Source organism: Hippichthys cyanospilos, chromosome 13 (genome assembly GCF_059441005.1).
Source record: "Hippichthys cyanospilos isolate Australia breed blue-spotted pipefish chromosome 13, RoL_Hcya_1.0, whole genome shotgun sequence".
In the NCBI taxonomy this organism is placed as follows: domain Eukaryota; kingdom Metazoa; phylum Chordata; class Actinopteri; order Syngnathiformes; family Syngnathidae; genus Hippichthys; species Hippichthys cyanospilos.
Window position 1 is genome coordinate 16,922,219 of NC_142381.1, and position 122,225 is coordinate 17,044,443.

The 122,225-nt window shown below is 38.9% G+C and overlaps 11 protein-coding genes and 1 pseudogene across 14 annotated transcripts; 11 read left to right on the forward strand and 1 right to left on the reverse strand.

The window, feature by feature from the left end:
* The first annotated feature begins 11,210 nt into the window (after window positions 1-11,210).
* Window positions 11,211-25,401, forward strand: LOC148414058 (UDP-N-acetylglucosamine--peptide N-acetylglucosaminyltransferase 110 kDa subunit). 3 transcript variants are annotated; one of them, XM_088431125.1, is made up of 22 exons: window positions 11,211-11,571; window positions 12,382-12,562; window positions 15,251-15,494; window positions 15,699-15,767; window positions 18,878-18,994; window positions 19,094-19,173; window positions 19,495-19,690; window positions 19,753-19,893; window positions 19,982-20,082; window positions 20,713-20,866; window positions 20,970-21,071; window positions 21,195-21,374; window positions 21,499-21,657; window positions 21,804-21,893; window positions 21,997-22,122; window positions 22,247-22,417; window positions 22,498-22,614; window positions 22,743-22,913; window positions 23,141-23,293; window positions 23,382-23,634; window positions 23,732-23,855; window positions 24,783-25,401. In XM_088431125.1, exons 1-22 carry the CDS (start codon window positions 11,535-11,537, stop codon window positions 24,961-24,963), a joined length of 3,147 nt encoding a protein of 1,048 aa, XP_088287251.1. In that variant the 5' UTR covers window positions 11,211-11,534; the 3' UTR covers window positions 24,964-25,401. The 3 variants fall into 3 exon arrangements, with proteins under 3 accessions (XP_088287251.1, XP_088287252.1, XP_088287253.1); XM_088431126.1 differs by having other exon boundaries at window positions 12,412-12,562; XM_088431127.1 differs by lacking the exons at window positions 11,211-11,571; window positions 12,382-12,562; window positions 15,251-15,494; window positions 15,699-15,767 and adding an exon at window positions 15,794-17,650.
* Window positions 25,402-26,374: 973 nt separating this feature from the next.
* Window positions 26,375-30,121, forward strand: atp5po (ATP synthase peripheral stalk subunit OSCP). Its single transcript, XM_088432296.1, has 7 exons — window positions 26,375-26,484; window positions 26,765-26,815; window positions 26,905-27,015; window positions 27,098-27,227; window positions 27,303-27,415; window positions 27,533-27,619; window positions 29,847-30,121. Exons 1-7 carry the CDS (start codon window positions 26,416-26,418, stop codon window positions 29,955-29,957), a joined length of 672 nt encoding a protein of 223 aa, XP_088288422.1. The 5' UTR covers window positions 26,375-26,415; the 3' UTR covers window positions 29,958-30,121.
* Window positions 30,122-30,724: 603 nt separating this feature from the next.
* LOC148414060 (uncharacterized) lies at window positions 30,725-32,912 on the forward strand. The gene is made up of 2 exons (XM_088430614.1): window positions 30,725-30,907; window positions 31,124-32,912. The coding sequence occupies exon 2, from the start codon at window positions 31,127-31,129 to the stop codon at window positions 31,784-31,786; it is 660 nt and encodes a 219-aa protein (XP_088286740.1). The 5' UTR covers window positions 30,725-30,907; window positions 31,124-31,126; the 3' UTR covers window positions 31,787-32,912.
* An 876-nt stretch (window positions 32,913-33,788) lies between these two features.
* On the forward strand, window positions 33,789-53,550 carry LOC148414061 (histone-lysine N-methyltransferase, H3 lysine-36 specific-like). 2 transcript variants are annotated; one of them, XM_088431773.1, is made up of 23 exons: window positions 33,789-34,067; window positions 36,235-36,983; window positions 38,360-38,501; window positions 38,588-38,760; window positions 39,768-41,352; window positions 41,440-41,564; window positions 43,219-43,450; window positions 43,521-43,621; window positions 44,092-44,184; window positions 44,258-44,437; window positions 44,517-44,609; window positions 46,202-46,325; window positions 46,407-46,607; window positions 46,878-47,057; window positions 47,218-47,374; window positions 47,928-48,133; window positions 48,213-48,325; window positions 49,062-49,331; window positions 49,432-49,548; window positions 50,647-50,788; window positions 50,867-50,973; window positions 51,072-51,270; window positions 52,394-53,550. In XM_088431773.1, exons 2-23 carry the CDS (start codon window positions 36,252-36,254, stop codon window positions 53,122-53,124), a joined length of 6,003 nt encoding a protein of 2,000 aa, XP_088287899.1. In that variant the 5' UTR covers window positions 33,789-34,067; window positions 36,235-36,251; the 3' UTR covers window positions 53,125-53,550. The 2 variants fall into 2 exon arrangements, with proteins under 2 accessions (XP_088287899.1, XP_088287900.1); XM_088431774.1 differs by having other exon boundaries at window positions 43,527-43,621.
* Window positions 53,551-53,758: 208 nt separating this feature from the next.
* On the forward strand, window positions 53,759-61,363 carry slu7 (SLU7 homolog, splicing factor). The gene is made up of 15 exons (XM_088431962.1): window positions 53,759-53,881; window positions 54,024-54,186; window positions 54,355-54,508; window positions 54,579-54,659; window positions 54,732-54,896; window positions 55,908-55,973; window positions 56,074-56,205; window positions 56,288-56,385; window positions 56,932-56,999; window positions 57,085-57,224; window positions 57,787-57,948; window positions 58,027-58,128; window positions 58,205-58,282; window positions 59,374-59,502; window positions 59,575-61,363. The coding sequence occupies exons 2-15, from the start codon at window positions 54,032-54,034 to the stop codon at window positions 59,752-59,754; spliced, it is 1,710 nt and encodes a 569-aa protein (XP_088288088.1). The 5' UTR covers window positions 53,759-53,881; window positions 54,024-54,031; the 3' UTR covers window positions 59,755-61,363.
* Window positions 61,364-61,601: 238 nt separating this feature from the next.
* c1qtnf2 (C1q and TNF related 2) lies at window positions 61,602-65,179 on the forward strand. The gene is made up of 3 exons (XM_088431963.1): window positions 61,602-61,783; window positions 61,906-62,163; window positions 63,231-65,179. Coding segments are annotated over exons 1-3 (885 nt in total). The 5' UTR covers window positions 61,602-61,782; the 3' UTR covers window positions 63,857-65,179.
* Window positions 65,180-65,781: 602 nt separating this feature from the next.
* ccnjl (cyclin J-like) lies at window positions 65,782-91,384 on the forward strand. Its single transcript, XM_088432228.1, has 6 exons — window positions 65,782-66,032; window positions 67,463-67,571; window positions 74,337-74,547; window positions 84,282-84,581; window positions 84,670-84,829; window positions 85,460-91,384. Exons 2-6 carry the CDS (start codon window positions 67,503-67,505, stop codon window positions 85,977-85,979), a joined length of 1,260 nt encoding a protein of 419 aa, XP_088288354.1. The 5' UTR covers window positions 65,782-66,032; window positions 67,463-67,502; the 3' UTR covers window positions 85,980-91,384.
* Window positions 91,385-92,668: 1,284 nt separating this feature from the next.
* Window positions 92,669-93,313, forward strand: LOC148414065 (gastrotropin-like). The gene is made up of 4 exons (XM_088432055.1): window positions 92,669-92,764; window positions 92,836-92,996; window positions 93,059-93,148; window positions 93,254-93,313. The coding sequence occupies exons 1-4, from the start codon at window positions 92,698-92,700 to the stop codon at window positions 93,311-93,313; spliced, it is 378 nt and encodes a 125-aa protein (XP_088288181.1). The 5' UTR covers window positions 92,669-92,697.
* A 2,687-nt stretch (window positions 93,314-96,000) lies between these two features.
* On the forward strand, window positions 96,001-97,281 carry LOC148414066 (gastrotropin-like). The gene is made up of 4 exons (XM_088432253.1): window positions 96,001-96,104; window positions 96,159-96,319; window positions 97,022-97,111; window positions 97,185-97,281. Exons 1-4 carry the CDS (start codon window positions 96,038-96,040, stop codon window positions 97,242-97,244), a joined length of 378 nt encoding a protein of 125 aa, XP_088288379.1. The 5' UTR covers window positions 96,001-96,037; the 3' UTR covers window positions 97,245-97,281.
* On the reverse strand, window positions 97,239-99,582 carry LOC148414067 (gastrotropin-like). The gene is made up of 4 exons (XM_088432252.1): window positions 99,483-99,582; window positions 99,224-99,384; window positions 98,986-99,093; window positions 97,239-97,782 (listed from the first exon to the last, which is right to left on the reverse strand). Exons 1-4 carry the CDS (start codon window positions 99,547-99,549, stop codon window positions 97,708-97,710), a joined length of 411 nt encoding a protein of 136 aa, XP_088288378.1. The 5' UTR covers window positions 99,550-99,582; the 3' UTR covers window positions 97,239-97,707.
* An 11,790-nt stretch (window positions 99,583-111,372) lies between these two features.
* LOC148414068 (NACHT, LRR and PYD domains-containing protein 1b allele 2-like) lies at window positions 111,373-118,036 on the forward strand. Its single transcript, XM_088432251.1, has 7 exons — window positions 111,373-111,439; window positions 111,859-112,076; window positions 112,136-112,395; window positions 112,509-112,637; window positions 113,990-114,119; window positions 114,226-114,273; window positions 116,229-118,036. The coding sequence occupies exons 2-7, from the start codon at window positions 111,863-111,865 to the stop codon at window positions 116,507-116,509; spliced, it is 1,062 nt and encodes a 353-aa protein (XP_088288377.1). The 5' UTR covers window positions 111,373-111,439; window positions 111,859-111,862; the 3' UTR covers window positions 116,510-118,036.
* Window positions 118,037-119,578: 1,542 nt separating this feature from the next.
* Window positions 119,579-120,795, forward strand: LOC148414069 (uncharacterized; annotated as a pseudogene).
* The last annotated feature ends 1,430 nt before the right edge of the window (window positions 120,796-122,225 follow it).

Below are 122,225 nucleotides of genomic sequence, written 5' to 3' on the forward strand. Positions count from 1 at the left end.
ACCTCCCCTGTGATGTCTTAACATGGGTAGAACCAAATTCTACGGTGGCCTTGAAGTGCAAATCACACAAACTGAGCAAAACTGAGCAAACAAAAAAAGGGAATTGCAAACAACAAACAGAAACACCTCACAAGAGAGAATCACACAAAAAAAAGCATACAATAAAAAAAGGACTTCACATGGGAAAAAAGCAAGCAATAAAAAGAGGACAAAATAAAAAAAGCACACAAGAAAAAGAAACAAACAATAAAAAAAGAGCACACAAGTAAAAAGAAGCACAAAAGGCAAAAGAAATAAGAAAAATGAAGCACACTATAAAAAAAGAGCATGCAAGAAAAAATTAAGCAAACAATAAAAAAACATGAAATATATATATGTATATATTGATTTTTTTTTTTTTGCTCAAACAAAAAAAATCCACTAGCATGTGTTTTTACCGTGTTTTTTTCCACAAAAGAGTTATATACATAAATACACATTGCAACTTTTTTTTTCTAAAATACACCATAATGTGACCCACCACCAAGTTTGACGTATTACCTTCCATCATTGTAGACTCTACAATGATGGAAGGTTAACCCTTCCTTACCTTTAGCAGAAGCAAATCTGAGGTCAAACTTCCTCAGCTTTATCCCTTGTAGTATTTTGCCTTTTTTTTTTTTTTATAATTTTCTTCTGCATTATTCTCACAGTAATTTAGCCATGGGATGGCACACTCCTTGTAGTGTGATAACTAAGTGGCCCTGCCATGTTGAACTTTGACATGTTGCCACCACCTGGTTGAAATTTCAGCTCCCTGCTGTCTTCTTCCAAAGCTTTGATGTGAAATGCCTTCGATGCAGATAGATAGATAGATAGATAGATAGATAGATAGATAGATAGATAGACAGACAGACAGACAGACAGACAGACAGACAGACAGACAGACAGACCTTTATTGTCCCCAGAGGGAAATTCAGTTTCATACACACTGCCAGATAACATGGAAATAGTAAGGACACATACGACAATATACACAGACATCACACAACAGATGAGGAGTGGACATGACTATCACAGACTGTTCAGGGTGGAAACAGCGGAGGGAACAAAGCTTTTGCTAAAGCGCGCTCACTTCCACCTCAGCGTCTTGTACCTGCTGGCCGAGGGCAGCAGGCAGAAGTATGTGTGTAGTGGATGGTCTGTAAAGATCAAAGGATTGGACAAAATACCGCACACGGGTATTTTGCTATTGGAATTTATTTTCTAGTGATCTTTCAATAGTTTCAGAAAGTTTGGGGTCAATTGTTTTTTTTTTTTCCTATGGAACTAGTTACCATGGAGCTTCAAAAGATGTATTGTATGTGCCAAAAGAACTTGGGATTTTAACTTGTAAACCTTGCAATTGCTCTAACTTTCTCAATGTTTCAGGTACCTTCGTGTATTATACATTATTTTAAAGGGAATTATGTATTTAATTAGGATACATGTATTCCTCAATTTTCATTTTTTGACTCAAGATGATGCTTTTGCCAGAAGTGCGAACATATAACGGCAGTGCAGATAATGCAAATACATTATTGTTGCAGCACTTTGCTATGTTATGTATTAATATGTGTGTCATGTTGTGTCTATTGCCCCTTGTTTTATTGCACCCCCTGGCAAGGGTAAGGGATGTAGTGGTCAACTGGTTGCAGTTACGCCTTTTCCTCCCAATTCCTTCCCTGTTCCTCTCAGTCGCTGTGGTTCAGCCCATTTCCGACATGGACACTTATGCGCAGATAATGAACAAACTTACACTTCGCTTGCCCTCATTTGAACTCAGGTCAAACTTTTGGGTACAAGTATTTACTTTTTCATCATATAAACGAATCAAACGTACAGTATATGAGTAGTAAGTACTACAGACAGACTCAAAGTGAGTTCATATTTCCGTTGTATTTCTGTGACTGTGTGAATCATATAAACAGGATACCTGGAAAGGAAAAGAAATGGGTGGGAAAAGGCAGATATGATTCAACCCACGGTATCCAAACTATGGCCTGGGGGTCATTTATGGCCCGCCTCTATTACCCAGCAGCCCTCATCTTGGATAAAAACTTTTGGGTTTGCAGCCCTATTGTTGCGGGTGTTGGAAACGTGGTGGACTGTAACATACACATCTCGCACCTGTGCAACGCATCTGACAACTACTACTGTTAATGAATTCAACTTTTAGTGTGTTTTTTTTTTTAAGATACTGAGAAACTAAAAAAAAAAAAAAAATCATAACTACAATAGTCGCAGACATTTCCATTTATAAAAGCTCATAAAATGCGCTAGCAGTTCTGAAATGGGGGTACGTACGAGTACCGATGCGGGTACATAAACGTACTTAAGGGGGTATGTGAGATTTCAACAGGGTTTCTGTAAATATCAGCAAATGTAAAGTAATACTTTTTAATGTCATGACAGGAACAGCACATTTTTATTTTCAAATCAAGAGCAAAGTAATTGGAACATGAAACAACTTCAATTATAGTGACCCCATTGCAAAATGCTCTATTATTTGATTTTGTTCAGTTCTATACAAATGGGCATTGTCATTATTGACACAATATTTTGGCAGATGAGCCAGAAATAGAGCATTTGTCTCTCCAGATCTAATTTGTGATTGACTAAGATCTTCAAGTAAACTCTGCTTTAAAATTTTAACAAAAACAAAAACTGCTTTAAGCAGTTTTTATGAGCTTTTATAAATGGAAATGTCTGCGACTATTGTAGTTATGATTTTTTTTTTTTTTTAGTTTCTCAGTATCTTAAAAAAAAACACACTAAAAGTTGAATTTATTAACTGCTTTAAGCAGTTTTTGTTTTTGTTAAAAACAGATTTGTTCAAACACACATTTGTTCAAACACGGGGTGGTCTCTTTATTTTGGCAAAGATCTTTGCTTTAGTTTGCAAAATTAGAATCTTTGTTGCTACAGTTATTTATGGCTGTAGTCGCAGCTGGGTGCTTTGCATTCATCCGATAGGCTAAAGTTGAGCTGCTTCTATGAAAGCAAACTTCACCTTACAAGAAATGCATACCACTCTACCTTACCAAAGGTGTTTGGACATTTTGTGTCCACTTCAGTGTGTAATTGACCTTTATTTCCAACCTACAAGAACTCAAACACAAGAAGCATAAAAAATATATCTAATAAGCATACAAAAAAGCAAAGTTAAGTTAGAGATTAAAAATTACAATAAGGCGATTAAAAAACAAAACGCAATTTTTCTGTTATTTTGACATTCCTAATAAAAAAATGATCAAAAACAACACAATAAACCAAACACTAAAATAACTTTAATAAGTAATTGCTTCATTGATTGGTTTTGGTCTGCCAAATAAAATGTCAAATAGGGCCTTGAATCCTTTGAATTTTCTTTACACGCCCCATGAAAAGAAAAAGGACACCCTTAATTTAAACTGTTCAAACAACTTGCATGTTTACATAACTGTTCAGCATTATATTAAAAGCTGCACAAGAGGGACAAGCGAATCACATTGTGTGAGGCACATAAGTCTGTTGAAGTCCGCTTCACTTCGCTACAACCGGTGATAATAAATGACATAATTAAGTTAGTTATAAAACACAAAAGATAGAAAAACAACTCAGGGTCACTTATTATCACAAAGCTTATCTTTTCAAAGAAATCCTAATCCTTTATTATGACAAAGTGTGCTGTTACATAACTTGATCTTGCATCGATACGACAGAGAGGGAATAGTTCTCACACGGATATGAGGACCATAATTAATCACTTTTGACATAAGAACTGTCAACTGACAAGTCTTCTTCGCAATGGCATATGAAAACGGCAGGTAGTTTTAGGATGATACAGAGGTACTGTATATTGTACTCACAGCCCAATAAGAGGCTGATTTCTTCTGCGGTAGTGACCTTTTTTCCGGACAAAAAGTTCCCTTCACTGTGACTGACTCACAAGGTAGAGTTGACTATTATGCAACCCGTGGGAGGAGAGGGGCACCAGGAGGGGAGTGGGGTCAGTGACGGATGATCCATTTGTCTGGATAAAAGATTTTTTCTTTCCCCTCACACAACACAGGTCCTATTTGCTCAAGGCTGGCCGCCGTTTAATTACTGGATGCCGTAACTGTCACCGAAGGCCACTTGAATGATGTCGAAAAGCTAATAGTGATTGGCAGAGGGCGTGTACTGTAAAGTGCCATTGATTGCTTTGCAATTGGGACAAGCCCTTAAGGGAAACACCTTTTTACATACAGTTTGAATACAGAATGTTCCCTGAACTTACTGCTTACAGTAGATGTAAACATGACATGATATTCATGGCGTTTTCTTGATGACTGTTCAGTCTCCATGTGTTATTCAGCCTACATGTGACATCATGATATGATGCACCAGTGATGCGATTCCCAACCATGAGTGCACGAGATAAAGTTTAATACCGTAATCCCCCAAATAAGGACGCATGTGCGTACACGATGCACCCTTAATTTTAGGGTCTAATTCTGGTATTTTCTGTTACTGGGTATAGGACGTATCAAAAGTCTGGCGACAAAGTAAAAATATATATAGCAAAACAGAATAAATCAACTTTTGGAAATTCTTCATAATTTAAGTTATATATTTGTTGAGGGTTAAGTGTGTTTCAGATTTCCCACATTTAGAGCGCTGCGCCAGTGTAACGTTGAGTGAAGTCGAAGCAGTTTTTCCTTTTTCTTCATGGCGGAGCTCGAGTTTATTTTTCCATAAAAACCCAGAGTTGCGCACAATCCTTGTTTCACCAAGTTTATATATTGTCTGTAGTGTACATGCCAAAAGACCATAATTAATAAACGAGTCAAATGGAAAACCTGTTAATGTTCTCTAACCGGTGCACGCTTAAATGAATCACATTGGAGACATCATAACTTTTAGATGATCCTCTCCGTTTTTGGAATATTCCTGTGTTCGAAGAAGGATGGATTCAGTTGGTTGTTGGTTTGGTCTGCTCGCTTCTTTTATTGAAAATAATGCTGCAACAGCCTCAGCTGACACCAGCTGCTGTTAGCTGCAACAGGCAATGGCTGCTAACTGACGTCCACCCTGTAACTCGTCTCGTTACGGAACTTATTGTAAGTAAGAATATGGCTGATGTAAAAATACACATCTGTGCGTCAAAACTTGCCTCATGTGGGTGACGGATCAATCTTTTCAAATTACTGTTTATAGGACGCACTCATACTTTTGGCCTTCATTTTTGGGAAACAAAGTGATTTTTATACTTGGGGAATTATGGTACTTTATGGCCATTCTTTTATGACCACAGCACACAAACACATAGCACACATTTCCACATTTAGCATTTTTTGCAGCCATCACACCTGTACAGTCCCCTTTCAAAACTGCACACTCAAGCGAGGACATTCATTAACAATATCTTTTTATAGTTGGGCCAAATTCTGAGAAGTGTTAATTGTTAAAATATCTTTTGGATGAAAATGATAAAAACCAAAATACAGTGACACCATTTTTAAATTTATTTCCTTTTATATCTTCATATTAATATTTAACCGTATCATTTTTCATCCTAATGAGCTGTATACATTATATACTCGGAAAGTTCAATACCACAATTTTGCAGACTGATACCAGTGCGAGTATCTGCTCAATTCTTGATATCATTACCAAATAATGATACCACAATACTTTTGAAAAAGAAAGTTTTTCCCCCAAAAAACAATGACAAATCATTCCAAAGAAATATATACAGTATTCCAACACTGCATTGTCCTCAAAATGTTCTATTCTAATTTATAATTCATAACAGCTAAATGCAACTTCCTATGTGACGTTATGCATTTGCTACAAATTACATTGTCAGCAATTAAAACTCATTCACTGCATTGACGTTATAGACAAAAAAAAATAATTTGAAAACTGGGATGGCACTGGCAGTGAATGAGTTTTTCAAAATGATATAACATGGTTTGCTTTGACAATTTCAAAATGTGTGCAAGATGCAATTTTTCAAGTCATTTTCATTCATGATCCGCAAAAATTAATTTAACGTATGACCCGGCCCTATTTAACAGAACACGTACTATATGTGCACGATTACAGAATGAGTGATTTCTTTTTAATTTTTACATTCCTTACAACTAACGGCTGAGGTATGACTCATTATGTGCAGCTATATAAACATGATATGGTTTACGATGACAAATACAAAACAGAAAAGAATTAGCTATAAATTAAGAATAATCTGAAACAGAGTGTTGAAGTGTGTCTAATATAAAGCATGGAATTAACTGCCACGATGCGCTTCATAAAACAAGTCCATGCTTGTGCAATTGAATAAAAAAAAAAAAAAAACATGTTGAATAGAACTGCAAGAAAATCCAAAACAATCAGTGATTTCTCTTGTGTTGAACACGGTACAACATACCCCCACAAAGACATACAAGCGCCCCCCTCCAATGCTCCAGCTCGCCTGGGGGGGAGTCGACTTTAATCCCTCCCCACCCCAGACATACCGTCTCTGGGACTGAACGCCATTTGATGCTCCCTCGGGTGGATCTAAATGAAATCTGGCGAAGCGGGGATCAGTCGACTTTTCTACCTGAAGTGAATATTTGACATGGGAGATATCATCTTAAAAGGGGGAGGCCATTTTTCCATTAAAACCTTGTGGTGTACCATGTAAGCACGTCTGTGGTTGGGATACGATTCCAAAACAGGGAGTGTGTGTCTGTGACGCATTGCTTTCCAGGAGCCGGAAGTGGCAAAAAAGGCAAAGTCAGAGAAATCTGCGTCATTCTAGGAGACATCCTAGGAGTGAAGACAAGAGAGGTTAGCAACCTTTAACATTCTCAGAGCCATTTTAGGAACTATATATATATATATATATATATGAGTTGCTGACTGCTGGAATAGACTGCTGGAGAGTCATGTCAATCATTTAGTGGACAGCAGAGGATAACAGCTGCTTTCAGGTTGGGTGTCACTCGGTCCTCCACAGTACCACAAACATCCTCCAAAACAGAAGACCAGAGACTGGATAAGGGTCAGAAGTCATGGTGAATGACAAGTGGTGGAATGCCGGGATGTTAAAGGAATCACAAGACAGGCCCCGACACCTCGGAACTGAAATTGGACCTGTTCTGCTCTTGGTGACAGTTCAAACGGTCATTGGAGCAGACGTGTACTTGATTCATCCTAGGAAGGATATTAAAGGACCTCGATCAAGAATAGGCAAAGTACGGCCTGGGGGCCATATGCAACCCGTTTAGATTTTTTATCAGGCCGCCTGAACTTGAAGAATAGGGGAACTATCAGTGCTTCAAAATAGTTTTTTGCTATCAATAAAAAAATATATTTTGTTCATATAATTTTCAGTTGTTGGAAGATTATTTTGCGTGAGAAATTAAGATTGTAACATGGTTAAAATTTCCAAAAGGTTACAGTAGTACGTTGATGACGAATGTTCCACTTATCGAGGCAGTCAAACTCAAAAGCAAATGGAAACACTCACAAGGAGCATGTTGAAGACGGTAACACTGAAAAAAGCAAATGGCAAAAAAATGTGTACTTTTTCTCAGTTATACAGTGAAAGCGCCACAAACTTGAACACAGATCTGTGTTTTTCCCCAAACTTAAAAAAAAACAAAGTTCTTTAAAGAATTTCCTTTTCCTTTTATAAGTTATCCAGTGAAGGCGCCACAAACTTGAACACAGTTCTGTGTTTTTTCCCCAAACTTCAAAGAGTTGATTGCATAGTTTGTACGTTCTGACACGACTTCTAAGGACAAAATGTGCAGCTATAAAATATCAGTCTGCAGCTGACAAATGTTTTAAATGAAGGCCTGCAACATGAATCAAACGGCTAGAAATGATTAACATGTCTGGGAGACATCTAATATCGCAGCCTTTTTGCACATTTTGTAAACATTTGCGAGTCTTGTGGACAATTTGAGCAAAGAGCCAAAATAAGTTTGAACTGTAAATAAACATAAGCAAGATGTACTGCATGCTGTTGTGCTGCATTGGAGATGAAACCAAGCTAAGAGACAAGGTCTTTCTTTTGTATTTCATTTACTAGCACGAAAGCTGATGAACTTGACATGCAGTGGTTTACATAACTTGTCGTAATAAGATATTGATAGATAAGTCCTGTCTTGGAAAATCTTTGGTGCTATCCGTTTCTGACTTCTTAGACTTTGGAAGTACAATATTCGTGTTATATCCAGGCTTTTTTTTCCCAGCAACTCTAGAAGATAGATATTGTAGCATCTGCTTTATTCTTTCTACTGAGTCCTGACGATGCGCATTAAAAAAGTATACAACTTAATAAAATATAGACAAGGAATGTTTTGGAAAAGAGTCGCTATAGCACAATTTAGCCAAAACAACAACAACAAAAACTTAAAGTTCCAATCAATTTGTTCTTAATTTGAAAAGGAAAATGTATTGTTCCATTCCATACATATAAATCACAGTGTCGCATGGTTCGCACATCCGCCTCACAGTTCAGGGACCCAAATTCAAATCCAACTCACTCCAGCCTTTCTGTGTAGAGTTTGCATGTCCTCCCCAAGCCTGCGTGGGTTCTCTCCGGGCACGCTTCCCACACTCCAAAAACATGCATGGCAGGTGTATTGGCCATACTAAGTTGTCCTACGGTGTGATTGGGTGTGTGAATGGTTGTTCGTCTCTGTGTGTTCTGCATTTGTCTGGCAACCAGTTCACAATGTACCTCCGCCTACTGCCCATGGTCAGTTATCTTTTTTAATCATGTAAATCTAATATTTAATCTGTTTTCTGTATGCTGATTTGATCTGTTTTGAAGGATTTGGCTTTTTGTGTTTGAGTTGTTGTGAGTTGGAAAAAATGATCAATCACACTCTCAAGTGACTCTGATGGGCTGTCATTGTGTTTGACATAACCTGATGGGCTCTTCTTGTGGGTAGGGCAGAGGGAAGACATGAAAATGGAAGAGTTTTTTGTTAGTGTATATTAACCGTTTCATCTGACATAATAATACAATTTTATCTAAATTTTAAAAATGGGTGAGATGTTCTTTGAAATCTTTAAGTGCAGTTAAAGAGATGGTTGCCATGTGCTACTTCAGGCAAAAAAAAGTATTTTATTCAAAGTTCTTGAAGGTTCGTAAATCAGATATTCCTGGATTAAAATATCTATGTAAATCAAGATCATTTAGTTTAAGAGATCCAAATTTTGTGAGATGAGTCTGCATGGGGCCATGTATCTAACAAATGAACTCCTTCAACTCTCATCTGAATTCACATATCAATGAAAGCAGTCTTAAATAATGTGGGTCATCTTGCTGTATTGGACTTTATCCAATGGGTTGAAATGAAGGCCGCCCATTGAGAAGCAGCAATTAAGCTCGTCGGTCAATGCTATGAATTATGGCATTTTAATAAAGACCCTTTTAAAGTGACCACTGAGCTACTGAACCTCTTGCTCTCACGTGCTTCCAAAAATAGCCTGTGTGAAAGAAAGCGGGGTTTTGTTGCAGAGACGCTTTAGATGTTGCGGGAGAAGATGTGCTCACCCCCATAAATGCCAGGCTGTGGCTTGCACAAAGATAAAGCACGTCAGATGCAATCGCCACATACAGTGCGCATGACATCATCGGGTGACCACCAAGTGGTGTGAAGGCTTGAGAGGAACGTGTGGAAAGAGCACACAAATCCGAAAAAGCACTCTCAGAAAATCCATCGTGGGCAATGACGTCAGCTACTTTCCCACTGTGGAACAATATGAGGAAAATTGAGTGCAGAAAGCAGATCCCCCTTTTTCCAAAATATACAAGGAATGATAATGACTGCATGAGTCCAATGCTATAGTCCAAGAAAAACTGTGATGAACCGAAGGATCAAAAAATTATCTCCATGTAGGTGACCTTTTTAAAATCCATTTTTAATTGGAGTTAATTTGACCTCAACGTTGAATGCCTGTCTGTTTGTTTTTAGGATGTAAAATGCAGTATGAAAAAAAAGTCAAATACTGTACAACAGATTTTCGGTTTTAGCCTTGACATACAGACCACAATTTAATTTATTCCTCCCAAAGAAGGGATTCTAACTTGTTTATTTGTTTTGTAATAATGGTCTAAAGTATGTTTAAAGTAAATATTTACTGTAATTGTGACAATTTGAGTTGAACAATAAAATAATTTTATTTGTGGTTTAGGAATTTCCTGACTCATGCGGTAGGCCTACGACCTTACTGTCCTCACTTTTTGCATGCAAATATTACTTCCGAGATCTGACTGACGTATAAAGTGGCACCGGTCGTAGGAACTGTACTTGGTCGTAAATCAGAGAACCTTTAGTACGGTATTCAAAAGTTTCCTTCCAAATGCAGTAGAAATGCAGAGATTGCCCTCTAGTGATTGTAATGGTATACTTCATTTTAACAAAACTACATGCGAATTGTTTACGTCTTTATTGTTTCGTTTCAAAAATGTCACAACAAGATATACGAGATGTACAAGATGTACTGGAATTTAAATGGTGTCTTCAACATCCAATTCGTTTAGGAATGTGACAAGAGAATAATAATAACGCAAAAAAAAGTGAAAACGTGACACGTGCAGGACTATTCATATATGAATTGACTCATTAGAGCAAACTTATACAAATTCCTGCTGCTGTTAGACTTTCTGACATTTCCGATTACGTCACGTGTGGTTGCGTGGGGTGCAATTGTCTTGCTAAGACAAAATGTACACAATAATGGACACATGAACAGTTCGGGTCTCGGGGGGAGGTAAAAGTCACTGGATAAAGAGTAGATTAGTTGATGTCCAATTAGTGTTACACTTATAGCTGTGTAGTCTAAGTTTACATATTATTTTTTTTTTCATTATGGTGAGTTGGCAATACCGTATTTATACCGTATCATCTACGTATCAGCGAAGATCTTATTTTAGACTGTCACGTGGTCAACTCGCGCATCGGTTTTATAGGTAATGTGGCTGTCCTAATCATTACTGCGCCATTGTATACTTCCGCGCTAAATAGTTCGCCTTTGGGCTTCTTTTTTTTCACAGGGAACCACCAACTACTTATGAATAAATGGCGAATAAAATACAGATGTTCTACATCGGTATTAAGTGTTGTTTGGATGGGATATTAGTAGATGTTTATGCGCTCTTAGCATCGAATGAAAAGATGCGGAACTACTTTCTGCCCAAAATTTGGTTACACCCACTTCGCCATTTTCTACTCGTTGAGTGCATTGTCACGAAGCTATCGCTAGCTTTAGCTTAAAACAATGATATTTAATGTCACTCAGCACAATTTACTTATTTTATGTCGACTTAAATCGACTGTCCGTTCCTCAGTCCCGTATTAATAACTATAGAGTTCGCGTAGTCGCGCGTGACAAAAATTAAAGGTTCACCGTTTGGCTGGCAACGTGCTCGCTGCCTGTTGGACAAAGACGACTTGTCCGGTCGCACGTTTTTTTCTTCTTAAACTGTAAACCTGCCGGCTGACACATTGACGTCCACCGAGCAAGAATCCAAGGCCGAGGAGATGGCGAGCTCCGTGGGGAACGTGGCTGACAGCACAGGTTGGTTACGTTTGAAATGATAAAATGGCCTTGGAATTGGGGAGAAACGAGAAATGGGCCATTGCCCAGTTGGTTCAACATAAGTAACTTGTTTTGTGTCATAACTATATCTATCGACCGATATATAGATAGATATACATATAGTGATCGTCGATTAGTTTTGAGAGTTGTCATTTTAGGTCCATTACGTATTGTTGGGACACAGATTTTAGTCGTGGTATGTATGGCGTTATGTTATTCATTGGTGCCCACCATTGAACTATGGATTTCAGATTGATGATAAAATATGCACTGGTCACGAGATAAACTGTTACTAGATGTGAATTATGTGTCTTATTTCCTGTTTCCTGTAATTCGTCTTGAATATCATGCTGGATATATCTTAAAGCAATATTTTAGCTTTGGTGCCAAGCTTCTATTTAAATGAATGATGCTATGCTGTCCCTCATCCATATTTGTTTGCTCCACCCCATGCATGTATTTTGTCAACATTTGTAAGTAAATCAGTAACACATTTTCAAAGGAGATTGCCCATTTGGTGGCTTATTTCAATGTTTAATTTTAAAGCAGTTACTCATGCATGAAAAATTGTAGTTATTCACAGAATGGACATTTTCAATTGTTAAGTACCACTTGCATTGAGATGGGAATGTAGCCCTCAAATACCACCACCATCTTTCTATTGAGTTTATTTATGATCAATTTTATGATTTATTTTTCATTTTTGTGCCATTTTCCATCCATCGCATCTAATGTCTTGTTTTCCCCTCCTCCCTCCCCCCTGCTCCTTTGGCTGTGTTGGTGCTCCAGAACCGACAAAACGTATTCTTTCCTTCCAAGGGTTGGCCGAGCTGGCCCATCGGGAATATCAGTCAGGGGACTTTGAGGCAGCAGAGCGCCACTGCATGCAGCTGTGGCGCCAAGAGCCTGATAACACAGGCGTACTGCTGCTTCTGTCCTCGATTCACTTCCAGTGCAGAAGGCTTGACAGGTGAGAAGCGCTCATCAAGGTTTTGGCGGAGATGCCATCGCGGTTTTCTCTGGCATCAAAGAACCTTTTTCTTGATTTTGTTTTCATTTCCCAGCAGTTTAGGCGGTGACTAAGAGCTTTTACTCGTCATTTGAAAATGTTAGACTTGCAAAATCTTAGTTTTCCCATGACTTCCAGGGAGATTAGTGTACTTTCATCGATGTTTATTTTATTTTGTTGCCATTTATTTGATTTTGGTATTAACATGTTTGGATAGGAAGAAGGGCGTGTAATTTTGCAAAAATATAAAATCCTGATGTGATAAACACAAAAAACAATAATGTTCTCTGAATTCTAACATGAACCTAGAAAATGTGCAATTCTGAAGAAATTGTGCGTGAAAGAGAAAACGCTGAAGGGAGAGCCGTTGAATGCTAGAATGTTTGAATGGCTTGAATCCGTGAAGTATTCTGAATATTACAAAGTTGGAATGGCTTGAATAGGCCAAATAATGTAGTCAGAGGGAAATGAATACAGCCATGGAATGGCGGGAATCGGGGGAGTCAATTAAAGTTGGAACGGTGTAAATCGGATGAGTATTGGCGAAGCAGGAAGATTACAAAATTTTGGGTGAGAACAGTGGGAATGAATGAGGAATTATGGGTAGTAAAAGTGGGCCCCTGTGTTACGAGATTAATCCGTTCCGCGGTTGGGCTCGTAAGGCGAATTTGCTGTATGGTAGACAATTCAAACCTATGTAAAATAGCTAATGCATTTAGAACCCCAGGTAAAAACATCAAAATTGTACATGCATATTAAAAATTGGTACCAAAATAGTGTAAGTGATATTTATACATAATATATATGTATATAATCAGAAAACATTATAAATAGAAAATATGGAAAGGATTTATTTACCTTTGAGTGGCACTTGTTATGCCCATATTCCCTTGTAAGGGTAGCCTAGGCTAGGCTAGCTTCGTATTTCTTGATCATCTCCAGCTTCGTTTTCATGTAAAGCATCTTCTTAATTCTCTTTTTAACATCACTAGCAATCTTGGGACCCATGGCTAACCCATTCAAGTTTGAATTAAGCAGTAAAATACACTAGAAATACGGTACTATAACCACTTACGATAGAACAAAGCTTTACCATTCCGCCATTTTGAAACGAGTGAGGCCAACCAATAGCAGACCAGCATCTCCGTGAGGAGACACCCACCAATAGCAGACCAGCATTGTAGTGACGCGCTGCATAGAGGCATTGACTGCAACAGAAAATAAGTGCAATTCCCTAAAACGCCTGCAGATGAAGACAAAACACAAATACAGCCAACCCCCTAGGGCAGTCATGTCCAAACCGGGTCCTCAAGGGCTGCCTATCCGGCATGTTTTGGAGGTTTCTGTCCTCTTAACACTATTGATTAGAATGATCAGCTCAGCGGAAGCCTCACAACAACTCGTGACCATTTGAATCAGCTGCATTGGATGACGAAAACATCTAAAACATGCAGGATAGGTGGCCCTCCAGGACCGGGTTTGCCTGCCCTAGGGTCATGACATTTGTTTTTGTTGCAAAGCGGGGAAAATACCTTAAAGAGGTGAGGGAAAACTCAGTATTCCACATCGTAACATGAAAAAAAAACATAAGCTTGAGAGGCTGTAACCCGGGGGTCCACTGTGTATGTGAAATGGGGAAGTTTCAAATGTGAAATGATAAATATGCCATTGGGAATGAATTATGACTTATTGTAGGTGAAAAATATGGAATTATTGGCAAATATTAATACAGTATTTATGAATTATTGGAATGATGGAAATGGTTCCTAAGGCAAATTGAATGAGTTAAAAGTTGTGAATGTGTAATGGGAAAGCTCAAAATGTGAAATGTTAAATCTCCCATTGGATAGGAATATTGGAATACTGTATTGATGTGAAAACATGACATTATGGGAAATATTAAAATGTATGAATTAAAGGAATGATGGGAATGATCCATGAGGTGAAATGAAAGAGTTAAATATGAATGTGAAATGAGAAAGCTCAATGTGAAATGTCAAATCTCCCATTGGGAATGGGGAATCCTCCCATTGAAAATGACTTGTGAAATATTAAAGGGTGAAAAACATGGAATTATGGGAAAATATTGGCATGTATGCATTGCTGGAATGATGGGAATAATCCCTAAGGCGAGATGAATGAGCTAAATATTGAAAATATGAAGTGTGAAAGCTGTAAATATGAAATGTAAAATCACCTAATGTTAAGTCAATGAGATTTTTGGCCTTGAAAACAAGGAATTGTGGGAAATCTGTAAATATTTGGAATGAGAAAAATGGAAGCAGTCATCGCATGATTAATTGGAATATGAAAATGGAACGGTGTGAATCAGATGAGCTAGGGATGAGTTGAAACGCGTCAAAAAACAGGCGGAATTAAAAAAGAGGAATAATGTGTGAAGGCTTAAAATTCAAAAGTAAATCTTTAAGATCTTTCATTTCTAAGAGGTTTTACCTGACATGTTTCACAGTTATCTTTTGCTTTCTTCAGAGTGTCACCTCACGCCCCTCAATTTGCTTTCCTTTACGACTACAGAGATTAGATAATTTGCTGTTGTGAAGCTGAAATTCTGACCATTTTGAAAAATTAGAATTAAAATAACAGTAATGATAACAATTCAACTATCTCCCCCATCTTCTGACCTGACAGGTCAGCTCATTTCAGTACGCTGGCGATCAAGCAGAACCCAATGCTGGCCGAGGCCTACTCCAACCTGGGCAACGTGTACAAGGAGCGAGGGCAACTGCAGGAGGCCATTGAGCATTATCGCCACGCTTTGCGATTGAAGCCCGACTTCATCGACGGATACATCAACTTGGCAGCTGCTCTGGTCGCCGCTGGGGACATGGAAGGAGCCGTGCAGGCTTACGTGTCTGCATTACAGTACAACCCTGTAAGTCAAATGATCTGTGTTGAACATTCACCAGCATTGACGTCTGTAGAAACCAAAGATAAATTTTTAGTGGATTGAAAGTGTGTAAGTTAACTCTTAACTGCTATTGGCAGCTATATAACTATTAAAAAAATAACTGCTATTGCAGTAAAGTAAAGGCAGTTGTTGCAAAATATTGAGAGGTGATTTACTTCTCTTTGCAAGGATCTATACTGTGTGCGCAGTGACTTGGGCAACTTGCTTAAAGCACTTGGGCGGCTGGAAGAGGCCAAGGTATGTCATCCTGGTCTGGCGTTTGCAATGATGTGGTGTTTTAATTTTGTGTGTGTGTGTGTGTGTGTGTTGTTTTTAGTCTCACCCCTCCTACTAAAGTCACCCTTACTCCACTGACTTTTTATTTCTTTTTCTTTTCTTTTTTTTTTTTTTTTTAAACCAAGACCCTCATCGTTACCACATTTTGCCTAATATATCTGAAATAAACAGGCCCTTTTCCTCTCACAGTAGAAGTGTGCATTGCATACTTTTGGACTTTGGACCGTAAATTGTCTAAATCCCATGTGAGCAAATCTAAAATATATATCCATAAATATAGACTTTTCTAGTTTTTGCCAGTGCTGTAGCACCCTTACATTTCCCTCCAACCCCATGTGTTACCATTTGTCCTTATTCCTTTTGGTTTACCTTGACCCTTTATAAGCGGTCACCTCCTCCCCCACCCTTTAGGAAGAAAGGCTCTATTAAGTCATACACTTGACATAATTTTCCCGCGCATTTTATAGTGGACTGTGGGGGGAAAATGCTGGCTCGGTCTGTTAAGAATATATGAACTGATAAGTAACTAGTTTATATTTGCAGTGCTAAAGATAAGATGGTTTGTAACCTAGCCACTGTACTCCAGTATTATTTTTAGTTAATGGACATTACACTTGTTTCTTCCTCCCCCCATTCACACTTCTTGGCTTCTATTTGCCACTTTAATTCTTTCCTGCTTCTATTTGCCACTTCAATTCTTTTCCGATTACATGGGGGCTCCCTGGGGTGGGTCAAATCTGGAGGTATGCAGTTGTCCAACTGGTTACAGGTCCTCTTATTTTATGCTAGCTGGGGGGGGTGTTAAAGGAGTGGGGATGGAGTATCAGAGAGTGTCACGCTCCTCTGCACTGTCGCTCCACCCCCCCGCGCGCTTGCTAAGGATCGGTGGAGTGTGCGCGCCAAGAGCTGTCTGCCTGACCTTTCACCCATCCCTCCCCAAAGTGCTCTTCAACAGTGCTTTTCATACGCCCATTACTGTTTTGAGTTAAGTGTGTCTCTCAATGCCACATTTTTCTATGACACCATTAAAGTCAACCATGAGAGCTTAAGCATTGGTACCTTTCATTGGTGCCTTCCATCGGTGTCCGGCAGACAGCTCACAATCTCTACTCCACCGCCTGCGTCAGATGCGGTTCCAAAAGGACAGGCGTGCGCAGCAAACAGCGATGACTTCTTCATTTCAGATCTGTGGAGGCTTCTAGATCCAAATAAACCACAGACTTTTTTTCCCTACCCCATTGGCCAGGATTTCAAGCGAGCAGGACAGGACAAAGCATTTTAAGCATTTAAATATTTCCTGAAAATGCTAAAAGGCAAGAAATCAATGAATTAATTCTTCTTCCATTTTGCTTGAGATATGTAAGTTCCCCAAAGAAATGGGATCAGTTCATTATGTTTAAGATCAAGCCAGTAACTGCCCTCCTGTAGTAACAATGAAATGAATTCATAACAACTGATAGAACTTCAACCTACGAACACACAAAGCCTTTCTTCCCTCTGTTCCCTCCAAAACATTTTTTTTGGGTTTACTTTTCAAACTAAACTTTTTTTTTGCATGAACAAATACTAAATATAGTCTGTTTTAATGTGTTGTGTTTTGGAAGAACCTGCTACATTTCCATATTGAAAGTCAAATGCATTGTTTATCAAATTTACTAACAATGTTGTTTCTGATTTTGTCTCTTTTGGTTTTTTCCTCAACTGAAATTGTTGTATAGAAGGTTTCAGGTGGGTGACACTATACCTGCGTAGGTGCCCGGCGGAAAGGAACACTAGGGGGCAGCCTCAGTCTTCTCTTCTTCCAGCCAGCCGCGGCCACCACTCTGACAAAGTCCGAAAATATGGTAACGGGTTTGTAACAGCCAGCAAAAGACAAACCACCTCACTTCACGCTTGAGCTCCTCTCTTGTGGCATCTCTTGAAGAGAAAATGAAAAAAAAAAAGTAGCAAAAGAAAATGACAGTAAGCATTTTTTAAGATATGCTCTTACTAATTACTGAGTTCTGTATTAAGTATAAAGAAACTTGGATTTGGAAGCCGTAATAGTGAAAAACAAGTAGAAAATGCTCTAACTTACATAACTTGATTATTTTCCCAATTTTGTTTTTATTTTTTCCTTCTTTATTGAGTTGCAGCGCTCTTGATGACGCAGATAGTTGCGCTGTGAGTCTACAGTAGCGCAGGGGCTGCGCAGCGACGCCCTCCGGGCAACTAAAGGCGCAGCGCGCCAGCATGCGACCCCTACCCCACTCCCTGTGGCCTCTTAGTTGCAGACCTCGCCGCGCTTTAAACCCAGCCTCGCTCCCAGATACCCCCAAATCTCACACGTTGGCTCTCAACAGTCCCTACTGACTTCAATTTGTTTTCAATTGGTGCAAGTTTGCATTATAACTTAAGTTATTTGTTTTTATTTTTTTGGCTACAATTTCCTCAATGGCAATTTTTCATTGAGATGATGGGTGTGAGCGTGAGCCTGTCTGGTTGGGGCGGGTGTCGGTCTGCAGCTGTTGCATGGGGCCATTCAAGCGAGCGAAGCAGCAAAGCACGATGGCCTCTGCCAGCAGCGAGGCCGCGCAAGCGTGGTTCACTGTGGTGGTGGCAAATTTTGCACCCCGCGCGCCTGCCTGATTTTGTCGCGCACGCCTTTCAGGGACCATCACCCGCACAATCAGTTCAACATCGCAGGTTGTGAGATATCTTGAGAAATTCATGTCCATGTTGCAATTGTAATTTTGCCACAAAGCTTTTCAAATCGTGGTCATAACTGCACGATGAGGGCTGATGTGTAGGTGTTGGTTGGATCAGCGCAGCGTAGGAAAAAGCAATGCAGCTTAGCGCAAGCAGACTGAGGCGCACGCGAGCCCATGCTGTAGACTCACTTTTTGTTTTCCCAGAGAACAATCACTAATTTTGCTTTCTCTGCCCTTGTTTTGTTTTGTTTTCTTGCTTTTACTCTCAACCTATTTTTTTTTATTTTACAATCCCCTGTCCTCCCCTCTCCTTGCTCTACTATCCCCCTTCTGTCTATTCTCTGCCTTTCCTGTTGCTTTTGTTCCATTTGGGAACTCAAGGCTTGCTACCTGAAAGCCATTGAGACTCAGCCCAACTTCGCAGTGGCTTGGAGCAACCTGGGCTGTGTGTTCAATGCCCAGGGGGAGATATGGTTGGCCATACACCATTTTGAAAAGGTCTGTTGTTCTGTTTTCTTCTATCTACCCGTTGTAATAAATGTGTAATTGTTATTTGTCAATCCCGTAAATATGTGTACTTGTTTTTCGATTTTTAAGGCAGTGACACTGGACCCAAATTTCCTTGATGCCTACATCAATTTAGGAAACGTTTTGAAGGAGGCTCGAATCTTTGACAGGTCAGTCATCGCAATCCTGAGATTGTTAAATGGATGTTTTTACAAGAAGGTTGTACTTTATTAATGAAAAAAAGTCAATATGCTAATCTGAAAAGCTGTTCAATCAAGCTATCCTTAAAGACACTTAAACAAAGTAAGGAGTTGGAGTTTATTTATTTGTACTGCAATCTTTTCTCTTTTACTGAAAATGATCGACCTCAGATATTGATCTTTGGCATTCTTTAATAAAAGTCAGGGTCTGAATCTGCCATGAAGAAAACCATATCTGTCTGTCTTTATTGTTGAATCAATGTGAATCTTGAGCGTATGTTGTGTTTGCAGAGCTGTGGCAGGATATTTGAGAGCCCTAAGTCTTAGTCCCAATCATGCAGTTGTTCATGGAAACCTGGCCTGTGTCTACTATGAACAAGGCCTCATTGACCTGGCTATCGACACGTACCGCCGAGCAATTGAGCTACAGCCTCACTTTCCGGATGCCTACTGCAATTTGGCAAACGCCCTGAAGGAAAAAGGCAATGTAAGACAACTACTATTTGACGCGGCATTGACCACATGATAATTTGGCTGATGTCTTTATAGGTGTCCGAGGCAGAGGAATGCTACAACACAGCTTTGCGTTTGTGCCCAACGCACGCTGACTCCCTTAACAACTTGGCTAATATCAAACGCGAGCAGGGCAACATTGAGGAGGCAGTTCAGCTTTACAGAAAAGCGCTGGAGGTACTGCTTGATGATCGATAAACGTTGGCAATGTGTGAAATGTCAATTCAGCATGACCTTCAAAGTGGCTTCAATTACATGTTTCCAGGTGTTCCCAGAGTTTGCTGCAGCTCATTCCAACCTGGCAAGTGTTCTGCAACAGCAGGGGAAACTCCAGGAGGCCCTCATGCATTACAAAGAAGCCATCAGGTGTGTATTCATGCAGCAGTGGTTATCAAATGGGTGTGTGTGAATTTTTAACAAGTTTTCTGTAGGTATCAGCAAGTCTAATTTAAGCTTTCAAATGCTGTGACAGGAACGGTACTTATTTTCAAATTAAGAGCAAATTAAATGGAACATGAAGCAACAGAACTGCTAAATAGTGGTATAATTACTTATTTTCAAAATGTTACATCCCTTCTTCCCTCCATAACAGTTTTAGGAGGTATTTTTCTGGAGTCTCTGAATAAAATATGCCTACCTATACCTCTACAAATGTAGCTCCAAATGTTGATCATTCATAGCCAGATGGCAAAGCATTCTGTTTTGAAGTCATTTATGCTTATCCAAAATTGCTTTGCGCTGGTTAGGTGGTATTTAAAAAAATATTTCACCGAGGGTACATAACTGAAAAAAGGTCCAAAACCGCAGAACAGGACTGATTGATTGTACTACAGATGTTAAATTATAAATTGCCTTTTTACATGCAGTTCTGACTTCTAATCTGGTGCGACAGAACACGATGACAAATCACTTGTTAACTGTAAACAGCAATTATGCTGTTTAGAGATCACGCTGAGGCTTCACACAAGGCGCTAATCATTTGTCTGTGGTTTACAGAATCAGCCCCACTTTTGCGGATGCCTACTCAAACATGGGCAACACACTAAAGGAAATGCAAGACGTGCAAGGAGCGCTCCAGTGCTACACCCGCGCCATCCAGATCAATCCTGCTTTCGCCGACGCGCACAGCAATTTGGCTTCAATACACAAAGTATGCCTTTGTTAGCCTAGTTTGCACATTGTTGACTTGCTTGAGTATTATTTATCACATGACTGTAGCATCCTTTTTATGTTCTGTGGCGATGGTCTTTTAGGATTCCGGGAACATCCCAGAGGCCATTGCATCTTACCGCACCGCCTTGAAACTCAAGCCTGATTTCCCGGACGCTTACTGTAACCTGGCACATTGCTTGCAGGTTAGTCTTAACATTTCCATACTCAACGACGGGAATTGTGTTACTTTATGATGGTGTTTTTCAAAGTCACTCTCTCTCTCTCTCTCTCTCTCTCTCTCTCTCTCTCTCTCTGTATTTGTTTAGATTGTGTGCGATTGGACGGATTATGATGAGCGTATGAAAAAGCTAGTGAGCATTGTTGCAGACCAGCTAGAAAAGAACCGCTTGCCATCGGTACACCCTCACCACAGTATGTTGTACCCCCTCTCTCACGGTTTCCGCAAAGCCATCGCTGAGCGCCACGGAAACCTTTGCATGGATAAGGTATGTTCGCTTCCGGGCTATTGTCCGAAATTGGCTTGATGTTACAGCACACAAAATAGCAAACTTTTTTTGTAGCAAAGTCCTTTCTGACGCTGGCATTTCCATACATTTATTTACGGAACAGATCAATGCGTTGCACAAACCTGCATACGAGCACCCAAAAGATCTGACGGCCAGCGGCGGACGTCTGCGTGTTGGTTATGTCAGCTCAGATTTTGGCAACCACCCGACTTCCCACTTGATGCAGTCCATCCCTGGGATGCACAATCCTGAGAAATTTGAAGTGAGTCACTGTCTGTGTAATTGCTAACTTTATCAGTTCTGAACTGAAAAGTGCGAATGTTCTCATGCGCCAAAAGAATCACTAACATGTGTGTGGTACAGAACTATTTGACAGTTGGATTAAGTAACTTTCTCCTGTTCCCCTAGGTGTTTTGCTATGCATTGAGTCCGGATGACAGTACAAACTTCAGAGTGAAAGTGGTGGCGGAGGCTCATAATTTCACAGACCTCTCACAGGTGACTTCAAATGTATTTACTGAAGGTCGTACTGCGAATAGCGAAGTTTTAATGACTTAAAACAAACAAAAAGATTTCTACTGATACAAGTCTCTGCTTTTAGATTCCTTGTAATGGCAAAGCAGCTGATCGCATTCACCAGGATGGGGTCCATATTCTGATCAACATGAATGGTTACACCAAAGGGGCCAGAAATGAGTTGTTTGCCCTCCGCCCTGCTCCTATTCAGGTAAGGAAAAACATAGCGACAAAATACGCCTAATAATCTCAAGCATCCTCTTAATATTGTCTCAGAGTCAATCTTGTATGACTTGTTAAAAATAATTGTAATTTGGGTTTCTCCACTGCCTTAGGCTATGTGGCTAGGTTACCCCGGAACCAGCGGCGCACCTTTCATGGACTACATCATCACCGACAAGGAGACCTCGCCTGCCGAAGTGGTTGAGCAATATTCCGAGAAGGTCGCCTATATGCCGCACACCTTTTTCATTGGAGATCATGCCAACATGTTTCCTCATCTCAAGGTTTGTCCTGACTCAAATTTGCTGTTGTTATAACTGAGATTTTTTTTTTCCAATGTAATTTTTTCTTTTTGGACCCACAGAAAAAGGCAGTGATCGATTTCAAATCAAACGGACATATCTTTGACAACCGCATCGTTCTCAATGGTATTGATCTGAAGGCCTTCTTAGACAGTCTGCCAGATGTCAAAGTGATAAAGGTAAAAGGGGGGGGGGGGTAGTTTTGAAGGTGCATCAATTTCCATTTGGTCATTTATTTGTTATCAGTTTGGACAAGAATTGTTGATCTTCCAACTCAAGCGTTCTTGGAATCTGTTCTGTTGGCTAGATGAAATGTGACAACAATCAGGAACCCGCTGCAGACACAAACGGAGCTTTGTCCATGCCGGTGATCCCCATGAACACAGCTGCTGAAGCCATCATCAATATGATCAACCAAGGCCAAATACAAGTCACCATCAACAGTTTTACCGTCAGCAATGGCCTCGCCACCACCCAGGTATGTCTAGAACGGGAGTGGGCAAACTCTTTGACCCTAACGGACTGCATATGGCCCCCCGGGCTGTAGTTTTTCCTAACCATGTCCTAGACCTTAGCTAGCATGCTAACAATTGATCTGAGTGAATTTTCACTTTAGCACTGCCTTCTGTCTTGATGTTGAGAGAGTAGTAATAGTGCTTAATGTCGTTATTAAAAAAAAAAAAAAAAAATGCACCCCATTTTTAGATCAACAATAAAGCTGCCACAGGGGAGGAGGTGCCACGCACAATTGTTGTGACAACCCGCTCCCAGTATGGTCTTCCAGAGGACTCCATTGTTTACTGCAACTTCAACCAACTCTACAAAATTGACCCCCCAACCCTTCAAATGTGGGCCAATGTACGTGGACTTGCTTCTACATATTAATAGTAATTGTTGTTTCTTTTGAGCTTGTTTTTTTATATTTCGAACCTCCTTTTTCCTGCAGATCCTAAAACGCGTGCAGAACAGTGTCTTGTGGCTCCTTCGGTTCCCCGCTGTGGGTGAGCCCAACATCCAGCAGTACGCTCAGAACATGGGCCTCCCCGCTTCTCGCATCATTTTTTCGCCGGTGGCCCCGAAAGAAGAACATGTTAGGAGGGGTCAGCTGGCGGACGTGTGTTTAGACACGCCTCTTTGTAACGGTCACACCACAGGAATGGATGTTCTGTGGGCTGGCACACCCATGGTCACTATGCCAGGTGAGCTTTTTGTAATTTCATTAAAAAAAAAAACACTGTTTCTCAAGACTACGTAAACATTATCAATTGACTGCTACCAATTTACATCCTGTTAAAGGCGAAACACTTGCCTCACGCGTGGCGGCTTCACAACTCAGCTGTCTCGGCTGTCCGGAACTCATCGCTCACAGTCGACAGGACTATGAGGACATTGCAGTCAAACTGGGCTCTGACATGGAATAGTAGGAAGAAAGTCATATTACAGTGGTACTTCTACTTACGAATGCCTCTTGTTACAAAAAAAATTCAGGTTACAAAACGACTCTTTGGAAAAATATGTCTCTAGTTACGAAAGAAAATTCTGGATCTGAAAGGCGAAATTGTTGGTGTATAATAAGGCACCAGGGCTCGCTCAAACAAGATTGGAATGTAGTACATCACAACCCGCAATGTATCCACTTCTAATCAAATATGTATTTGTTATAGTTTGTGATGCATTTGTATAATTTACTGATAATGCTGACTTGTCCACAAATGAGAGACAAAAATTCTTTGCACTGATATTTACTATGGCCTTGCACTTTCATCTTTACACGCTTCATCCACACTTTTCCACCAGCAACACTCACCTTAGAAGTAAAGCATCAAATTGACGTTAGTTACGGCTAACCTAGTACATTATCACATAAATACGCGTACCAGTTTAGCTTGTTGTCGTGTCAGACACTAGCGTCATTAGCATGTCGTGAGCACGTTACCATAACATACAGGAAGTACATTGCATGACCTTAAACCTAAGTAAAGTCACATGCTCATAATTATCCAAAAACAAATTCTGCTCCTGTGGACGTGTAAATGATGCCTAGATCACTAACAATGTAAAATTAAAACATACAAATAAAATGACCTAAACAGATTCCTCTGCACACACCACTAATACAACAGCAACATCTCAAGGCAAACAAATGAAATACCTTTATTCTATCAACTGCTACAATTAATATTATGACTTTAAAGGATTTAAAGTGTCTCTAAGGGAAAAATTCACGTTATAAAATGACTTCTGGAACAAATTATTTTGTAAGTAGATGTACCACTATACTTTGGAAAATATTTTTTCCTGCGTTAGTCTTATTATGTAACTCATTGTTTATTTTTGCCCCTCGCAGCCTGAAAATGATTCGGGCACGCGTATGGAAGCAGCGCATCTGCAGTCCCCTCTTCAACACCAAGCAGTACACCATGGACCTGGAGAGGCTCTACTTGCAGATGTGGGAGCACCACAGCAAAGGCAACAAGCCCGAGCACATGTTCCAAGTGCACACGGTCGATACCACCGACACGGCCTGAACTGGAAGCCCTCACGCAACTTTTCACTCAATCCCGCAGTGTTTTCCTACCCCACAGTCTACCATCACGAGCATCCGAGTTTGGTTTACTGGCAGCCCAATATCGAGAATGACTGCGTTGCACGCACTTTTCGAAACGGGGTGCAAAGTGTCCGGAACACAGGCGCGTTTATCCCCCGTCGCCCCAATCACATTTTGTATCGTGGCTGTGATTGAGGCTAAAAGCATGAGACACTTGAGTGACCCCTGAACACTCAACTACTTGGATCATAAGTAGGTCTCTTTTGTTTGCGTGTGTGTACAGGACTAATCTAAAGCTTGTGGCGCAAATATCAGACCCTTATAGTTGTTCTATTTATAAAAATGATCTGTTTTTTTGTGTTATTGTTTTGTTTTTGTATGAGAATGTCGCACCTTGGAAATTATAAGTCTTACACAAGTTCTTTCAACTTTAATTGTTTCATTTTAGCAGAGATTGCAGCTGATTTCCAGTTTGTCCTACAACATTGTTTCATGACTAAAAGGAGTTAGATGTGCAAATTTAGGGAGGGAATATGATATTCTTTCTTCTCCAAGACTGCAATATAGCCGTCTCATTTTGATGTTGCACTGCTTATTAACATTAATGGCAGTATGGCTTAAGGAGCGGATTGATCTTGTTTTAAATCACACCCAAGGAACAGTCTAGGTAAGTATTTTTCTTAGCAATTTTATTTCTGTATAGATGTTATGCTGTCAGTTATGCTTTGCTCTGAATATGGCGAAAAATAAAGATGGCAATTTGGGAAACAAGAATGGCGTTTCTTTGTGCATACGATAGTTATGAAGTAGCATTATTTCATTTGTTTTAGCTAAGGAAGGATGAAAGTAAGGATGCACGTAGGAGCAACTTGAGGGAGGAAAAGAAAATTTGGTGAGAGCCAAAAAGATAATTTCATGTAGTACATTTTAATGCAGTTTCATCCCCACATTTACAAGGAATGCATATTACGGGGGTAATTCGTCTACAGCCTTAATATATACTACACTACACAGGTACATTTTCTGACTTGAATTCAACGCTGTTACAGCACCTGAAACGATTCTTAGCCGGTTTGCAAACGAAGGTAAACTGCTTATGGAGAATGTCGTTAAAATACTGCAGGTACATTTCATTTTCTAACTTGAATTTAACGCTGTTACAGCACCTGAAATGTTTCCTAGCCGGTTTGAAAACGAAGGTAAACTCCTGCTTATGGGGAGTGTCGTTAAAATGCTGCAGGAAAAAAAATAGTATTTGTAATGATTGTCTCTTTTTCATAGTGATAATTTCGCCGTGTTAAACTGAACAACTTGTGAGAAGAGTAACGGTGAACGCGAATGTTGTTTGAACATGAATGTAGCCAGTAACCAGACTCCTTGTTAAAAGACTACAACTCCCACAGATAGCCGAGATGGCGTCCTTTCATTGTACATGCGCAGTTCTTGCTTCCAGTCTGGACAGCTGGAGGAGAAAATGGCAGCACTCATGCTAGGACAGCAGGTAAGACGTTCAATGATTTTGCACATTTGATTTGTTTTACAATAGTTCATACTTGTTATTATTATGTTTAAAAGTCATTCTATGAAAATATAACCTTAATTGAGACCCGCTGTCGATTTCGAATATTACGACTAATTACACGCGACTTTGCACTTGAATGACTGCTAACGTGCTAGCCTAGCCGTTAGCTGTCACGGACAGTATGTGTATTAAAACACGTTAAAACACTCATGTTCTTTATACATTTATTGTTACAATTATGTTACATCTGTTTTTGCAGGCCCGCCAATTTAGCACGTCCGCCGTTCGGCCTGCTGCCAAATTGATCAAGGTAAATATTGATACAACATGTAACGTGGCCGGCGCTGCATTCGATAGTACCTTAATTGTGATTTATTCCCATCTTAAATTCCCTTCAAGCCACCCATCCAGGTTTACGGAGTGGAAGGTCGCTATGCCACCGCTCTGTTCTCAGCTGCCAGTAAGCAGAAAAAGCTGGACCAAGTGGAGCAGGAGTTGGGTAAAGTGAATGTAAGTGAAGACGATTTTATTATATCCAAGCAAATGTGGAAAAATGCAAAAATGATTTACTCTTCTCAAATGCTCCCCCCAGGCCCTCATCAAGGACCCCAAAATTTCCAGTATTGTCATGAACCCTCATGTGAAGCGCAGCCTCAAGCAGAAGACCTTCCACGATGCCCTTGCAAAGGCCAAAGTCTCCCCTATCACACTGAACCTCATCAGTGAGTTATTAATATCTTAAATATTCTATCACTGCAAATGAAATACATCTTTTGATGGATTTTTGCTTTTTGCAGATGTTCTGTCTGACAACGGCCGTCTGACACTCACTGGTGATGTCATTTCGGCTTTTGGTAAGATGATGAGTGCACACCGTGGAGAGGTGATCTGCTCGGTAACCACTGCTCAGGTAGCTCGCAGAAATTTTCCTCCCTATGCTGTTTATTATTATTATCATCATATTCTTATTTATAGGAATAAATTGTGCTTCACTTGCATGCCTCCAATTAATCTATGCTCATTTCAGCCTTTGGATCCAGCTAATCTCGCTGAACTGAAAGTTGCCCTTAATGGATTTCTTCAGAAGGGTGAAACTATCAAGTTGGAAACCAAGGTATGAAAGTAATCATTTGAACCAGTAGTTTATCATTTTTTCAATAATGTACCTCCAGTAACCTATTTTTTTTCATCTTTAACAAGTTTAAAGCATTTCGGGGTGGAAAACAATTACTTAAAACTGGTGTAGTTCCAATACAATTTTTTAGCTCTTGATACAGATTCTGATACCTGATTGTGCAGTATTAGCCAGTGACAATACCGTACTTTTTGGATTTTTTTTTCTTTGATGCTAAAACAAACTCCACATGCACTTTGATGTATTTTGGTACTGCTCTGAAAAGTACTCATTGAAACAGGAAATAAAATACAGAGTGAGTCTATTAGAACTATTTTTATTGCCTACCTGTGGGGGACTGACAATAAAAGTTAAACCCTTTTAAAACCTGAGAGTTTTAGGACATTAGAATGGGGGGTGGAATGGAATCAGAAAGTTACTTATTAGTACAGAAAGTATTCTCAAGTAAAGAATCATATTTGCATAACAGAATATCCCTATGTGGGGAAACGACTCTACATGCAAGTATGTTTGCAAAATGTAGTACATGTGTAACAACACAAGCAATAAAATGCTATAATATACTGTCCAAAACCTGTTTATCAAACGAAAACTGCAGTATTGAGAAAATGTATGGTATATGAAGACATTACTGTACTGGAAAAAGCAAAAACATAGTCCCAAATACTGTACTGTTTGTAAAATAATGCCAGTACAGTACAGTATTGTACTGTACTTAACTACACTATTGTGTACTGTATTTGTAATGTTGAGTTTTGTCCGTATTGGGGGGAAAAAATTAGTATTTTGAGTTGTGTTGGCTTCATTTTTTCGCGTTATAAAAATGTTTAGCTGCGTATCGTAGAGTTGCGTTGCTAATTGCAAGTAACTGTCCAGTTGATCATCGCTGATGTCTGCTAAATCTTGCGCATACAGAAGTATTTTTGATGCCATCTCCATCGCTTCCTTGCTGGACGGTGGTTTTTGATCAGGAGTTGAACTGGGCACATCATCTTCTTCATCCGTTCTTTTTCTTATGCACGCCATGATCTACAAGACGTGAATGAATAACATCTAGCTTGCATGCATGAACTGCGAATTTTCATTTTTGTGAGACGAAAAAAATAACTTAATTCCCATGTGTATTCTTCCATTTTTCCCTCTCCATTTCCGTTATAAATGATTTTTTTTACTATAAAAAAAAATTATAACGCCCTTTTTGAAATGTAAGCGTGGTTTTATTGAATACATTCTGAAATGTTTTTTAAATTAACTACAACACAATATTTTTTCAAGGTTTTAGTTTGCAATTTCATTAAAACATTTAAATTTAATATGTAATGGAACCATAATTACATTTTAAACTTTTGATTCGCATTGATCTAAACAGTTTTTAATCTAATCAAAAGGTATTTTTCCCCATTCTTTCATTTCATTTCATAGTACTTTCCACAAATCAGCTTTATCCTTAATTTCTGATCGCCTATGAATAATGTTTGACTGACATCTGATTGTTTTGTTGACATTCCTTTGACTGCAGCGACATCTAGTGGCTGCATAATGCAACCCCTGCCACTACTGTAGTTTCTATTCTATGCGCCTTATAATGTGGTGCGCTCTATATATTAAAACAGTTTTAAACTAGGCCATTCATTGAATGTGCACCTTGTAGTGTGAAAATACGGTATAATTTGCTTCATGTTCCAATTACCTCGCTCTTAATTTTGAAAAAAAGTGCTACTCCTGCTATTGCATTAAAAAGCATTCAAATACTGTTTCTCTGATAATACATGTCGTGTCAACAGTTCTGATCATTATTTTGATGAAAAATGACGGAATCAAGGCTGTCTGGTGTAAAAAAAAAATAATAATAATAAAAATTAAAAATTGACAACACAGTAAAGTGTAGGAGCAACTTGTAGGATCCTGGTGGGAAACCGGCGCTGCTTTTTATACTGCTTGGAAAGTGGTTAGTGCTTGAGTATTTACTGAATCAAACCTGCCACATCCATGCAGGGACAACACAAACTAGCAGTCAGCATGAGATTTATCTATATTCAGATGAGCTCTTGGAAACAATTAGATTTGTTTTGACACCAGTCACAAATCTCTTACTGTTTGCTTGAGAAAATAACAACTTTTTTCTGCATGTAAAGGAGGCCAGGTTCCTTGAAAAATATTCAGAACTAAGGAATGTATATCACTTAAAATGGCTTCCTCTTTCCAGTCTGATTCTTCAATCCTGGGCGGCATGATCGTCAGTATCGGGGACAAGTACGTGGACATGTCCACAAAGACAAAGATTCAGAAACTTAGCAAGCTCATGAGAGATTCCTAAGTCCCGAGGACTTCGTCTTGCATCTGTTTTGGAAATGAACATCAAGTGGACAAATGCTCAGAAATGTATGTTGCTACCTGTTTAGCATTGCAGTTGCCCCAGAAATCCGCTGTCCGTACTTACATTCGTTTGGATGTTAATAATAAAAAAAAACTCAATAATAAGACTGTGTGGCTTTTTTTTATTATTATTTTCATATATTCTTTTGACTGTTCACAAAAATAAAACATTCAATGTCAATACAATATAACAAAACATACAACAATGACACAAATAAAAAGCAGACATTCCAGATGAAAATTACGTCCTGTGTGGCTTTATTTTATTTTATTTTTTTCTGTGTGGCTTTATTTTCAAATGTTAAAGGACGGGGAGTTACGTCATTATGAGGGGTGTAGAACCCCACCCTCAACAAACGAAACAATAAAGCTAGCGCTCGATTATGCTTTATTGGACACAGTTATACCCTGTTGTGTTGATGTTCGAACAAAAGTTCAAACAAACGTGGGTTTGATTTTTGATATTTTTTTTTTTAATCGGCGTACTGCCTTTTTCATTTTTAAGCAAGATAAAAGTGGGTTCACTTTGGATGAATTCTCAAAATGCCTTTATTGAAAATACGTGTATAAGTTATGAACAAAACAAGCAAAAGCACAATTTTTAAAGGTTTATTTATTCGCGTCGGGCGTTTTACCTTCAAATTACGTTTCTCCCGGAAGTACAACATCGTCTAACCTGCGCATGCGCCGTTATTCCATTTTGCTACATCGACTTTTTTCACCCCAGCCGAAAATGGCTTCCTGTCTCATCTCGCCCCACTGTCTGAAGGATTAAAAAAAGCTGAAGCCATTGCTTGCTGCTGTTTGCGGAAACCCGGGTTTACATTGCAGACATGAACGTTGCCAACCATACGATATTATCATTTTTTCGTGTTTTACCACAAGACTGAGGTATGTGAGTTTACCACGTAATCTAGGTTAAAATGTTTAAGAAAAACCGCGTAACTTGCATATTTATTTTACGCCGGTCGATAATAACGTTTTGTTTTATTTGCAGCGCTAATATGAAATGTGACGCGAGGTACTTATGTTTTTGAGTTTTTCACATCAGTTGCTGTGTTCTTTTTTTTTTTTTTTGCACCCTCCACCCCACCTTCCCTAAAACAGAAAATGATGCATCAAGTGACCTGTAGCAGCAGCAGCGGTGACTTCTGCATGAGTGGATCCGCAGAGGACTGCCACCCGGCAAGCCGTTTTGATTTATGCAGCCTCCAATCTAACAAATTCTACCCTTGCTCCCCCACAAACTCCGGCTTGCACCTGTCATTCACAGGCCTGGCTCCATTGCCACAGAACATGCACAAAGTGATGGCGGGTCCCCCACAGGAGACTCAGAATTCCTTCCAGCTTCAGCCCCTGACAGCCAATAGCGGGGAGGTTGCGTTGCCTGACACCTCCAAAAAAAACAAAGTGAAGTCCGGGAGGAGAGGCAGACCGTTGGGGACCACCAAGTTAGCAGGTTATCGCACAAGTACCGGACGTCCACGTGGGACCACAAGAGCAGCCGGTTTTAAAACCAGCCCTGGGAGGCCCCTGGGTACCACCAAAGCAGCCGGCTATAAAGTGAGCCCCGGGAGACCCCCGGGTAGCGTCAAAAGTCCAGCGAGGCTTAAGGAGCAGGAAAGCGGCGGAGATGCTGCCAAGAAACTCGACTTCAGTCCGACGAAATTGGACTTCACTGGTTGTGATCTTCCGCTGCTTGCCTACGCCATGATGGAGAAGAGAAACTTGTGTGAGCCTCTCGTTAAAGCGGATGAATCTACTTCGTAACATCTGGACGCAAAAAAAAAAAAGTTCTCAACTTCCAGACTCTCCCTGTACAGACTTATCCATGTCGACAAATTCCTTTTTATCAAAATGAACTTGGCATGCGTCTTATCATTACGGTGGTTAAAAAAAAAGTCTTTTATTGTAATGTGATCCTTCTTAAACACATAGGACCAGTATCTTGTTCAATTTTCTATATCAGTATTTTGTGACACTCACATCTTTACCATGTGAGTGTACTGTGTTATCCACTCCTTGAAATATTCACGTTTATTTCTTGTAAGTACCAGATTTTTTTGTACTGCTAGTTAATAGTGTCATGATGCACGTACAGTATCATAAACCAGTGTTTCCAACCATTGTCCACCCAAGAGTGAAAAAGAAACAGAAAGCAACCAAACAAAAAGAGGACCAAAGGCAATAGTCATTTATTCTGCCTGTCACTGGGATAGATAGTTGAACAAATATGTCATTTGTAGTAAATATTTTTTTTACCAATTGAGAAGGATGTCAACCCAAAGATTTTTCTTACAATATGTTTTATGCAGCGCCACTAGTCTAAACATCATATTTTTGTATTATTAATATTATGTTTGTGGAATATAAAGTAAGCAGCAAAATGTGGCCCTTTTTAATCTAACTCGGGGCAGCCATTTTGTAATTTTCCTTCGATTGAAAATGACATCACAGCTACTCAGGTGATGACCAATCACGGCTTGGTTTGTGACCGTCACATGACCACACTCAGAAAACGTGATTGGTCGTTACCTGGGCAACAGTGATTGTGGCAAAATGTAGGAAAAGGGTGGATTTACAAATAAGATTAATGAGAATTCAGACTAGTGGGACTACATAAAATATATTGTTAAGAAAAAAATTGTGTTAACGTTCCATTTATGTAAAATTGGATGTTTTCTTGCGGCACGCCTGTTTGCTTTTAATACATTGTACTTGTTGGGAACGCTATTGTTACCATGTTTGTCTGACTGAAAGCGTTAAACACCCCCTCGTATACTTTTCACTATGTGTTATAACTATATTACTTACAGCTCCACAGCATGTGTTTCCGATTTGTTGAACAAAAAAAAAATAATAAAAATATCACAATAAATTGGTTTTACTCATATGGCTTTTGAAGATGTAATTCCTTCTGTGTTCACCAGAGGGCCTCAGTCTAAATAGAACCATTAACCTGTAAAATTTCACATTAATTAAAATCCCGTTCAACGATTAGTGTTAGTTATAATCATTTGTCATAGTTTAGCAGCTATACGCTTGCGGTACATTTTTTTTATTTGTAAAAAGTGTGACATTACGTGTTAAAACGGCGTTGGAGCGAGGAGGGCAATATTTTTGTTTCCAGGTGATTCTTCCAACTTAAGCAAGACGTGTGACTAAAACGGGGGAGTAAAACCTCAAATTTAATGCAAGGTAAGTCCATTTCGCTGTGCACGGCAGTCGGGGCTGCCTTTTGTCTCGCCTTGTGGCCCGCAGGTTTTTTTGTTTTTGTTTTATTTTTGGTACTGCAAACCTAGAAGCTGCGCCCACGGGCCTTTACTTGTAAGTGAAGCTAAACCGGAAGACGAATGTGCTTACTGGGAGTGAAAGATAACTCTTCATGAGCTGTCTTATTTTTTGTCGCGTTTTTTTTTTTTTTTTAACCGAGCGGCCTAGCTCAGCTTCTCGCCAGGCTCTGAAAGCAACATGGCCGCCGTTTATTTTGTAAATCACACGGGCCCTTTGTTAGACTAACGCGTTGGGTTTAAATGGTTCATTTATGAGTTAGTTTATTGAGTCATATCTTGGTCTTGTGTCATAATATTTCGTGTTGGTGCGCGTGCGCGCTTGGGGAGGCTTGAATGTCACGGCCTGGGTGACTCTGACTGGGGGGTTGGGTGGCGGTGCCGATTGGCTGCGCCTTACCAGTAACACTCGCTCGCTCTCCGGGGCTTGTTTGAACACCAACCGGAGGCCAACCAGGCGAGTGGGGTGGTGAAGGGGATCATGTAGTCAATAAGCTCACAGGAGTGCCACAAGTCGGGGGGGAAACCACAGGAGCTAGTCGTAATGGAGCTGGCTTTGTGTTTGTCACAAGTGCTACTTTGTGTTTCTCCTCCAGTGGCAGTTCGCGGAGAGGGCCGCCGCCGGTGCAGAGGATGAGCGCCTTGCTTCGGCCTACTCGTGGACCGCTGCTGGGATCGTGCACATCTGCGCACGAACACTTCGCTTTGTGCCTCATAATCACGCATCCGTTGGAGCTTTCATAGTGAGCGAGCAGCACATGGTGAGTTTTTCTTTCCTCCTCGCTTCCACGCGTGCTTGATTTTTTTTTGTAAGTTGTTTTGTATGCTTCCTCATGTCTGTGTTTGTGTCACCACCTCCTTCCTGCACAACCTCCTCCATTGACTGCTCCGCCATAGCAATGGCAGTCAACCCAAGTAGTATTATCGTGCTGGGTTTTTATGAATGAAATGTGTCACGCAGAAGTTGGGTTTTCTTGTGACCCGCCTACTTTGTAGGGATCATGTAATGACAACTCTAGACGAAATCAGGAGTGGGATTATAGATATCAAAGCAAATTCGTTGATGGTAAAGTTAATACTTTTTCTACACAGTTTTCTACTAGAGGTGGGGTACAATCCAGACTTGTCGCAAATGGACAGCCATTTTCTACCGTATACCCACCTGGAATCATTTTTAACTAATCTAACAAACAAGATTAAGGATGTTCTATACCACTTTGTTTACAGATTTACAAATATGAGTATTTACTCTTGGATTATTCACAGATATTAAGTCTCAATGTCTGTAGCACTTCTGATATATAACATTTAATTTAACACAATAATGATAAATTGTAAACAAATCTTTCTTCTACTTTCTTTTATGAGCATAAAGCAACAATATGTAGGATTTAGAGCAATTTCATTAAACATTAGTAAATGCAATTGTTATCAATTTAAAAAACTCAAATAAATGCTCTTAACAACCAGCAATATGTTTTAAATCAGGGGTCACCAACTCTGGTCTTCGAGGGCACCAAGAAAGCATTTTTTCAGTGTAACCCTCCTCCGCAGCACCTGATTCATATTATCATGATTGTTATTGTGCTCCTGCAGAGCTTCCTGATGAGCTCATCATATGAATCAGGTGCAGCGGAGGAGGGTTACACTGAAAAAACGCTGGATAGGTGCCCTCGAGAAGCGGAGTAGGTGACCCCTATTTTAAATATAATCGTAGGTCTAGTTATCATTCAATTATATTACATGAGGGGGTGGCACTCCTCCGGACGGTCGGAGGAGGACTGTGTATTGCTGCGTTTACCGTAATGCCTCTAAAGCTCCCACGGCGCATGTGAAAAATTACACACACTTCCTTTTAAGTCAGTCTAAAAATGTTCTTTGCAATTTGATGTTCTATGTGCACCTACTAGTCCAAACATAATCATTCTGATTGATACTGTGCAAGTAAAATATGAGCTATGCAACAATTTTCTTTCATCTCAGGAGGCAGCCATTTTGTATCATTCTGTCAACTGAAAATAACATCGGAGTTGCTCAGAGCTCAGGTAACAACCAATCACGGTTCAGCTATTTTGCCACTTTCTGTCAAAATTTAATCTGTCACTCAGAGTTAAGGTAACAAATGAGCCGAGATTTGGGCTCAGTTTTTTAGCTCCACATGACCTCAGAGAATTGGTGAGCTATGATTGGTTGTTACCTAAGCAACTGTGATGTTATTTTTGTGTGAGAGCCAGTGACAATTGGCCGTCCCTTTGTTGGGTAAAAACAGGTGGATTTTGCTGCTTACTTCATGTCATACAAAATAATATTAATCAGAATGCTGTGTTTAGACAAGTAGGAATGCAAATAACATTGATGGTGAGATAAATAAACAAAAACATTTGGGTTAACTTTTCCTTTACCGAGCTACTTACTCAATTTTAGCACTAAAAAATAAATATTTCTCTATAATTTGACAATATTTGATGACGGAAAATGACATCACATATATGCTCATTGCTCAGGTAACGACCAATCATGTTTAACTTCTTTTCAGAGTTTAGTCATGTGACAGTCAAAGGCTGAGTTGTCAATGGTTGTTACCTGAGCACATGTGATTTCATTATTAGTCAACAAGAAGTGATGAAGTACAGTCACAACGAAAACGTGTACATGCCACACAGGAGTGCCTGAGCTAAAATTCAACCTCAGAATCTCTGAACAGGGCAGACTGTATGATATCATGATCAATAGATCTGAAAGTAGCCATACAAATATTGAAACAAAAGAAAACAAAAAAAGAAACAAATGAAACTTTAAATAGCTCAGTTGGAGACAAAAATCCTAATAAATGCCATCAATGTTTTTATGGCATAATGTTTCAAACATTTCAAAGAATTTTAGTGACAAGGGCAATTAAACCTGCCCGTTGTTTTTTCACCTCGACAGGGGCGAGCCATGACAACATGAGTCAGTCATACAGACCGGCTTTCTGCTCAGCGTTCGGTTCAACAAGCCCACCGGAGCCGAGGCCCCGCAATGGCTTCGTGGGAGCCTCCTACAGGAGGCAGTGCGGCACGGCCAAGCTCGGTTTGGAGCAGCCGTCGGCGTCCAACTGTTACGTCCCATTGAAGACGCTGCGAGACTTAAGCACTGTGGTCAAGAATGTTGACCTCCATGTTGGGAACCGCTCAATGTCAACAAGCCCAATTGGGGGTGAAGATGAGTTTGCGCCACCATCTGTCCTTCTGCCTCCCTCGCCATGCAGCGATAGCACATCATTTGAATCTCTGGCACCCTTCAACAGGAACGGCTTCCCCCTTCACAGTCCAGACAGTCTCGAGTATTCTCCCACCTCCAATGGCTACCTGCATTTTGGCACTACGTTTTTTGACAGCAATGACACAAAGCAGCAGCAGCACGATTATGCTGCGTACAAACAGAGTGAGGCCTTCAACTCCTATCACCAGACCTGGGAAGCCTCAAACCTTTCAGGCACAGACAAAAGGACCTACAAACCTACGGTTTTTAACTTGATGTCGAAAACTATATCAGAACTCAACCCTACTCTGAGCCCCAGCGCACTGCCAGACATCGTCACGAGAGACAGGTGGAGCATGGACGAGGCATCGGAAAGTGACGGGGAACTTGATTCTACTGATCCTGGGCTTATTTCACCATCTGGAAGCAATGCTGATGTGAGTTGTAAACACTGGAGGGAGAAAACCTTTAATCTATGTCAGTGCTTCTCAATAATATTTTGCATAGCCCTCTCTACGAAAGAGAACACCTTTTGCGCCTCCATAAATAATATTATTATTTATAAAAAATGTATATCTAAAACCATAATGACTATATATATAACTAAACTATATATAACTACATGAACACAAGAAAAAAATCAATTTTCAACAACTATTACTACTTCTACAGCATTTATACAGGTTACAGGTTAATCTAAAATTGAAAAAAAGATGCTGATAAAAAGGGGGTGGTGATAACAATATCCAATATCAATTTCACATCGGGACACCCCTACAATTAATACCTTTTAAAAACGCAAATTCGGCTTGGTGTCAACTGCAAATGACACCACGTGTTCTCAGGTCTCAGCTAACAACAAATGATGGTTCAGCACATGATTAAACCCAAAAAACAAACAATTTGTGACTTGTGGTTATTTTTGCCCTGAGCACATAAATGCAATTGCCACTTGACAGTAGGAGAATAATGCACTGTAATAGATATTGATATGATGCTGAAAATGGCTAAATAAGATTAGTATGCCTTTAATTTACTGGTACTTTTGGCCACTGCCTGCTGATTATGCTTGTGGATTAAAAAAAAATGTAATCATGCAAGGCACAGATTTGTTTAGTCAGTGTAAACATAGGCGTATCAACAATGTGTTACTCAAAAAAAAAAAAAGACCCAGGAATACATTGAAATTGGCTCAAGATTATGACCAGCAAGACCATCCTATCCACAGCTTCCTGCCTTACTTATTACTACAGTTGCTACAGCTACCTTAACACAGCGCTTGGTGTCCATTTTGTGACCGGCCTCTCAGAGGCTGTTGACCTCTGACCCTTCTAATTTAATAAGGCCTTCCAACTTATATGTGACTGTTTTTGTTAATTTCTTCAGTATGCAGGGTGGCAACACTACTCCTAATGCATGAACATATGTACTTCTCAGGTCAGCTTGTTCTACTAGGCATTTGACTGTTATTAATATCAAATTCAAAGAAACAAAAGTGCATTAACAGACAACATTTGCTTCAATGATCGGGGAAGCAAGACTCTTGCATGACCACCATATGTAAAGTCAAATAAGTGCCTCTATAGTGAATATATGGTCGAAATGGAGCAACATTCCTACTCACAAGGCCTGACTCTGAAGGGGAAAACTTGCATTTTCGATTAAAAACTCAGTTTTCCTTTCATGACATCAGCCTAGAATTTTTGTGACCTATCTTGTAATGCGTAATGGCCAATGTTTGTCTAAGCCACATGTGAGCTTTCATCTATTTCATAAATACATTTTAAATGACTGGTTAAATTTCCTCTCTTAGTCCAAAAGTCCAAAAACAAGGCCTCCTCCATCAGTGCAGCACGTGGAAGGCGACTTGGTGTGGGCGAAGTTCAACCGGCGGCCCTGGTGGCCCTGTCAAGTTCTCTGTGACCCTCAGTTGGGCCTCCACACCAAGATGAAATGTAAGAGCTGCCTGACGGTGGCCCACCGTGTATAACACAATTGTAATTTTAAGGTGAATATTCCCACTGTGTTTGTTCTGTTCCAGTTCCCAGTCCCCGCCCATGTCGCATGTACTTCCTGGAGACGATTGGCGAGATGGCCGAGTGCGCCTGGGTCCCTGGAAATGCCGTTTTTCCTTTCAAAGGAGGCTATCAGTTTGATGACCTGCCCATGATTAGGCCGAGAGGAAAGCAAAAGGAGAAAGACTACAAGTACTTGGTAATACTTTAGTTACATGAAAAGAAGATCATTTCTTAGGTTTTAAGCTTTGCGTGTTTTGTCCCATTTTTATAAGCTGAGGCATTTTTTTGAATTGATGAAAAAAAAAAATTCTGAGGACACTTGGCATACACAAACTGAGCCATGAGTGGTCGTAACTTTTGCTCTGAACATCCATGATGTGATTTTCAGTCAACACCAAGTAGCAAACTACAATAGTGTATTTTGCTGCTTAATCTGGATTGCATGAACACAATATTCAACGGAATGTTGTGATTAAATTAGTCTGGTCGAATTGAACACAGTATTTTCAACTGAATTTTTGACACGACTTCCCCTTCAAGTTATGATTATGCCCCAACTGACTGTTTTGTTTCTCCTTTTTTTCTTAAATTTCTACACTCAAATATTCATCTTTCATGTAAAATCTTTGTTTTAATTGCAAACCATAACAAAAGTAACACCAGGTTTCTATGGTCAGTCGCATCTCTTTAAAAAAAAAAAATCCAAAATTAATAAATGAGTAAAAGCCAATACTGAATATTCACCAAAATGCCTAATATTAGCACCAATAATCACCCTGGCCAATGTATATAATTGAAATACGACAAATAAGATTTTTTGTTTCCGATTAAAAAAAAAAAAAAAAATGTTATTACCTTGTTTTAATTCGTTAGATCCCAAAGATGTATTTATACGTCCTTATAGAGTCCACATATTGAGTCTCAGGTAGTATTTTTTTAATTTATTTATTTAAATACTGTAATGGGGTGAAGGAGGGTCTCAAATTAGTTTTCTGTATGAATAAATAAATAGTATCTGGATGAACGTCGAAACCTTTCATTTCATCATGACATCAATGTCTAAGAAATGACTTACGTCTGAACGAGTTCATCGTCAAATGTAAACATTTGTTATGTGTTTCCTTTAGTTGTCACACATTTGAGACAGAGGAATTCTCTATTTTCATAGAAGGCTCTATGTAATATTTTTTTAACTTTTTGCAGGTACCCAAAAGTTTGCAGTCTGCATGGGGACTCAGTGTGATGGAAGCCGAGCATATGCTGTCCATACAACAAGGGAATGTTGAATGTTTGCCAGCAGCTGGAGAGGAGTCCGTCCACAACCCATCTCAGGAGACCCCCACTTTCTATGAACATTCTGGTCAACTCACGTCTGTTCCCAGAAGCACTGGGCGACACATCGTCAAAAACTCAACAACAACACTGTCCAATCAGAACGGAACTTACAAAAAGAAAAAGAAATGTCTCTCGGACATATTTGGGCACATTATCAGTGGGTCAACGGCATCATCAGGCGGCGATGACACACTGAATCTCCGTACAACAAGCTGTGCACTGAAAAAAAAACCAGAAGACTCGCCATATGTCGATCTGGACACTGTTCCTTTGTTACATTGTCCAAAGCGTCCAACAAGCTCTCTATTACAGGAACTGGACAGCGACTCCACAGACCATAATTCTGGTAGCTCTTTATTGGACATTTTGGACTGTAAAAATCCAAGATTAGGGGACAATGAAGAAAGTTTACACAGTCTGGTTGGCGGTCATCATCTCAAGACAATAGCCATGAAATCTGAGGAAGAGTTTGTTCTCCGAGATGTACTAGGCGCCAGCCGGACCTCAACCCACACTGATGATTGTTGTCCAAGCAAACCCGCAGTTTTGTTAAAAAATGAAACTTCTCCTCATTGGGAATCAATCCCAGATGTGTCCCCTTGTGTAAATCACAGCACTCCAAAGAAGCATACAAAGAAGCCTGACAAGAACAAAAACAGTGTTGGCACATTAATAAAGTCTCCTAGTGTGGACCAAAGGGATTGCTTTACTAAAACTCTTCAAACCAAGACAGAGAATGTTAGCCCGAACGTGTCATCGTCTTCCTCCTCTTCCCCCTCTTCATCACTGTGTCCCATGGATGCATTCCTGGATGTGAAGGAAGTCACCTTTAAGTCTCTGGTTGACAAGAACGGCGACTCTCAGGTGGCCTCATTTCGGCCCGATTCTAATTTGAAATTCAGTACTTTCCTCATGCTGCTCAAAGACCTTCACGACACTCGAGCAAAGGAGGGGAGGCCCCTGGTTATCCCGCCATCACCGCTGCTGATCATGGAGGAGCCTTTAGTCATACCTTCAACTTCATCTAGGTGTCCACCGAGGGGGTCCTCTGGCACTTTGGGCCACAAAGTTACAACAAAGACAGAAAAATTCTCAACTAAAGCGTATATGTCCGCAGAAAACAACCACTGTGAAAACGTCCAGTCACACATTGAGAACTCTGACAAACAACGGCGAAAACAGAAAGTTCCTGCCAAACTGAAACCACAGTCTTCTCTTTCCTCCACCATGGCCGATTTGGCTTTCGGGAGAGAGTTTGTCAGTGGCCATTCAGATTTAGCCGAATCAGATCATCCCATTCTTTGTGATCCTGCTGCCGCTTACCTCGACAGGCACTCCGATTCTCCAATTGCCCCAAAGAAGCGCTGGCAGATAGTCGAGGAGAACGAAATCAACGGCTCATGCACTATCAAAGATGTTGAGTACTCATTGTCAGAGGAAAACAGCGCAGCCGGTAAGCTTCAAACCACTGCTGTTTGACCACACTATTGATAAAAAAAATTTAAAAAATGACTCCAAGAAAATTTTTGTGTTCACCCAGGTCACTGTGAAAACAAACGCAACCGGAAACCCACTAAAAGACTTCTGCAGTCTATAGAGGAATATGAGCAAATATTCGCCCCAAAAAAGAAATCCACAAAACACAGCTTGGACTCATCTGAGACGGTAACACAGCTACCTGCACTCTAATTAAGTACACCAAAATCAGAACAAAGGAATTTTCTCTTGAACGATTCTGTGTAGGCATTGATGCTGCCATCAAATAAATAAAATCCAATTAATTCCCATATTTCTCCAAATATAGGACACTCCCGTGTATAGGACGCACCTTGAATTTGGTGGTCAAATTCTGGTCTTTTCTATGGTTCCGTGTATAGTGCGCACCAACACTTTGGCGACGATGTAAAAACTTAAGCAAAATAGAACGAATCACGTCTTTGTTATTCTCAGACGCTAGTTCAGTCTGCTCGCTTCTTTTATTATAAATAATGCATTAGTTGCAGCTAACAAGCTGCTAGTGTTAGCCGAGGTTGACTGTCTACTCTAGCTCATCCCATTACTGTAATTCCTATAAGTAAGAATAAGTCCGATGTAGAAATGCACATCTGTATGTCATAACTCAGCTGGTATGGCTGACGGATGCAATCTTTGTAAAATGTTGTATAAACATGTTTTTGAATCTTTAAGTTACTGTTTGTTGGACGCGCCTATACTTTTTGGGGGAAAAAGTGCATCATATATTTGTGAAATTACGGTATTTAAATGGCAGCCATTAAAAAAAGAGAACCACCCAATTTAAAACATCCTGACTGATTTTTCAATGCTCACATTGTTGTTGTTTTTTTTTTTTTTTTTTGACTATGCAAACACATAAACTACCAAAAGTGTGACTCTTCCTTCCTCTCGCAAAAAAAAAAAAATCATCCTTATTCCATGTTTTTAGTAATCAGCAGTAAAACGTAAGTTGCTTTCAACCAAATAACCTATTTTGGACCTCCAAAATTGAAACCATTTTTTTTTTTTTTGTGCAAGCATGAATTTTATAAACAACAGTAACCGAAGCTTTTTTTTTTCCCCTTAATGACGCTTCAAACATCTGAAGTGTTTCTTCTTTAAAAAAAAAAAAAAAAAAAACTAACAACATTGAAAATATGCAAGGAATCACCAAAACCTATAAGCTATTTGCCCTGTATTTGGCAGTAGTTTTAGCATTTAGTTGTGTGTGTGTGTGTCTGCATACATATATCACAACATCACTTTCACTTAAATTTAAATAATCACTTTTTTTTCTCCAGTGGTATACATTAAAGTAGTTTTAATAAACAATGATTTAATGATTCACAGGCTACTTGAAATGGTTGCACTTCCAGTGGTAGGCCATCTTGTACACATCACTTATCTCACTCATCGTATCACTCATCTCATCCAAAATCGTCCTATCTACTGGCCATAGTTTTTCTTTTTTTTTTTTTTTTTTAACATTCTTGGTTTAATGATCAAAATACAGTTGGCCAAGACTCTTCTGTCCCCATATGCGTTTAAGTAAAAAAATCAATTGATTGCTATTGACGTCGATTGCGTTGGATTTAAGTTGACGGCATTATATGTCAACGGTCTTCATAAAGATAAATTCTACATTGCAAAACAAATTTCTTTTTCGCAGTAAAATATTTTGCATTAAATAACTTAAGTCATAGTAATGAAAAATGTGTTTACATAAGACACCTGTTCATCAGCATGTCAAATCTTGTTTTCAGTCTAGCTTGCAGTAATTAAATAAATAAGGCCATAATCATACCTTGTTTTATATGCCTCTCAGGGTTTTAGTGATACCAGTGAAAATGTGTGGCAAGTCTTGGATGTCAGCAACCTATCAGAGACACTTTCCTCAACATCAGTCTCCACAGCGCCCCCTACATCTCCAGCTGCAGAGTCACATGATCAATCTCAGAATCAATGCCCTTCTGAAAAGCCCCCTACCTCATCAGCCCCAAGTCAAACTTCTCATGACACAGTCACAGCTGAAGAAGATGATCTTCCTCCAAATTCTGGTATTGTCGTATTTCAGTAATCGCTTGTGTCATTTCTGGGTATGACATGATGATATCATTTTCCTCCTAGTTACAGATTCAACAGCAGAAAGAAAAAGGTCACGGAAGCTCTCGCATAAGGTTTTGGATTGCACCATTGAAAAAGAAATGTTGGTCTTGCCAAAGAATGAGGTAAGTAGTAGTTGGTCTTTGTGCATTCATAGACACAACTCTGATTAAAGCTACTACTGGGAGTCAGATCATTAAAAAGAAATGTGGTATAGTGTCTTTGTGTTTAGTTGTGCAAGCAGCTTGCGCATCAGCGGACCCCAGTAATTTAGTTATTTATTGCTTGGCACCCACACTTGTCTACTTTATTACATTGATCAGAGAATTCTGCCATTGATGATCATTTTTAAATCATGACTTGCCAAGGATGTATTTTTATGTCTTTCAAGAGCCTCAACATTCAATCCCAGCTATGTATTTTCACGTCTTTTTTTTTAACACAGAAATGACTAAAGGTCAACGAACTTAATTTTTGAACCAAAATTCATGTGGCACGCAGAGGATGATGTGACTGTATTATTTTTTTATGGCCAAGACTATCCTTTGACGTTTAATTGTGTGAAGTTTTTAAATAGTACTGTCTTTTCACCCAGGGGCCAAAGTACCCTGCAAAAGTTTTCTCTGAAGTAAACGTGTTGGACAAGAAAACTGTAATATCTCAGAAACTCAAACATCAGGAACCTACGGTCAGTATTTGTCACTACCAAACTACCAAATTCGTTGTGATTTTGATTACAATATTTATTTTTTTCTGAACAGCTTGCACCTGTAAACAAAGAGAAAGTGGCTCCCAGCACATCTGTTGCGGTTACTAGCCCCCAACCCTCCGAAACTGAAGATGTTGTCACCCCAACCAAGTCCCCTGAGCAGAAGCCCAAGTGGATCCCCTGCGTCACTGAGCAAAAACTTAACACAGACCCTGAAACCCCCAAATCAGAGGTGATCACATTGTGTCATTTATGCTGTCCAAAATAGAATGTTCTCTATTATTGACCATTGTGTATCATAATCATTGTAGGTGTTTGATGACAGTTTAATGGACAGCCCAACTTCTCAAGTGGATGTTAAAGGGAAAATCGGTGCTGCTTCCTTTAAGGAGAATGTCTGCCAGGTGAGATGGTGCTCTATACCTGTCAGGTTTACTGAGTAGACATTTGTAAAAACCAATGGCTCACAAAGCAAGAGAGAAGGCATATTTCAGCTCATGCATGAGGAGAACGATTCAGGGCCACAAAGGCTGCAGTTCTGTCGCGCTCTGAGGCCCATCCCTCTTGTCTTCTTCCTTTATTATTTTAGAGGTCCCTAAGTTACATGAAGGTTCCGGCCTTAAAGGGCAAAAGTGCACAGGGTGGCGTTGTGGCCAGAACCCAAAAGTATGATATGCACGTTTGTTTCGACATGTGCGACTGTGTTTGGAAAGATAAGCACATGTGAGTGTGGCACAATATAATATGCAGCAACTATCTCAGTAAATCAAACAGGCTGCAACTGCTAACAATTCCTAGAACACAACTTCCTCTTCCAGAAGGGCCCTTGTGTGACTCTGGGCATTGGACATGTTGCTATTTCCCAACAGTGCTGTTGATGACTGCCCTCTGAAATGATCTCAACAATCATCACTAACATAACATAAGAGATATGAGATATATGTGTAAATAAACTGTAACACATTCTAAATCAGTGACAAATGTATAATCACATGTATGAATCAACAAACACAAATCAACTGGAAGAAAGCATATTGATGGAAGAGTAACATTTATTTAACATAAGTGAATAATAAATTTATTGGACCGTGATTAATACCTTATTGGCATGGTTGATAATTGATTAGCATATTTATCCAACAATACATTCCATCCATTCATTTTCTACAGCCGCTTATCCTCACAAGGGTCGCAGGCTTGCTGGTGCCTATCCCAGTTGACTTCAGCTGAGCTGCCTCAACGCATACTGTACATATTGATTCAGAATGAGAGGTAGAATGATTCATTGACAAGTAATGGATAAATATTCTAGGTAATTGATTAAGACACTTCATGAAATTTGTCCAAATGCTCGGATGTCCATGTTGTTTAATTTGAAGAACCAAATTCACATGCCATACTGCTAGAGGGCAGTGTTGCTCTTGGTATGTGGAGAGGGTGCTAGGGAAGCATGGAGTTAAGTAGTTGTTGTGAACCTGAAGGAGGCTGTTGCCCGAAATAAAGTTGTTACGAGTTCAGACAAAAGTGGAGGTATTTGAGTTAACAGTCAGCTTCTCAACAATAAATATTATCTGACTTGTCATCTGCCACGAAAGTAAACTGATTCATTTTGTTGACTCAAAACATTTGCTTGTACAGTACTTTGCAAATCAAAGCTCATCATTTGCCTTTTCACTGTTAATTGTTTTTTTCTATTCCCGCATTGTCACTTTTAGCAAATGTCCTAATTTCTCAACTCAACTGCCAGAACAGTTGAAAGGGATCTTTGACACCTCATCAATGGCTGCAAAGGAGTTAAAATAGATCTTTGACATCTTAAGCTGTTAACAGCAGTGAAAGAGTTGACAAGTTCATAAAGAGATGGAAATGAAAAACATGACAGATTTTCAGATTTTATCTAAAATGAACTTTACCTAATACTGATTTGTATAAAAAATTGAGAAACTGTTCTTGAAGTGGAGGTGCTTGGACTTGATTTTAGTATGCTTTTGTGTAGGTGTGTGAGAGAACAGGGGACCTTCTTGTATGTGACGGCCACTGTTACGGAGCCTTTCACCCGCAGTGTCTTGGTTTGTCCGCAGCACCTAAAGGAAAATTTCGCTGCCAGCAGTGCACCTCTGGTGAGCAAAAGTGCCGTCTACGATGGCCGTGACTCCTTTATTTTACCTTAAATGCACATTATTTCTGTGATATCCTTTCAGGTATTCACACATGCTTTGTGTGTAAGAAGTCCGGTAACGGCGTAAAACGATGCATCATCCCATTGTGCGGGAAGTTCTATCACACTGACTGCATCATGGCTTTCTCAGCCACGCAGCCCCATAACAAAAGCTTCCGCTGCCCCTTCCACGTCTGTCTGTCCTGTTACATCGCCAACCCGCTCAATGCTTGCAGCTCTAAAGGTAAGATACTTTTTGATTATCGATTGTTTAAAAACTTAGGGTTGTCAAAAGCCTCAGAATTTCAGCCTCTCAACTGTAAATATGATCTGATTTCTATAGTACTTTAACGAAAGGAGACTGATTACGGTATTTGTATGAAATTTGTATACAGGTATTTGCAAACGGCTGCTTTTGCTTTTGGAAGCAATGATCAATATTTTAATTGGTTTTATGACATGCTTCCAACAGAACGATTAAACAATCATTCAAAACGTTTGTGCTGTTCTACAGGACGTTTGGCTCGCTGCGTGCGCTGCCCGGTTGCTTATCACGCGAATGACAACTGCATGGCAGCCGGCAGCGTGGTGCTAGCCAACAACGGTTTTCTCTGTCCAAACCACTTCACTCCTCGGAAAGGCTGCAAGAACCATGAGCACATCAATGTTAGCTGGTGCTTTGTGTGCTCGGAAGGTAATTTTTTTTTTTTAAGTCTCCTTTCGAGTATTTATGGAATAACTTGGATCTGCCGGGTGGTGTAGTCACAAAAGCAGTCTTGATTTAAAAAAAAACAAACATAAAACAATGCATCAACCCTTCAGTGCTTTGAATGCTCCCCCAAACGTTTTTTCAGGAGGCAGCCTTCTCTGCTGTGAAGCCTGTCCTGCCGCGTTTCATCAGGAATGTCTCAATATTGAGATGCCTCAAGGCAGTTGGTTCTGTAATGATTGCAAGGCGGGAAAGAAGCCACGGATTAAGGACATACTGTGGGTCAAATGGGGACGCTACCGGTAAGGTTTATCATTGGGAATAAAGTTTGAATAGATTTTGAACGAGTTGTAGCTTTTACTGGTAAAACGGAGCTAATCTATTTGTGTACATTTCAAACCTCTGTACAAGCCAAAGTAGCAAAAAAATGAGTAAAGATAAAAACAAAACAAAACAATTTTTGTCATGGATAGGCCGCACCAGACTATAACATTATAAACCTTTGTCCAAGATCTTATTCAACGTGCACATAATTTTTATATTTTTAATACTATATATGTAAATTTGGTCATTTATTCACATCTTTTCAGTTCTATTTCATAATTGATCCATAGATTGACACATTGAACATATGCACACTAGTAAAAAAGAAACCGTAGATAAGACGCATTGGACTATAATCCGCAGAAAAAAAAAATCATGAAAAAAAAAAAGTTGCAATTCATAGTCCGAAATTTGTATTTTGGAGGTTATTATTGATTCATTCACTGCCAATGAGGATTTTAGGCATATCCACTTTAAATAGGCTGAGTATTATGTATGCTGATTATGTATTTCTAAATAAAATCTCTGTAGGTGGTGGCCTGCTGAAGTCTGCCTGGCCAAAGATGTGCCCAATAACATCTTGAGGATGAAACATGAAGTCGGGGAGTTTCCGGTGCAGTTTTTCGGCTCCAAGGATTTTGTATGGACTTACCAAGCTCGCGTGTTTCCCTACATGGAGGGTGACACCCACAACATTGAGAAAATGGGCAAAGGGGCAGACGTTGTTTACAAAAAGGGTAAGGTGTGCTTACAATGCTCATCTAAAATACAAGATGTTTTGTTTGGATATAAGTCAAATAAGGTCTTTGTCTGTAGCCCTGATTGAAGCAGCAGAGAGGTTCAAAGAGCTTCAAGCGGAAAAAGAAAAGAGACAACTTCAAGAGGACAAAAAGATTCATAAGAAACCTCCTCCATACAAACATATTAAGGTGCTTTTTTGTGTGTGTGTTTTTTTTTTTTTTTTGTTACCAGCAGTTCAATAGAAATTACAGAACATAGATAATGATATTTTTACATGTCCCCTAGTTTAATATGTGCATATAATTTACATGTTAAAACAGTTTTGTTTATGTTGTCGTCCAAATACTGCCAGCCATAATATATCCATCCAGACATCATCTTGACCACTTACCTCATGAGGGTCGCAAAGTGAATAAAGGAGCCAAAAACGCCCGTTTTTTACTGACATCACAATTTAAAACAATGTCTATAGATCGCATTCACTGACACATTTTCGTCCTTTCAAATTGGTCACTATTCATAACAACAGTTTTGCCTGCGTGTGACTGACATCGAATATCCGGCTGTGTGCTCCCAATCACACTCTTTTGTCACTTTGGCATTTTCTACAATAAAACGATGTAACTAATAAATAAAATGTTGCTGTTTACTTGGCCGACGCGGTGCAAAGCCTTTCTCCTCAACCCCGGAACTGAAACGAAAAGACGTGGATAAATCGGAGTGTATTTACTCTTGCACAGGCGGTACGGGGTGGTGTAGGGGAGGTATGAATTTCTTCTGTCATCATGAGTTTTTCTCAAGTCAGGAAAATAACACTTTGGGGGTGTTTAGGGTGAGAAATCAACATTCTAGCATGATTAAATGCTTCAAAAAGTGAACTTTTCACGATAGGGCCCCTTTAACGCATTTGTCTCTGCTTCTTAGTTTAACAAGCCAGTTGGGAAGGTGCAGATCATCACAGCTGACCTCTCTGAGATCCCACGCTGCAACTGCAACGCGTCAGACGAGAACCCGTGTGGCGTGGATTCCGAGTGTATAAATCGCATGCTCTTGTACGAGTGCCATCCTCAGGTCTGCGCCGCCGGCGAGCGTTGTCAGAACCAGACCTTCACAAAACGCCAGTACACTGTCGTTGAGATATTCAGGACACTGTCGCGTGGCTGGGGTTTACGCAGTGTGTCTGACATCAAAAAGGTGGGACCTTAATCGAGTGCCACAGCTCACAATTTTTTATTTTATTTTTTTTTACTTAGTCTGAGTTGATAACTTAATATGCTTATGTGCTTCTTCATAGGGAGCTTTCGTTAGCGAATATGTGGGGGAGGTGATAGATGAAGAAGAATGTCGAGCCCGGATCAAACACGCTCAGGAAAAAGACATCTTTAACTTTTACATGCTGACACTAGATAAGGTAAGATTCTGATCTGGACGGCCATAAAGGTTCAAACAGTATAAATCTTAATTTACACCAAGGAATAGAGTTCCATTTTGGGCTTTATTTATTTATTTCATTGATTTCAGTACGCTTTAGTGTAGTGATTCCAAGTGTGACCCATGGGAACATACTTTCTTTTATTTATTTTTATCTTGTTGCCATACTAGAATAAACAAACTGCACGTTCGCTAAGTAAGTAATTTTTTTGGATGCAAATCGATCTAATCCTTTTTTGCCTTTTTTAAAGGCTTACTAAAATTACTTAGCCATTTTCAGCAATAAAATGTTTGTAGTTAGTCTATTGTTAATTTGATAGCCAAATTATTTTTTATTTGCAATTGATACATCTAAAAACACATTTTTCCATTAGTACCGTATTTTCTGCACTATAAGGCGCACCTAAAAGCCTTAATTTTTTTAAAAAGCTGATGGTGCGCATTATAATCAGGTGCGCCTTATATACAGTATATGGATCGATATTGATTGGGATTCGTAGATGGGGAATGAAGTGATAAAGTAAGCTTTACCTGGTTGGTCACATTGGCCTTGAGTTATTATGCTCTTGAGAGTTTAGTTGTTATTTGAGTTATTATTGTTATTACTTTGAGTATGACTATATTGTGATTGAAAACGTTTTCAAATATGTAATAAATTGAGGGTGCGCCTTATATATGGAAAAGGTTTTAAAATATGTCATTAATTGAGGGTGCGCCTTATAATCCGGTGTGCTTTATAGTGCGGAAAATACGGTACTCTTTTGATGTGAATAATGATACAACTTTATCCAGAAGTCTAATAATAAAAAATTCTCAGAGAAATGATATTATTTGAAGCAGTTGGCGATTCGCAAAATGTCTTGTGGGTGTTAATATAAAATAATTGAGAACTGATTTCCTGTATTTTCAATGGAAATGTAATATGTTGTATATATAATGTTGACACAATTCGGATCCTGAAACAACACCAGCATACCCGTCGTCAGGTTAACACTTATAAATAGGTAATGAAAGATGACTCAATAATGCAGGTTTTTTTTGTTTGGTTTTTTTGTTTTGTTTTTTTTTTTACTTCCAGGACCGCATCATCGATGCAGGACCCAAAGGGAACCAAGCTCGCTTCATGAATCACAGCTGCCAGCCAAATTGTGAAACTCAGAAATGGACTGTGAACGGGGACACCCGCGTGGGGCTCTTCGCTCTCCACGACATCCCAAAAGGTTGATCCCGTTTGCAGAAGTTTGTGCTATATGGACCATTGTACTGTCAATAGGTTTGTTTTTTGTTTTGTTTTTTAGGTGTGGAGCTGACTTTCAACTACAACCTGGAATGTCTTGGCAATGGCAAGACCGCTTGTAAATGCGGAGCACCCAACTGCAGCGGCTTCCTTGGTGTTCGACCCAAGGTACAAATTTAAACTTGGATATCAAATCTCCTCAATTAAGAACGAGTCCTGCCTTGGCAAGACGATCTTAATAATATGTGTTATTGCGTCTTGTTCAGAACCAGCCGCCAGCTGAGAAAATGAAGGAAGGGAAAAAGAGAGGGGCTATGAAGAAGAAGACCAAGCAAGAGGTGACCAAAGAGAGGGAAGACGAGTGTTTCAGCTGCGGTGACGGGGGTCAGATCGTGTCATGTAAGAGGCCAGGTTGTCCGAAGGTCTACCATGCTGATTGTCTCAATTTGGCCAAGAGACCTGCAGGCAAGTTTTAACATGGGTTTTAATATGCAATTTGTTTTTTTCCCAAGGACTTCTTATGTGTTATGTGGTTGTTGTTTTTTCCACAAACGTTTTGCTCTCATTGGTGAGGTTAACACCAAAATGAATGCAAAAAAATACATTTGAAAGACAATTTATCTATTTGTTACCTTGCGGAACACTTTGATTTGCAGTCCGTTAAGCATTCACTCAGGAAACCACAAAATTTTATATTAACATTAACATGTTTTCTTCACCCAAGCATTGGCATATGTAGAGCTCTTTTATACCTTAAATTAGGCACGGTCGCTGTAGTTTAGGTAAGTGGTGTACAAACATTTTCATTTGAGGGTCACATATAGGAAAAAAAAATGAAGGACTCATGAACCATTTAAAAATTAACAGGCTAGACTCAAACAAGCAAAACATTAAAATATGTTATTGTCTATTTAACTTGATAAACTGCTACGTAACAGCTTTCTGGTAAAGGTTATAGGCCAAAATTGAATGATTTCTCAAGATTTGGGGATGGCCAACAGCAGAGTATCACCAGAATATTCACAATCACTACACTCCTGTCTTCCAGATTCGGAACCAAAAAAAGAGCACACCATAAGATGTCAAATTTTACAGAGTAGGATCAATAATGTGATACTATCATAAATCAGACCTCCATCATTTCTTAGAGAATGTTATTCTAATTCCTCAATTATTGACAGATTATTTTTCTTTGTTTTTTTTTTTCCATATTTGGCAAAGTGTAACGATATATAAACCAATCTATTGTTGTTGTTATTTTTATTTTTGCTCGGCGAGCATGTCTCTCCCAGTTGTCCTTTTCATTTTATGCCAAGGGCCGATAGAATAGGGAAGGTAGGCCGCAAATGATCCCATGGCCACAGTTGGGCCACCTCTGATACAAATGTTTGATAGTTAGGAGTGTAAAACTGAGTTTATACACACAGTAGTTCACTTACCTTTCAACATCAGAGCAGGATTCACTGTTGCTAATGAAAGCAACCAGCAGCAATTAGGCAGTCTCTAGGTGTGTGTTTTTTTTTGTTTTTTTTTTGAGAGCGGGAGTTCCCCTTATTGCAACATAAAAATTTGAAATGTTAATTTCCAGGGCGGTGGGAGTGTCCATGGCACCAGTGCGACCTCTGCGGTCTGGAGGCGGTGTCCTTCTGTGAGATGTGCCCCAGCTCCTTCTGCAAAGCGCATCTGGATGGCATGCTCTTCATCTCCAAGCTGGATGGCAAGCTCTCCTGCAGCGAGCACGACCCGTGCGGGCCCGACCCCTTGGAACCAGGCGAGATTCGCGAATACGTGCCCGATCCAAGTGCCTCCAAGCCGCCTGCTGCACCACCTGCTTCGGGATCCGGAGATTCTTGGGCTGGCCCGGCCGTTCGCCTGCCTCCTCCTCCCACTACTCCTCTTCCTCCTCCTCGTCTGTACATAAACACAAAGACGGCTACCTCAAGCTTCATCCCCTCCAGCGGGTCTTACCTCACAGACAGGACTGAAAAAGCGTTTTCCAGCCCGACGTCCTCCAAGGATCAGAGCGAGGATAGTGAGATGGAGGAAGGAGAGGTGTGTGGGATAGAAGTAGAACTGGACGATGATAACGATGATGATGATGATGATGATGATGACGATGACGACGATGAAGCTGATGAAGAAGACGACGACGACGACGATGATGCCGACGAAGCAGATGATGACGTGGGAAAGATAAAGGTAGTAGATGAGCCACTGTCCGAAGAAAGCCCAGAGGAGGCGGAGCCAGATTTTTACAGCAGCTGGGCCGATGACATTGAGGAAGATGCAGCCAATGAAGATGTCGACGAGGATGACTAGGGCAGAAGGTGTTGACAAGCGACTCTTGAAGTCACTTCGTGTACTCGAATGCAGCATTGCTTTCTGCCTGGTACAATATTGCCTTCTCATCCCACACATCAACACTGACGCTCGGGATGCTTTTTGGTGCTAAGGCCCATTGGTGCATTCACTCAGTTTTTGAATTTTTTGTTGAAATTTGTTTCATTCTATTACACACTGTTTACATCTGACTTTTATAAAGACCTTCTTTTGAATATACTGTAAAAGTTTTTTTTTTTCTATGTGACCAAACTGTAATCACAAGGGCATTTTGTTGTTTTTACCGTCTTTAATATTGTCTTCTAATGAAAATGGGGGAAAAAAAAAAAGCGTGTCGTCATTTTTATGTTCTTGCGTCTGTTTTTGTGTGTGACCCAAATGCAAAAATAAACACACTGGAGTCATTGAATGAGACAAGGATTTTTTTTTCCATTTGCACCCAGACAGTAATTTTATCCACGGTTTCCAGCAGATGATAATCCCCAAGTTTAATTAAAAAAAAAAAAAAAATTGTGTCTACGTCGATGGGATGTATGTAACCGAACTAAACCATGGTCTCCGCAAGATGTCGCTCGTATATTTTTCGTCAAGTTTGGACACCGCAGAGCAAGAAATTTAGTGACGTAACTTCCTTGACTTAAAATTGCGAATCTTGTCGACTAGTGTTGTTTATATTACGTTTTACGCAAGAGGAATATACTAGACTTTATTATTTATTTTTTTAGACTGGCCCAAGGTAAGCAGTTTGTTTGTCAAACATTAATGAGGGATAAAACGTTCCGCCCACGCTGTTGAATTGCGACCAAGCTAAAATGAACAAACGTATTTATGTGCAATGTGGGAGTCCTTTTGGAACGTACGCGTATGCTGTGTTTTAGGTTAAGTCATGACCGACCAAAGTAATGGAAACACCGCCGTGGAGGGCGTCATGGACCTGGACGAACCCAAGAAGATGACCCGGGAGGACTGGAGGAAGAAGAAGGAACTCGAGGAACAGAGAAAGCTGGGAAATGCTCCAGCTGAGGTGGACGAAGAGGGGAAGTAAGCGAAATCCGTACTTTTGCGCGTTTAAAGCCTTTTCTGTACTTCTTGTGAAAAACAATTCGTATACACAAACATCTGAAGTTTATATCTGTAAGCAATGCAACAGAATCTCCATCTTTTGGTCCAAGTCCTCACCACTTGTTTTTTGATTCACTATTTTTCTAGGGACATTAATCCACATATCCCTCAGTACATCTCCTCCGTACCCTGGTATATCGACCCATCCAAAAGGCCCACGCTTAAACATCAGAGACCACAGAGGGAAATTCAGGAGAATTATTCTGCCATTGGCGAATGGTATAAGAGAGGCGTGCAAGAGGTGAGAAGGAATTATCTGCTATTTACATTTTTAAAAGGTCTAATAAGTCACATCTCAACTTTCTGAACAGAACACAGTCACTACTAAATTCCGCAAGGGTGCCTGCGAAAACTGTGGCGCAATGACGCACAAGAAGAAGGACTGTTTGGAGGTGATACGACTAAACATGAGGTAAAATTTTCCATTGTGACCTTTATAAATGATACATTGTTTCTTCTCTCAGCGACCTAGAAAAGTTGGAGCAAAATTCACTGGCACCGCCATTGCTCCAGATGAACATTCTCAGGTGCAACTCAAACTGGATTACGATGGGAAGAGGGATCGTTGGAATGGATATGACCCTGAGGAACACCAGCGCATAGTGGAGGAGTATGCCAAAGTCGATCTGGTAAATCACTGAACTATTATGGAAAAATCAAGCGTGAGTAGTGATGGCATGATTTCTGTCGAGTCTGTGTCGCATTATGGGAGCAGCGTGTCCACGATCCCCGTATCGAGGTGTACTTAATTTGCGTAAGAGCTGGAAATTATGAGGTGTGAGGCCTAGGTGGTTAGCTGGACCATGTTACTGCTTCAGAAAGTGGTCATTGGAAATATGTAACTGCCGCAAAACAATCGTTTGTCACCACTCATTTTGTGGATTTCAGGCTGTTGTTAAACCTGTTTTTGCAACTGCATTTGTTTTTAGAGTATATTCCCTTGTTGCAATTGGACCTGTGACAAAAAAATAGAATTAACCTCTTTGGGAATATTTTTATTTGGTTTCTTCTAATAAGGTTGAAAAAACTGGAGAGCCTTTTCTTTTATATAATAAATAACAATATATATAAAAAAATGACTAACACATCATCCTTATCATCCTTGCATTTTGTATATGTAGTAACAAAACACATTCATGTTATTTTATCAAATATCAAACATTGTTATAAGTAAAGAATGGAAAAAAATAAATAAAATAAAAATAAACAATTTAATTTTTTTTAAATAGTCAGCCTTTGAATGCAGCAGAATTCTCAACACTGTTGCCTTCCTGGGATTCTGGACCAATTGACGGCGCCATAGAGCAAATGACACTCCATGTTGTTTTGAACCATGTGCAAAGTAATTGGTTGCAATGCGTCATTGCCTCATGAAGCTTCATTTGGGGCTATGTGAAAGAATCTCGCCTGATACATGAAATTTAAAGAATTTTCCAGATATCAGCAAATCTAATTTAATTCTTTATAATACTGTGAAAAGAACAGTATAATTTCTTTTTAATTTAAGAGCAAATTAATTGGAACATGAAGGAACCCTTGTCTTAGGGTGCTGTTGAGCGCTGCATATCCCATCTGCTTCAAACTCATATCCCTGGACTTGAATGAATATTTGATAATGGCCCTAATTGTTTCTTTTCCAGGCCAAAAGGACACTGAAAGCTCACAAACTTCAGGACGAGTTGGCGTCAGGGAAATTGGATCAATCGGCAAGTGTTCTGGATGCCCTTCATAATGAACTTTTTAAAATATGTTGAAAGTTCCAACCACAAAAAATAACATTTGAGATGTGGCATATTTTCTCAACAGGAGCGAGAACATGACAGCGAGGATGAGGACGAAGATAAATACGCGGATGATATCGACATGCCCGGTCAGAACTTTGACTCCAAGAGACGAATCACTGTCAGGAATTTGCGTATTAGGGAAGACACAGCTAAGGTGAGAGGCGCCAGAGAAAAGTGCTTCTGTCACTGTCGTCTTGTGTGCATTCCTTAATTAAGACAAATTTTCTTTCCTGCAGTACTTGAGGAACTTGGATCCAAACTCCGCCTACTACGATCCAAAGACACGAGCAATGAGAGAGAACCCGTACGCCAGCACTGGCATGAACCCCGACGAGTAAGTTACTGGAAATAAGACTTTAATATTTGAAACTTTAAATATTGGATTAAAAACTTTGACAACAAATTGAACCCTAAACAATTTAAACAAATACTGAAGTATTTTAAAGGAAGTGCTTCATTTAATTCATATCCTCCAAAACCTTCCAAAAAGAGTCAAGTTAAAGAGCTAATATCGGCCAAGTAATTCTGCTGACCGATTAATTATTCATTAATGAACAACTACCTTCTTTTTTTTAAGGTAATCAATACATATTTTTATAATGATATAGTAAATACAGTAGTAAATAGTATTTTTTTTTTAACTTAGGAGCACAGAAAGTCATAAACCAATGACTTTTTTTTGACTAATTAATGTACTTTATTATTTTTTCACACTTTATTTTGGGTATTTTGGTTGTATAATGTAAAATTGTCCTATTTGTGCGTAATTTTTACTCTTTTATTGTCCTTTGTTTCCCTGTCAACAGGGATTTTGCAATATTGAAAATGCGTTGGTGTTGTGTGGCACAATTTTTTTCATTGACATTCCTTTTGCTTCCAGAGTTGGATATGCCGGGGACAACTTTGCCCGTTATAGCGGCGACACCATCACTATGGCTCAAACACAAAGTAAGTCATGAAGAACGCAAACAGCATTTCCATGAAAAACATTAGCCTGGATGGATAGTGATTATGGCGTCCTCCGTCCCGCCAGTGTTCGCTTGGGAAGCGTACGAAAGGGGCTCGGAGGTGCATCTGCAGGCTGACCCCACCAAGCTGGAGCTGCTTCACCGCTCCTTTAAGGTCAAGAAGGAAGACTTCAAAGAGCAACAGAGGGAGAGCATCCTGGAGAAGGTACGCCGTTCGCCTCGATCTCCTTTACTGCCATTGACGACTGTAGATGTCAACCATAAAAAGTTCGGAAGTGGGCTGGCAGTTGTTAGAAATTGTGCATTCCATCACCGTGTTAACAGGGACCAAGCACAAACTAATTAGGACTTATGTACGCCCAAAATGTGTGTTCTTTTTCTCTGAAAAGATCACCGGTAAAAACTCACACATGCAATACCAAATTAGTCAGTCTTATTTGCACGTGGAGAAAAAACAGGATCCTGGGCTGTTTTGTCTCATCTGCCTGGCGGACTAAGAAGTCCGGGGATGGAGTAAGCCCAGGATCCCGATCTTTGTACAGTAAGTAATTATCCAGAAGAAAAAAAAAATACAACCATCTAACAATTTCTTGACCCCGATATGATCTGCTAGCATCCTGGACATTTGAAATCCATAGTCATCTTTTCTCTTTGAATGAAAACACTTCCAAAATACGGTTTCAAAGTGATCTATGAAAGTGAACTTTAAACTGAAAACGATATCTAAAAATGAAGTTCAAAGCACACAGTGTTTTTGTGTTTGTTAGTACGGAGGCCAGGAGCACCTGGACGCACCCCCACGGGAGCTGCTCTTGGCCCAGACCGAAGACTACGTGGAGTACTCTCGCCACGGCGCCGTCCTCAAAGGCCTGGAGAAAGCCGTGGCTCGATCCAAGTACGAAGAAGACGTACTCATCAACAATCACACCGTAAGGAGAACTCAACCCATTTTTGACGAATTGTGATCACGTTGGGACTTGACTGAGCAAAAATGTGGCCTTCCTCAGTGTATTTGGGGCTCCTACTGGAAGGATGGCTTCTGGGGATACAAGTGCTGCCACTCCATGGTCAAACAGAGTTACTGCACGGGAGAAGCCGGCATCGGAATTGTGAGTGCTGAGGGACGTTTACGGATTTTTATGGTGAACTTTGACCTTGTATGTCTTTAATCTTTGTGTTTTGAAGAGCAACTCTGAGTGTGTTCCGTTCGAAGAGGGTGTGAATGTCCTACAAGAGGAGGAGCAGCCCAAGACTCTATTAGAGGTCAGAAATACTCAGACTTGGTTAACTCATTCATTCCCAAAGACGTGTTTTTGTTTTGTTCTTTTCTCTCAGAGTTTTGACTGATTTTTTTTTTTTTCCCTTTTTGTGGGAATTCTCAATTTTTTTTAAAGTCAGATTTCTATTCTGGGAATTCACATTTCTCAGAATTCTCGCTTAAAGTCACAATTGTGTTTTTAATTTTTACAATTCTGACTTTTGAATGAGAATTTAGTTTATAGTTAGAATTTTGACATTCACCTCTAAAAAATAACGTTAATCTCGGACCTCAGACTGAATTCACAATTCTGACTTTATTATTATCATAAATTAGCAATCTTTATTATTATTATCATCATTATAAAAAATCATTTTTTTCCACTTAGACTTTTTAAATACAGATGTCTCATGATTCTTATTTAAATGTCAGAGTTCTTCTATTCTCAGAATTCTGACTTTTTACCTTTGATAAGAAAAAACAGTTGGTTGATTTGATGAATGATTGATTTATATACAAGAAAAAATAAATAAATAAAAACATGAATTAATAATGGATAAATAATAATAGCAACAGTAATATAAAATGATCTAATATTGATTAATGATTATGATTTATATACAAGGAAAAAATACGAAAATACATCAACAAATAATGGAAAAATAATAAAAATAATATTAAATGATCTATTATTGATCAATAATTATGATGTTTGTACAGGGAAAAAAATGCATGGATAAAGCCACATTTTTTCAGTTGTGTTTCATAGTTGTCCTATTAATTGTCACCTTGAAGAGATACACACATTTGCTGTACTGGTGGATTGTCTCCTGGTGGCTAGCACATAAAACAAAATACCTGCAGAGGGGCTGCAGGGCTCAAATCATGAGAAAAAAGTTGCTGCTTATAGTTGAAAAAATTTTATATGCTCATAGCCTTTTGCGAAAGCACTCAACTGAAAAAGTTAATAAATAAAAAAAAATATCTAAGCTGCAAATTCATCGTGTCTGACTACGGTCTGTTTGACTACACTCAGAATTCTCAACTATCCAGCGTTCTATCTTCCTCTTTCTGTCATTGTGTTTGCACCCATCAGATGCACCAAGAAAAGATGAAAGCCAAGAAAAAGAAAAAGAAGAATCGCAAGAACAAGAAGCCCCAGCACGTCCCCAGCGACGACAGCGATTCCGATGATGAGGAGAAAAAGAAAGAGAAGCTGAAGAAGGTAAAGTTTGCCGCTCACCCTTCCGCCTGCCCCTTCCGCTTTCCTGAGCCGGGTTTTTGTTTTTGCCGGAAGGCCCTGGAAGCGGAAGACAAGCGCGTGAAGCACGTGGACGCATTGATGCAGCTGGACGAGAGGAAGAGGCCCTATTCCAGCCTGCAGGAAGTCAAAGCCCCCACCGAGGAGGAGATCGAAGCCTTCCGCATGAAACAATCTCGGCCGGACGATCCCATGGCTTCCTTTCTCGGACAGTGACCCCGCCCCTCGTCCCCGTTGACCCCGCAAACGCATTCAATCCCATATTTAGGGTTTTTTTTTGTTTGGTTTTTGTTTTTTGAGACCTTCAATCCCAAAGACGTAAAGGGAAAATATTTTTTAATTAAAAATTATTTTTTTGAGTACGTTAGTACTTAAATGTTTTAAAAAGTAATTACTTAAATAATAATGTTTATTACTTAAATACACAAAGTGATTATTATTAGAGTACTTGATTACCTAAGATAATGTATTACTTTAATACATACTTCATTTAATACGAGCCATTTTTAGAACCCCTTTAGCCAAACAATTGAAAACATTTGAAAGAAGTGTAAAAGTAGTACCTGGAATTGAATACCTGAACTCGGGGGGCGTTTCTCTTTCTGTAAGTAGTTTTTCCTGAGACCCTTCCTTTTCGTTTGTGTCCACTGCTGTGTCTATTTTGTCTTGGCAAGACTGAAAATTGCATTGCATCCCACCGAAACACATGAGAGACATCATTGGAAAGGCCAGGATGTCCTCTACTGAGGATACCGGGAGCTCCAATGAGCCAAAAGATATAAAACAAAGACAAACGTCCATTAAAGTGGACCAATGAATAGGCTCACTCGGGAGCATATAAGTCTTTCTTTAAAATTTGTTGTCTTTGGGTTTCATCCTTTAAATTTTATGTATCGAAAGTAGTAGTAGTATTGGTTACTTTAAGAGTTGAATACTCATACAGGTATCGCTCTACAAAAAAATGGTATCGGGTATCCCTAAACACAGTTACAGATCATTCATTTCTGTCTTCCCGACACACATGATGCTTTGAAGTTGTGTCAAAGGACACAAGTGGAGCTTGATTCGAGTACCAGTGGCCAGTTTGTGCATCTTTTACAAGAACGCGATACCTTGAAAATAGGTTGGTATTGGTGCTGCCTTTCCCTATCTTGGCCTCATACAAAAATTGCCCTCACAGTGATTACACTCAAGTAAAAGTATGTAGAGTTTCATGCAATGTTTTTTCAAATAAAATTGCTTCGTGGTGTATAAGTTACTTTTATTTATTATTTCATAAAAGTAAAAGAAATAAATCAGTATCTGTACTCGGTATCAACCACATCTCGAGTTGCACACGCATACTGGTATCGTTTAAAAAAAAAGTAAGGCGCATCTATTAGAATGTTTTTTTGTTTTTATTCTGGAAACATGCTGCATTTGAGATGTATAAATATTTCTCATGTGTTTTGTGGGGGTTTTCAGTTTCAAAAAAGTGGTAATGACCAACTCGTGTTTTTTTTCAACTGAAACGTGCATTTTTTTAAATTTATTATTTGGCATTGTTTTTGTGGGAATGTAAAGTGCACTACTTAGTACACGTTACTACTTAGTACACTTTACATTCCCACAAAAACAATGCCAAATAATTTTAACAAAATGCACTAAGTTTCAGTTTAAAAAAACACGACTTGGTATTGGCGTCTTCTTAACAGTTGCTTACTCCTACTAGTACCTGTATTGGTTTAACACCCCTATTGTGCAAATGTTTGTAGTTTTTTTCTTTCTTTTTTTTAACTTGTTGAAATTTTTATTTTCAGATAAAAGTGATCTACGTTTGCATTTAGGCTGATGTGCATTATTTGTGGTGTCACTTCAATAGGAATACAGTGGAATCCGAACATACACATATGCTTTTATATTAAATAGTATTGATATTTAATTTTCATATACATATAGTTTGTTTGTACTTACTTCCATGCTCTCCTAGTTTATTAATCCTTATCATTACTTGAGCTGTGCAAAAACTGCTGCTCCTACTTGAATTCAATGACATCATGGCGAAAGCATTTTGTTGTTTTTTTTTAGGGGGAACTGGGTTGCTGGGCGGATGTAATGTACTGCGAGTCGCATTTGCTTGCAGCGCTTCTCCGAAAGAATACATTCTTGACTTATTGAAAAAAAAAAAAAATCATGGAGAGATTGCTACCTGATGCAGAAGACGGAAAGTGATCGATTTGGGAGAGCCTGTCGTCATTTTGAATTAGTGAGTTTGTTGTCTCCTGGAGAGAAAGGCTGGAATGTCGCTTCATTTTGTTTTGCTTGCATGTGTTAGCTGCACTGAATATTTCTTCGGAAATGACAATCCCTCATTTTTTCTCTGCTCAGTGGCCGCCGTGTTGCATGCGTGTGTGACCACATGTCTGCTGTCAGCCGTCCTCTGCCAATCCATCTATTCGTCTCCCAAGAAAGGGCGCAACATCACTATCCACTCCTCCAACCTGGTTTGCAGTTTGCCAGGCCCCATGGGGCCCGCGGGGAATCCGGGAGCCCCCGGATCACCCGGGTCAGTGGGGCCGATGGGGGCCCCTGGCAAAGATGGTCCAGATGGGCGGGACGGAGAGAAGGGACAAAAAGGAGATGGAGGTACTTGATAGCTTTGGAAATGTGTTTCCTCCTGAGCATTTGTTTCACGCTTCAATCCAGAAATGTATGTTTTGTTTTGTTTCTTAGAATTCTCTCTGGTAGCACATTTTTGGTGAATAGAATAATGTCCACGTCATGCAGTAATGGCGACTGAAAAGGATTTGGGCCAGTGAAGGGGGGGACTGCTTTAAAGCAGTCTCTCTCAATTATGTTTTGCAAAGTCCCCCTAGGAAGGGGAAAGAACTTGCCACGCCGACCATAAATAAAATAGCTATAACAATTGTTTAAGTATACCTAAAACTGTTCTTTTTAACATTAACACAAGAAAAAAGCAATTAAAAACGTTTAACAACTGTTATTTATACAGGTTAAAATGCAGTCAAAGCTGGGTGTGTCAAACATGGGGTCGCGGGCCGGTTCTGGCCCACAAATGGGTTCAGTCCGGCCTGCGGGATGATGATTGTAACGTGTAAAAACGATCTGAATTTTTTTTATAAATGAAAAACTAACTTGAGATGTATTATGATAATTAGTAATGTTAATGTTTTATGATTAATAGTGATGTTGTGCTTTTACTATTTTGGAAAGTAATACAAAAATACAAATAAATTTGAAGTTGTTGTTTTAAAGATATGTAAACATATACCATGACTTTCTTGGTTCAGCCCACTTAGGAATAAACTTTTGTCCATAAGGCCCACAAGCTAAGATGAGTTTGACACCCCTTAAGAAGAAAAAAAAAACAAGTGCATCAAAGTGTCTGGAAAAAAAAAAGATGGCAATCCTTATTTTCTCACAATTACACTTCACATGGCAAAAACAAATCATTTTCCCTGGGCGTCGCCCCTGGCATTCCCTCGCCAAAGGCATTTCCCATCAAAGGAAAATCAATGAAAGAAGGCACTAAGGAGCTGAAATTTTGGTGGTGACAGTACCAGGAGTGTGCCATCTCTTAGCTAGAATACAGCCAGAATGACATGGAAGAACATGTTCCAAATATGGTCCAAATACTGCACACAGGTTTAAAAAAAATAATGAAATAAAAACTTTTGTTGCTCTTCACTCAGGTGATCTTGGCAGGCCCGGAAATCCAGGTAAACCAGGTTTAAAAGGCCGTGCGGGCCTCATCGGCAAAGCAGGGCCTCGGGGGCTAAAGGGCCAACGGGGGTCACCAGGGCCGGCCGGGCAAAGGGGCCCCAAAGGAGACGAAGGGGATTCTGGTCAGAGAGGAGAAGCGGGAGGCTGCGATTGCGCCAGCGCCGCCCGCTCGGCTTTCTCGGTGGCTGTGTCAAAGAGTTACCCCAAAGAACGCACCCCCATCCGCTTCAGCCGTATCTTGCTCAATGATGGAGACCACTACAACGCCACCAGCGGGAAATTTGTCTGCGCCATCCCCGGAATTTATTACTTCACCTATGACATCACCGTGGCCAACAAGCACCTCGCCATCGGGCTGGTGCACAACGGACAGTACAAGATTAAAACTTTTGACGCAAATACGGGCAACCACGACGTGGCTTCGGGTTCCACCGTCCTCCATTTGCAGCACCTGGACCAGGTCTGGTTGCAGATCTTTTATTCTGAGCAGAACGGACTCTTCTTTGATCCATTCTGGACTGACAGCACTTTCACGGGCTTCCTTATCTATGCTGATCCGCCTGATACAAAAACTCATTTACTCGGGGACTCCTGATATTTCAATTTGCAGACTTTTTTTGTTGTCTTTTGTTTATCTACAGTGGCCCCAAAGTACACAAAAATATATAATTAAGCATCATGTCATTGCAAACAAACACCTCACACACCTTTTTACGAAAGACCAACCGCAGATAAAAGATCCCAACCTAAAAAATAAGCTGTTAAAAAGTTGGTTGCCAACAAAGTGCAAAACAAACTTATGCACAAACAAAAAACTGCAATAACATGATGTAAAATGCAAAATTATATATAAAAAATGAATAAAAAATATTTAAATTACAGAATCAGAATATACAGTATTGTAAACAAATATAAGCAGGCCTTCAAAAAAGCTAATTTAATGTAACAAGCTAGCCATGAGAGCTAGTTAGCTTCATAAAGTTTTGAATCCACGTTTACAAAAAACAATTGACAGCAGAGAGCGGTGTAATGTCAAGATATAAACCACCTGAAATGGTTAAAAAAAAGGCAGATTCATGTTAATTATTGCGCCACAAATTCAATATAAATTAGAATACTTTCTCAAATCATCGGCGCGTACGTAATATTTTTCAAGGAAATATAATTAAGCTAATTTTACCTAAAAAAAAATAGCTAATTTCCTGTATCCATAAGCATCAGGTGCGGACCAAAAGGTTTCGTATCCACTTTCACAAAAAAAAAAAACAGCAGTCGACAGCAGATGGCGGTATAATGTCAAAATCTAAACCTCCTGAAATTGATCAAATAAAAGTGAATTAATCTCGATTTTTACTCCACAAACTCAATATTTGTCTGAATATTCTTCTTATTATGGGGCAAACAATACTTTGTAAAAAAAAATTTCAATCAAATTTGATCTTCCAAAAAAAGTTAATTTATTGTTAACACACTAGCCATTAGCATTTGTATCAGGCGTGGACGAATGTCAAAGGTTTATCATCTTCCTCCCCAGCAAAAAAAAAAGTCGACAGCAGAGGGCGGTATAATATCAAAACGTCAACCGCCTTACATTGATTTAAAAAAGGTTGGCTTACTTAATTCTTTCTCGATAAACACATTATCCTAATAAAAAATTGAAAACTAACAAAGCGAATATAACATACCAAGGGCGGAGCTACATGGTAGCCATGGCCACTCCTTGTCACTCTCATGACCTTCCATACACCGAGGGGAAAATTAAAATGTTGATATCGGTGATTTTCTCTCTTTTTTTTTTTTTAAATAAAAATTATTAGTTGACTGTTACAGATATCATACTTTCTTATTTAAAATTATTTAAACTTTTACATTTTTTATTCTAATGACAAACTATTGGATATTGTCAAGCAAAATAACTTTTTTTCATGTAGTATCGAATATTTCAGGCACAAAGTTTAAATACAATTTGAATGCCACAAATTTAACTGCAATCCTACATTTTTCACACACACACACACACACACACACACACACACACACACACACACACACACACACACACACGCGCGCGCGCGCACACACACACACACACACTAAAAATACTTAACGGCTTGTCATATTTTTCAAGCATTGTTTACCTTATCGAATTTGTTTTTACTGCGTTCCACAAAGATAAATGGTATAGGTATTATTGCGACATTCCTGGTTTGAGTGGACGATTTCTGAAACAGGACGGCGCTGAAAACGAACAAACGCTGAACTCAAATTTGAACAATGAATATCCATTTTATTGTGACACATCCGTTTATTTTATGTTTAATACATTTCATATATTGTCAAATGGAATTGAGTATTGTGATATTGGTGAGACTAACAGTCTTTGTCGAGGTCAGCAAGGAAAACGATGGGAAAAAGGGTTCTTTGTAGTTCTTTAACATTGAAGAGGACTACATTTCCCATCCCGCAGGAAGGACCCTAGCCAAGCGCAAGAGCCTCGCGCAGCAACGGCGGCAGCTGGTGCAGCAGCCGAGCGGCGACTTTGTCACAGCGGAGAAAATCGCTCGGGAAAAGTGTCAACACAGCCGGCAAAAAGCTCCGAGTCTGGATTCGGAGTCAGTGACCTTTGAGGGAACTTGTTCCGAGTACTCCAATTCCACCCTTTGGCCCAATAGAGAGGGCTTTCTTCAAAGTTGAGCCGAAGCGGAGTTCTCATTCAGGATGTCGGACTGAGACAAAGGGGTCTGGGGAGGGGGGACATTCCCGTCGGAACGGTGAGTGGCACGTACAACAAAATCACATTTGGAAAGTTTTAATTTAAATGTTACTCAAAACGAAACGCGTCCGATTTCTAAGCGAGATCACGACGTGCGCCTTATCGCCCCGTTTCTTTTTAGTTCTTTCTTCTTCTTTTTTTTAACACGAGTGTTGGGGGGCTCTCGAACTTGTGTGTAAGCGTGTGTTGTTGCTAACGTGTTAGAAAAGCCATCCGAATGGGATTTGTAGTTTTTATTCATGACTTCAAAGGCTTATCAAAAAGCTTCTTTGATGCCTTTGATCAGACGCGTGCTGGAGCCCTTTAAATTCCCAATGTTTGGAAATGGCCGCAACATAACACCGAATATTAACTTTTTAGATTAAGATGTTTGGCAATTCATTTTAATAATCATTCATCATTATTTTCCAGATATATTGCCATGTTGCGTTTAGTACAGATAAATATACATTTTTTTTCTTTTTGCCAATGTTTTTTTTTTCTCCAACATCTGTGTACTTTTCTCATCTTAAAAAATGCTTAGAATGCCCCTTGCAACTAAATACATTTGAGTCCTTAAGAACTTCTGTGTGCCCATTTGTAACTTGAAATGTTCTCAAATATAGCCATATTTCCCATGAAATTAAAAGCTAATGTAATTCATTTGTTTCTGCCCTAACATTATTTTATTCTTGTTTTTATTGAAGAAGTGTTATTTAGAATATATATAATGCAATATAGCTGAAAACTAGGGATGACCCAATCAAAATTTTTTGGCCTCGAGGATTTGCTGATACAGTCTCGATTCGACACCTTGACAATATTTTAAAGACATAGAAAGTGTATCCAAATACCCTTGTTTTAAAATTGTTGTTGTTTTTTTAAATGTACAGTGTATTTTATATTGTTAGTGAAGCCTAATATTAAAACCTCCTCCCATTTGCTGTATTTACTTCCGCTGCTTCCATATTTTTTGCCATGTTAGTACAGAAATATTTAGTTTTTCTTTTGACAATATTTGTCTAATTTTGTAGTCCTTTTTCAATTACAGCACTAACCAATTAACAACAAGGAAAAAGAGTTTACTCCTAGGGGAGTGATAGAGTTATGTGATGTCACCTTTCAATTCATCCATTGGTTTTCTATAGTCACTTATCCTCACAAGGGTCGCAAGCTTGCTGGTGCCTATCCCAGCTGACTTCAGGCAGTAGGCAGGGGACAACCTGAACTGGTTGCCAACCAATAACATGGCACACAGAGTCGAACAACCGTTCACACAACCAATCGTACCTAAGGGCAATTTCGTATGTCCACCTCATCATGTCATTGCATGCTCTTAAAAATGTGATGTTAAAAAAAGGGTATTTGTAAACCAAGGCTGTATATTGAGAAAAAGTGGTATCATGTCAACTTGACATTTGATGTTTTGGAACACGTGTGTCTCTGCAGGTCCTAGAAGATCCTGTAAGTGTCCCCTGGATGGGAAAAAATGGAAAGGGAGTCGCAATGGTGGAAAGGACAACTGGCTGCAGACATCCATCAGTCTCTCCGCATCAAGGTGAGCTCACCTTGCCAAGCAGCTCTTATCTTGTTGACAGCATGAACATAACTGTGATGGAGAAACAGATAATCCCACTTTTATCACTGGTTGACTGCCAGGGCCAGTCAGGCCTGTTCTTCTGGCGTCTATACATGCTCAAAAGCACAAACCTAAATACAGTATACAGCTCAATTTGTAATATATTATCAATGAAATTTTTAAATGTAATTAATTCCCAAAAGTCTATTGATTTTGTTGTTTTACTCTACGGTCTGCTGAATATTTGTTAATATGGGTGGACCGTATGGGTAAAAGCAGTAGTGTTTTGAGGAATACCCGACTCAATTTCCCATCATACCAAGAGCATAGCGTCATGAAGCCCAACCTCCTGGTAGCTTGCACTTGGACTGAATCAAGAACTTTCAGTTTTCTTTGATTATGGGTGCACCGTATTGGTAAGAGCAGTAGTGTTTTGAGGAATAGACAACTACAATTCCCATGATGACCGGCGCATAGTGTCATAAAAGTCTGACTTTCCAGCAGTCTGCATTTTGGCTGAATGAGAAACTTTGTTTTCCTTGATTATGAGTGCACCGTATAGACAAAATTAGTTGTGTTTTGAGGAATAGACAACTACATTTCCCATGATGCCCAGCAAATACTGGTGAAGCCTGACCACCAAGTCGCCTGAATTTGGAATGAAATGAAAACTTTTAGTTTTCTTTGATTATGATTGCACTGTATGGGCAAAAGCGGCAGTGTTTTGAGGAATAGATGTGTACATTTCCCATAATGCCCGGCGCATAGCGTCGTGAAAGCCTGACCTCCCAAAAGCCTACATTTGGACTGAAGAATGAATGAGACAACTACCACTCAAATTACTGATAGCTAACATTAGCATTTTAATTTGGCATTGAAAGTTACATACTTGTTTGGTTGGCAATCACTGTCTTTGAATTCACGCCAGCGAATGAAAGTCGGGCCTGTGTTATCTTTGTCCTTTTATCCGGATTGGCTTGCTTTTTCTTTTATTATTTTTGTCTCCTCTGACAAAAACATTCATTTATTCGGTTGTTTTTCCAGCTTCGAATGCATCACGTACACCTTGTAGTTAAGCGGCTAGCGCTAACTCCGGAGACTTGTGGCGTATTATAAAATTGACAGCGTGATTGATTAGCAATTTCTTAGCGTGCTTAACCCTTGATTAGCAATTTCTTAGCGTTCTTAACCCTTGTCCAGTAATGTGTCAATTTTTCGAACAAATTATTCTACATTCTACTTGCCATATTTTAACAAAGGGATGACACACTACTGGAAGTGGTCATGCCATTTCAAACGTTGACATCTGTTGACATCATTTCAACGTCACCATCTGGGTGAAATTTCAGCTCCTTAGTGTTTTCTTTCAATGCTTTGGGTTTTTAACTGGCAATTGATTATGATTTTTTTTTTTTGTTTTAATAGTGTGCTCTAAAAAGGTATTTGAGAGGTCTCAAGGTCGTTGATCGGCTATTGCATTGAAGTCGGTATTATTTGGTGTGTTATTTCATAAGTCAGCCTTTGCAACACACCATTGGGGTGTGACTTGTTGTTTGTCTTCTTTGTTAAAGTGTTTTTTTTCAGCGTACTCGTAGTCCTCTGGAATTTGGTTTTAAAATTATCAGTTGCATCGGTACTTAGTATTCGTATTCACTAGAGTAAGTACTCATACTGGTATCGGTCCAAAAAAAATGGTATTGAAGCATCTCTCGACAAAACAATAGAACGTTTACGTAATTATCAATATGATCTTTTAGTAGCAGCCCTCATGTTTTTTTTATTTATTTCTTTTATCACTACTCGGGTCTTTTAGTAGGGCATCCAGATAAATTGTTTGACTGATTTTACCCTGTGAAAATAATCAGAATTGGCCACAGTTTTTCCCATAAAATGCCGATATGGTTTTCATTTTTTACGAAGCTGCGAATGTTTCTGTAGCTTTCCTGAGATGATAATGTGGTTGTCCCACTCGTTTTTTTTTTTTTTTTTTAAATGTCGGAGGGTAAATATAATTACACGGCACAGTTGTCGTTTTAAAATGATCTAAATAGGATTACATGGCTGAGTTGAGACTCATTAATTGGGAATGTCTTAATTAACCTTAAGCATGATACTATTTCTTCCCCCATGTCAACTTAACTGAGACATCTGTTGCTCGACTGGCACCTTCCCGATGATGCCATTGTTCACACCCAGACAAAATATTATAGATGAGTTTTTCAGTGAAGGGAAGGTATCAGATTTTGACGGTAATGTTTCTGAGCACAAAAGTAGACATTCTCTTGCACAATCATGTATTGAGAAAGACAAGCTCTGATTCAGTGAGCCGTCAGCTGCAAATAAACCCGAGATGTCCGAGATGTGTTGTGTTAGGCCGCTGTGGCTTCGGAGCAGAATCGCACGCAAACAGTGAGGCGTGGAACAAACAATTTCCTTCAGTGCATGTCTGACACACAGATTCCATGCATCTATTTTGAAACAGCATGACTGGTTTCTCTGTTGCCTAAAATAATGAAGTGGCAAAGTCGTCCAATGCTTTCTGAAAATCTGAAGACATATATCTGTATGGTAAATAAGGCAAAGACAAAATTGACAATTTAAAAAAAAAATCATGCTGACTTGCTTAAGTCATTCAACTATTTTCAGAAAGAGAAACAAAATTCAAAAATGTTTTGCGTGGCTTTTCATTTGAGCTCATGTAACTTTATTGCAGCTGTTTTTCTTGATATTTGTCAGAAAAGAAACTTGTGTGTTTATTTCTTAAACGGAATAGAATAGAATTTGTTTTCAAACTAAAACAATGGAACAATAGCAAAACCATAAAACAAATCAAATGTAAATGCTTTTTATGTGGATTTTCGTTTATAGCATGGCTTTGTGAAGGTTTACCTCTCTATTATTCTTAAGTCAGACCAGACAAAAAAATTGTCTTTATTTACTTATTATTTTAACAAAAGAAACAAAGTAAAAGAATGGGGACAAAAGCCACAAAGAAAAAAAAGGTTCAATCCTCTACTGTACTTTGCTCGATAAACAAGGGAACACTGTTATATATTGAATTGAATTGTTTAGCTTCTTAAAAATGTGAAATTATGTCTTTGGGATTGAATGACGTAATTTGATTTGATGAAGAATTATTTTTCACTCTACAATTAATACTTTAAAAATGCCTTTTCCTCTTGCTGAAAAGGATATCATGTGCTGAAGACTCAAGTAATGACTAATTAATCCATCCTAATGATATCTCATGACCAATGGGTGAACAATGATTGGCTGTTACCAGCGCCTTAAGCATAAGTGATGTCATTTTCAGTAGACAGCAACTGGAAAAAATTGTTTTTAATAATTTACCCTAATTCCCCAAATATACGATGCACTTTTTTTCCCCAGAAATGAAGGCCACAAGTATGGGTGTGACACGTAAGCTGAGTTTTGATGCACATATGTGTTTTTTATATCGGCCGTATCCTTACTTAGAATAATTACTGTAACGGGACAAGCTAGAGAGCGGATGTCAGTTGGCTGTTTGCAGCCAGTGCCTGTTGCAGCGAACAGCGGCTAGTGTTAGCTGAGTTTGTTACGGCATCATTTCCAATAATAGAAACAAGCAGACTGAACCATGGTCCGAGTTCATCCTTAATCACACATGGGAATATTACTAAAACCGAGAGTATCATGTAAAAGTTACGATGTCTCTAGCTGATTCAATTAGGAGTGGCAAGGTATAGAGCTGTGTGCACCCGTTAGAGAAGGCAAGGCATTTCATTTGATTCATTTATTAATTGTGGTCTTTTGGCATATACACACAATCATAAACTTGGTGGAAAATGGATGCTGCACAACCTTGGGTATTTATGACACACTGAACTCGAGCTCGAACATTCAACGTTACACTGGCGCTACGTTCATTGACTGCTGACAATGTGGGAAATCAGAAAAAAAGTTAACCGCAACAAATAATTTATGGATATGAACACAAGAAAATATGACTTTAGGAAGATGAGATTTAGTCTGTTAAGCTATAATTTTTACATTGTTGCCAAAGTTTTGATGTGTCTTATACATGGTAACATAACAAATACCAGTATTTGAGCCCATAATTTGGGGTGAGTCCTATACATGGGTGCGTGGTATATTTGCGGAATTACGGTAGTTATCACATCAATTATAGATACAATATTATTTTTTTACCCCTAAAAATGACAAAATAAATTGACTAAGTAAGTGATACACAAGCCATGAATTTTCAGTTTATGTCAAAAATGATTTAAATCAGTATTGATGGAAGCATTGTCCACAAGATTTTTTAAATAAACTTTTGAATAAATAATTATTGGATTTATTTTTGCAATTTTTGTGCCTTATTGTCCGGACCAAACCTCTATACTAAATCATTCATTCAACCGTTGTCAACTTCGTGAGTTCTTGATTGCATGCGTGGAATTTCAAGAGGAGGCACAATAAAAACATGAACCCTAGTGGAATTTAGAGCGTTAACGTGCCTTGCAGTGTTCTGGTTTCCTGCATAGTGCCCCCCGCCCCTCCCCAGTCTCTTCCATCGTCCTTAATGACGTTTGCTGCGGCGCTAATGCCCTGATGTGGGAGATAGTGGCACTGTGGAGCATGTGGCAAATGATCAGACATGCAAATCAGTCAAAGGCAGCTGTGGAATCCTTAATTATGGTGCAGGTCCTCCACAAAGGCACCTCTCCGCCCCCCCCCTGGAACACACACACACACACACACACACACACACACACACACCAGTTCTCCTGCAGCCCTTGTACCCCCAGACAGACAGATGGACGGGAGGCAGGGGCTGAAGCAGTGGGAGGAGAGTTTGGGGCAGACTGGATGCTAGGGTGGATTCTAGCACAGGGGGTGGAGTTGCTTTATGTGGATTTCAGGGGGGTGGATGGGGTACTGTTTATTTCTGGATTCCATTGAAGAGTCACTCTGAAGATCAGTTTTTTTTTTTTGTTGGTGTTCGAGATAAATAAGCGACATTTCATGTAATCCTACCAGAGTTCTGCACTCACAGAATTTTTTGTTCTGCGGAGTTGTTGCTTTCAGTCAAGCTCTGTTTTGATTTTTGCTCATTTCAAATAGGATTACTCTGGCAATCCCCGATCTCCAAATACATCCAAATCAAAAGCCTTTGTTTTTATTGTATTTCGAAGAGAGCAAAACAATTTTTGGAAGCGCAAATATTTTCTAAGCAGCTTAAGCGAAGCCAACGGACCTTGTTTGCGAGTTTGTTGCAATGCAAAACTGGGGCCTTGCGTTGTCCTCGTTTTGTTTTTTTTTTCTCTGTCTGAGTGAAGAGACGCCGAGGCTGATTCAATACTAATGCTCCTGAGGATCTTCCTTCCACTTTGGGAGCACATGCAGCTAATTGGACATGAATACGAGATGTGCTAGGGTTGTAACCTAATCCTATCCACTCCTCCATCTTTGAGAAGATCTGCCTCCGCCGCCCACCCCCAACCCATCCAACCACACACAGACACCAACACCCAAAGACCTCTTCAGTGACCCAAATTAGCTCCTCCTCGCTGCAACCAAGGAGTGGAATAAATGGAATTGGAATGAGGTGACACCTTAATCAAGATGTGATATAAGCAGAATTTGAGGAGTAATGTAACCCAACAATACTGATGGAGCAAAACACAAATTCAAACGAGAACAAAAAATGTAATATAAAATAATGCCCAATATATATTTTCCTCTGCAAAAGAGACTATAGAATAAAATGCCTGCTACTCTGATTAGTGCATAATAGATAAAAAAGAACAATAAATAAGATACATATTATACAATAAAAAGAATGGATCACATGTATACCTAATGCATAATACACGCCGACAATTTTTTTGGTCTCATTTTTCATATGTTACTACGCTGAGATCTTTCCTTTTACTGAATGGTTTAAAACGACATGCATATAGCTCTCGTGAGTTGCGATGTATGGCATATTTTCCAATTTTATTTTTTTTTTCAGTATTTACAAACTGCCCAAACTGAAGGGCCAAAATGTCGCCACACTGGTGATTTGAAAGTAATCACAGCATACTGTATTCCCAATAACTCAGTTCCACTTAATTATGAAAGACCAACTTTATATTTTTTAAGTAATCAATATAATTTCTCTCTTGAAACAATGGTGCGATTCTAGACAAATGACTCCCTCTAAAATTTCTGTCCATGAGAAAAAGTGCTGCCTAAAACTGCATTTTCATCTTTTTTTTTTAATTAAAAAAAAAAAAAAAAGTGCAGTATATAGGGAACTTGAAATTCACCAGTCACCAATTTGTGTATTTTTGGATAAAATAGTTAAATGTGTGTGCGTGTATTACATATATGATTTCTTCTTATTAAGACTAAATTTAAATGGTATTTTATAGCGAATGACTTTCCTCTTTTGAACCAGTGGTGAGATTTTAGACAAATCTCTTCCCGTAAAATTTTGGTCCATAAGACAAAGTGACGTCAAATAAAAACAATATTGCCGCCTAAAACTGCACCTTTTAGTTAGCCTTGTTTTTATTAAAAAAACAAAAAAACAGCAAACATTTTTCATCGTCTCATACTGCGCATGGATGAGAAATAGGGTGCTCTCGTCTTACAAGATTTCACTCTACATCTTATTACACATATCATTTCTAACGCCATATCGCTTCTCTACTGCTTCCTGCACACCCTACCACCGCCATAATTTTACATTTTTTTCTCTCTCTCCTCCAGGAGCTGAAGTTGCCCGTCTTCCGAGCTCATTCGCCGCAAATCGGCATGCGCCGCTATTTTGCAGACTTGTTGGCCATCCTGAGTAATCGCTACCAGCTATGTCCCACGGCGCGCCACCTGGCCGTCTACCTGCTGGACCTCTTCATGGACCACTACGATGTGGCCGTCAAGCAGCTCTATGTCATTGCCCTGTCCTGTCTGCTCTTAGCCAGTAAGTCCAACTTTTACTCAAATCGACATGTCGGGGTGCGCAACAAAACATTCCATCTTGAAATTGGCGGTTAGCCAATATGTGATTAAAAAAAATACTAACAATCTAGGGCAATGACCTGGTAAAAAATGTGGGCTCACAACTCATATTAAACTTCAATGTTAAGTAGGGTACCACCAAATATCAGATTGGGGGACAAAAATGTCCCCGGACTGCAGGTTTGTGACTGTAGCTGTAATAAGTACTGTATTTTGTATACATTTTTTGCAGTTTTTCAATTACCTCTTCATAGCAGGTTTCGGTAGTTTGTGACCACAGCAATAATAAGTACAGTATTTTGTGCACATTTTATACTTTTTTTTTTTTCCCCTGTTCAATTACATTTACATTGGGCTGAAATGTGTTTTTTTTTTTTTTTTTACATTTGAAGTAACACTTAAAAAAATAAATGTTTGAGGTTTTACATGTGATGTAACACTTAAAAAATAGTCTTATTATTATCGTATTGTGGGATAGGTTCACTTATTTAGCCGTTTCAGCAATACAATGTTATTTTGTGCAATTAATTTGATGAACATTGCTTTTCCATGACAAATAATGCATTAAAAAACACATTTTCAAACTCGCTGAATATCACATGCTAAAGGGTCTGTTAATGACACAATCACAAATCAACTTGAGAACATCACCTGACCAGCAGGTGAGTTGTGATTGGTCATTAAATAATTTAGTTATCAAAATAATTATAGACAAAATAATTCCGTTTTTACAGCTGAAAACGACTACATAAGTGGACTATCACTTTAAGAAACATGTTTAAAATGCTGATACAAGTATAATACTTGTTATTAATACAAAAATCACAGTGACAAACTTGGCAGTGATTTTTTAAATTAATGTATTTTTTTGACACTAGAATTCAACCGTTGACATCATGGGTAATTAGACTAATGACAATGTCTGGAACGGGGCCCACTTGCTTCGGAAGACACGGCCTGTGTTTGGGTGCTAGCGAGTAAAAATTCTCTGCTTGCAATCAGTCTTGCATTTGGGTTGGGTTTACTAGAATGAGACAAGAAAGAGGTTAGATGGAAAGAAATGCTTCGAGAGTGATTGGAAATGTTGTCATCTCATTCTGGAAAGAACTAAAAAGATTAAGTCGTTCATTTTGATTGAATCTTTTGATTGTGATGGGTTTGATGGGTTTCTGCATTCCCTTTAACCAGGTCGCTTTCCGCCATGATTGATGAAGATGTGAAAGTGATTCCAAGTGGTCTTTATTTTTTCTGTCACGAGGTTATCTTTGAATTTGGCTTAATTATCAGACAGCCACGTTCATTCTTTCTTAAAAATGTTCTGGTTAATTAATTGCGAGTCCCATTGTGGCTACCAGTAGTCACAGCTTAATCCTGTTACCCCATTGTGTTTTTCTGGGTGGGTGTTTGTTAATGGATGAGCTTCTTTTTCTGTAGTAAGATTAAAGTCTGATTTTCAGTTCCCCCTGCCCCCCTTGGGAATAAGTGTTATTTGGCTGCTGGAAGCATTTATTTAGGAACCTTGCTGTTTTCCTCAAGCATGCCTGAGGAATGTCACATTACTTTTTATCTAAAGGCTGTGATGTCCCGGAATGATCGCACATCCTGAATTCTTGAATATGCGTGCGCACTTTCACAAGCTACTGAAATCTAAATGAACCCCTTGAAAAATACGGCCGCAACTAACAATTATTTTATAACCGATTGATTCATCTGTTGATTATTTTATCTAAGAATCAACGTTAATGTTTTAAACATGTTATGAACACCAAAATATAGTTTATTTTTGCCTTTAATCTCACTGAAACTGATTCTTGAATACCTCACTCTCGTTTGCCTGCGTCATAAACGCGTAATTTTTCACAGGGACGCATACTTTCAAATCAACGTGCATCCATCAAACGCAGTTTTTTTTTCACATCAAAATATTAATCATCATCCATTTACTGTACTCTTTTATTCAGCAAAAATTGACCACTTAAGAAAAATTTTACAACTTTTTTGTAATCTTAAATGTTTGTTTAAACTTATGTTGTCTCGTTTTCACTTGAGATCTCATTGTTGTGAGATTTTGTTTGCAGGATCTCGTTAGTGGAAAAAAAGCTGTCTCAAGGTCAAGAAACAACGTCTTTTTTTATAGTATCACTGACAAGTAAAATAATACACAATGTGGGAAAAATGATTCAGAAAGTAAAAAGCAAAAACAAAGTGCTTCAGAAGCTCGAGAAGTGAAACACAACAGTCATGTTGAAGCTAGACAAACGAACAGTCAAAGTAAAGTAAAAAGTAAAAGTAAAAATCGGACTTTTCTACCATCAGTGGATATCAGTGGTTGTGATATTAAGATGATGATAATACTACCGTGACATTAATTAATATCTGTTATTGTGGGGGGTTTTTTGGCTCACGTCTTGTAAATGCGGTTTGAACCTTAAGACTGACTTTTTCCTTTTTGTTTCGCAGTTTTTGGGACTCCAAATATTTCTGTTGAGACCCATAGCCTTTTAGTATTGCGAGTCCCAGGGACCCAATAGTTTCCAGAAGTAAAATGAGCACAGCCACATAAGAAATAAACAAAAAGAGCATCCTGAAAAAGTCTGGGTTCTTGACTACACACATTGCACCTCCACAGGCCCCAGAGCCCCGGGGCGGGGAGGAACCGAGGGGCTGAGGGGCACCTGCCATATGCTCTCCGAGTCAGGCCTCAAACAAAAGCCTGTCATTGCAAGCAGGACATGCAGCCAGACCCTTCTCACAGAGGGGGGAGGGGAACTCAGACTGAGAGCAGGGAGGATGGCGGAGACTTAAAGCTAACATTACTAAATGACATGATGGTTGCTAGGGCAACCTTGTGACCAACTCATATAGATTTTCACCCAGATCACCCTATTAAGATTCTCATTCAAGTCATGTTCCTCGCAATGTTTGCCGCTTAAAAGGCTTGCACCGGCTGGTCCCTTGTGGGTCTGTTTCCACTTGATTCTCTCACCTTGTCTGGGACAGGCAAAATAAGTGAGCCAGTTGTGGGACAGGGCAGCCGGTCAAAGGAGACCGCCATCCTCAGGGCGGTCGGGAAATGAGCCGGGTGCCACTTCAAAGGCAAGTCAGCGGCTGATGTTTAACAGGGGGGGCTAAGTGGAATATGTTGGAGCTGAACCACCAAGTGGGCTCTCCCAAAATGTTTATCAAAAGGAACCCAACCCCACTGTTCTGTGTCCTGTTTGACAAAGACGGCACAACTGGGCTTAGTAACCCGGATCAGCATTTACATGCATTGTGGCTGATCCAGAGACACCAGCTACACGCACTCACACACATACAGAGTTTTTGCGCTTTTTCCTAGCCACTTCACCGGCCATTAGCATCAAAGGTCAAGGGTCGACTTGGACCTGCATTGTGAGAGCTGCCACAGTCAGGGGTGGCAACAAGGAGATTCTATGATGGAGCTGTGAGCAATTTCACACTCCTGATGAAAGATGAGGCTGTGAATAAAAGGATTGCAGAAGGCAAAGGAAATTCCTGCATGAACATCAACCTAAAGAGAAAAAAGAAAGAATGAAGAACAGAATGATTTCTCTAAAAACATTTCGGCTTGAAATTCATACTTCAAATTGAAGTTATCCTTGGGCTCTTAATTTTTATTCATATCATCAGTGCTGAGCACAAGTGTGTACTATAGACTAGGGGATCTCAAATTGGGGTACTTTATGGTGGATGTGATATTTTAAATTAGCAAATGTAATATAATGCTTTGTAAGTCTGTGACAGGTTCAAATTAAGAACAAATTAATTGGAACATGCAACTTAGTTGAATCAACTTATTTGTACATTTTTTTTAGTGACTCCTTTGCAAAATTTTGTCTGCATTGTCTTTAGACCGATCAAAATTAATCAAATAATCAACAACAAATGGATTATTATTTATATATACCTATCTCTCTCTCTCTCTCTCTCTCTCTCTCTCTCTCTCTCTCTCTCTCTCTCTCTCTCTCTCTCTCTCTCTCTCTCTATATATATATATATATATATATATATATATATATATATATATATATATACACACACATACATATATATATATATATATATATATATATATATATATATATATATACCAATTATTGTTTTTTTATTTGTCTTAGTGATTAAAAAAGAAACTAAGCAACAAAAAACTCATACCACGCAAATTGACAAAACTGATTACAGTGGATCCCCGGTTTAAAACGTCCCTGCCTTACGTTTTTTTTTTTTTTTACCTTACGATGAAGAACGCACCTTTTTTTGTTGCTTAGCTTCTTTTTTAAACACTAAGACAAATAAAAAAACAATAATTGGTTGATAAGCAGGTAATTTTGAAAAGTTGTTTTACAATACTGCAGGATTAAATATCATCCGATTAATCAATGGAATAATCAATAGGATAATCGATTTTGTAAATAGTCGAATGTGACAGCCCTACTTTTAATTTTTTTACAGTTGCTCTTTTTCATTAGCCCTTGTTTTGGTATTTTATCCAATCTTTGGTGTTGATGTTTACATAAAGGGCATTCTCATCAAAGGAAAAACATTGAGAGAAGACATTATGAAGCTGAAATTTCACCCAGATGGCGACAACATGTCAAATTTCAACATGGTAAAACCACTTATCACACTTCCAGAAGAGTGCTGTCCCTTGGCTAAATTACTGCGAGAATGATGTGAAAGAATTTGACCCACAAATTGTCAAAATAAAATAAAATAAAATAAAAGACACGGGGGCTGAAATTTCAGCCAGATGGCCACGACAACAAAAAAGACCCAAAAATGGTCAAAGTACGATGTTAAAGATAAACCAGGCCACAATGAGAACACACTAGACAAAGACGAGCAAAACTACTGTTTGATGAGTAAAATTATAATTGGCAAGCATTCTCACCGTGTTTGTGTAATCATCGGAATCTAAAAATTACTCTTAAAATGGAAATAAATGATGATCTCCCGCTGAGTAGCACCTGGGAAGAAGCCCCGCATCCTGAGCTTGCCTTATCCTAACCCCTGACCTTTAACCCCACCCTGTTTACTCCCGGCCTGTTCTCATCTTCGCAATCACTTGCGAATGTCGCGAGATTGATAAAGGAGAGACGTCCTGTCCTTGAAGTGACTGAACATTTAGAAATTGTATCGCCTGCCCGAGCTGCTGACTTGAGATAGGATCATCTTGTCGCCTGCATTCCAGGTACGCTGAACTAACTGGCGAGGAATGCAACAGCCAAACAAAGTCAACCTTTGTCTTCATATACCCTATCTATCTGCCTTACAATACACTATGTGTCTCACTTTATATCGTCCTTGTATAAAGAATGGACATATTCTTTTAAAAGCAAAACTACTGACTGTAACGTACTCCTAAAGGGTTACTTTACGTATTTAACAATTTCCAGGAGTAAACAATTATTTTATCTATAAATAAAGATTTAATGACGTTTTCAAACTAAAAACGAATTTTGCTACTTGCTTGCTGAAAATGACATCACCTCTGCCAAGGGGACAACCAATCACAAGTCAGCTTGCGAACATCACATGACCAAACCCAGAAAATTGGTGAACTATGATTGTAATTACCTGAGTAACTGTGATGCTGTATTCATTACGTTATGAAATGAACTTTGGGAAAATATTCATTTCTTACTGATGAAAAGTTATTTTGGTAGCATTTTAAAGAAAACATCAAAAGAACAAGGATTATTATTCAATATCAGTTTTCAATAGTGTTCATCAAAAAATACCTATTAACGTTTTCTTCGTAACAGAATGAAAGCAAAATTTAATTGAAAACTGAATTGGGCTGAAAACAAAATATAGTGCTACTGCCGTGAATGTGCAATTACCATTTAATGTAGTACAGCAAAACAACAAAACAGACTTTATCAGGTGAATTAATTGTAAGCTTACCGGAAAATTTGTTTTACGGTTGCGGCAGAAGAAACATTTTTGCCCAATTTTTAAGGAAAACCATGAAAGAAGACACTAGGGAGCTGAAATTTCACCCAGATGGTGACAACATGTCAAAGTTCAACATGGCTTGACCTCTAAGTTATCACACTACCATCCCCACTGCCATCCCTTGGGTAAAATACTACATGTAGAATATGAAAGATTTTGTCCAAAAAATGAACACAGTACTGCACAAGGATTAACGCTGACTTTCCATGTGGTGTACGCTAACGACCTGCCATTTTAGGTGCCCAAAAAAAAGACAAAGAGCACAATAGGAAGATGGACTTGGCGCAGTGTCTCTTTAAGATCAAAGAGTCCGCAGCCATGTGGAGATTGGGGGCGTATTGATGGCGTTTTATTGCGTCGTCTGTGTGGACATAGCAGTCCGGCTGCAGACAGCTCCCGCCAAGAAGAGGATATGAGGGTGACAGAATGTGGCAAGCGGAACGAGCGCCGCCGAGTGTAAACAGCCCGGTTTTGCCGCACTTCCTGTTCTGGTGAAGAGACGCCATTACTGCCTCGCCGCTAATTACCCCCTTGGCCAGTTGAGCCCCTGCCCCCCACACCCCCAGACTGCTCAGATTCGGCCACTCACATCCCTTTTACCCTACCCCCACTTAACAGTAGGTCAGTGCTAAAATTCACACTTTGTAGGAAACAGCAGCTCCCTCAAACATGTCGCTTTGTATTTCTCCCGACTAAGTCAATGGTTTGAAAGTTTTTCTTTTTTCTCCAGTATTTTTCTCTCATTTTTGAAAGTTTAAAGAAGGGGTGTCCAATTTTTTTTTCCTCTGGGGACCACATACAGAAAATTGATAAATGTAAGGTCCCCATTTATTTTTACTTTGAACTTATTAAAAAGCAAAACAATCAAGCAAGTATTGCAGTATTTTATAGGATATAAGCAAGATCGGCAAAATAGTCTGGAAGACATAATGTCTTTTTTGTGTTTAATTTGAAGCTTCAAAGACAAGTCTTAACAACAGTTTGGTGGTTTGTAAGAGTGAAGGAACAAGTGAGGCCGTGGAAGGGAGGAACTACAACAAGGGAGTCAAATAGAAAATGATATACATCGTCGTCGTTGCGCTCACTTATCTGTCAAGGTCGTCTCATTCTAGCTACACAGAGTTCTCGTATGTGAAGCGAAATGGTTTTTGTTCAAACAAAACCAGGTGATCAATGAACAATAAATTATACTAATACTGACAATACTTTTTTTTCCTTTTCACAAGCAATTGCATGTTAAAAATTCCATCCATTTTCTAGAGCCGCTCATCCTCACAAAGGTCGCAGGCCTGCTTGTGCCTATCCCAGCTGAATTCGGGCAGTAGGCAGGGGACACCCTGAACTTGGTTGTCAGCCAATTGCAGGGCACACAGAGACAAACAACTATTATCACACTCAATCACACGTAAGGAAAATTTAGTATGTCTACCCGGAGAGAAGCCGCGCAGGCTCGGGGAGAACATGTAAACTCCACAAAGGAAGACCGGAGCGAGGTGGATTTGAACTGTGGTCCGTAGACTGTGAAGTGGATGTGCTAACCGCCGCTCCACAGAGCTGGCCTTGGTTAAAGGTGATGATGCAAAAAAATGTATGCACTCTTCTAACGCTTCTACCATCAAACCTTTTTATTAATATGTGTTAAATAGCATTGCAGTCCATGTCAAAAAGTGTTTGTAATGTGTGCCCCGGGCGGCAAAAATGTTGGGTGGGATGGTGGGTTGCAAATGGCCCCCAGGCCATAATTTGGACAGCTCTGGTTTAAAGCATGTCTGTTTGACTTAAAAGTGTTCAGGGCTGAATCATCCCTCCTCATTGGTCACACAGACCCCTGAGGCTTTGGCCAGTTGCTATGGAAATGAATGGTGGGAGCTGCGTACTCTCCGTGACGGCACAGCTGCAATAATGTCTCCAAAGTAGTGAATGAGGCCGGGAATGCTGCACGAGGGCTGAAGCTGACTTAATTCATAGACGGCGTCAGGCTCGCGTAATCCTCAGTGTGCATCATGGTCTAGCTTCCTCCACTTGCTGGCTTAATGGCTTTATTTTGGAGCCAGATGCTTGGTGCTGGTCAGCTTATCTGCTCATGTTCTGCAAGCGCTTGCTATGTGATACAGTCGCTGGACTTAGCCTCTTTTGGGATGATCCAAAGTCTTTGGTGACTGAGTGTGTTATTCTAGATGGTAATTGCTCATTTAATGTCAAAGAAGCCTGAATAAGCTGTCAACGTGGCCCTGTGCCTCGTTCTAACTAGGGTACCAGTTTGAATACTCAAATTTGGAGTAGTCACTGATATTGATGAGGTTTATGAATTGTCAGTTTGTATAAGCGTCGCATTAAGATATCTAGCGATTAGCGTTTGAGATAGCAGTTAGCTTGTTAGCTCACAAATATTAGCGTGCTAGCTTTAGCCACTGTTGTCACGTGCGTACAGGGTAGTAGAATTGGGAGCACTTTGGAATTTTTTTTGTTTTGTGCTCTTTTTTTTGGTTCGATGTACATAGAGAGACAATGTGCTGAAAAACGAGGTCAAAATCTCTTTATTCTTTATTTTTTTTTTTTTTTTAATCAATTCTAGCTCTGGGAACCCCCATTTTGATAAAACCGCTAAACAAAACTTTACAACATAATATTCATTGTTTTTCTGTATTTCACTCTTCAAAATTGTAATCATTCAAAGTAAAACATAAGCTAAAGTAATTAACATTATCAATTACTTTAGGCACTAAAGTACAGTGGAACCTCTAGATACGAACTTAATCTGTTCCAGAGTGCAGTTTGTATCCTGAATCATTCTTACAGTGAATTACATTTTACATGTAAATTGCTTAATTTGTTCCAGGCTCAAAATAAATGCCTTAAAAATATTTATAATATTGTACCTTACCTTTCAAAAAACACGTTCGGATGTTCGGTAGGTGTCAGGCAAATGACAGAATAAAATGACCTAACAATAATTTGAATTCCATTACAACTTTATTTGAAAAAAACAAAGAGAAAACATTGAAACTTGAATTATCATCCGATGTTTCTTCGAAAAAATGGTTGTAAACAGTAGCTTTAATTCCACTTGAACTCTAATTTAAAAAAACTGAAAATACTGAAACCGTCAATCGATATTGGTATCGACGTGCTGTCTTGAGTACAGATAACTTGAAATAAGGCCTGGTATATCCCCAATATGGCACTTGGTATCTGTACTCACCTATTCCTCATATTACATAAAGTGGCAAAAGGTGATAATTGCAAAAGATGACCATAGCAACTGCATAGCGGCTGATACTACTATTTACTGCATCTTTTCCTTGTTGTAGACATAGCTTTTGCTGTAAGATTTGTTTTACTGAAGTAGTTTGTAAATTTGTCACTGTTGTCAACCCAAAATCACTCTGACACCCCTTTTTTGTTTTTTGTTTTTTTTAATTGGATGGGCCATCTGCCTTCACAATAGCACTGCACCGGTACAATGAATGGGTTGACAACATACGGTGCTCTGCTAAATACAGTGTGAAAGTCCTTGAGAGCCTTTGAAATGGAAATGTTTCAATATGACTAATAATAAAAGGCTTTCTGAATTTCACTTCTCATTTACTTGTTTTTCATCAATTCTTTTCACTTTGTATCAGATTCATATCGAGATAATACATCATAACACCACCAGATTTTTTTTTTTTTTTTTTTTTTTTACAATTGTGATATATCAGTCTCTTTCTTTATCAGGTAAATTCGAAGAGAAAGAGGACAGAGTACCCAAACTGGAGCAACTGAACTCACTGGGCTTCATGTGTAATTTAAACATGGTTCTCAACAAGAAGGATCTGATCAAAATGGAGCTCCTGCTGCTGGAGACCTTCGGCTGGAATCTGTGCATGCCCACTCCGGCCCACTTCATCGACTACTACCTCAACGCCTCGGTGCAAGAGGGAGATCTGTACAACGGCTGGCCCCTGTCCTCCCTCTCCAAAACCAAGGCTTTCATGGACAAATACACTCACTACTTCCTGGAGGTTTCACTGCAAGGTGGGTGGAATAGTAACCGACCTTTTTGGACTGTAAACAGCTGTTAACGTCCCTTTTTTAATGTTTTTTTTTGAAAATTATTTTTTAGACCACACTTTCCTTAGTTTTCGACCATCGCAAGTCGCCGCCGCATGCGTGGCTGCATCGCGTATTTGCCTGCAAATTTCTCCGAGTTGGACTACTGCGCTGCATCTACTGACCGGCTACACCTGGGACCACCTGACCCAGTGCATTGAACTCATGCTGCTGTAAGACACACTGATTTCACAAAAACAGTCGGGTTTTCTATTTCATTTATCTTCCAGGGCCAGAGCTATAATATATAATAGATACAGGGTAGCCAGGGATGGCCAAACCCAGCCCTTGTCTTTCTTGTGCCTAAGTGGAAGCTTTTCCATTTCATTTAGCTTCCAGGGGCATCGCCACTAGGTGGCCAGGGGTAGCCAACGCCATCCCTTGTCACTCTGTGGACAGACCCAAACCAAGGGGAAATTTGGGAAATCTGTTATTTTCACACAGATACAGTATAAAACCTTTTAATTGCCAAAAGCTAAAAAAAAAAAAAAAAATGTATATTGACTAAAATTGCCATGGTAGTGAACTTATTCACCACCAGTCCAGTAAAAATGGATCTCGTTATCTATAGACGTAAATGGCAGTGAATGGGTTGAATTTGTGTGTGTTTTCTCACTCGATTTTATTTTGGAATTTCTTTTTTACTCATTCCCATATTCAATGAAAAACATACTTTATTGTTTTACATGTCGTTTTGTCAACATATTTATTTGAGGAAAATGAATAACGAGGCCAACGAACGCATAGCCTCGTTTTCCCTCTGAATCCAGAACTTGACACAGGTGTTTATTTCCCTTCCCCAGCGCTCACGACAACGACGTAAAAGAAGCCAACAAAAGCAAGTGCGCCCCTTCGCACCGAGCTCCCTCTCTGCAAACTCAGGGCCAAACCTCTCACCTCTCTCCGGTCTCAGCCATTCCGAGGCCACCGTCTTCGTCGTCCACCTCCACTACTCCGCAGCTGCTCTTTCAGCCGGACCGTTTCGCAAACCTTTCCCAGCATTCCCCTTCTCTTTCTCAACTTCAGACGCTGGCCGACGCCCAGGCTCTGGGGCCCGTGGTCAACGTGTCCCAGGACTTTTTTCAGAGCCACCGAATGGGGCTCCTGAGCGGGGCTTCTTGCCTGACGGCCGCCGGTGCTTTCCCTTCCTATTCGAGCCTTACCTCCAGCCTCCAAGCGGGGCCCCGCGCCCTGCCTCTCCAGGGCCCCATTTCCGTTCAGATGGCCCTCGCCGGAGAGGCGCACCACTGCCTGAGTGTCGCCTACACCGGGGGTTACCTGGGCGCCCATCACACATTTGCGGCGGGCTGCTTCGACAGGTGACGCCAGGAGACGGAGAGAGAACGGCAACGGGAGAGCGCCGCCGCCCTCCCGTCCCCGCTGCCCCTGGCGGATCTGTCCTCTCTCTCCGTCGGCACGGCAACGCCCTCGGCGCGCCCCGCCCTCCCCCCGCACTCGCAGAGACATCTCAAACGCAAGCAGAGGTCCAAAGACAAAAGGGAGCCGGTGGAAGTCATCACTCTGACATGACCTAGTGAACGCTCGCCATCGCTGCGACTGACATTACAGCAGTGCCAAGTCTCGGAAAAGTGCACATAACGAAGCTGTGAAGAGGATATTTTGATGCTTAGATTTTTTTAAGACTAATTCTACCAAAATAACCACATTTTTCAACGGGGCCACCATTGGAAAAATGTTCCTGTTTTCAGTCTGTGCCATGTTAAAGACATCCTAAACTTATTTGGCCATTTCCAGCCGTAAAACGTTTTTATCTAAAATTTACTTGATTTTGATGGATTTGATTTTTCCTGCACATTTTACTCTTGCGGTCCACTAAAAATGACATCTTCCCCTATGTGCTCAAGGCGCTGATAACAACCAATCATGGGTCATCTTGTGAATGTCACAAGACCTAATCCAGATAACAGTTGTGATTGGTTGTTACCTGAGCCTTGAGTAGTTAATTTATTCACCAAAAACTTCAAAATACCACCAGACCAAACAATCTGATTAATATAAAGTCAGCAGCAAAATCTATCTCAGAGGGCAACCATCTTGTCATTTGCTGTCGCATGAAAGTGACATCACACTTGCTCAGGTAACAACCAATCACGTCTATATTGCGTGATATGGCGTGATATTCAGCTTTATTCTGTATTCGACGCTTCAAATTTTGGGGCCGAATATCGTGAATAAATTAACATCGCTTCTTGGTTTTTCAATCCTTTTATCGCGCCCCTGTAAAACAGGTGAGCCATGATTGTTCGTTACCTGAGCGATGAGTATATTTGAGGTCATTTTCAGCCAAGAGCAAATGGAGAAATGCGTTTTTGAAGATCTTAACGCTTTGAGCGCCGTCAATGTGAAAAGATGTCAAAGGGAGCCCTTTATGTGGAGTGCCATTGACGTAAATTTACAGCTGTTGTGTTTTTCATGGGAATGGTCAGAAAAAAAAAGGTTCATTAACTCTGTCAATCCCAGAAACATATTTTAACATTTTTCAAGACTGGACATTATATCCCCATAGATATTTGATTTTTTTTTTTTTTTCAAGTTTTTGGAAAAAGGAGGACGAATAAAGTAATCAAATACTTGAGGTAATTAAATACTAAAGTAATTGATTGCTTATGTTTGCTTGAGTCCTTTAGTATCCATTGATTACTTAGAACTGAACTCATTCAACGCCAGGGACGTATTTTGACGTTTTTTTAAGAGTCCGGGCATTCAATCCCTGATACTTAAGTATTGAATGAATACTTAAGTGCATTAAGAACATTAATTTCAAGATACTTCAGTATTAAATCGATACATAACCATCTGGGAATGAATGTCCGAACTCCTAAAAAAAAAAAAAAAAAAAAGTGAAAATATGCCCCTGGCACTGAATGAGTTCATCACCTCAAGTATTTGATTAATACATGAAGTAATAGATTATTTAATTTCAAGTTTTTGGCAAAAGAAGCATAATTAATTTTCTCAAATGCAAGCAGCTTACCTAAGTACTAAAGTAATTGATTAATTTACTTGAGTCTGTCTTTAATACCCAAAGTAATGAAATATCTTAATACTTAATGACCGAGTGTGTTTGATTAATAGCAAAATTACCTAAAGTTATCAATGACTTAATTTAGTACCAGCCATTTTTAGATCTTCATTTAGTCAAACAAAAAAATATAAAGTACCTGGGTCTTAATGACTGGGTTCTAAAAAAACAAACAAACAAACAAACAAAAAAAACGTTAATATACGTCTTTGGGATTGAATGAGTTAAAATGACCCCCCCTCAAGTCAGGATGCTTGAAACTGGCTTGCACGGTCTCTTAAAATCAAAAAAGAACTTTACCTGAAATATCAAATTGATTATCGGCAAAATAGGAAATTTGACCTGCTGGAAATGGAATGAAATAATGAAATAAGTGAAGTATGTCTTGAAGGGAATGCGTGCGCTCTGAATGCCAGCAAACATGGATTAAACGCGCGTGGGCTGCGTCAAAGCCTTAAGGGGCCCCTTGGGGAATTCCTCAGTGTATTAATCCCCGAGGGGCGGAAGAATTCCTTGCTCCCCGCACAGCAGGTGAGGCCGACGGCTTCGGACAAAAAAAAAAAAAAAAAAGCCGGCTTTATCCCAGCCCTCAAGAATCTTTCCGCTTCCAAAGTTTTCAAGTCGGTGTCAAAGATTTGATGTGAGCGAACCAACGCAGAAGCGGAAGTGGTGTTCACTTGTACATATGAAATGCTGCTGGTTCCGTCTGTGTTAAACGATGTTTACATGAACCACTTAAGTATCAGGGACTTGAACAAGATTACTTGAATATTACATTGGATCACGCCATAGCTTTTATTTATGAACTTTTGGTTCTGATACTTTTTTTTTTTTTTTTAATGTATACCAGTTTAGAAAATCACCATTGTTGTCATAACCTCCTGAGACCCATCTTATTGTTTGTGGTCTGTATCTTTTGACTCATTCCCTTATTAACTCGTTCAATCCCAGAGACGAATTTTCATGTTTTGCATTCCCAGGTACTTCATATTTTTTTCTATGTTTTGTTCGTCTGGACACGAAATGAGTACTGAATGAGTTACCTGTCAGAATAATTGGTAGCACCTAAAGTAGTTGGTTACTTAGGTTAATTCAGTACTCAAGTACAAGAAGTGATGGATTCCTTTAGTACTTTAGTAATAATATATTTTTGTATTAAGGCATTGTGTTTCTTTAGTATTTAATTACCTAAAGCAAATATTTTAGTACTTGATTAGCTAAAGTAATTGACTATTTTTTGTGTTAAGTACAAACCATTTTTAGACCCTCCTTTACCCAAACATTTAGCAAAAAAAAAAAAAAAAATCAAGTACGTGAAACTGACTATCTGGACTGTCGAAAACAAACATGAAAATACGTGTTTGGGATTGAAAGAGCAAAATCCGAGTGTGCTGAGTCCAGACGTTCAACCCCAGGTACTTGATATTTTTTTTCCAAATTTGTTTTTAAGCGTTTGGCTGGATACTAAATGAGTCCCAAATTAGTTAAGTGCGAAAGTAATTACTTTAGGTAAAATGTATTACTTTAGTACTAACGTAACTATTTACTTAGGTTAATTTAGTACTCAAATGCCATAAGTAATGGAGTACTTTAGTAATACAGTACTTTTGTACTAATGTATTTGATTACTATAGTATTTGGTTTCTTTAGTATTCAGTGCCTAAAGTAAATATTTTAGTACTTAGCTAAAGTAATTGATTACTTCATGCGTTAAGTACAAGCCATTATTAGACCCACCTTCAGCCGAAATTTGGTTAAGAAAAATACAAATAAGGACATGAGACTGAATATCTGGACTCTTGGGGGGAGGGGGGCATAAAAATACGTGCGTGTGCTGAGTAGAAGACATACTAACCCTTCCTATGTTGTGGGACGCAATTCAATGGACAGCAGCGGACACAAATGAATAGGCTGGGTCTAAGGAGGACAATGGGTTCAGGTTGCAGGCTAAAGCTAGCTTTTATACTGCGCTATAATGCTTTAAAGTCAGGGGTGGGGAACCTCCGAACCATGCGTTTCGAACAACAACGTTTCAGAGAGCTGTTGGAAAATTTTGGAAACCGTTCTTCACTGCTAGTCTAGTTCAAATGGGTTTTTATGGCAGAATTTTTGTGGCAGAATTCTGAAATATCTATCAGAATTCTGACTTTATTTTCAGAATTGTTACTCTAAAGTTGGAATTTTCACTTGTGTTTAAAGTGAAAAGTATTACTGAGAAAAAAATCCTGAGAATTCAGTCAGAATTCTGATTTTCGGATTAGAATTCTTTATTCTCTGAATTTTGGCTTTGAGATCAAAATGTCGACTTCAAGTCAAAACTCTGCCATTAACTTCAGAATTGAGATTTTGACTTTTACACTGAGTTTGACAATTCAGATTTTTAACTGTCAGAATTCTGAGAAATGACCTACCTCAGAATTCAGGTCTTGACGTAAATAAACCGAGTCAGAATTTTGACTTCATTCACAAAACTCTGATTTTCAAGTCAGAATTCTTCGATTCGTCAAAAATCCGACCAGTATTCAGATTTTGACTATAAGAATTAGAACTTTGAAGTCAAAATTTTAATTCTGACTTTTGTTTGAGAATTTTTATTCTCAGAATTCTGGCTTCATAAAGTCAGAATTTAATTGTCAAAAATCAAAATCAGTTTTGATAAAAGACAGAATTCTCACTTCTCAAGACTAAAGTCTGAATTTTGCCTCCCTCTTTACCGTTCCTAATCCTCATTTGGGATTATTTTTTTTTACTTTTATATCCGTTAATAGCAGTGAATTAATTAATTAATGCACTGCCAGTCCAGTAACTATGGGTCTTATGACGTCGAAAGCCGGCAATGGCAGTGAATGAGTTAACCTGCAAACGTTGATCATTGTAAACATCTGCTTGATCATTCCGTGATATATTCTAGCCCAACGTAGCAATGCTTGGGGGCAGGAAAGTCTACCGTATTAAACATGTACGTGAAATCTGGCCGTTTAGCACACAAACATCTGCAGCCAGTGGCGTGTAATTACGTTCCATGTTTGTAAAGCACCCAATTTTCCACTTCCTGTAACTTTAAACGCCTCCAGACTCAGTGCTTTACCTCCATGCTTGTTAAGCCCCGCCCCCAACTCGTGCTATATTTCCGACCCAGCTGTTGCAGTTGGAGTTTTTCATTCCCGGAGTTATTTCGTCACGTGTTAATTAATTTCAACATGCTCATTCCTCGCGATTTCCCGATGAACTTCCCACAAAGGTGCAATATATTTTTTCCCACCTAGTCTGAACTGAACACAACCTTTTTAGCGTCTTGTTAGTGAACGCCACGGTTTCACTCGTTTTCATAAATTATTGTTGGGGGGAACAATTGCGTGTCCTGACTTACTGTTACATTTCCACTAGAGGGCAGTGTGCTCTACAAACTCACTGACTAATGTTGCATATTGCAGCCACCACTTTGGAGAGAAAGATGTCACTGGAAGCTTTTGTTTTTAGATTAGCTCATTACCACGATTTTTGTCATCTGTGGTGTCGATTTGACTCACGCCGAACTATCTTGACACGCCACAAATTTGCAAGTTATTATTATTTTTATAATTTTGTTATGTACCAACTATTAGTTTTGCTTCGTTACACTGAATTGTTCAATTGTGTATTTTTTTTTATCCTGTGCCAAGGAGGAATAAACATGTAAAGTAATTCTGGTGCTGTATTACTTTATTTTTTTCGTTACCTACCTACTTTTTTCGCCTTTTTTATTTATACTGTGTGTATATATATATATATATATATATATATATATATATATATATATATATATATATATATATATATATATATATATATATATATATCTATATATATATCTCAAGCCGACCTAAAACTAAGTAAAATAACTGAGTGAAAACAAATTAACCGAACCACTCTGTAGGTATACTGTACTTGGAAAAAAAAACACACAAAAAACAGGACAATTTGTGAGTTTTAGCGATATCTAGTGGTGGACCATAAAAAATCCATTTGAAAACCCGCTGTATAATAATAATAATACATTTTATTTGTGTAGCGCTTTTCTAGACACTCAAAGATGCTTGAATATATAGACAATATATAGACGCGTACGTCTAGTATTTGCTCGCCAGCCACATATTTGCAGCCACCTGGCATATGTTAAAAATATATTTCGACACGGCCCGCAATGCTATTTAAAAAAAATGTAATAAACAGGCTTGATGGTACACTCTGTTACAAGCCTGAAAAAAATAGTAATTCCGCTCATCACTTTTAAGAAAAAGCTTTGGCTTAGCAGTTTTTTTCTTCAAAACACAGGATATAAAGTATTTAAGCGTAGGTACTATAGCACCAAAACTAATTGACTTAAGTAATCAATTATTTTAGGTACTAACCAAATACAAATATTATAACTTCTAAAATTACTAAAGTAATTGATTCTTTGAATAATAAAGTAATCAATTTTGGTAGTAAAGTACCTACCTTTAGCTACAAAAGTACCAAAAGTAATAAACGTATAAAGTAATTGATTGGTTTAGTGAAATACAAAAGTAAGTGATTACTTTGCTAGTTACTCAGTATGTGCTTCAGTAATTACTTTAGGAACTAAAAGCACTAGTCGTTTAACTATTAAATGTAGTACAGTAAGAAAAGTAATTGATTAAATATATACATTTTATACATTTAAAGTCTATATTATAGACAACGTGTAACTACTTTTTACTGTATTTAATGGGTTTATTATTAGTGTCATTGAAACTTTGAGGTATTTTCTGATGTTGCATTCAAGGATGAGAAAACCATCTTGTGATTCATTTGCCTAATGAAGCAGACTAACCGCCTGAAGACACTTGAATACGTAACTGTATTTTGATGATTTTCATGTATTTGCGTGAGGCAGTTATGACCAACCCAATGTTTTGCATGAACGCAAGAAAGTATTGTATAAAAATGGTCGACGTAAGCTTGTGAACAGCAGTCAGCGGTTCGCTCGCCTTCATCATGTCTTTCAACGGCAAATATGTGCTGGAGAGCCAGGAGAACTACAAGGAGTTCTTGCAAGCTATTGGTAAGAAACATTTCAATATTTATTCAAAAAGAAAGAAAATGGTGAGTGAATTATGTCATTTTTTTCTGCAGGGGTGTCACAGAGGGATTTGCCCAACGAAGACATCGTGACAGACATCTATCAGGGTCCTTACTACAGGATTACCAAGTATTTGGGTTCTGACACTTGGACCAACACATTCTTGCTCGGCAGGGAGGCCGAACTGGAAGATATGGATGGCAAATCATTCAAGGTAACATATTGATCAACTATAATTCCATATTCCACACCTAACTTGTTTGTTTTCATTGCTAGACCACTGTCAATTTAGAGGGAACCAAAATCAAAATCCAGTTCCCCAAATATGTTTACACTGCTGAGGTAACTGGTGACAAACTCACCGAGGTGAGCGCACCCTCACCAACACTCATCAAGAAGATAAGAGGAAAAAAAAAATCAAATGCAGGGCAGCCATGATGTTTTGCTATTATTCTTTCTTCTTTATTCCAGATTAATTCCATTCCGGGTGGAATTACCAACAAGATGGTTAGCAAAAGAGAAACAGCGTAATCTGGATGGACGAACGCGCTTGCAAATCAAATCCATTCAAATCAAATAAATAATCATTCTACATGATTTCGTGTTTGTATTATTCTGTATGTTTGTCTACCTGTGTGGCGCACACATTACAATTCTTTTATTATCACTAATTAGCTAGCGAGCAAACTACCTAACTAGCTTGCTTGCTATCTAGCCAGTTATTTGGCCCTCTAAACTCCATTTAATTTAGTGGTGGACCATCAGGGCCAGCAAGGCCTTCTCTGCTGGCCTAGTATAACCTGACATTATCATAATGATAATAAACTATAATAATTATAATAACTATGATAAAAGTTTCATTTTAAATTTCTTTTTACTAAATATATAACCAATATATAAATATATAACCAATCAGCTCATAAAAACGCCTTGAAGAAACCTCACCTAAGTGGACGCTCACTGCAGGAAGGCGGTGCTATATTGAGCCACCATGTTTAAGGGTGGAACTAGTAGAATAAAGTGATTTAAAAAAAAAGAAGAAAAAATACACATTGCTCAACCAGCTAACGTTAGCATTAGCACACATCGAAAGCAGACCCGCAGACGCTTTTTTATTTTTTTTTATTTATTTTTTTTTTTTAACCAACAATCCCACAATGACTGAAAAAGAGCAAAACAGAAATTGAAGCGACGCGACTTTCAGCAATGGCGTCCATGTCAATACAAAAGGATTTATTATTAGACCTGAAACACGAAGACAAACTCCACAAGCAAGTCATGAAAGGAGTCATGAGGAAAAAAAAGAATGGATTTTGTACTGAAATGACTTGGGGACAGCCGTTTTGGGTGAGTTAATATGTTTTTGCCATTTTATGTCATTCATATTCAATTGTCATGTTTGGTTGGCTTTGGTTGTTGTGAGTTTTTTGGAGTTTTGTTCATGTTTCTATTTCACTCTTGCCTGCCTTTATTGTCTGCCTTCTCATTTGTTTGATTTGGACCACCTGTCCTGTGATACTTTGTCCAGGTTTACTCCTGGTTCGGTCCTGCCTCATTTCCTTGTTAAAACTTCCTTTTTTGAGCCACATATTTCTCAGTTTTCCCGCATTTTTTGTGTTCTCCTCCTTCCTCCTCCCAACTCACCATGCCAAGATGTGACACTTATATTAAATTGCTATTTGTAATTTAGCCCACAATCTCGTTAAAGCTTGGCTGCTCTTCATGGACTTCATAAAACTTTGTGGACAAATAATTTGAAATTATTATTACTTATTCTAAATTTTGCCATGTAGAATGATAAGTTTTAATTCCTGATGCAAGTTTATTGATGTTTAAATGCTCTGAAAAATAGCGTGCGTAGCCCAGTAATGCTTACGAGGGGTACATTCACTGAAGGCCTAAGTGTGAAATGCATGGACCACCACTGATTTCATTTCTATCTATCTATCTATCTATCTATCTATCTATCTATCTATCTATCTATCTATCTATCTATCTATCTATCTATCTATCTATCTATCTATCTATCTATCTATCTATCTATCTATCTATCTATCTATCTATCTATCTATCTATCTATCTATCTATCTATCTATCTATCTATCTATCTATATCAATAAGAGAGTTAGCTATCTTGACTTTATATCAATTGTATATAGCTAGCTAACTAATATCTACCGATAAGTAGCTGTTAAGCTAGTTAGCTGTTTATTGATCTCCCGAGCTAGGGAGCGAGCTTTCAAATATGCTGGTCAAAAGGGAAGAAAAAGAGGGGAGAAAAAAAAAACAACACTTTATGCGAAGTACAGTACTTAAGAATCTCTTCTTTTTTCTACTGCCAGCCCCCGGGCTTTTTTTTTTTTTTTTTTTTTTCAGAACATCAACTTAGTCAATGGGTGCATGTTTAATATAGTTTTTCCCTTAGTCGTTTTGATACATTTCCCAGATCAGTATAGAAATATGCGAAACAGTGAGTTAATCAAATTAATTCATACTAATAGAAAAACATCATGGCTGCCCTGCGCTTTTCCCTCTTAAAATCATTTGTCCATGTCCCAAAAGTAAGTAAATGGATCAATTGGAGATGTTTGTGCCAGCAGAACGTGCTAAAATAGCAAAATAAAAATAACAAAATAAAACGACATTTCAGAATTTCAGACACCAATTGTGTTGTAGAATCTCAGTAGACTATCATAAGTGTATTTTAAAAACGAGAGCAAGAGCGCCTCTTAGCGGCGTCAGCTTGGTAATGCAGCTCTTCCAGGCATTATTTTATATTGATGCACAATGTTTTTTTTTGACGCAATTTGCTTCACAGTCATCACAATAGATTCATCAAAACATTATGCTTTTACAAATATAGTCTGCTTTAATCCGCTTCTGATTAGAAAAAGTTTGGACACCCTTTCTCTCATATGTCTATACGAAGGGAAGCAATGTTGGTGGGTTCACTCATCTAACGCCACACAGTTATTTACACTGCCAAACAAGTTGGAACTATGAAACTTAAATCTGGAAAGAACACAATAATATCATCCAGAATGCAAATCCCATAGGAAAATACAGAATTTGTTTTGGAAGTTGAAAAAAAAAAAACTTGCCTGGAGACAATTGGATGATTTTCATGCATTTGTGTGAACCAGTTTGGACCAACCCATTGTTTTGCAAAAGCGTAACAGAACACGAAAAAAGTGGAGTATAAAAATTGTAGCAGTACACTTTTGAACAGTGGTCAGGAGTTCGCTCGTCTTCATCATGTCTTTCAAAGGCAAATATGTTCTGGAGAGCCAAGAAAACTACAAGGAGTTTCTGCAAGCTATTGGTAAGAAACATTAAAAAAAAAAATGTTGAGAGAATTATGTCATATTCGGTGCAGGGGTTTCACGGGTGGAGTTGGCCAACAAAGACATCATGACAGACATCTATCAGGGTCCTTACTACAGGATTTCTAAGTATTTCGGTTCTGACACTTGGACATACACATTCTTGCTCGGCAAGGAGGCCGAACTGGAAGATTTGGATGGCAAAACATTCAAGGTAACATATTCATCAATTAAAACTTAAGTCTGCCTTTGAGCTAGTTATCTCTGGCTAGCTAGCAAGGAAACCTTCTGCATAGCTAGCTTGCTAGCTAGCCAGGGGTCTGGTCATTTATCCATTTTCATAACTAGCTAGCTAGCTAAGAGCTATCCAGCCAGCTATCCATTTATATAGCTTGCTAGCTAGGATAACTGCTATCTATCTATCTATCTATCTATCTATCTATCTATCTATCTATCTATCTATCTATCTATCTATCTATCTATCTATCTATCTATCTATCTATCTATCTATCTATCTATCTATCTATCTATCTATCTCTCTCTCTCTCTCTCTCTCTCTCTCTCTCTCTCTATCTATCTATCTATCTATCTATCTATCTGGCTAGCTAGCAAGAAAACCTTCTAGATAGCTAGCTTGCTTGCTAGCCAGGGATCTGGTCATTTATCCATTTTCATAACTAGCTAGCTAGCTAAGAGCTATCCGGCCAGCTATTCATTTATATAGCTTGCTTGCTAGCATAATTGCTATCTACCTAACTACCTACCTACCTACCCACCCACCAAGCTAGCAAGCTAGCACTAGCTTGATCAAGCTAGCTAACAATATAAAATAAAGGTGATCAAGTTTACTTGCTAGATCAACTTTAATTCCACTTTAATTCCCACTACACTGTAATTTGTTCGTTTTCATTTGTAGACCACTATCAATTTGGAGGGAACTAAACTCAAAATCCAGTTCCCCAAATATGTTTACACTGCTGAGGTAACCGGTGACAAACTCACCGAGGTGCGCAGGCACTCCTGAACATTTGTTAATTATTCTAGCAAGACAGGTATTTATTGTCTGTTCTTTATTTCAGATTAATTCCATTCCGGGTGGGATTACCAATAGGATGATCAGCAAGAGACAGCCAGAGTAATGGATTTTTTTCAAAATTTTTTATTGCAAAAACGATTAAAAAAAAAAAAGGAATCACTCAACACGCATGTGTCTGCAAAAACATTGTTCTCTATTGGTAAGAAGTCGTAGTGCTCAATGATGACCTTCAAAAGTTTCAATAAAAATTTAGAGGTTCCGTTGATGTTTTTTTCCATGTCGAAATTAGGCTAAATATTTGCAATCTGTTCGTCCATAAAAACAAGAATCAAAAAAAGATAAAGATATCACTTTTACCCTCACTTTCATAGAAAATCAATGAGTCAAATTGTGAAAAGTGATTATCTTTTTTGAGTACAACCCAAATGCTGGTATTCTGATGTGTAAAACTGCATTTGGAGTCAAAACATATTTTGCACGGTTCCAGTATTTTGTCTTGGTTCAAAAAGTCAAAGAAGACAACTTTTACTCTTCTCAGTGTACAGCGTTGGGTCTTTTCAAGCGTGTTAAGTCTTGTAGTCAGAAATCCTCTGACTCACTCTTGTGAAAGTCACACCCTTCTCTCCAGGAGTGATGCAATTCTGCAACAAGAGCATTTGGATAGATTAAAGTTTGCCTATAAACAACATTTTTTTGGCACTTAGACTTTGTGTTTTTTGTGTTTTATTGATGTTAAAACATTAAAAAAAAAAACACTACAGAGCTGAAATTACAGTAGGAATGTCAAAAGAGGCTAAAAATCAAAAGGGCACCAAGATCTCATCTGTAACTGTTTCAGATTCAAACTACGTACGTACAGTATATGTGTTTTTGCATTGATGCTTTAAGATATTTTTTTTTGCCAATTTGTGCCATTATTTGAAAGATGAGTGTGTTTAAGCATTGGCCCAAGTGCGTGCTTCCGTGTCTGTGTTTGTTTTGCTAATGGAAAGGACCGAATCCGTCTTAGTTTCGCTTGTGCAAAAGAGGGTAGCCTGCATGTCTTGATTTGGGCCGAAATGTTTTGAAGTTGGGCCTGAAAGTCTTGAAAGTGGGGCCTCAATGTATGCTAAAGTGTTGCTTGAGAGCGTCTCTTCAGTTTGTTCTCTGCTCACTTTTGCACTTATAGAAGACGACATTATAGAGACTGTGTGCATGATGTGACGTATCAGTCTGCTGTCAAAAAGTGCCTAGTGACTGACTGAAGCGGAAAAATCAACTATTTGTCCATGGTTTGAATATTAATCCTATTGGATGAGGGTATTTTCAAGTGTGAAAACTTTGTGCGCACTTGTCATCTGCAGCTAAGAGGGCAGGCCTTGATGAAAACCTGCCTAGTGAAGGGTGGGCAGGGCTGAAAACCTGCCTAATGAAGGGTGGGCAGGGCTGGTAAATGAATAAATAAACTGTCTAGTAATTGTTGTGTCAGTATCAGCAATTATTGGTCCACTGATTGAAAGTGAATGTTATTGGATGTGGATGTTTTCAGCTTGTACGCTAATCTGTAGGGCTTATAAAAACTTTATTTTAAATATTTCAAATCTGTGTGTATATATATATATATATATATATATATATATATATATATATATATATATATATATATATATATATATATATATATATATATATATATATATATATATATATATATATATATATATATATATACGGGTGTGTGTGTGTGTGTTTGTGTGTGTGTGTGTGCGTGTTTTAAATAGGCTAAAATGAAGTTTTGGACTTTAATTCAAATCTGTGGTTTTAGTGTCAACACTTAGATCCGAGTGATTACGAATGATACTCACCATGACCAATTTATCGTTCACCATCTCAGCTGTGAAGAGGTACTGTGGAAAACGTACTGAAATCTTTCCACCTTCCATATTGACAGGGGCCTGTAAGAACCAGTGAACCTTTTTCCACATTAAAAAACTTTCAAGTGGTTATAATTAAAAAGAAAAAGCAAGGAAGTGATTTTTTTATCCCTGTTTTCTTCCCCCCTCCATAACCATCCCCCAAATCCCGTAAATTATCTGGACTCACCTTAAATTTGGAGCCCTTCATTGTCAGCAGCTCACATTCCTGACCGACTGTGAACTTATTAGACCAAGTCCAGTTGGGGATGGTTTGAGTCCACGTGAAGTTATTTCCCTCCTGAATGACTTCCGTCAAGACTTTGCAGTCCGTCTTGGCACTGAGAAGTCCTTTGGCAGAAAAAAAACCCAACACAGAGGTTTGACAAAGATTAGGTGTGTAATATCACGGATGTTTGCTGGCTGGATAGAAAAAAGGTATGCAATACCGATTGCTTCAAGGAATTCCTCGTAGTTTTCTTGACTCTCCAGCTCATACTTTCCAGTGAAAGACATCACGGTGAAAGAAAAGAGGAATAAGGAACAAGTACACGAGACAAGTCAAAATAGGAGTGGCCTTCCACAAGATCTGCCCATTTTGGGTTGAAACATTGCCAACCAACCCGACTGTTGCGCATACTTCAGAATATTAGTCACATAGCCAGAACATATATCTATCTATCTATCTATCTATCTATCTATCTATCTATCTATCTATCTATCTATCTATCTATCTATCTATCTATCTATCTATCTATATATATATATATATATATATATATATATATATATATATATATATATAGACATATATATAGATAGATTCGATATTTGTTTTTTTCATTTGCACTTTGGGACCACCATAATACGCACACACACACTGTGTGTATACACATCTCAGCTCAGTATACACAGCTCTTTTTTCAAAAATATTATTTTACATGTATTCACAATAATTTTAGTTTAGTGCATTTCCACTTTTGGGTGAAGAAAAAGAATCTTTTTGCGCTATACAGTTTTAGGCCACACAACATAAATACTTCAACAGATGTAACAGACAGTTAGCTAATGGCTTGTTGGCTAACAGCTAACTCCTCTACCAATCAGTCCATCATATTAACCCCTGGGGGGAATTTTGACCCAACTCTGACTTTTTGATTCGTGATATCAAAAGAAAAGCATACAAAAAATACACAAGGATGCTAAAACATTGCATAGAATGTCAAAACATGTCAGCTTTCAACATGCCAAGCTGCCTTTCTTTCTAAATGCTTGCAAACGGCAGGTCAAGAGGTACACGCCATAGGTGTCAAATTTAGCCCATGTCGGGCTCATTTACTGCCATTTAAAACTGGAAATACTGTCATGCATTTCCGCTGATTTTTGGATTAATCCTTTGGATGGCAACATGCAAACGGGGCACAATAGAAATTTTTGAGTTGACAACCCAAAACCCCTAAAATCCCGGTGGCACTACGAGCCAAGCAGCCAATTTATTGCATATGCAAGCCTTTCAATGACTTTGATGATTGGCTTAGCCTGGATTCACGTAATGCAAAAGTCTTCCAAAGTCATAATACTTTAATTATGACATAATGAGTATTCCTATTTCAATTTCATTATCATATCACATTTTTTCAATTTTTGTACCTCACAGTGGATTGATGCCACTGAACATTTTGAGGGATTCAAAGTAAATATATATTATATTTGATGTTATGACCCTTTCAAAGTCAGCTCAATTTGGGTGATATTAAGGCCAGCCTAGTGAAAACTCCCTGGACTACCTGGGGTTAAGATTGCATTGTATTTATACATTCCAGCAAGTCAGAAACCGTTGTACTTAATCACAGTACGTGGTTAAGTGTGTAGCACTTGACATCTAACCTGGCTTCGAAATTTAAGAAGCACACCTGACTCAATTGAAGCCACTTGGTTTTGATGAATGACTTGCAATTCTAGATTTTAACTGACCTCAAACTCTCGTCAGAAGTGCGACAAAATAAGGGCCTAGTCATTTCTGAACCAGCACAATTTCATTACAGTCTCAATTTCAGTTGGACACCCTACCCTACTCTGGAGGCTTGCTTGCTTGCTTTTTTTTTTTAGTATTTACAAGTTGACAGGTCGAGAAAATGGATGGATACTATGTACACATCTTTCCTCAAATGAGGGTGCAGTAAAAAAAGCTGCGAAATAATTCCTAGCCACATGTTTACATCATATCCTGTGTAAAAAAACAAAAACAAAAAAAACCATAAGAAATAACAATCCAAAATCGTGGAGCTGCTAATATGACAAGCATTTTTTTTGGACTGGCAAACTCATTTGAATGTAGTTGCAGGCACATTCAAACGCATTTACAAGTACATTTCAATATCTTTTCAGGTATGCTCAACCATTTGAAAAATATGCTCAAACAAACTTAAAAATATTTGTAACTGTAAGCTTAATGCTAAAAACAGCTTTTTTTTCCCATGCAATGCTACAAGGTATGGCAGCAATTGCTATGTGCGTAGCATTTAACAAAAACATACATTTGGACATATTTACAAGGACATTTGGATGTATTTGAAAATATTTTGAAAAGTATTTGCGGTTTGCCAAGCCAACAATGTTTACAGTGTTCTCTTGTTTGTTGTGGGAATTGTGTTCGCAAAATTAACCAAAGTAAACAAAATCAGCAAAGTAGAGATTAAACATTTAATTTTTCTTAAGTTTGTATCTTTTACTGTTCTTTAAAAAAAAAAAAAAAAAAAAAAAAAAAAATATATATATATATATATATATATATATATATATATATATATATATATATATATATATATATATATATATATATATATATATATATATATATATACATACACATATGTATATATACATATAAAGTTTTTTAATGTGGAAAAAGGTTCACTGGTTCTTACAGGCCCCTGTCAGTGTGGAAGGTGGAAAGATTTCAATACGTTTTCCACAGTACCTCTTCTGAGATGGTGAACGATAAATTGGTCATGGTGAGTATCATTCATAATCACTCGGATCTAAGTGTTAACACTAAAACCATTTGAATTAAAGTGGACATATAAACAATTGATGTTTTAATCTTCAAAAACATTTGAACTAATTAGCATAATCATCACCCTCAGAGTTGGTTTCCAAAACTTCATTTTAGCCTATTTAAAACTTGATTTCAGTGCATATTAAACATGCATATATATATATATATATATATATATATATATATATATATATATATATATATATATATATATATATATATATATATATATGTGTGTGTGTGTGTGTGTGTGTGTGTGTGTGTATACACACAGTGTGTGTGCGTATTACGATGGTCCCAAAGTGCAAATGAAAAAAACAAATACCGAAATGGATGATGAAGCTGCAAACGCAACAATTACGAAATCAATTATTCCCAGATTTAGACTTTTAAAGCAGTACCTTGGGATAGACTTGAGAGCGTTTGCGTGAAAGGATGGCGGCTTCTCCCGAAGCGCAAGTAGCGCAAAGAATGTCACAGTTGTCCAGCAATGAGTTCCAGGAGCTTTGTCAGCTACTGATGAGCGTAGGTTCGTTGAATGAGGCCACGTACAGCACGACAGAGGAGCTGCTGACCGCCTTGACTTCCTCGCTGGGCAAAGATGAAGCTTACGAGCTGCTAAATACTTCACTCGAGGTAATTGGCGACCGGGGGACACAACAAGGACCAGGTAACTGCGTTTTTTCACATTTTTATTTAATGTAAAATAACTTACAACGTAGACACTAAGTTGAGGGGGGAGGGTGGGGGTTAAAAGTTTGCTTTCGCTTTCGATTGCGATAAGTGCCAAAAATCACCGATACTCACTTTGATTGATTCTGCTACTTTTAGCAGCCTCCCATCAGCGCCAGAGTGAAATGGTGTTGAGTTTCTCACCTGATTCCTATTAAATATGTTGTTAGCTGTTAAATGAGACCCATTTTAGAAAATCCCATTGACAAAAATTGGAATAAATTGGGTTTAAAATGATCAAAAAAGCAGCTAAATCCCTACTCACTTTGAGTAATTGTGGTACTTTTGTACTGTTTTTTTTTTTTTTCTTGCAAAAAAACCTCAGTCTGTTGTAGATGTTGGTACAGGCCTGTTGTAGTATGGGCTTGGTTCTAAGTAGGCTAAATATTTTTCGTTGGATTTCACTCAGCAAGTATGTTAGGTTGCGTTGCTCTGTGTGCCAAGTTTTTGCCATATCGTGGATGAAATAGTTTGAATTATTTACTATTTATTTTAGTTTATTCTTATTATTCTTATTATTAAATATCAAGCCTTGAAGGTTTTTTTTTTATGTACTGCTTGTTTAAAAAACTGTAGACATAGACCAATGTAGGTTTTTCAGGACTGATACAGATTATTAGTCAAGGAGGGCGATCACCAATATTTGGGGCCGATAATAATTTGCAGTCAGAATGTAAACATTGGTGTAAAAAACAGAATAATGCTAACACTGAAGTTCATTGAAATGCCTAAAGCATGTTTATTGAACCACACAAATAAAAAGTAAGAAGTGTCTGATTTTCCTAGTCTCAGAAACATATCTTATAAAGTTGAATTAAATAAGTACCGCTCTGAAAATTTTCCATAGAAAATACAGTAAATGTTAAATATAACTACAATGACTTGTCTTTTAAGTTTGATAAAAGTCAGGTGGATGAATCCTGCAGTGGGACCACAGGTTGGAGGTATTTTATTTTTGTTACTCTTTCTCCCATACTGATTTCACCATTGCATCCTTCCAGCCTTCCCTGGTGTTGTTGACCAAATGAAATACTGCCAGACTGCACTTTTAGACTTAGGTACATCCATCTGTGACAAGGGTTTGAAAAAAAAAAAAAAAAAAAAAGAAACGTGTTAAAGGTGGAGCGCACATGCCTCATGCGCGGCCGTCTACCTCTTTTCGCCCACGATCAAACCCGGAAATGGAAATGCGTAATTGGCATAACCGGAAGTTTTCCTATCGGTAACGCGACGAAAATATACCTTTATATTAGGGCTGCACGATAATGGACACAATGATAATCACGATTATTTCGGTCAATATTGAAATCACGATTATTGATCATGTTTGGTCAAACATGTCTATTTATTGCCCTTATTTTTTTTAACCAGCAGAATATAAACAAGGCTTGATAATAATAATAAATAATAATAAATAAATCAATAATAGACTAAAAAAATAGCTTGCACTGTATATATTAGGAATCAGGTGAGAAACTGAACGTCACTTCACACTGGTAAATAATAATTAGGGTGAAAAAATAAGAAGCTTTTGTCATGCAAATGTGGGAAACATTGCCCCCTGATGGTAGGATGACAAAGTGCTTTAATTTGCCTTGTAATAAAAAAAAAAAATGCTTGACTTTTTAATGTTAATGTCACTGAGGATGAGCTTAATTATTCGTGGCAACCAATATCAAGATCGTGATGAAAATTAGATTAATTGTGCAGCCCAACTTAATATCTATACTTATATGTGTGTAATATAATAAAATGAAACTTACTGCATTCCTTGTCGTGTTGGTATATACAATTGGAAGCTTTCCAACTTGTTTTCCTTTTAGATTATAACAAATGAAGTCCAATTTTGTTTTCATTAACGAACCCTGAGAATGACAAATGGTCTCCTTGTTTGCTCTATCAGTGTGTGTGTGTGTGTTTTTTTTTTCAGCCTACGCTGCAGGAAGCCACCTTCAAGAGATGAGGCCCAAAATTTTAACTAAGGGGACTCTTCTCGTCAGAAGTTTTAGTATGAATGATTTCCTGAGTGACAGTGAAAGACAGACCTCTGGTGAGTTGAAACCCTCCTTTAGCCAATATAGACCCAAAAATGTCATGCTTTGCAGTATATCCTGTGTATCTGAAAGAAATGACAGATCAGGTGTGTGCATTAGTCCAAAAAAGAGGATTCTCTTTACATAGGGTACAATACAAATCAAGGATAATTTGATGAAGATTTGATGAACGTTTATTAACATGCAACAAAATGTTAAAGCACTCCAAAGCCCAAACTATCCACAGTTAATTTTATATTGATTTAATATTTTCACCTTTGTAAAAGCTGTATTACTACTATGCAAATACTGTACCTATAATCGCCTTTACTGTAAATGCTTGAATTTGATCATCATAAAAGTATATGAATCCAAGATGAAAAGAACATCTGTAAATTAGTATTTGCATGTTCTTTGAAGGTGGCACAAGTGTATGCCAAAAAATTAGAGGGGGAAAATATGAGAAAAAATCAAATTATTTGGTAAAAATTACCCAGTCCTTACCCATAACTTCAAATAAGTATGTTCAAGATTCAAGAGTTTTATTGTCATATGTATAGTTTTATTATACCAAACAATGAAATCTTTATTCTCGAGTAGCAGACTACATTCCATGTTTCGAGCAATAAATAAATAGCAATACAACAACAACAGAAACAATGATGCTAATAATATAGTGCAAATATCATGTAGTGCAAGATATTATTTATGCATATAGTAAGAGGCAGTTTGGTTGACAATCCGGATGGCTTGTTGGTAGAAGCTTTTTGCCAGCCTGGCATGAGACTACCTGATGGCAGCAGTTTGAACAGATCGTTTTGTGGGTGTGTCTTGTCCTTGATGAGGTTGCGTGTCCTCCGCAGAACCCTGGTGTGGTAAATGTCCTGCAGTGAGGTAAGGCTGCTCCACAGATGCGCTGTGAGGACTTGATCGCACACTGGAGAGTGTGTGATAAAAGCATTTAACATATGTAACCCCCTCTTAGAATAAAGTGCAAAATATTTGTCAAACATTTTTTTTTTCAACTTTGTCAATGATAACCACTGCAATTTGTATCACTTAGGATACAAAGCAAACCATTTGGACTAGGTAGCAGCAATTTTGCTTCATAACAGCTACACAATAACCATGAAGATTTAAAAATTCCAATTATTAGCCTTCGAAGTGCTCATCCCATTTCTTTTTTTTTAAACACCACGAAGATGGCAGCCACTTGTCATTTTTGCACTTTAAAGTTTTCCAACAACTCTGAAGATATATAAAAAATAAATTCTAATTGCACGTGTTTTTATTTGATTGAATGAATTCTCGGCATGATCGAATGTTCACCTTGTCTGAAATATCTGAGCTGCCTTTTTGTGTTTGCAATGTTTTTCAGATGAATCTGAAAAAAGACAGCTAGAACAACTGAAGCCTGCATTTGTGTCGCAGGCATCATTTTCTCTTATATATCAGCTGCTGGAAGATCTTCATAAGGCTCATGTCTTGAGTGACATAGAAACAGAGGAATTCTTGAGCCATTCTGACAGGCAAAAAATAGCGCAGTCTCTTCTTGAACGGATCTTTCACAAAGGTCAAGAAGCAAGTGAAAGAATGTTCTTTCTCCTACTGAACAGAGATATGACTTTTTTGAAAACACTCGGTGAGTTGAAACTGCCTTTTAGCGATCAAGCGTAGACGATGCAGTCCAAAAATACCTTCGTTTTTTTTGCAGTGTATATTTTTTCTGTGTGACACAATACAGTGGGCCCCCGTGTTACGAACTTAATCCGTTCAGCGGCTAGGCTCGTAACTCGAATTGGCCGTATGACGGGCAATCCAAACCTATGTTAATTAGTGAGTGCGTGCAACGCGTGCAAAAACCTTAGGTAAAAACATCACGACTTTATACACGTATTAAAAATTAGTAACATAATCTACTGTACAGTTCAATTAAATAGCAAATATACAAAGGAAAAATGACATTTACCTTTGGGGCGACGTGACTTGAGCTGGTGGTGGGTGGAGGCGGAGGGAAGCAGAGACAAACAGAATTTATTTATTTATTTTATTAAACGGGAACTTTTCTCAAATGAGAACAAATCACCGGCGATTTCCTTCTCTTTAATCCATAATAGAATAAGCCTCTCCATTTTGTTGTTGACCGAGGTCCGTCCCCTGGCAAGGAAAGTCTTGCCCTTAGAAGATTGCCGAGCGGTGACGGCCGTACTCACTAGCAAGGTTAACTATGTGTGCGCCTCCTCCGTATTTTTTTCTTATCTCCTGCTTGGCTTCTAATATCATCCTCTTTCTTCTTCCTTTACCGCCACTTGCAGTTTTAGAAGCCATGTCTAACATAAAGTTTGCAAAGTCTTCACAACACACCGACCAGCTGTGCCATCAAACTAGATGAGGGCGTTCAGCCAATAGCATATCGACAATTCTGTGATTGACGTGACGCCGGCCAATAGCATATCGGCATCTCCGTGACTGTAGACTGTGACCTTAATCGACCAATAGCATATCGGCATCTCCGTGACTGAGACCGGGACTGTGACCTTCATCGACCAACAGTATATCGGCATTTCCGTGACACGCGAAAAAAGTTGTTTTTGTTGATGGAGCAAAGCAAAAAAAAATAGTGCGGACACACTGACCGGCATGTTGGATGGTTCGTAAGACGAAAGGTTTGTGCGTAAGAGGGGGACAAAAAACGCCGCGGTCCACGTCGTAACATGAAAAATACGTAAAACAGGGGGTTCGTAAACCGGGGGCCCACTGTATAGGGTTGCGCGTCTCTCCATACAAGACAATTCAATACAATTCTCGATATTTTGGTTATGCTATCATTTAAGGACGTGACAACTCAGTGGAATCAAGATTTGATTCTATATGTTACCGCTGTAGTTTTTGTCATGTTTGTTACTATGCAATAACATGTAAAAACTTTCTAAAGTCCAAACTATCCAAAGTTAGTTACATTCAAAACAACCAAACATCACAACTGTATACAGTTTCTTCGAGTTTGAAATCACTTGCTGGTCCACGGGCTGGAAGAGGAGGATTGGGTGAACCTTGATGAATGAAAATTCTTAGAGGAAATCATTCTTGAGGCCAGCAAGGTAAGCACGGTTATCATCCAGCACCAGCAGACATTTCAGAGTGAATACCTTCTGTAGCGGATCATATTTGCAAAAATCAGGACTTTCGTTTGCCCTAAGTACCACTGTACTATATTTTCAATGAACAGCGGCGGAAATAATTATTTGATCCCTTGCTGGATGACGGACACTAGTCACCTTGCTATATACAGTTTGAAAATGTCCAGCATTCTTTTTTGGAAATTGTAACAAACTAATTCCAAAAATGAGTTTTTATTTTATTTAATGAGCACTTAGTCTGAGATATTTGATATGACTTTTTGTTTGCATGGTTTTTCCAGGGGCTTTTGATCAAAAGGCGCTTCCACAATTGAAGAGCGATTTTATATCACGGGTATCTTCGTTGGTGTTGTATCAGCTTTTGGAAGATCTTGATGAGGATCATGTCTTGACTCCCGAGGACAGAGAGGAATTCTTGCAGCCTGATGAAAGGATACGAAAAACAAAATCTCTGATTGATCTGGTCCTCCAGAAAAGTCCAGAAGCATGCAGTATAATGATGTCTCTCCTAAGTCAGAGAGGTTTTGTCAGTATCGGTGAGTTGAAGCTTCCCTTTAGCTCTTGTATAAAAGTTTGTGACGTGTAAATTTCATATACGGTATACAGTATTTATAATTGTATTTATAAATTTAGAAGTGTATATATTATTTATATTCAGTGTGAGCAATGTTCACTAAAATAATCTTATCAATTAAACAACGGCAGACAGAATGCTATCGAAGTATTGATTTCGAGTTTAAACTGTTATTTAACTCTGCAGTGTTGTGGTGGTAATATCCATTAATTTTCTATAAATATAATGTTGGGACTAAATATGCAGGGATGTTCAGTCTGTTAAAGAGAGAATGTTGCAGTTGGTAGACAAAAAAATAAAGAAAATGTAAGTTTCAAATTACCACCATATACCTGCGGCTTTTATGCCAGTGCGCCTTATAGTCCGGAAAATGCAGTAATAACATCCTGTATTAACAATGCAGTTGAAAGTCATGTCAATACAGTATAAAATGAGTGTCTGTAAATTTGTTTGTAAAACATGGCAAATTTTTAGAAGCCGGAACCAAAGGCACCAGTGGAACCAGAGGCACCAGCAGCACTAGCCGCCTCCGCCTTGGAAGCTGTAAGTCTTGTTTAATTTTCACACTGACTTTAGCTGAGACATTAAAAAGAAAAATAGAGTAAGAACATTTTTTTTTTATATAGATTGTGACTCAACAAGTTAGTTGAAAACATATTTTTATTTGATACATAAAAAAAATATTTTATACATATATATATATATATATATATATATATATATATATATATATATATATATATATATATATATATATATATATATATATATATATATATATATATTTGTATATATATTTGTATATATTCATTTTCCCATAAATACCTGAAGTTACGCGGTGTCCATTTTCCACCAAGTTTGATTGTGTGCACATGCCAAAAGACCACCGTTAATAAGTGAGTCAGATTGAATACATTTCCATGCTCTCTAACCGGTGCAGACAGCTCCATACTTTCCATTTCCATTCTTCTATCTACTTTCTAGAGTCTCTTATCAGCACAAGAATCACACGCTTGCTGATGCCTAGCTGACTTCGGGCAGTAGGCCGTCTATAGAACATAACCATATTTTTGGTCTTTACTTTTGGGGAAAAAAGTGAGTCCTATATATTTGGGGGATTCTGGTAACTAACCCTTTAGAACTAAAGCCTCAGTTTCATTGATACGATCTTACACTATCGTATTTTAGAGCTGTCAAACGAATCCTCCGTGCTGTCACAAACACATTTTTGCGATTACCGCCAATGAGTGTGTTCTAACTAGCAATGGTACAATGGCTGACCCCCTTACGCATGTCTGAGATAGATATCTAACTTGATACATTATGTTTGCATTGTTTTTCAGATGAGAGAGAGCTTAACGAAAGACTCAAGTATCTAATGCGTCAAGAGCCCCCCGTGTTTAGGTCTGAGTTTTTGTCATTTGTAGTTTTAATTAGGCTGATGGAAAAGCTAGCAGCGGATCATATCTTGGATTCAGAGAACAACATTTTTTTGCACCATAATCCCAGAAGTATGATGTTCCGTCTGAATCATTTAGTCGGCCTGAAAGGTCCAGAAGCAAGTATGAAGATGGTTTCTTATTTGAAGAGTATCGAGCCTCAACTGTATGGTGAGTTGCTTTTTCTTTTACCAACCTCATTAAACCTGCGGATGTATTTATCTTCAAAATAGATGAAATAAAAGAAAATGTTTTCTTTAATTTTTTGCTATGTTACCGTTATGCAGCGCATTTACTATGGCAAATGAAGTCAAAACTTAACGGGCAACTTCTTTTTCATTCAGGGTCAGGTAGTTTTGAAATGGTCTTTTTTCTTCCCCATTAATCAAATTGCCACTCAAAAACTGTATTTTGTTTACTTAGTTTATGTTTGCTTGTGCTTTGATATTATACATGTGTGGATATTGTGGGAATTTTTCAAAGGGGTCAAATGTTTTCATGCCGCTGAACACCAAATTGTCATATTGAACTGGGACGTGTGTGACCTCTTCTTTTTTTCCACAGATCACTGCCTTATTGATCTACATAAAGACATGCTGATTAACATGATTGCAGATGTTGACATGATAATAAGAGAACTCAATATAAATGGAGTTGCTACAAGTGATGATATCAAAGCCATCCAGAGCCCTCGCGAGAAGATGTCAAAAGTCATGGATAGCCTGAAAACTGTGAAAGAAAAAGTAATCCTTTGCAGCATTCTTCGGGAGCGGGAACCACAAACACTGAAAGCAATATCATTGAAAATGTAAGTCTTTACACCAGTAAAGAGCTTGAGTTTTGGTTGTGGCTATGGACTCAGCCAAATGAGGGTTAAACTAACCATACACTTAACCCACAGATATTCCAATGGTGATAGTTTGTCTTGCTATTTCTTTAAGGCATTTAGGTATGATTTTTAATTATGAGACAAGAAAGTCTCTTTTGAGCTTTTGAGCCCACAGACACAGAACACACATTTTGAAACCTTTTGTTTTAATCTAGTATGAATGTGAACGTTTTTTTTTAACATTCTGAACCACTTTCAGGGAAAGCGAGCCATCATGTAAACACTTTGAAATAGCCACAGTAAGTACATCTTATACTAAATGCAGTCTTCCTTTATTTGTATTCTTGACCTGATCCCGAAAATAAACCATAAAATACCACTTTACTTCCTTAATTCTTTAATTCATTTGAATTCAGCATTCTATAAGAATTAAGATCTTATTTACTTTGAACTTATCACTTTCATTTGTCAGTTGTATGTTACGTTCCTTTAACCAGGCAAAATGGTGTGCTGAAATTGCAACCGTCGCTGAGGACGAATGGACTAAACTTGAGCCGCAAGTCAGCCAAGACGATGATGATGATGGGTGTACCTGGTACAGGTGAAACATATTCTCAGCCCTCTTATTGCACTCTAAAGGAGAGAACTTGAGATTATGGCGTCACAACCAGAATTTCAGGAGAACGCGTATAGCATATTTAAACTGCATATCATACAATTTTATTTTCATCAGTCGACTGAGCTTAAATGAATTTCCACACGCCTCCCTACAATGCGTTTATGTATCCCTAGTTGGAAAACATAGCATTGGAGGAGCCAATCAGAGGCAATGTTGAGGGGCCACACTTGATTACGATCTTAGGCAGCTTTGAAGCTTTTTCCTCTTAGGGAAAGAGACCGCAGCACTATAAACAGCACCTCTGAGTTGAAAAAATATTGATCACACGAAATCACATTTTTGCAGGCTTCTTTTTTCCAATTGCAGTTTTAGTTTGTTAACTGTACTTTGTGTCCCGCCAGCTTCATGTGTGAACCAGGTAAATATGAATGCAGTGTCTCGGGCCTGCGTTGCACTTGTAAGGATTCGCGTCTGAGGTTTAAGTACCCCTTTGGCAAGTGGTGGGAGCTCGAGTACAAAATGAAGGCCTTGCAGTACATCCCTGCAGGACCCCTAATGGATGTCACTGTCACTGATGGGCAGTTTGATGAGGTCTATCTGCCTCACTGGATCTGCACCAGTAAGTGAAAATGACTGAAATCAGATAGCGTGCAAATTAACAATGGTGCTTTTTCTCAGCTGTCGAGCCTTCGGCTTTGCAGTTTGCAGTTGTGCGTTCAGGTGTTGACGGAGTTACTGTGGAAAGAGCATCCGAGGTCACGCCATCCCATGTCAAGCTACCACACCCAGTTTTCTCTGAAAGGGGTGTACTCCTTCGGATTTTGCGTCGGATTGGATTTTCCGTGTCCCTGAAGTCCAAAGTGTTGATATATAGGACTAAGAAAACGTTCCTGACACTGCATGTTTATCTGATCCCGAACGACCCCGCCGTTGAAGCGGTCAGTTTCTTTTTTAATGGCACAAGTGTGACTGCTGCTGTCAAACTTTTGCTGCTTTAACTTTAGATGAGGATGAAGCGTTTTTGTGATTGTAGTGTGTTTCTTCTTTACAGGAGCTGAGGAAGAAAGCAGAAAAGAAAGGCTATCAAAGTATTGAGAAGCCTTACCCTCAGGGGACCTTGCAAATGGATGACCAATTCACACTCATAACTGACATTGACGGTGCAGAAATAACACCAAAAGTAAGGCTGAGCTGCTTCGATAATATCTCAACACAATCACTTGTACTCATTTCGGCTTCAAAAAGTCTCCTCCACAAGCCTGGCCCTAAAAACCATGCTGCCATCCACACTCATACCCTGATGTTTTGATCTATAATTTGACCTTGTGGATCAAGTGAGTTTGACAAAAAAAATAAAAGCTTCAAAGAAAAAAAGAAAAAGAGCAGCAACGAGCCATTAAAGTATCAATACTCTCAGCTTTTCAATTGAAATTCATTGAAATTTAAAGATTCAGACAACATTCATTGAAAGTTAAGTACTTTATTGAGTTTTCAATAACCAACACAACACATTTTTAGACGGGCGAAAAAAAATGCACAGCACTTTGCCATCCATGTGTGATTTCTATTGGTATCTCTGTGTCTTGGCATATTTTATTCTGTGCCATAGGTCATGCAACATTATGGCTGGAAAAATGCATGACTAATAACATCGCTTATCCATATAAAGTCCAACAATATAAGGGAACACAACAATTTGGAGTCACTATAACAATTTAAAAATCGTTGCTTCCTGTTCCAATTCATTTGCTCTAATTTGAAGAGGAAAATATACTGTCCCTGTCACAGGATTGAAAGGCAATATTAGATTTGCTGATTGCTGCAAACAGCCTGTTAAATCTGTGTCATGGTTTGTTGGATTTTGGGTTGTGGGTTTATTTTGAGGGGTCATGTTCCTTTCCTTTTTCATATGTGCTCATCTGCTCCTTTCGTGTCTCCCTGCGTTAGTTTTGATTTAGTCCACCTGTCTGCGTTACCTGCCCCTCGTGTCCTCCAATCCGCTCCCCTTGCCTATTGTTCCTGCCCAGCTGCCGTGCGTTTCTGATTAGTCTGTGAACGTATTTACAGCCCTTGTCGGATTATTGTCATTGTCATACTGTCATGTCATGGTCGTCCTGTAGTCCCGTCTCGTCCATCAGTTCCGTGTATTCCTGCCAGCCTGCACGTAGTGTTTGTTTTCTGTTTTTCCAGCCTGCCTGCGCCCTTAGTTTTTGCCGTCCTGTTTTTCCCGCTTTCGTTCCCGTTCGTTGTCAATAAATATGGATTTCATGAAGCCCCTGCATCGATGCCTCCCTGCTTATGGGTCCTCCACCTCCGCAACCACGCCAGCATTCCTACCCGCCGCGCACCCCCGTGACAATCTGCCAGGTTGTCACTGCAAATGAGATTCTCTTTTGCCTAAATAAAGCAAAAAAAAAAAAAAAAATTGAATTGACTTGCATAGGGAATAGCGATCCTAAAATGGTGAGCAATATTGGCATTTCAACGATTGTGTCCTTCCTGAAACAGGATTCTTCTGTATTTCTTTCACAGAAATTTAGTTTCACGTACGAAAGTTGGGACCCGAATTGGATTGAGGTGTTCATCCAACGACCAGGGGATCGATTCACTCTCCAACTTAAAAACGCAGGTGGAACAGTGTGGGACTGTGTCATTCGTCAATGTGTGTACTGATGGTTTTTAGAAATACTGCATGCTTTGAAATCGACATTGCAAGCACATTATTATGGCATTTTTTAATCAGCTCTTTTTTTTTTTGTCCCGTAAAGTTGATTACTCATGTGTTGGACTGTCTCTGCCCGAAGTGATGACGTATGGTAAGCATGATTTTTGTTTTGCATTCATTTTATTTGGAAACCGTCATGCGCCGGCAGCTCGGTGTTGCAAAACATCGTCGGATCGTCAGGGTTCGTAACGAGACGTTGGAAAAAGGTTTCGGGCGGATTCGGTGTGTTGAATCGGGTCGGGCCATCGGAAAAATCTTCCGGTTGGGGTGTAGAGGGCCTAAGGCAGTTCTTCTCAAATAGTGTGGTGGCCACCTTGGGGGGATGCGAGAAGATGCCAGAAGGAAACGGATTAACCTGGGGAAAAGGGTTTTAGATGTGTAATTGCAATAAAATAAGAATTGGCATTATTCTTTCAGGCAATTTGATACACTTGCTTTGTTTCTTATTTAGACAAAGCTGTAACCTGTATAAATACAGTCAAAAATTAATTGCCCATTTTTGAAAGTTGATTCATGTTGCTTTTATGTTCATGTTCGAAAGGATACATTATGAGGTATACCTATACAATTTTATAGATCATAATCGTATTTATAGCCAGCACAGGGGGTTTGGGAGGGGGACTTTGCCATATACATATAATTGAGCACTGGCCTAAAGTCAAAGTATTCTCCAGTAAGGAATCCTATTTGTGTTGTTGCGTGTCCTGTGTGAACGTGCAAGTACATTAATAAAATACAGTACAGTACATGTATTTATATACAACACAAGCCATAAAATGCAAATACATATTTTCCAAAACCTGTTTATTAAACAAAAACTGCAGTATTTAGAACATGTACTGTACATGAACAGGAAAATACAAAAAAATGGTCCAAAGGATGTACTGTTTATCAAGTAACAGCAAAACTTAACTTCAGTGTTGCATGCTGTACTTTATTTTTAATGATGAGTTTTGACCATCTTGGGAAAAAAATGAGTATTTTGAATTGTTGCGTTGGTTTAATTTCTTTCTTTATGAAAATGTTTGCCTGCATATCATACAGTTATGTTGCTAATTGCAAGTAATTGTCCCGTTGATCAACGCTGTTGCCTGGTGATTTTTGTGCGTTGAGGCACAAGCAATTTTCTCTAAGCAGGTAAATTGCCAGAATACGAGGCAAGAATGAATTCCTTATTCTTCTCGTAGATTTGAGTCTATCTGACTCCGAGTTTCTCCTAAATGTTTGGTTTACTTTGTATACCTCTTCGCTCAATCGGATGCATTACATGGTCACTCTTTCATGGTCATTTCTGTTTTCTTATGGACGCCATGATGTACAGGACATAAATGAATAACATAAATATCTTTCATAATTAAAAACAAACTCATAGCAATAAAGTAACTTACACGTCGCCGTTTTGGATCTGAAAAGAAGAAGCGGCCACAGTTATTCTGTAATATCGAGCGGAAACTACCTGCGTTTGCCCTGAAGCGGTCTTCTGATTATTGCTGTTTGACAGAAGGTCCGTAGTTGGGAATACTTACTGTATGGACCAGTGGTTCTTAACCTTGTCGGAGGCACCGAACCCGACCAGTTTCATATGCTCATTCACCGAACCCTTCTTTAGTAAAAAAATAAAATATGATTCTTTTTTACTGGTGCACAAAATGAATTGTGCATTAAGATCACCTTGTTCAAATAACAAAACCAACACAGTGCATGGTAGGAAATCTCAGAGCAGGACGCTTTCAATGACTTTGGCCACTAACTGCAGACTAGACTGAGGGGGTGGACCTCTGCGGCGGAGGCTCCACCGAACCCCTGAGACCGACTCACCGAACCCAGGTTAGGAACCACTGGTATAGACAAAAGGCAGCAAATTAAAGAAAGACAGAGAGGGAAAAGTGCAGAAAAAAGAGAAAATCCAAATTATGCATAGACTGATGTTCCGCATTGGGTTTGCTATGCCCACAAATACTCAAAAAAATGGGGCCGATTAACATCCTAGTTTGAGTACCATTCAAACAAAAGAAGTATAACTAAGTGACTTTTTTTCCCTTCCAGATGACGAGCTTTGCAGAGTGAGGTCTGATTTTGTGGAAAGGGTGAGTGAGGAAGTTATTAATCAGTTAATGGATGACCTCTTGGTTGGAGTTCTGAATGCCGGTGAGAAAGATGCAATAATAGAGGAGAACAGAACCCTCAGAAAAAAAGCACGCGCGCTGATTGATTCGGTAATAAAGAAAGGAGCCGTAGCATCTATGAAGATGATCTTTTACCTTCAAGAAAGGGACAAATTACTTCACAGTCTGCTGTGCCTGCCCGTCGTCCTCCGAGATAGCTGAGATCTTCTGAGACCCCTCGAAACTGGAGAAGAAATGTTCACATCTGGATTATACTCTTAATATGGGTGGCGCGGTGTGCAAGCACATCCGCCACAAGTCTTTGTCCCTTTTGCTGCAGCATTTTTTCATTTTTAGGTAACTTTAAATTTTTCATTTACACGCCAATTAACCAATACCACACACAATTTTGCCAAGATTTTATTAAAGAACTGTTTTTTTTTTTAATCTGCAAAATACTTTGCTTGTGAAAACATAATCATTGTCACCTTAGTGCCTATTCTGCATTAAACAACAGGTAGTTTGTATGACAGAGGCTATACCTAGCCCATGCTACCCAACTGTGAAGTTCATTTTTTAGATTTTTAAATGTTTCGACATGAAGTACAGCCGGTTGGAGGGAAAGTGACTCTTCAAGGGAGGTTACTATTTTCTGCGACAGTAAAATGTGATGTCAGCTTTTTTTCAAAGCGTGTTCAATGAACTGCACTTAAATCTTATTTCCAAGGGTTAGATTAGGTAAAAATGCGTAATTTCCAGAGGCCAACATATTCCTGCATTTTGGCCTGTGTCCCAGGGCAGATATGTTGCAAGTCAACACAAGATATACTGTAATTTTTGGTCGCTAAAGCGCAGTCTCTGTAAAATACATTTCTATGGGGAAATGTTCATACATAGAGCACACAAGATTCAAGAGTTTTATTGCCATATGTATAGTCTTATCATACCACACAATAAAATTCTTTTTCTGTTCACTTCCTGAGCAGCAGACTACATTCCATGAGCAAATAAATAACAATAAAAAATAGTAATAAGTAGCAATGAAACAACAAACATAAACAATGGTGTTAATAATATGGTGCAAAATATCATGTAGTGCAAAATATTATTTATGCATGCAGTAAGAGGCAGATTAGTGTGTGAGAGATTTGTTGAGGATCCACGCACACCTAAAAGCCCTACATTTTCTCAAAAGCTGACAGTGCGCCTTCTCATCCGGTGCTCTTAAAATATATCGACCATATCAAATGATATTTAGAACTGTACTGTTGTCACAGCGTGTTGGATACAAGTCCGCGAGTGCTGGTCAGCCGATTTTATCAAGCCATATGAGGCTGAGCGCCTTGCTACTGTTGGATCTTTCACATTTAATCTTAATTTTGATTGCAGACCCAGTTGAATATTACTGTGTTGTTTACATACCTTTGTGAAAGATTCCTGCGCATTCGGGTATGAGCCGGAATAAACACACATGCACACGTTCAACGCGTCAACAACACTTCAAAGATTTATTATTACCAAATTGTCAAATGCACTTTACAAGCCAATTGTCCAACACAGAGGTCTCTGGATCATTCCCGTCTCACAGCGAGAATGATGCCGGTTCCCTAGCTCCTCTCTTTTTTTTTTTTTCCTTTGGGTTCTTTTGATTTGATTTGTTCTATTTGTATTTGCTTGTTTTTTATATTTTGTTCTTTTTTTTATTTGTACACTTTGGACTTGTCATCTGTGGATTGGGTATGGCATACTTGTAGCATCGTGTCGGTGTATATGCATATTTGTTTAAAATTGGAGTTTGTTAAATAAAGTTTGAGTGAAAAAAAAACCGAATGATGCCGGTTTGTCTTCCGGCCCCATCTTTCGTATTCGCCGGTCCACCAAAAGGGGTGGTCCCATTGCAAGGTCAGCATGTTGTTTCCGGTCCCCGCTGCTGCCCCCTTTCGGTTGGAGGGCTCGAATCTAGCCACCTCAGTACTTTGGCGAATGCTCTTGGAGATACATTGGAGGTCCCCACAGTCCGTGTCCTGTGGGCGTCAGTTGACTGAAATGTGTATTCGAGGTTGAGAATGGAACAATGCACAGTGGAGCCGTTTTCCTTCATTTCTAGGTGTTATGGCGTCATTAACTGCAGGAGGGCCCCTGGGGGGGTGACCAGACCACAATGTGCAACTGATCTTATTACAAGTCAAGAGTGAAGAAGAAACTACCAATCTATATTACACTAGAATAGCTCCAGAGAAAATTAATAAAGCTTCATTATCATGTATAAAAATTTATAAATCCCTTCACTACTTTATCTACATTTAGTGAAGTGAGCTTCATGAACATGCGGAGTCATGCTAACAGTAAAGACTAAATAAGCCATTACTAAACAATGCGCCACAAAAACCCAAGTGAAGGGATGTGCATCAATGCTAACATTAGCTATTGCAATGCTAAACAAGCATGGTCACGATCTTATCATATGCTAATTAGATCGATGCCAAGCTTATGGCGCACATAACACTTTTGAATCGCTGTTGATGCTCGTTTTTAAAAAGAAAGTGTCCACGTCTCACTTCCTGCTCACAGACAAACTCATTTAAGTCCAATCAAGTTTCCCCTCCTCGTCCAATCAGTCGTGAGTCCAGCATTCCTTCCCACCCCACCATTTCCGGTTTGTTCTAAAAATAATACTGCTTTTTGAAATGTTCCGAGCATTTCTGAACATGTTGCGTGCGTTCCGTCTTTAGTAAAAAGTTTTTTCTCTTGCATTTGGTCTTTTAATATGCATTTTTTTTTCGTTTCATTGTTTTTGAAATACGTTTTTGAAATACGTTTTTCTTTGTTTTGTTCTGTCTGTTGTAAACGTACGGAGCCCCTAAACTAAGTTTAGAGCTTAAAGGGACATGGAAAAAAAAAAAAGTGAAACGTTTCTAGTCAGCACCAGATAGTATTGTGCGCTCACCAGATAGTATCACGCGCTCACCTGAAAGTATCGCGTGCTCACCAGAAAGTATTGCATGGATGTTTGAGGTCTGGGAGACTAACCGCTGCATTTTGGTTTGTGTTTCTGCGTGAAAATGGCAGTTGAGGAGTTAGTTCGGCTATATTTTAACCTGGAACTTCATTATAAAGCTATTGCTGCTTTACTTGCAATCCGTCACAGTCGTGTTGTCTCAAAGACATTTAAAACGAATTTTGAAGTTGTGTAGTCTGTTTCGGCGCAAGGGATACACGACTTTGGAGAGCATAGTCAATTTCATTCGTGAACAATTACAAACATCTGGCCAACTCTGCGGATATAGGTGGATGTACACAAAATGCAAGGATAATGGATTGCATGTTAAGAAAGAAGAGGTACGCTTAATGTGACACTTCGCGACACCGGAAATAACGGGCGTGTATGGACCCAACAGAGACTGAACACAAAGTAACAAATGAGGAGGAAATTAAATAACAAAAGGAGCACGTAACACGCGACCGGGAATCGAGAATAAAATCAAAACCCGACAGGGGCGGAACCAAAAGGACGGCGACGTCGAAAATTGTGCCAAAAACAAGTAACAAAATAACGCGCTCGAGGGGAGAAAAAGTAACGACAAAAGAAAGCGTGGAAAATACTCACGAGGCAAAGTAAAGGGAAACAACTAGGAGACGGACAAATAAATACGATAAGAACAAACTCGGGAAAAACTCGAGAAGCAAGGGCCGCAGACGCAACGAAGGTTCAGAGAATAATCCGCCGCCGCCCTGCTCCGGCTGCGCTAAATAGATGATGGAATTGAGAACAGGTGCGCAGCCGGTGGATCCACCCCTTACTTGGTTAGCCCTGTCCTGCAATAAGACAAAGCCCCACAAGGGGAAGACGTGGCAGGTCATGACACTTAATTCTAATAGAACTTGACCCAAGGGTGTTGAACCCAGAGGAAGGAGACTGCTTCAACGCCGAAGGTATTTTGCAAAAGGGCCCAATTATATTTGGCACTTGGACTCTTAAGACAAACTAAAACCATTTGGTATTCGTATCGATGGCTGCATTGACGACTTTTCCCGGAAAATGATCTGGATGACTGCATTTACTACCAGCAAGCAGCCACCCAAAAATTATCGGAGGCTACTACATGGAGGCAGTCCATAGATTCGGTGGTTGTCCAAGGATTGTCAGAGGCGACCGGGGCACAGAGAATGCTAAAGTCAGAGACTTTCAGCGTTTTCTCCGTCGCAACATTCACGATGGCTCCGGTATTGACAGCTACAGTGAAGGGGCAAGCACAGCAAATCAGCCAATAGAGAGCTGGCGGGGCATCCTCAGAAGGGAATCAATTGAATTCTACATCTCTTTGTTTAATGATCTGAAGGACCGTGGCTTGTTCATCTTAGCTGCATGGTTTTCCTGCATTGAGCCAGTAGGTGCTGGATCTAACTCAGTAGAGCTTCAAGATCATCCACTTGATGATCAGTTCCAGTCTCCCATTGATGACGTCTCTTGGTTTTGTTCTTCAAGGAATGTGGCTGCATTGTCGTAGTTAGTAAAGAAATCAGCAGATCAGAAAACTACAGGCTGATACAGCCATGATTGTCCAACTGTCCTACACAAGGCTTTCTGAACTTATTGTGATTAAACGTGCACATAAGTGGAGAATTGGAGTGGAGATGTGGAGCAAATATATTTAGAAAATTGCATCTACATCTGTTGATCTCTTGCGAATGAACTATCACCCCTGATTCACAGATAAATATTCTAAAATATCTAAATAATTCATAGCTTAAGCAAGTTTGATAAATGTTAGATTCATGTCTGACTCATATAATACTGTCAAATGTATGGATTTAACAAAAACATCACTATTGACATTGTTTTTTTGCTGCAGCATCACAAAGCAGGTGAAACAATACGTGCGTCTCCAAACTATGACAGGCGGACCTGTGTGTTTACTCACGGTGCTTCATTAACAGTTAATATCAATAAATAAATTCGGTATCGACAGTATTGACAAAAATGTGTACATAATTGTGGCAGAGGATAAATGACCTGTATTGGTCTCTCATCTGTCCGCTCAATGGCAGATGCATCAGAGAGATGTATTATGTCTTTAGACTTGGAGGTTATGTAGATGCGCAGAGTTCGAAGCTAAGTTTGCTCGTACAGCTGGCTCACTGTGATTTCTGGGGATATTGCATTGTGACAGAAATCACGGATATCAAACTCGAAGTCTTCCACCGGTCCTTTGGATGAATTTCCATTTGCAAAATACAAGCCCTTGCCATTCTCCAGCAGTTCACCCATAGATACCGATTAATCGACTGAGAGGTGTCGCGTTCCACCTCCATTTCTTGTTTCAATCTGGTGATAAGTGTCGTTATCAAAGTGGAGCCATCCCATTTCAACCCACCGGGTGGCTTTGAGCCCATATTTATTGACAAAATTACCAGAGCCCTCTGTGTCTGGGTTGACAGTTGTTTTTCCAATGTTTCCCGAGCCTGTTTCTTACTCTCTGCATGAAAGCGGACTTCACTCCCTCCACTCCACCTGACTTCATTTGCCATAGCTCTTTGACGACAAAATGTTCAGAGTGCAAGTCTGTCCCCATATTGCACGATGAATTGTCCTAACTCCATCTGTCATCACATCTATGACGTCGATGTCGATCTGTAATAACCAACGCACACGTCAAAAACGTTTGAAGAGTTAAATTACCGTAGAAGGTGGAGACAGCTAGCATTGTTAGGTTAGACATGTATTGCTTATTTTATGTCACTAAAGTTAACATTCATCTTTACCTTATCATCTTTTAGTTGACAACCATTTTGGTACACCCTGTATGTAATAGAAATTACTATACTATTTTGCGAATTCGCGTTACAATCCCAACCGTGAGACAGATTAATCTTGTAAACCAGGGACCCACTGTATTTTTTCACCCCCACAGTTAGCCATTGTACCTCAATGTGTGGT

What these genes read in the sequence shown, in the direction of transcription:
- LOC148414058 (XM_088431125.1), top strand. Translation starts at nt 11,535, where the DNA reads ATGGCGAGCTCCGTGGGGAACGTGGCTGACAGCACAG. An exon ending in CAGTGCAGAAGGCTTGACAG is followed by an intron (nt 12,563 to 15,250) that starts GTGAGAAGCGCT and finishes CTGACCTGACAG; the next exon opens with GTCAGCTCATTTCAGTACGC. An exon ending in ATTTGGCTTCAATACACAAA is followed by an intron (nt 20,867 to 20,969) that starts GTATGCCTTTGT and finishes ATGGTCTTTTAG; the next exon opens with GATTCCGGGAACATCCCAGA.
- atp5po (XM_088432296.1), top strand. Translation starts at nt 26,416, where the DNA reads ATGCGCAGTTCTTGCTTCCAGTCTGGACAGCTGGAGGAGAAAATGGCA. An exon ending in AGGAGTTGGGTAAAGTGAAT is followed by an intron (nt 27,016 to 27,097) that starts GTAAGTGAAGAC and finishes TGCTCCCCCCAG; the next exon opens with GCCCTCATCAAGGACCCCAA. An exon ending in GCTCGGTAACCACTGCTCAG is followed by an intron (nt 27,416 to 27,532) that starts GTAGCTCGCAGA and finishes TGCTCATTTCAG; the next exon opens with CCTTTGGATCCAGCTAATCT.
- LOC148414060 (XM_088430614.1), top strand. Translation starts at nt 31,127, where the DNA reads ATGATGCATCAAGTGACCTGTAGCAGCAGCAGCGGTGACTTCTGCATG.
- LOC148414061 (XM_088431773.1), top strand. Translation starts at nt 36,252, where the DNA reads ATGAGTCAGTCATACAGACCGGCTTTCTGCTCAGCGTTCGGTTCAACA. An exon ending in AGAAAGACTACAAGTACTTG is followed by an intron (nt 38,761 to 39,767) that starts GTAATACTTTAG and finishes AACTTTTTGCAG; the next exon opens with GTACCCAAAAGTTTGCAGTC. An exon ending in TCAAACATCAGGAACCTACG is followed by an intron (nt 44,185 to 44,257) that starts GTCAGTATTTGT and finishes TTTTCTGAACAG; the next exon opens with CTTGCACCTGTAAACAAAGA.
- slu7 (XM_088431962.1), top strand. Translation starts at nt 54,032, where the DNA reads ATGACCGACCAAAGTAATGGAAACACCGCCGTGGAGGGCGTCATGGAC. An exon ending in GAGGTGGACGAAGAGGGGAA is followed by an intron (nt 54,187 to 54,354) that starts GTAAGCGAAATC and finishes CTATTTTTCTAG; the next exon opens with GGACATTAATCCACATATCC. An exon ending in CAGGGAAATTGGATCAATCG is followed by an intron (nt 55,974 to 56,073) that starts GCAAGTGTTCTG and finishes TTTTCTCAACAG; the next exon opens with GAGCGAGAACATGACAGCGA.
- c1qtnf2 (XM_088431963.1), top strand. An exon ending in GGGACAAAAAGGAGATGGAG is followed by an intron (nt 62,164 to 63,230) that starts GTACTTGATAGC and finishes CTCTTCACTCAG; the next exon opens with GTGATCTTGGCAGGCCCGGA.
- ccnjl (XM_088432228.1), top strand. Translation starts at nt 67,503, where the DNA reads ATGGAAAGGGAGTCGCAATGGTGGAAAGGACAACTGGCTGCAGACATC. An exon ending in GTCCTGTCTGCTCTTAGCCA is followed by an intron (nt 74,548 to 84,281) that starts GTAAGTCCAACT and finishes TTTCTTTATCAG; the next exon opens with GTAAATTCGAAGAGAAAGAG. An exon ending in CCTGGAGGTTTCACTGCAAG is followed by an intron (nt 84,582 to 84,669) that starts GTGGGTGGAATA and finishes ATTATTTTTTAG; the next exon opens with ACCACACTTTCCTTAGTTTT.
- LOC148414065 (XM_088432055.1), top strand. Translation starts at nt 92,698, where the DNA reads ATGTCTTTCAACGGCAAATATGTGCTGGAGAGCCAGGAGAACTACAAG. An exon ending in GGAGTTCTTGCAAGCTATTG is followed by an intron (nt 92,765 to 92,835) that starts GTAAGAAACATT and finishes TTTTTTCTGCAG; the next exon opens with GGGTGTCACAGAGGGATTTG. An exon ending in TGGATGGCAAATCATTCAAG is followed by an intron (nt 92,997 to 93,058) that starts GTAACATATTGA and finishes TTTCATTGCTAG; the next exon opens with ACCACTGTCAATTTAGAGGG.
- LOC148414066 (XM_088432253.1), top strand. Translation starts at nt 96,038, where the DNA reads ATGTCTTTCAAAGGCAAATATGTTCTGGAGAGCCAAGAAAACTACAAG. An exon ending in GGAGTTTCTGCAAGCTATTG is followed by an intron (nt 96,105 to 96,158) that starts GTAAGAAACATT and finishes TATTCGGTGCAG; the next exon opens with GGGTTTCACGGGTGGAGTTG. An exon ending in TGGATGGCAAAACATTCAAG is followed by an intron (nt 96,320 to 97,021) that starts GTAACATATTCA and finishes TTTCATTTGTAG; the next exon opens with ACCACTATCAATTTGGAGGG.
- LOC148414067 (XM_088432252.1), bottom strand. Translation starts at nt 99,549, where the DNA reads ATGTCTTTCACTGGAAAGTATGAGCTGGAGAGTCAAGAAAACTACGAG. An exon ending in GGAATTCCTTGAAGCAATCG is followed by an intron (nt 99,385 to 99,482) that starts GTATTGCATACC and finishes TTTCTGCCAAAG; the next exon opens with GACTTCTCAGTGCCAAGACG. An exon ending in TGAAGGGCTCCAAATTTAAG is followed by an intron (nt 99,094 to 99,223) that starts GTGAGTCCAGAT and finishes ATGTGGAAAAAG; the next exon opens with GTTCACTGGTTCTTACAGGC.
- LOC148414068 (XM_088432251.1), top strand. Translation starts at nt 111,863, where the DNA reads ATGTGTGAACCAGGTAAATATGAATGCAGTGTCTCGGGCCTGCGTTGC. An exon ending in ACGACCCCGCCGTTGAAGCG is followed by an intron (nt 112,396 to 112,508) that starts GTCAGTTTCTTT and finishes TCTTCTTTACAG; the next exon opens with GAGCTGAGGAAGAAAGCAGA. An exon ending in GGACTGTGTCATTCGTCAAT is followed by an intron (nt 114,120 to 114,225) that starts GTGTGTACTGAT and finishes TGTCCCGTAAAG; the next exon opens with TTGATTACTCATGTGTTGGA.